Raw genomic sequence first — 115201 nt, 5'->3', positions numbered from 1 at the left:
AAGTAAAACCATTATCTGACTCTATGTAATAATTTGCTCTGCCTTATTATCATCGGTGCTGTGCTGCCCAAATGTCAATCAAAAATTCCCCATCACTGCATGCTTGTATTTTCTGTAGCTACCTGCATGATGATGTGCTTTAAATGAAAATAATTGAAAAAATTCTGCAGCTGCATTCAGCTTTTCAAATATCACATCATCACATTATTATGGGGAATAAAGTAGCATGAACTCTGACAGGTTGCAGAAGTAAGGTGTCTCTGCTGAACACGTGGGGGTTCAGCAGGTTATCCCTAATTAACACGTAGCTAATTAGAGATAACCTAACCCAGACAGCGTGGGCTCAGAGTATGTCTAGGTACAGGTCCACTTTACAAGAACCAGATCTCAAGTATATTGTGATATTTGGGCCATATCTGCTTCACATAACATTTGCTAGCACCATTAACTCTTTCACCAGGTCACTGTTGACACCTCCATGGTTAGCGATAGGCTTGGATTCTGTTTTAGCTACATATTATATAGCCACATTTTCAGACACTAGAACACGACACGTTTCAAATGAGGTCACATACTTTTTGGCATTACAGTGTTTCGGTTAAAAGATTTCAGTTTGGCTGTTCCAAACAGGCGGAAATTCTGTCAAAAGAAGCAGTTAACTCTAACCCAGGATGGGTCACATGTGACCTGGTGAATAATTAAGAGGTTAAGTGCCAAAAGTAGCCCAGATTAGGCCCAAATGTGCTACCTGGAGAGTGATTTCAGCCAACTGAACCCCCACTTCTGTTCTGCAGAGACAGATACTTGAGTTGCTGATGGAGAATTCTCTCACATGATAAGATGTGCACAACTGACACTTACACACATCAGTCCTACTGAGGATCAGAAGGTGGATTCTATCCCAGCATGCCTTGGGTGCATGACAGGGAAGCACAGCGTGACAACACATAGTGGCAATAATTTTTAAAAAAAGTTGTTGCTGTATACACGTACATCTGCACATGGCAGAACACAGAACAGTGTGGGCCAGGTCAGGGAAAGATTGTCACTGGGTTTAGGTATGGTTAGGATTAGGCAATTAAGTAACTGAAGATTGGGGTTAGGGTTAATAAAAGCACAAAAATTAAACATTAATTCTTGTTTCCATCTCAAAGTTTGATGCTCTGTGACTCTACCAACAAACCCGCTCTCCACAGCACCACACTCATAAAGGAACTCTAGTTCCTCCTGAGAGCCACTGCTGTTTAAACTCTGATTAAACTCCATATTTATTTACACTTAGCCATCAGAGGGTGGTGGAAATCCACTTAAAGCTTTTTGAAAACAGGCAGGACTGAGTTGCACCAACTCTTCATAAAGTTAGATCTATAGGGTTTAGACAATGACACATGTTGATGTAATTTTGCCTCTCAACACCCCACGATGTGCAAATCGGAGTGGTAAAGGGAGAGAGCTGGCTGGTGTGCAAGATGGAGAAGTACAGAGAAAGTCTGAAGGAGCTGGGTCTTTGTGGATCTAGAGTAAGCATGTCATAGGGCACCAAAAGAGGAAGTGTGGTACTGTATGAGGAAGTCAGGAGCGGCAAAGAAATATGTGAAGGTAAGACATGTATGAAGATGGAGAGACAGGTGAGGCGTGTGGTAGGAGTGGCAGATGGGTTCACATTGGGATTCATGGATGCAATGAGGGAGGACATGCAGAGGGTTGGTGCGATTCTGGAAGATGCTAGAAACAGGGAGAGCTGGAGGCAGTTGGTCCACTGTGGCAAAGGGAGCAGCTGAAAGAAGAGGAAGATATGCTCCCATCCAGATGATAAACTACAGCTGTTCCAACAGTGTGCCTTCATAGAAGAAGAGTCTAGGTGCTGAACTGGAATTCTTGCAGTCTAGATGTCCCAACATTTTTGGAACTGGGTTTGTAAATAAATTGCCCATAGGTGTGAATGTGAGTGTGGATGTTGTCTGTCTGTCTGCGTTGGCCCTTCAACAGGCTGGCAACCTGTACAGGGTGTACCCTGCACTCACTATGTCAGCTGGGATAGGCTCCAGCCCCCCAGCGACCCTGAACAGGATAAGCGGAAGTGAATGGATGGATGGATGGATGGATGGAGGGATGGGTTTGTAAATACAGAGGGTTTCCAACATGGTGCAAACCATTAATGTTGCACTCAAGAACAGAAAGGTCAGATTTGAAGTTTCCAGAAAACATCTAAAGGAGTCTGTCCAGCTCTGGAAAAAAGTCTTGGGACAGATGAAACCAAGATGAACTTGAATGATGAGAAGTGAAAAATTTGGAAAAAGAAAGGAACTGATCATGAGCTGAAGCACAGCACACTGATGTGACTGCTGATAGAAGATAGTGTAGAGGGGTATACTCTCTGCTCAGATTCAAATCTCAAGACAGGGAGACCCACAAACAAGCAGCAACTGAAGGAATGTGTAATAAAGGCCTATCAGAGCACCTCAAGTGAGGAAATGGGGAATTTAGCAATGTTCATTTTCATCCAAGAATTAAAAAAAAATCCTTATATTTAAAATGATTTTAGTTATTTGGAGGCTCTTTATGGGGGGACTGTTCATGGGGACTGCAATTCCTAAACAGTTAATTGAAGACTTTTGTTAAACCCCAATCTGTAATTTAATCACATCTTGACTGTTTGATTTAAAATCCACTGTGGTGGTATACAGAGGTAGAATTACAAAAAATGTGTCATCGTAGAAAAATGTTTGAATATAAGGTTAAAAAGTGAAGTCTCTTCAGTTCTTAGTAACAAGTTTGTTTCAAATGAGTGTTTTTCTAAGTTGGGATGCACCATTCTGTCTGTCTTAGTTTAGATAGCAACACTGCTGCCAGAACACAAGTTTGTCACATCAACAACCATCAGCTACAGTATGTAAACAGGACGTCACTCTAGTATTTGTAAAAAAAAAAATAGTTTTAGAGGCACAAAAATACATTTTAATGTAGTCTGTTGCTCCATTTTTGTCTGTATCCATGTACAGTACTGTGAAAAAGTACAAGTATGGAGTTTTTATTTTCTTGAAGGGGGGGTAATTACTTTATCACATAGGGTATGCTAACATAAATGGCACTTCCCAGGTTTCTGGGCAGATATGAGCAAATTATATATAATTTCATATTTGACAAATCCTGGTCAGAAATCAGTGTGAACTGTCCGTTAAATGTTAGTTAAAGAGAACTTTTCTACTTCAGCCAAACACAAAAAATGCTTTTTATCATAAGCCTCATTCACCCAATCAGGCACACATTCAAACAAGTGGGTTGTGTAACATTTACACACACACACACACACACACACACACACACACACACACACACACACACACACACACACACACACACACACACACACACACACACACACACACACACATTCATGCCCACGGATACATTGGGGGCAACTTGGGCTTCAGTATCTTCAGGATACTTTGACAGGCAGACTGGAGGAGCAAGGGATCAAACCAGCAGTCTTCTGACCCCCCTGTAACTCCTGGGCCACAACCACCCCCAAATATGGTCATTGTATGATCTGTCATGCAGGAGTGTTTGCGCTGTGAAAACTGTTGTGTACCTTCTACTCTTGAAAGAAAAATAACCATTTTAAATCTTATTTTGGAGCAAAGTCGTCAGACTTTTTAAACATTTCTTATTCAATCTGACGTGGGATTCTATAAAGGAGATCACTGGATTTGCATTCACGGCTCTTTTCCCGGTCAGTTAAAGTGGTGCCTGACCTTGTTAGTTCTTGCTAGCTCAAAATAACTGCCCAGAGATACTGAAATGGCCGCTAAGTGGTGAGAAGTGAATTTAAGGACTTTGATATCAGTTTTTTTAACTGTTAGTTTTGTAAGTTTGTTGACTTAGTGACATATGTGACCTGGTGATTAGTGGGTATAAAGATTTAGTAACAACTGATCCCTGTGCAAGAACTATCATTGTGCTGCAACCAGTTTTAATTTAATATTACATAAAGTGCCATTTGGTAAACACATATTAAAAGTACACTTGAATTTAGTTTGAATTTATGACCAGCTGGTGCAACTGGCTCCAGATGTTTCACTTCATGAAACAATTAACCCCAGCAGAACAGATCTTCTGTTTCTCACTGATCACACCTGTTCCTGCAAAAACCCAGTGATTATTACTGTAGGTATGGATCTATTCTCCAAAACCACTGTTCACTTCATACCTTAAATTTTCTTTTGAGTGGCGGGTTAAAAAAAAACGTGACAAACATTCTTTTTTTACCACAGGCCTAGTCACTTAACCATAACTGGAGCATGAACAAATATGTCCTCCATTGTCCTGATGTGTTTCTGGTTCATTCATGACCAGACTGGCCTGCTTTAACTAGGAATTAACAGCTCCACACGGGGATCATGTTACAGGGAGCTGGAATACAATATTATGTACTTTGTAACATGATTTCAGTCTTGGGTTTCAGAAACATTCCACCCTTAGTGCTTAAACTGTCCACAGTGCAACTCGACTGCTGACAGTAAAGTTGGAGATTTGTGTCTCGCCTGCAGCAGAGATAAGCAACTCCTCACCTCATCTTTATGAACCGTGCAGCTGTACTCATGTAATACCTGTTAGCATTACAGCTCATTCAACAGTTACACTGACAAAAGCATCCAGCTTGGGAAGCATAGTTGCAAGTGTAGCTGTCAAATCCGGCTAAAAGGTGTCAGATTTCCACCCAGCTTTAATGCCTCCTGGTTCCATTAATATTTGGCATTCCTTATATCAGACTAGTGATCTGCACATGAAACTACATCCATTTTAAAATACAATAACCAGTGACTGCTGCCAATTAATCTGACTTAAAAAAGAACCAAGGCGAAAAACTTTCCTTTTGTCAGTACCACCCCCACAGGGCACGTATGAGGCAGCAAGTAACTGAGGCACAGTTTCATCACTAGGCTAGAGATGTAGGCAAGGGGCTGGGAATGCCAAGGGTACTCTGCAGTTAGTCACTGTCCAAAGGAATATGACAGACTGTGGAACAGAATGGAGTAAAGGTCTCAACTATTGCATATATTACACTGGTTTGTCCAAGGGCCCATTTACACATGACAAATTTATACCAACTGGGCCACATCGGTTGAGGGAGCTGTTGCATTGGTCTGAGGTCAATGGAGATCTCACACGCTGCTTTGCACTAGTCACTATGTTTGAGACAGTAAAGATTCACATACTGGAGTACCTGCTCCATGCAAAGAGCAACACCAAGGTGATGGTGCATGGTCAGAGATGACAAGTTCATTAGTGGAAGACTTGAATAAGAGTACGAGAAGCTCCCATTCAAACAGCCAGACCATAATCTGAAAGCAGAACCACCACTCTAGTCCTCCTTACCCATCTGGAGAGGTCCAAGTATAAATTCTGTCACGAAACATCACGAATCACGTTTGCTTGGTTTCACGTAATCACTCTGTCTCCACAAAAAGGAATCCCAGAAGCCCTTGTGTTGGAATTGATGGCTACTTTTGCATTTACAAAACTTGACATCATTGCCTCATCGTTGAGCTGTATGCAACACGTCCAGTCAGACAGGACTGAGGAAAGTCTGAGTCCAGCTGTTGTCCTCCCTCCAAAAGGAGACACAGTACTGGAAGCTGTGGGTTCAGATGCAGACCTTCCAGAATGAGTATCAGAACCATATTAGTACTGTGGAGTCTGTAACTGCAGAGAAGGCCTACCTATTCATGTAATTATACTGCAATCATTACCTGGATTTGCTGTGAATGTACTATATTGAACACATCCTCAGTTCCAGTGTACCAGACTACTCTTCATGTTGCTTGAAACAAACTTCACTGCTCTAATTAAATGAGAGCACAAGAAGAGAATCTGTGTGGATGGCTAAACCATTACTGACATTAATGTGGATCATTTTAGTCGTCTTAACCAGAAGCTCAGCAGTTTCTCAAGGATCATCTTTGGGCCCCGTTTTCTTTGACCAGGTTTCTTCTGGGACTCTAAGTCTGAGTTTGTGCCCCTCTTTTTATTCACCTCGTCTTACGTGCAGCGCTCGCTACCTGCCAGCAGTTAAACTTGAAGGATAATCGCTCTTTCTTCTCTTTCACAATCTTTTGCAGCTCTTCATATTTTTGTCTCAATTCCTTTTTTTTTTTATTGTGCTGCAATTCTAGTCTTAGGTCCTCAGGCAAGTTCCTGTTGGGCTGCTGCAGTCCAGATAAAATACATTTTCATAATTGTAGTCTTTCCACATTAAAAAAAAACCAGGCAATTGTTCCTTTGGCATCAGAGCTACTAAACTTTGCATTAAAGTCATGAGTGTTTTTTTAAATTAGTATTAGACATTCTACATTTCTACAGCAGGAAACCACCTGAGGAGTTGTGTAATGAACTTTGCATACATCTTTTGAATTCACAAAAAATAAATAACATTTTTGAATCAAAGTTTGAAATGTCTGTAATCTTTTTCTGAGTAATGTAACTAATAATTCTTATTTCTGTGAATGGTTTTAATCCTTTCATTTCATTTCTCTTTATGATTTTTTTTGCTGCATTAGGAATACAGTAGATTTTTGACAATTATTAAGTTATTTAAATATTTTCTTTCTATTAAAGATAAATTCCAAGACATCCTCAAGCACATTGCTGTTATTATTGTCATATGTAAAATTACTGCTTTTAGTGTTATTATTATTAGTCTTCTCATTTCTGTACATTACTCTTCATTTGTTGCTGTATTTAGTATAAATACTTTAATTGTGGAAAGTATTTTCATTGTCGGAAGAATTTTGGTACATGCAACAAATGATCTTGATTGGATTTATCATACCCAGTCTTCAGGTATGCATAGACTGATCAATATTTCAGTTAAAAAATCCTCTGTTGTTGTTTCATATTCTCCAGTCCTAACGATTTTTAGAAAAATAACTGCTGTGGCGCCGTAAGTGCCATCATAAAGATCCTCATAGCTCAGGGAGAGACTGACACACAGAACCGTAACAGCGACACACACACACACACACACACACACTGTATATCCAAAATAATCAAAACCATTTCCAGTACAATTCAGGGATCTTTAAGACAGGTTCAGCTGCACTCTTTCCACATTTTGGCCCAGCCAGTGTTGCACAGAGAGGTGCAGTGTTTGATTTGTCTGTCTCACTCCAGACCAAATGTGCTGGTTTCCTCCACAGCAATCAGCAATTTCTCATACAGCATGGTGTATGAAGGGTATGGAGGGAGGTCGAGGCGGTTAAAGCAGGTGTGAGCCCTGAGAAAAAGAGAGAAAGAGACATTTTAAGGAGAACAGAGCTTGTGTCTTATGTTCTTTAACAATTATGTTCCATAAATAGAGCCGGGAGGGGCAGCTGATACTTAGATTTATTAGTCCTGTTTGTTTCCTCCATGAAGCACTAAATGCCACAATTTTGGCACAGTGCCAGAATCATAGACTCACAGAGCAAACTCATTAGCCTCACTTTCAGTTCAGACTAACATAAAAGTCAGAAAACAGTCTAAAGTGAGCCCAGTTTAATGGACAAGGTTAAACTTTGTCTCTCCCAATATTATTTGTGAATTATGAAGTCATTTGAAACAATAACATCCTTCAGTTTAATTGAAATGCTGCTGAAACGTAAGGCACTTGCAGGCTAAAATCCGTACACCCATGCAGAACACGGTTACACATTGCTCCAGTCAAGTGGTAACACGCAAGTGTACTCAGACAAAACCAACACACTTTATTTTCTACATCAAAGGCTCACAGAGAGATGTGGTGCTGTCTGCAGGGTCAGAAGCCCCGGACACTGGGGGGGTAACAACAAGTTAACATTTAAACGTATGCTTGATTAGTAATCTACGTATCAGCTTCATGTCTGATCACTTGTCTGTATAAGAACGAGGCACTGCCATCAACATTCACAGCCACATACAAGACATGGGCCTTTTGAAGAATGTCTACTGCATTACCGCCACCTGCTGGACTGCCCAAAGTTGGATTGCATTAATTAATATAATAGACTATCAGCCAATAATGGAACTGTTGGCTGATATAATAACTCCTCTGGAGCAGTGAGATGTGTAGTCGGTGTATGTGCATACAAAAATAACATATAGAAACAAACAGTCATCACTTTTCTATACATCTCTTTAGATGTAGTACAAACACAGACAACCAAGGGTGCAGGGGAACCTTTTGGTTCCTTGAAAGAAGGTTCCCCTGCACCAAAGGTTCTGTGTACTTTCACTGCAAATACCACTAAGGTGACCTATTCCAGAAGTCGTTTTAACAGAAATGAGGAGCAACAACAGAAGAGTGCTTCAGCCAAAGTGCCAAACGCTGGCGCCTTTCCCGGCTCTGCAGTGAAACCTGAGTCCTGCTCCGTTCCTGCTGAGCACGCTCACTTTTTAACTGCTGCTTATCATATTAACTCCAAGGTCAGAGAACAATTTCTCATCTAGCTGCACTGCAGGAGTGGGATAGCCAAATAAGCCTCTCTGCTGAGTTTGTGCATCGTAATGCTCAATGTCAACACATTTGTACTGCATATCTTATATTCAGGGCTAAAGAGAAGCCCTCTCAACACAGAACTCAAAAAATCTGTGGGACTGATGGAACTGATGACTAACCTGAATTTATTATTTTTTTTTATTTTATTAAGTATTTCAAATCTTCTGTTTTTATTTGGTCTTTCTACTAGGAAAACAGAGTAAAAGGGTTTCCTGATGGAATACAGTTAGGAAACACTGTAGATTTATTAAAAAAGCTTCAGCCTACACATTTCCTACTAGCATTTGTATTCTGACAACTATAAGCTATGCAAGTTCAGTTGAGACTGGTGGACATATTTTTGGGATATCCTGTTATAAATGGCTTCCCAGCCCTGTGGTTGCATTTTAGATCTAAGCCCACTGACTTCTACTGAAGATATAAACATACAGAAACAGACCATAAACATAAAGGTCTGAAACTAAACCAGTTTCAGTACGTTCCATCAGTTGGAGAGTATTTTCATCTCCAGACGGTGCTGTAAACACAAAATACTGTGGACAAACTAAACTTCAGCTTTTCAGAGTGCTGTGCTGCGTCTGACAGCCAGGATGAGCTTATTCTACTTGAACCCTGTTCTTTACTGCCTGTAAGGACCAGGATATGAGGGCGCAAGAGATTTAGATACCTGGGCAGCGATGTGACCTTGCCCCACTTCTCGATGCAGAAGCGCCGGAGGCCGTTGGAACCCCGCAAGGCGGCAAAGCCTTCATAAGGAACGCTGGACGTTCCCGTGACAAACTGCAGCAGACGGAGGCGTTGCTCATTGTTGAAGCGTTCCACTGCGGCCCAAAACCAGCGCATCACTATGTGGCCATCATGGTAACCTAGTGTGTGTGACATCACATTTTATGTACAGACTTTGATCAGTCCTGCTATAAATACATTATGCTTTTTAATTATAACATTTTTACCTCGTCCACTGATTGGTGGTGGGAGGTTGTGTTTTTGGTTGTGTTGGTCTGTCTGTCTGTTACCAGGATTATTCAGAGAATTTTGTAAAATGATTCTTTATCATTGTGGGATAGGGACAATATTTGCATATTTGTATCTAACCTTATGAGGATGGAAGTCAGAATCCTGACAATCCTGCAATACGACCCCAAATTCTGTCATATAGTCAAATTTGTTCATGATGGAAAGAGAATTCTGCATCGTTAGATCCAGAATGCTGAAAACGACAGGGTCAAAAATGATTCACTCCTGTGGAGTAAGAAATAAAACCAAACTATGCTGACCCTGACTGAGTATGACCCGACTGAGAGGTATCTATTGCAGTGTAGTACTGGTTCATAGAAAATAGGTACGCGCTCTAATGAGTGCACTACTTGTGATTTCTTGGCTGTTACAAGAGTGGCTGCTCATATTTAACATGGTCCAGGTTCAAAAATAATGATGTGAGTGTATGAACACATAATCCATGTGAGGCAAAGCCACTCTAAACACTCATGTGCTCAGTGTGTGCGCACAGAAACCCCACACACCTGCTGTTCAAATCTTTAGTTTACGAGGGGCAGCCAATCAGAAAAAAGTTGTCTTAATGTGAGGGGGTGGGAGCTGAACCAGCTTGATACAGACAGAGGATGAATTGATGAGGATTATTAAAGTGGATTATTTTGGGAATCATATCAAGTGGGAATTGTAGAAGTTAGTAGCATTAAAGAAAAAACATGGAGCTGGAGAGAACAATGCAAATACGAGTTTAAAGACTCAATATTTCAACAAAATATCTTTGGAAAAACATGTGAGGAGTTTTGGTTGCAGTCTAACACACACCTCCTCTATACTCCGTGTTGTTTCTCCAGTCACTGAGGTCGATCTCTACTGTCCCAGCGATGACCAGCTCCAGCTCCCGTGCATCAAATACTGACACCAGCCTGGAGTCCACTACCTGGAGAGGAAGGAACAAAAGGTAACACACTCACTGTGGATCAAAACCTCACACAATCCACTGAACAACACACTGAGCTCAGTTAAAACTCTTTGCTCAGTCAAATATTTTAAACAGCGGAAAAAAGATGGAAAAGAGTCCACTTCAACCATATGAGAACTGTTAGTGTGTTGTTTACCTCATAGAAACCTCTGACCAGCGCCTCTGTCTGTTGCACTACTCCTCTCTCCACCCTCCACTTGGCCATTCGCTCTATATAATCCTTCTTGTTCTTCTCAGTTACTTGGAGGTTGGCACCACCCGACTTTAGCTCCCGTTCTGTCACCTAGCATCACAGTTAGGAGTGTAAAGAGGCAATTAGATTAGACTTAGATTAGATTAAACTTTATTAATCCCTTTAGGAAGATTCCGTCAGGGTGGGAAACAGAGACCGCGGCGACATTGTGGCCACAACAGGAGAGCAAAAATACTGTCAGCCGCCAGTGCTACCCCTCAGCCTCCTAGCATTCGAATCTTTAGGTTGCATAAATCCCCTGGAAGCACATAATTACCAGGTCTTGCTAAATCTTAATGGGGTGCATACACTATACTCCCAAAGGATTTCACTCACCCATCCAAATCATTGAATTCAGGCGTTTCAATCACTTCCATGCCCATAGGTGCATAAATCAAACACTTAGGCATGCAGAGTGGGATTATAACAAAGTGGGAATGACAGTAACTCAGCCACGAAATGGTAGGCCATGTAAAATCACAGAGCAGGGTCAGCAGACGCTGTGGCACATAGTGCGCAGAGATCACCAACTTTCTGCAGAGTCAATCGCTACAGACCTCCAAACTTCACGTGACCTTCAGATCAGCTCAAGAGCAGTGTGTAGAGAGCTTCATGGAATGGGTTTCCAAGGCCAAGCAGCTGCATCCAAGCCTTACATCACCAAGCACATTGAAAAGTGTCAGGTGCAGTGGCAATGTGTTCTCTGGAGTGACGAATCACGCTTCTCCATCAGGCAATCTGATGTATGAGTCTGACTTTGGTGGTTACCAGGAAAACGGTACTGCATTGTACCAAGTGTAAAGTTTGGTGAGGGGGGCGGGGGGGGGGGATTTTGGTGTGTGGGTGTTTTTCAAGAGCTGGGCTCCGCCTCTTTGTTTCAGTGATGCTTCAGCATCCCAAAATATTTTGGATAATTTCATGCTCCCAGTATAGGGGTGGCCCCTTCCTGTTTCAACATGACTGCACACCAGTGTACAAAGGAAAATCCATAAAGACATGGATGAGCGAGTTTGGGGGGGGAAGAACCTGACTGGCTTTTCGACATCTAAGTGCTTTTGATTTAACATTCAATCACAGTCCAATGAGCACATCAGGAGCAACTCTAGGTTCACTACCTCGTCCAAGGATTCTTTGGATGCAGACTGGAGCAGCAAGGGATCGAACCACCAACCTTCCGATTAGTAGAAGACCTGCTCTACCTGCTGAGGCACAGCCGCTACTGTGAAGCAAGCCAGCAATCTGAGAGCAAAGTGGGTCTTTAAGATATACTGGGGTCTGATTATTCACCTTGTATGTGAGAATAAGGATTTTAAATTTAATTCTGAATTTAGCAGGGAGCCAGTGAAGCCAGTTCAGTGAGAAGCTCTTTCTAGCACCTGTCAGTACTCTCGCTGCAGTGTTGTGGATCAGCTGAAGGCTTTTCAGGGAACTTTCAGAGTGACCTGATAATAATGAGTTATAATAGTCCAGCCTAGAAGTAATACACACATGAACTAGATTTCAGCATCAGTCTGAGACAGAATGTTTCTAATTTTAACAATATTGCATAAATGAATGAAGGCAGTCCTACATATTAGTTTGCACAGTGAAGGACATGTTCTGGTCAAAAATCCAAGATTCATGACAGTGTGCCTGGAGGCCAAGGTAAAGCCATCTGAAGTAAATATGCGCTACAAGTTGCAGCAGCTAGAAGTGCCCAAGAGTTGGGACTGAATACTTCTACGTAATGAAGTACCTGCTAAAATAGATGTTTAAACAATCAACTCTCTAAACAGGTTATAAATTCACAAATGTAAATCAGCCAAACTGAAGGGCAGACAACATAAATTTTCTGTCTTCATCTAAAATTCTAAGGCTTCCTTTTCAATTGAATTGTAAGTCATATTTTACAGCGTAGCTTCTTCCATCCACAGTGACGCGTGCTGACCTGGCCGAACACCTCCTCGTTGACAGTGAATGTGAGGTCCAGGATGTCAGTGATGTCGTTGTCTTTCATCCACTGCAGCGACTGGTGAAACTCCTCGTCCAGATACTCCAGATCAGACAGGTCCGTTGACCTGAGACAGACACAAAGGTCAAACATAGAACCTTACAACAGATCCTGCCACACTCCACTTCCTTCCAAATGATTCTGAATGTTCTTCAATAACAGGCATCAGTTCTAATCGTTTCAACTGAATATTAACCCGTGAAAGTGAATGACACATGAAACATGTAGCAGGTGTGTGTGTGTGTGTGTGTGTACTGACAGTCTGAGCAGGGCCTTGTAGAAGGGCCTGGTGAAGAAAGCATCCAGCAGATACTGATGGATCAGAGCCAGGCCCAGAATGCGACCACTGAAACGGAACCTGGAGACACACAAAGAGAACATTTGCTTTAGAAGCACATTGGTTTAGTGGTGCACTATCACCGTAAGGCAAGAAGGTTCTGGGTTCTCCTTATCACCTGGGACCTTTCTGTGTGGAGTCTGCATGTTCTCTTTGTGCCTGGTGGGTTGCCACCCACAGTCCAAAGATATGTTAGCTTATTTAGTGATTTAAAATTGGCTGACAACAACTTTCTTTCCCTGCTGCTATTTAACTGATTATAATTTCAAGGCAACCCAAGTCTCCTAAGGCCACAAAGACGGGCTTTGCTAATTGGGCAGTACTTAATGATTTGGGAACACAGTGATTTCTGTAAACCTCACAAGATTTAGAGTAAATAATGTCCAAAACACCAGTTCTTGAATATATTTGAATAGTTCCCCCTACCTTAATTCCCCTGTGCATGATGTTTTTTTTTTAATTTTAATTTGCCAGTGTATCCCTAATATCATGTGCAGCCCTCAAAGCAAGGATAAGCAAAGAAGGATGCTGATGATGCCTGTGTTTTCATAAAAAGTGCATGTTAAACAAGACAACTATGGCAGATGTTCATTGTCAAACAACCGCAGGGAATGTCAAGAACATAAATGAATGAACGCTCTTCCTAAAGTTTGTTTTAAGAGACTAGAAATGATACTTATCAACTTGAACTTTAGGAGTTCCCTGAGTCTTTGTAATCTCTCCTCAGTTCACTCAGTCCAATATGTTACCTGTAACTTCTTTATCCTCTTCATTAGGACAGAGTACACCCAACCTGACGCTGCAGTTTTAAATCTTTGTATCATGGACTGAGAATTGTTTCTCTACCATTAACAATCAAGAAACAGAACTCTGAAATCATAGCATGATGCTTTAATGATACTTTCAGTGACAGCTCTTCACATATTATTTCATGTCATGCTGTTAGTCTACACTGAAAAATGTGGACAGAATTGAAAAGTTATGGCATTCACGAGGGCTGAATTCAAACTCACTCTGAACATCAAAGTGAAAAAATGATGCAGCAGGCTCGTCCATTTTTCTGAAATTTCATAGCAGCAATTCAAAATGGTACTCAGTAGTTTGTGTGGTTCAACGTGCTTGCCTGACATTATCTGGGCATGCTCCTAATGAATCTCCTCCCAGATCTACACCAGGGCATCACTGAACTCCTGGACAGTCTGAGGGGCACCCTGGCAGCGTTGGAGGAACCAAAATGTGATGTCCCAGAGGTGTTTTATTGGATTTAGGTCAGGCAAGCGTGGGGGTCAGGTAATGGTGTCAATTCCTTCACCCTCCAGGAATTGCCTGCATACTCTCGCACACATGAGGTCGGGCATTGTCGTGCACCAGGAGGAACCCAGGACCCACTGCACCTAATACATAATGGCAGTCAGTGTGCCATTGCCTTGCCTGTACAGGTCTGTGCATCCCATCATGGATGTGCCTCCTCAGACCATCACTGACGCTCTAACGCACCACCAATGCGCTTGACAGCTTCTACAGACCCTTCCTTGTCTGTCACATATGATTCAGGGTGAACCCGCTCTCACCTGTGAAAAGCACAGGGCACCAGTAGTGAACCTGCCAATTCTGGAATTCTATGGCAAATGCCAGCCTGGCCAATCTGGCTCCATGGTGAGTGCCGGGCCCACTGGAGGAGACTTTTAAGAGGTCTAAGACTTCAGGCCACTCACATGAAGTCTGTTTCTGATTGTTTGGTCGGAGACATTCCCACCAGTGGCTGCTGGAGGTCATTTTGTAGCTCTGGCAGTGTTCATCCTGTTCCTTCTTGCACAGAGGAGCAGATACGAGTCCTGCTGATGGGTTAAGGACCTTCTACGGCCCTGTCCAGCTCTCCTAGAGTAACTGCTTGTCTCCTGGAATCTCTTCCATGCTCTTGAGACTGTGCTGGGAGACACAGCAAACCTTCTGGCAATTGCATGCATTGATGTGCCATCCTGGAGGATTTGGACTACCTGTGTGAGCTCTGTAGGGTCCAGGTATGGCCTCATGCTAGCAGTAGTGATACTGACCATAGTCAAATGCAAAACTAGTGAAAAAAAACAGTCAGAAAAAGATGAGGAGGGAAAAATATCAGTGGCCTCCACCTGTAGAACCACTCCTGTTTTGGAGATTGTCTCATTGCTGCCCTGTTATTAATGCACCTGCTATAATTAATTAACACCAAAGTAGCTGAAACTGATTAACACCCCCCTCTACTACTTAACTCACCAGATCAAGTTCCCAAAAGTTGAACTGACTTGATGCTATACTCTGATTAAAAAGTGTTCCTTTAATTTTTTTAAGCACTCTATTTACGAAAGAGGGTTTGAATCAGTTAGTAAGTATTAAACAGCTTACCATTCCAGATGGTTCTCAACAAACGCTGACATGGGGCTGATCTGAACGGTGTAGGTATCATTGGCTGAGTATTCAAACAGACCATAGTATGGATTAAACAGCTCCTGAGACAAGAGGAAGAAGAACTCTCTGGATGGACCACTGTAATCTAACCTGTAGAGACAAAATGCAACATTTTTATATTTAGTTTATTTTTCAACTCAAACTGATAATATAGGCTAATTTTGGCCTACTAAAAAGTGAAAAGAAATGCTTAATTAGTCCACTGTCAACAAAATATGAATAATATGAATATCAGTCTGTATTATTAGTCTATTTAAAACTTGCTTATTAAAAGCCCTCTTCTGTCTGAGCGTCTGGGCAGTTCAGCTTACTTCACTCAGTGTGCTGTTTGTGAAGCAGATGGCCACATAAAGAAATTTGTAAAAGGCTAATGTATTAACAGTGTAAGAGTGAAAATCTCCAATCAGTACCTGACTGGTTATATGCTGCATGATACTGGCCTACTGTCCCCTTCCTGTTTTCCTCCAGTAAGATTACCTCACCCGCTGACAGGTGGAGGGAGGTTATGTTTTCAGTCGCTGGGCTCTCTGTCTGTTAGCAGGATAACTGGAGTTGTTGGGGTGGTACAAGGATCAATTGTTTAAATTGTGGTGGTGATCCAGATTTTAAAAGGATTCTTTATCATTGTGAGATAGGGTCAATATTCACATATGTGTGTCTAACCTTATGAGGATAAGTCAGAATCCTCTAAAAAGAATTAGGGTGCAACATGGCCATAAGTTCTGTCATACATCAAAGTTTGTTGATGAATGAAGGAGGATTCTGGATCTAATGGCCCAAAAAATAATTCACCCCTGTAGAGTAAGAAATAAAGCTAGTGACATACAACTAACACCAAAATATAGCTGAACCTGACTGAGTATGACAATATTGGGTGGTGTCTATTGCAGCATAGTATCAGCATATAAAAAATTTGGGAAGGGCGAGGCATGCGCTCTACTGAGTACCCTTCTAGTTAAAGGTGTAAAATGACAAATTCTTTAAAAAATGAAGCAGGGAAACCCATAAATAATTCAATACAGCATATAAGTCATGGGAGTTACAGCAGAGCCCACGCTGCCATAAATAACCTGGATATCATTAGTTCAGTTTCTGCAGTGACGGAGCAAAGACACCACTGCTGCCAGAGCTATGAAGCTGAGAAAGGTTGAGAGGCTATCACTGATTAATAACTTGATCACATGGTGTCAGAATTCAGCATTTTCTATGGTGAATTCTAACTGATGAGACGTGCAGTGCAGTAACAGTGTGAGCTCGTGGAGCACGTGAAACTGAAATGTCTCTTCAGTTTGGTACACTTTGCGGTCATGTTTCTGGATGACAGCACATATAGTATGGCTGTATTATCATGCTTAGAGGATTCATCTCTTGTGCATTGTAGTTGCATGCATATGGTTTGTGTGGGTGAGTACACGTCCAGTGTTCAGTTTGTATTACACACAGATTCAGTGACACGCTTTGGAGCTTCTAAAGTATATGTGAGCAGTACTGTAAGCTCTGTAGTGTGTTACATCGATGGTTTGTGTGTATTTGCCTTACCCCTCCTCCCCCAGGAAGGTGACATATAGTTTATTCCTCTGCAGCTCTTTGCGTGAATATGCCATCACTTGGTTGAAGGTTCCTTCCAGTAGATGTTCTCTCCTGATCAACAACCTACAACAAGCAGGAGAGATAAAATACAGTAAAAACCCCAATAACTTTTTATTTTTACATCACACATTCAATTTTTCTGAACTAATGCAGAAAATTAATTACGTTAAAAAAAAATTACTCTGATTACTGAAAACCACATAAAAAAAAAAAGATGACCTCACCAGTGTCCCAGCTACAGTGACACTGATGAGCTATACTGACACATGTCTACAATAACAGAAGCGTGCAAAGTAAGTATTGTGTCTAAGGGAGTGTTCAGTGATTGGTTTGATTACTGAAAACCACAATTAAAAAAAGTGGACCTCACCACTGTCCTAGCTGATAGCTATGACCCTGTCTCCACTGGCTATCAGCAGAGAACAAATGTTTCTTTGGACAGATGTTAAAAATACTGTAGAGGCAATAATAATTATATGCAAACATATCTGAAATAAGAGTATAATCATAGTATCAGGAACTACATTGATACAATACAAAAATATTATGTCTGAGGGGTATCAAACACGTTACAGTGAGTTGCTCCGTTTGCACCCAGTCTTACTTGATCTTTCCTGGCCCCTGCGCGTAACCTTTAGCTTCTAACTTCCTGTAGAAGTTTCGCAGTTTGGCTTCAAAGTCTCTGCGGTAAGGAGCTGGAGCTCTGGCCCTCTGCAAGCCTGCACATACACATGCAGAACACAGGTTACATTACTCCACCAATCAGTCACACTGCAGGTACGTTTACATTTGGCCAACTATATGGAGGTAATCACCATACAGGTAAAGAGACAAACAACCATACAGTTTATGAAACCCCTTAAGGCAAACATTTTTCAAAGGGATACCAAATAAAACATCTCTGATTTAACTTTAATCATCTTTGAACCCAGTTCGTTTGTGCTCCTGGATGAGCTGGGAAGCTGGGAATGTAGTTGAATCAATAGACAATATATTCTTTATTTGATCTATTTGACTTAATTTTTCCCCGTCTTTTTTTGTCATTCACAATTTAATAATTTCATAACATTATAATGGTACGCTTTATTGACCAGGTCTATAGTGAAAAAGACAGTTTGATCAATCAATGATCGATCGACAAATGAACGTTAAATAAAAAATGAAACACATGGATGCTACAAAGAACAAGTACTGTGTTTATTGAGTATTTAAAAAAAACACACTAATAGCTGTTTGCGATATATAATTACTATATTTGACTTTTTTTTTTTTTTAATCAGGATTAAGTTACTGATAGCCTGTGGGAATCTGGGAAATCATGTCCTCTGATTGGTCCAATTGGTTTAATTCCTGAGTCTTGAGTTCATCTCATATCTCACTATTCAGAAAAAGCAGCTCACTAGTCTTATGAGCTGTTAACCACTAGAATCTACTTTATACTTCTGGACCCCCTGCAGTTTGCCTACAGAGCCAACAGGTCTGTGGACGACGCCATCAACCTGACTCTGCACTTCATCCTACAGCATCTGGACTCCCAGGGAACCTACGCCAGGATCCTGTTTGTGGACTTCAGCTCTGCCTTCAACACCATCATCCCTGATCTCCTCCAAGACAAGCTGTCCCAGATGAACGTGCCAGATCCCATCTGCAGGTGGATCATTGACTTCCTGATGAACAGGAAGCAGCACGTGAGGCTGGGGAAGAATGTCTCGGACTCCCGGACCATCAGCACCGGCACTCCTCAGGGCTGTGTCCTCTCTCCTCTGCTCTTCTCCCTGTATACCAACTGCTGCACCTCTGACCACCAGTCTGTCAAGCTTATTAAGTTTGCAGACGACATGACTCTCATCGGACTCATCTCAGACGGGGACGAGTCGGCCTACAGGATGGAGGTCAAACGTCTGGCGTCCTGGTGCAGCCACAATAACCTGGTACTGAACGCCCAGAAGACAGTGGAGATTATAGTGGACTTTAGGAAGCACACAGCCCCTCTACCCTCCATCATCCTGACTGACACCCCCATCACCACAGTGGACTCTCTCGCTTCCTGGGAACTACCATCACCCAGGACCTCAAGTGGGAGCCCACCATCACCTCTGTCATCAAAAAGGCCCAGCAGAGGATGTACTTCCTGCGGCAGTTGAAGAAATTCAACTTGCCAGCAAGGACCATGGTGCAGTTCTATACTGCCATCATTGAGTCCATCCTCACCTCCTCCATCACTGTGTGGTACGCTGGAGCCACCACTAGGGACAAACAGAGACTACAGCGCGTTGTGCACTCTGCTGAGAAGGTGATTGGCTGTAACCTCCCATCTCTCCAGGACCTGTACACCTCCAGGACACTGGGGCGTGCAGGTCGGATCACAGCCGACCACTCTCACCCTGGGCACAGACTTTTTGACCCTCTCCCCTCAGGCAGGAGGCTACGGTCCATACGGACCAGAACCTCCCGCCATAAGAACAGTTTCTTCCCCTCTGCTGTTGGACTCATGAACAATTACCCTAAGACTGTTACCACCACCCTCCACAAACGCTGATGACCCTATGTCTATGCACCTGTCTGACTGCACTGATGTACATATTAGTGGAATATAGTCTACATTCTTCTATCTTTTAATTAGTCTCTGCACTGTATATTTTGTAATTTTGTAATATTGTGCTATAGTTATAGCTCTAATATCTCTGTATATTTGCAATTTGTATACTTGTATATTGTCTTATAGTTTTTATACTTATTTGTTTTTTTTCTGTAAGCACGAAGTACCGCAGCAATTTCCTAATGCTGTGAACCTGTTCACCCATATGGCAATAAAAACCTTCTGATTCTGATTCTGATTCTGATACAGTAATAACTAAATAAGTAAATAGTCACACCTACTGAATATCATCCAGACTGGTCTTAGAGTCACAAAAACCCAACACTTGATCCTGATCTTGTACTCAGTGCCTGATAACACCTGCTAAACACCAGCTTACTTGGTGTAAGACAGACATAAGCGCAAATGCTTTTTTCACACAATTTGGGACAAGGTTTGAATTTTGACATTATTATTATTATTGCCATGCTGGTAACATACTGGCTAAAAATAATTTATGGCTTCTGTTTGTAATCTGTAGTTTTTTGCTTTTTTGTTCTGTTTTCTTTTGCCTGTGAGTTTATTCTTGGTCCTGCTTTCAGTTTACTTCCTGTTTTATTGTGAAGGAGAGTTTCTCGCGTAGATTTCTGTGTTTACTTCAGATGTTAATGAGGGCATCTGATTGAAGTAAACAGTCTTTATTATCCTTATCTTCCTTGTCTGTAGTCATTCCACACCCCTTTCCCTCCTCCATCCAATCTTGCTACTGAAATTATCAAGTGATGGCAAAAATTCCTTTACAACATGGAATCCAAATAAATATGGCAAAAACAGTTCCTCAACAGTGTCATGACTTTGCAGTGGCAAATATCTCCCTTAAAGGCTGCAGGATATTTCCAGGGTCAGTGGGCTGTGAAGAATAGTCTTAACAGTGAGGATGATGGATAAGAAAAGCTTCAGCTTAGGCCACAGTGTTATTTTGCAGGTCATGTTTCCACAAAGTTAGTAGCACAAATAATGAATGAAGCACAATTACAAACCAGGATTCCCTGCTGTGACCCAGTTTCCCTTTATAGAACCTCCCATCAATGACATGCACACCCCTAAATACACACAAAAACACAGTTGAGGCCTGTTAGAGGTCTGCTGGAGCTCATTAAGATAAGATTAGTGCACTCTTGCATAGAATAACAGGTTCTGTCATACAGCAGTGCTGTTATGAGTTTTCACTGTGGGTGAGTGTCGATTGTATCCACTGTGATGTGCTCCACATTTCATTCTCTGTGTCTCTAAACAATTTTTGTGTGTTTTTTGTACACATGGTGTCTTCAGATGGCAGGTAGATAACATGAACACACACACACACACACAAACACAGAAGCAAAATCCTGCCCACACCATAATCCAGGATGACTACTACTATTGTGTGTCCCAGCTACCTGTCCACTGAACAGTACATAAGTGCAATATTTTTTATCTGCATGTAGTCTGCATGAGTGATGCACCAACAAATTAAAAAATTAAGGAAATTTGTAATTGGTCAATTATTAATTTGTTGTAACAATGAGTCTTGGCAATAAATCTTATACTGCTGGAAAACCTAACGGTCTCATTAGGTCAGATACATAAAGCACTGAGGAAGATCAACCCCAATAAGGCAACAGGACCAGCCAACATCCGGATGTTATTCCCAGTGCACTACTTGGATAATAAAGAATAAATACTCCTATGTCTCTTCAGCTCTTTGTTGACTACAGTTCCACCTTTAAATGGTCATTCCCCACAAACTCACTCATAAACTGTCTACATTTGGCCTGCACCCCACTCCGTGTGATTGGCTGACTATCAGGATCGGTAACAAAACTTCAACCACTATTATTACTAACATAGACACTCCACAGGGAGGCGTCCTCAGCCCTATCCTCTACACCCTGTTCACCCACGACTGTGCCACCTACCACAAGGATAGCATTATCCTAAAGTTTGCAGACGCATCACTGACGGGGACGAAGCTGCCTAGAGGAGGGGGGGGGGGGGGGGGGGGGGGGGGGGTTCGCCAGTCTGGTGTCATGGTGTGAAGAAAACAACCTCACCCTCAACATGGACAGGGACAGGGAAACATGTTTCTTTACTGTGATAATGACAATCAAACTTTCCACTTCTTTTCCTCCTGCCTGGCAGCTCCATATTCATCATCCTCTGTCCAGTATAAACACTACAAAGTTTACAAACAGTGTGACAAAATACAAAGTCTAAGCAAAGATGCAAATAAACACAGATTCATGCCAGGCATTTCAGATAGAGAAATATAACTGATAGGCTCTTTCTCTTATTGGTGTAAGGGTCAAATATGTCTGGGTTGTGAAATGGTTCACAGCAGCATGAAAACTGAAAGAAAAAAAACAAAACACAACCATTGTCCTGTTTTGTTTGCATTTAGCACCCAAATTGAATAAAAAAACATGTTTTTAAAGTACTAGCTAACGAAAGACTTGGCTTAATATTTGGATTAATTTTTTTCACTAACCCCCCCCCACACACACACACACACACCACCACCCTCCCAGTCCCATCTCCTAAGTTTCTGCATGCTTTCAAAAACCTACTGATATAAAAGACCACAGCAGCCATGTGCAGAATAACTGTGATATACAGTAGACCATGCCACTGTAAAAGCTTTACAAATGAACATTTGCAAATGGGAACTGAGCATTGAGAATCTGAAAGGGAACCAATGAGGAATGTAGAATATTTAAAGCAGCAGATTTAAAGAAAAGATCCCAGTATAACAACAATGATTCCATTAAGTCCTACCCGGAGAGTTCTGTGGCGAGGAGGCGGGTGAACAGCGAGGAGAGAAGCTGAGGTTGTGGTGGATGGGGTGAGGGGGAACGCAAGACATGATTTCCTCTTCAAATAAACTGCAGGAAACAAAGGAGAGAAGAAATGCTTGGATTAGTGGTGTGAAATTAGATACTGGGTTTGAAGCTGAAGCCAGCAAAGTTCTTCACCTTAATAGGATGACCAGGTCAGCATCACATGATAGCTTCTCCACTCCCTGATTACCTTCAGTCCTGATGTAGTGGATCTTCTCCCTGAACAATCAAGAGGAAAACTAATTTGTGATTTGTGAAACCCTTTGGAAGCATCTTAAAGGAGTCTCTACGAGCTTTGAACACTGTGGAGCGTTTTTTTTCTTTTCTGTATTTGACTGCATTCAGTTCTGACCAGTCTTTCTGTTCCTGCTGCAGAGTCACACCCTCACAGCACAATGCTCCCTCCACCATGCCTTTGCTGTAAGAATGTAACGAGTGGATGTTGAGTGCTGCCTGCCTAGTACGGAAAAATGGTTTAGAATTAATTTTGTTCATGCTTTCAGAGTCTCCAGTGCAGGCGAACTCCAAGAAGGTTTTCATGTATCTGTTAGAGTGGCTTCTGTCTTGTTGCACTAAAATGAAGGCCTGACTGATGAATGCTACTCAGATGCTGGACGTGGGCGGTCTCTGCAGGACTTCTGAAGAACCATTAGAAAGACCGAGCCAAGAGACTAATACCATTCCTGCTCCGTTGGCTAGATAACTAAGAAGATGGATGGTTTCAAACATTTTCCAGTTTGTGGTTATCTTTGCTTCTACACAATTACATACATTTTTTAATTAAAAAAAATCTATTTATTCAGTGTGAATTTACACTGCAGATATAAAAACACAGATGGATGAGGAGGTGTATACAGTTAGGTCCATAAGGATTGGACTGGAAAACATCTAAATGAGCCTACTCATTAATGGGAAAAAATAATTGGACAGATGAAACCAATAATGATGAATAAAAAAAGTGGAGAAGGAGAGAAACAGCTCATGATGCAATGCACACCACACCATCTGTCAAACATGGTGGAGTTATGGCATAGCCATGTACAGTAGGCTACTAATAGTTTTTTTCCTCATAGTTAGTTTATCAGCATTTAATGTCCTTTTGAAAATTTCAATTGTGTTTAAGGAAACTGATTTTTTTTTATAGCAGGACACACAAAACAAACAAACATTTTTGTGAAACTCCTTCACTGTGTTCACAATTAAAGACGCCTACCTCAGTGCATGGTTCCTACTCAGGCTGGGCTGTCGCTCCTGCAACAAGTCAAATACGTTTGGCTGTCGAAGAAATGCCACTATCTTATCATTGTAAGCTGGTGATAGAAGCAGTCAGACATAAACACAGTCAAAGACCTTAATCATCAGGAGGTTCTGTAAGAATGTGAACAACGTTCCTTGTGTCACTGCTGTGGCTTTAAAGCAATATTACGCTTACATGGAGCGCTGAGTTGCTGTGAGTCAGCATGATGCTGACTGCGTATAGCAGCTACCAGGCTGTTTCCTGGCCTGGCCATCAAAGCAGCCCCCCGATTCCTGGACACATCTGAGGCCTGAAACACCAACCACATAAGGCTCACTGCTCAGTGACAGACCGCTGCTGTTCAAATGAAGGTTTTACTCATGACCATTTTTAATTCATCCCCGGCCTAGACTCAGCAAGAGAAGATCAGACTTTATGTATTAAAGAAATTTGGAAGCGTATGCTAACTATGTGAGTTAGACACAAGGTTTCAATTCATGGCATCCATCCATAAGCTGTGTTGAATGCATTACTTTTAATCTCATAATCCTTCAGGTTTAGGTTCACTTAAAACTTTCCAATAATGACAATAGTGAAGCGTCACCCCTAACAGTGTGGGACAGCACACAATCTGATCACCCAAAAGCTTAATAAAACAAAGAATCAAATAAATGATCAATATTTTTTAGAAATTCAGAAGAAACCTTTTTGGAACAAAAGTGTTATGACATAGGTAATAAATCAGCGAAACATTTGGCATATGAATTACAGAAACACCAAATGGAGAGAATAACACACAAAATGAAAAATTCAACAACAAAGGAAATACAACTTAAAACCCAGGAAACTCACAAATACTATGACAGAAATCTTTATTCCTGAAAACACCGTAAGGGAGAACAGGAGTCAAAATCTCTATTAGACACACTTAACCTTCCTAAAATTTCTGAATCATAAAGTGAAAAGTTATTGGCAATATTGAAACTGAAGAACTGTAAAAAGCTTAAACGCAGTAAATCTCCAGGATCAGATGGATACAGGGTAGAACAGTATAAAACTTTTAACAACAGCTAACGCCTCTCCGTTTATTTAACTAACTCCCTTCAGATCAGTGACGCTCCCCCCTCCCAGAGGAAACGGTCATTACAGTGATACCAAAGGATGGGTGGGATAAACTGGACTGCTCTAATTATAAAGCAGTCAGTGTTCTGAAGCAGAACTGTCAGCTTTTTACTTCAATTATAGCCAGAAATCAAACAGGATTCATAATCCAAAGACAATATTAGTCATACTAATATGTGGCTCTGTTTCATGAATTTTTGTGACCAAAAATTTCATGTTAAGAATAATCTAAATTTTTCCTTTTGCATTATTGTGAAATATAATTATAAATCATTCAGAAATTATCATTAAAAAACTTTTATAATGTGAAGTTTTTTTTTTTTGTGCTCAAATATTGGACTTTGAGGGAGTAATCGACTATATTTGATATTCATATTCAAACATGACCTGAGATTTCAATATGAAAAAAAAATAAAAAAATAGCCATTGATATATGAAGCTAAAACAGCAAACATTATATATGTTCAAACTTTGGGTCATAACATTTTTATACAAATGCGAGCTGATTGAGCAGAAAATGTTCCAATAATCTGATGATTTGAACCAAATCCAAACTCAAAATGAAGTGAAGGGATTCAGATTCAGTGAAGGATTTAGGGGTGAATATCCCCAAAAAGCTTTCGTTGGTTTTTACAAATTTGCAAACATCATATAGAGAAAATAATTAAAAAGGAAGACTTTGATAAAGCTGAGTGTCCTGAAGGTGTCGATGGAGTCAGATGTGTTTCTTAGCAATGCAGATTACAAAAATTCAAAGGGAAAACAAAACATATATAAAGGAAAAAATATATATAAAAATATACTCTATGAAACGTTGAAAATGCAGCATGTCCTATATTTCCTTTTTTTAAGCTTCCAGATTTAGAAGGGTGCAGAATTCCGAGCAGTGTTTCAGGAAGGGAACTGCATGTGATTGAAAAGTAACTCGTAACTGTCGGAGTATTTTTAATCTGAGTGTAGATGTGTTAGAGTACCTCCCCAGCGCTGTAGCTGCGTAGTCTCTGCAGGTGTTGTTTGTGGGCGAGGTGGCCGGGCAGCCGGCCGTTCTGCAGAGGTATCCGAGGGTCGATGAAGGTCGTGGCTCGGCTGTTGTGATCTACAAAGAAAGACTAAGAGACAAAAAAAAGTTTGTTTGTATACACACACACACCCACACACACACACACACACACACACACACACACACACACACACACACACACACACAATGCAACTGAACTGAATACATTCAGTTCACAAGTACTGCAGCTGCATGCAATGAACTTGTGGTTTTGCTGCCTTTTAAATTGTTGCTTCAAAGAAGAGGACAAGAGTCGTTGCTGTCTTGAAAGCAACTTTGATTTGTCAGACATAAAATGGCAACATGGCAGTCAGTCTGTTATCAGTGCCTATTACGAATTTTGAACTACAGAACTATTGACATGGTTTAAACTTGGACACAACTGGGTGCTTCAACAGGGCAATGATCCCAAACACACATCAAAACTGGGTCCTGGAATGGATAAAGCAGGCTAACACTGAGCTTATGGACTGACCTTCCCAAAGCCCTGACCTCAACCCTATGGAAAATTTGTATACTATGCTTAAAAGCTGGCTCTGTGCCAGGAGACCAACCAATTTAAATAAACTCTACCAAGTCTGCCTAGAAGAGTGGTCAAATATGTAGTCAGAATTAAGCCAGAAGCCGGTCGATGGCTAATAAAAGTGTCTGGTCATTGGAACTATTTAATTTTTTTCCATTAGGACAAATGGTCATGTAATTATGGTAAATCAAATTAGGTTTGATCTGACGTGATACACTCGGTACTAATCAGCTGTTCATGGCAAGTAATGTTAGGTAACAGGTGTATTGGTGGCGATCGCCCAGTGTTAAAGGGTTAAAAGTTAACATGACATTCATGCCTGTGATGAGTGTATGCACACGTCTGGCCACGCACTGCGCTGAATACTGAGTTGAGTGTTTTGTTCAAAATTTGTGTTATGCTGGCCCTGCCCCTGTCTGTACTGTTATTTTTCCTGTGCCTGTTCAAAGTCTTTATGTAAACTCTATCCACCCGCTCCCCATCATCATCGGTTGATATGAAGGGACCTTTACGCTGTTCTATTTCACTGTTGTGAGATTCCCCCATGATCCTTCAAAGACCAGCAGGTGCCTGTCCCTGTGGGAACCAGATAGAAACACAACAGTTCTCATGAAGGTCCTTCTGAACTCTGTCACTATTGTGAGTGGCTGTGGTGGCTCGAGAGGAAGAGCAGGTCATCTGCTAATCGGAAGGTTGGTGGGTCGATTCCTTGGACAAGATACTGAACCCAAAGTTGCTCTGCAACGCAACTGTCGGAGTGTGAATGTTATATAGAGAGCACTTTAAAGTAGAAACAGTGCTTGTGTGAATGCAAATGTGTTGTATAAAGCACTTTGAGTGCTCAGCTAGAGTAGAAAAGTGCTATATAAGAACTATAAGACCTAGTCCATTGGCCCATAAAAAGTACATGGCATGTACAGTTCCAAGAGTCCCTAAAACTACCCATTTCCTTGATATGACCCATACTGGCAGAACTTAAATCCATCTCACTAGATGTGTGTGCGAGTTGTCCTACCTTGCCCTGGGGGTCGGTTTTGATTTCCCAGCCCCTCGGCAGCTCCATCTGGGTATCTGCAAACTTGTTGAGGAAGACCACGAGGTCCCTGTTATGTTGGTAGCGCTCAAAGTTTCTGGCATCACGGCGCACCTTTAGGATCATGTGCTTCACACAGCTGCTGCTAGTGAACATCCGGTACGCTGCCTATGGTCACAATCATCAATTATAGTTACAAAAAAAAAATCAGGTGTGGGACTCACAGAGTTAGCTCATGATATGATAATGTCACATCATTTCACCCTGGATAAGAATGGTATAACGATATGGGGATTCTGCAATACACTGCGCGATCACATATGATACAGCAGGATATCTGTGTCTCTGACAGAATGAAAAAGCCCAAAAAAGCATTTTAAAAAATTAATTAATTCCGCATTATTTCACAGAATTATTCTTTCATGGTATATATTATTATTTAATAATGTGGCGGGTTTTTTAGAGCAGCATGGTCCTGCAGTGCCTGTTTGTATGTATTACTCACATAGTTGCTGTGCAACATAGTAAAAAATTCTGGGTGTGTGATGAACTTGATAGCAGGTGACTGGAGGAGATGGCTGATCTTCTGCTGATTGACAGGAGAGGTGGGGCCTGCAAACAGGTAACAGGTTAGTTAGAGAGCTCGTCTGATTTTCATTTATAATGAGTACAATGAGTAAAACAAAAGAAGTGCTTTTGTGTTGTTGATGCCCATGATCATCAGATAGAGAGAGTTTTGATATGATAGCTGTTTTAACCATCTCAGTTTTCATGTAAAATATTAGTGTATAAAGGATTTAATAGATCATTAAACTGCTGGTATGTCAACTGGAGATGAAATAGAATAGCAGTGCCAGGGCTCTGTCTTGACATCAGAACACCTCTTACATGACTATTTTCAAACTGTTGCTAATACAACAAGATATTTGACTGCGGTGTTATGTACTATTGTTAATGTATACATATTTAATGTGACTCCATAACATAACAAAAGCATTGCTCTAGAAAATAGAACCTGAAGTAACACTGACAAAGAGACAGGACGATACTCAATAACCCTCAAACACAATCCAACACATCAGGAAACTTTGATCTGTTGAAGTTGGTATGAATGCTGTGACTGTAAAATATGAGAGGTGTCAGTGCTGCACCTGTCTGAGCAGAGTCAGGATCAGTGTCAGTGCTGCTGCTCCGCTCCATCCTCTGACTCCCTCCACTCTCTTCTGTGGCCATGGTCCTCTGGATGTTCTGGTACCTGCATGATCCACAGCAGCAGAGAATTGCAGTTTTGTCTCATGTACTAAATGTCCTGCTTTGAGTTCCTTTTCCAGGCACCAGATGTCACCCTAACTCCATACTACTTTACCTCACTGCAGTGGCTGAGACTAATAACCACTACCGCACATTTCTGTTCAAAGTGATAATTTAACTTTTTTATTCAGATGATACAATATATCATTTACTGTACTGTGGGAATTAGTAGTTTGGTATGTGTATTCATATGTATTTAATAGTTTCCTAAATTAAGCTTGTACTTCTATTTGCAGAAACTCATGTACGAAAAGGAAACTCAGAAAACATTTGATGTCATCTGGGCAACTCCACCTGCTATGAATGCTATGGTTTGGCTGCAAATTGTATTTAACTTGCTCACTTCCAGTTCCACTATATTTCTGCGTTAATATATCTTTACTACAAATATTTTAAGAGATTTCTGACTGATGTAGTTATTAAATAAACAATGCTTCGATGCTAACTCCTTTCTCTGGATTCTTGCAGCTTACTGCATAGAAGGGGGAGGTCCCAGAACAGAGCCATACCACCAAATTTAAATCACTGCAGTTAAAACAATCTTATTTTCACTAAAGTGGTCTGACAGAACTGATACAGTCTTACACTCTCTCTGTATTCCCATTCTGACCTTCTGTTGAGCTGCTCCATCTGCTGCGTGGACCCTGAGCGAGGGATGCCATGGTTACACTTGCTGGCATGGCTCGGCCTCTGCCAGGTTGTAGTCCGGTTGACATGGTCCACGTAGAAAACTCTGCCGTGGCTGTCAATACGAGCTTCCCAGTCTGTGGTGACAGAGAGGGGCAAGAGCATTGCAAGTTATTGGCAACAGTACAACTCTAAAGCGGTGTCCACACATGAAGTGATTCACAGTGACACGGCGACCGGGGACCAAAGAAAGTCAATGACATTCTGTGATTTCAAGCAACAACCGGCAAAATAACTGCTGGCGACACAAAGAGGGCGGATCCCAAGTTGAATTTCGATGCAAGCGATTGAAGCGACTGCCAGAGAGCGCAAAGGATACTGCTGATATGGGTTACCTAGGCAACCGGAGCGTGGAAAATCTACTAGAGACACAAAACCAGAAGTCACAAAATACATTTGTAACAGAAAACCAGCTGCCGTTTACTCATGTTTGCACGTTTAATTTAATACAATACAGCTCTAGCTGAAAGTTTACATACATTCATGGATGTCAAATTTTGGCCACTAATTGGGCCTTTAATCAGAAAGGCCCAATTAGAAAGCAAACTGCTCTCTTTCTGAAGCTGAATAATTGAACAACATACATTCTTAACAGTGAACAACTCAAGAATTTGACGCACGAGTTTGAGCTTGTGTTGGATGTATTCAGGTCAAAATAATGCTTCCAGAATGGCATTGTCAAAGCCAGAACCACTAAATTTGAGCATCATTTAACAATAAATACCATGTTAGTGATCATAACTGACTGCAGCTGGTACCTTCTCTGTGGAAACAGATAAAGGGTTTTTTGACTGTACTCATAGGACTGACCAGCACACGGTAAAATGAAACATACCAGAAGCTCTGTGCAGTTCTGAGAAAGAGCGCCGGAGATTTTAAACAATCAGGAATGTCTCTCATAGCCGTTTCATAAGAACTGCATGTTCCAAAATCATCATCGCAAACAAGTGTACAAGTTATTGGGAAATGCAACCACACACAGAGATCCAAACTGTCTCAGATAAGATAAGCTTGTTTTAATGTGGTCAAATACAACCAAGAAACCACCAAGACAAGAATAAAAGCTGCCTGAACATTCAGTGACACTGTAAACGTTTTACATCATTATTGACTGAGATGATTCTGTCCATGAAAGAAAGCCTAAATACAAAGCCAACATCATCAAGCTTCACTAAAGTTTGTAGCTGACCACATGGACAAAGGAAAAGCCTTTTGGAAGAAAGTTTTAATATATGTTTGGAGGAGTAAAGGTAAGGCTTTTAATCCTAAGAAAACTATACCAGCTGGCAGTGGTGACATCAACCTCTGGTGCTATTTTGGCGGTGGCTGTGGCTCAGGAGGTAGAGCAGGTCACCTACTAACTGGAAGGTTGGCGGTTCGATTCCTGGTTCCTCTGGGCTGCGTGCCGAAATATATACTGGCAAGATACTGAACCCCAAGGGCAATGACCCCAAACATATTAAAACAGAGTGTAGAATGGATAAAACTGAGCTTTAGGAATGGCCTTTCTACAGTCCTGACTTCAAATGTATCAAAAAATATCTTGACAATCCTTGAGAGTCACTTACTTTCCTGGTGTAGAGCATGTCTTCATTGAAATCTACCAATTATACCCAGAAGACTCAATCTAGATCAATCTAGATCAGGGATCCTCACATCCAGGCCTCGAGAGCCAGTATCCTGCAGGTTTTAGATGTGTCTCTGCTTCAACTCACCTGAGTCAAATATACAAGTCATTAGCAGGACTCTGGAGAACTTGACTGCATACTGAGGAGGTAATTCAGCCATTTGATTCAGGTGTGTTGCATCAGGGACACATCTAAAACCTGCAGGACACCAGACCTGAGGCCTGGATGTGAGGATCCCTGATCTAGAAGTTTGTTGATGGCTACCAAAAACCTCTGCTCAAGGTCCAAATTGCTAAGCAACATTTAATCAGATGTGCTCCATGTATATTTTTGAGCCTGTTTATCTCTGAAAACCCAAAATAAATTAAAACTTGTGTGAAAAAAATCTTGATGTTTCTTTTTACTCCTTGAGCTGTACAACAGGGTTGTTCCACAAGAAGAAGAAATGAGTGAAAGTCTGTTATTGCCTTGACAGTCATGTCCAAGATGACTGTATACATACCGCTAAAATATAAAATATATCCTTAAAATCATACCAGATTACATTAAGCAGATGTTTTTGCTTATAGTGAGTTACTACTTTTAAGAGTGAGAGGCATATTTACACTACTTTAATGTAGTTACACAGTCGAATCCATACAGGCAGGGTATTTTTGCTTTAAAATTGGGGCATTCTAAACATTATACTTTGCAGACTGACTTGCTTTTGTGGCAATTAGAGGAACTGCACCATTTGGGAGTTCTAGGTTTGCTTCATTTTTCAGCCCTGGAGGTTGCTGCTTGTTCAACCAGCTTCGCCTACAGACAGGAGACACAGAGTCTGAGTGGGGATCTGGCTGTGGTGCCACAATCAGGATTCATTTAGCCCTTAAATAGCAATAGCAATAATGTGAATGTGTTTTACTAGTACCACAGCTTTTCTCAGCTTTCTCTAACTACTGTGGGAGTAGGAGGAAGACGAAGACTACCCCCAAAGGACAAAAAAACCCTGTGTGTTGTTTTTCATGACTGCTCTGCCTACCCACGCTCACAGTCTTGAGCAGCCCTTGAGCCGTCCTGACTGTATTTAGTGATCTGGTAGCAGTCTTGCTCCATTCTGGGCTTTAGGTGGTCTGAATCAGATTTTAGTGATCTAATAATGTCACTCACCTGTTCTCTTCAACAGAACAGACTGAAATCAACCCATCATAAAAAGTGGAGCTGTGTCACAAAATGCACTGTTAACATAGTACTTTGATTGTATGTGTTCAAAGACCACTGTTGTATAATCCATTATCTGTGGTGAGGTTATTGATTCCACATGCTAGACATCAGGAAGGAATCAACATAAATTCTGTAGATGATGATGATGATGATTGAGACTGGAGTGTGCAAAATCAAATGAAAAAAACTATGTTTGTTAAACTGACTGTGATGTCTGAGTTTCAAAGAGAAAAGTTTCTCTGAGCTCACCATAAATATGAGCGGGACTTGTAGAGCTGGCTTGTAGAGTTTATCAGACTAAATTATATAGATATAAATTCCCCAGTACCGGAGATATTGGCTATATGTCATTATATTTAAGATGATGAAACTAAAAGGTTTTGTGGTGCTGTAAGAACAACAAACAAAAAAACTCAACAGCAATGTCTCTTTCAAAAAAAAAAAATGACCCAGTTTCACTTTGCCATTATTGGGAAAAGTCTTTAATCCAATGCTGAGCATTTTTCTCTTTTTCTGCCATGCAACAGTAAAGGGCACAGGTTTTGATATAGGTCTCTGTACTGGCACAATGGTACTGCACCAAACCTGGCGTACTGTGGAAACATCATGATGCTGCACACAAGAAAACAGTTCCAGCGCCAAGCTTCTATTAGTTACTCTTTTTTACTTTTCCACTTGTGCTTAGGTTAAAACAACTAGTTAAGGGAGTCATAATAAACTGCTGCTGCTGAATAAAAATGATTCAGACAGTAACTTTACAGCACTGTGTGAGAAAAAAATGGGTTAACAAACTGCATGTACCACAGTGATTGGGGACTCTCAGTGGTGATGTAACAGCTCTTCTGAATTTAGGCTTTCTGACAGCTGATCTTCTTGTTCTGAATCAGCAAAGACCAGCGAACCATCCAACCATCCCACTGAGAGCAAATCCAACCATGTACCATGGAGCAGAGAGCACTATGAAGCTGTACATTTAAAGCTCAATGAGTATGAAGGGAGAGAAAATGAAACAATGATAACAAACACAGAGGAGATGAAATAGGTTTGGAAAGCAAACAAATGGGGCAGCATGCACACACAAACACAAACATCCACAATCACAGCACGCCAAGGTGTTAGCATGAGACTCCAGAGTAAGACTGGGAGCTGCTGGTTCTTACTTGGAGGTAAGGCTTGGTCAGTGGCAGCAGGAAAATGGTTTAGGTCATGGCTGGGTCGCAGGACTGGAAGATGGCCAACAGGAGAGGAGAAGCCTGAGCCTACAGGACATCAGAGAGACAGCACGGGATGCATTATCATAGGGCCAAGGATATCTGTACCAACTAGACTAGGAATAAACTAGTTGTCGCACACATACAGATGGGGATAAAACTATTCAGCCCCCTATGAAATTTACAGTTTTTGTCAAAAATTTCACCAATTGCTTTTTTATCAAAGCAAGCAATTTTAAACATATCATTTCTAAACACACTAGTTTTCTTTAGAAAGCATTAATTAGTTCTGTTTGCACACAGTAACAGATTTCAGAAAAAAACTAAAATGACCAGGGTCAATATTATTAGTCCCATGAAAAAAAAAAAAAAAACAACCTTTTTTATTGAGCCATAGCACAGACCACTGCTGTTCAGTGATGTGCTTTAACTTATTAACTTATAACTGTAATGCTCAAAGCTTGTAAAATCAAGTTAAAACTGAAGGTTATCTTCCAGTTTCCACACAGTATAAAACTACAGCTAATGTTTGAGCTGTCACTTGAGAAAGCATCATGCCAAAAACAAGAGAAATCAGTTTAAACTGGGGAAAAAGAATTGCTGATGCTCACAAAGCAAGAGATGGATATACAAAGTTATCACAGTGTTTCCAAGTGTCAAGAACTGGAGCGAGAAATGTCATCAAGAAATTCAAAGAGATCCATACAGTAACCACCAAGCCTGGCAGAGGTGGGAATCAAAAGATTTCAAAGACTCTGGAAAGAAAACTAGTGAGAGATGTGTCTAAAGACCCCAGAACAGCTGCCAAAAGATTAGTGAATGACTTCGTCAAGTCAGGAATTAAAGTCTCAAAGAAGACAATCAGTAGAACCATGCACTGGGATGGACTTCAAGGTTGCACGCCAAGAAAAATTTCCACTTCTGCTGAAGAGACACCTTCAAGCCAGACTGAAATATGCTAAGGACAACCTGGAGAAAGATTATGCATACTGGAAGTGTGTCCTTTGGTCAGATGAGATGAAAAAGAGCTCTTTGGTCATAGAGATGCTGCTCATATTTGGAGAAAGAAGGAAGAGGTCACAATGCAACATGATAGTGGGAGTAGTATGCTGTGGGGATGCTTCAGTGCGCCTGGAACTGGGAATCTTGTCAAGACAAAGGAATCATGAAGAAAGAAGGATGTGTGATGATTTTGACAGAAAACTTTGAGCAGTCAGCAGGAAAACTGGGTCTGGGTTTGTCTTCCAAACGACAACCCAAAACATGCATCACTCCTGAATGCTCCTGACCTACCTCCAGAAAACCAAAGTGAATGTTAATGACTGGTTTGCACAAAGCCCTAACTTGAGTCCCAATAAAAATCTGTGTGATGAACTGAAGACCAAGGTCCATCCCAGAAAACCATCAAATCTGGAGGAGCTTCAGAGCTCCACCAAAGATGGGATTGCTCAGGAGATATGTGAGACTTGAAAATTACAAAAAATTACTGCAGGCTGTTATCCAGGACCTCTAAATCTGAGGCCATGGTCCTCAGGCGGAAAAGGGTGGAGTGCCCTCTCCGGTTCAGGGACGAGTTCCTGCCCCAGGTGGAGGAGTTCAAGTATCTCTGGGTCTTGTTCACGAGTGACAGGAGAAGGGAGCGGGAGATCGACAGATGAATCAGGGCTGCATCTGCAGTGATGCGGACGCTGCACTGGTTTGTCGAGGTGAAGAGGGAGCTGAGCGTTAAAGCGAAGCTGTAACGCTCAGGTCGATCTACGTTCCTACCCTCACCTATGGTCACGAGCTTTAGGTAGTAAGATCGCGAATACAAGCGGCGGAAATTAGTTTCCACTGAAGGGTGGCTGGCCTCTCTCTTAGAGATAGGGTGAGGAGTGCGGCCATTCTGTTTCCCCTCCACACCAAGAGGAGCCAGTTGAGGTGGCTCGGAAATCTGACTAGGACGCCTCCTGGGTGCCTCTTGGGTGAGGTGTTCGAGGCATGTCCCACTGGAAGGAGGCCCCGGGGTAGACCCAGGACAAACTGGAGAGATTATATCTCTTGACTGGCCTGGGAACACTTTGGGGTCCCTCCGGATGAGCTGGTGGAGGAGGCTGGGGAGAGGGAAGCCTGGGCTTCTCTGCTTAGGCTGCTGCCCCTGCGACCCGGCCCCAGATAAACGGAAGAGAATGGATGGATGGATGGATGGATGGATGGATGGATGGATGGACTGTTATCCAGCAAGGATACACAACTGTCTATTAACATCGCGGGGATAATAATTCTGACCTTGTTAGTTTTTGATTTGTTTGAAATATTTTGTTTCTGTGTGCAAAGTAAAATAATTTAAGCATCCACAATAAAACTAGGTTGTTTGGAAAAGCTGTGTTAAAAATTCCTTGCTTGTTTAACAGCACTTGGGAAATACTTAAATGAATAATAATGATAATAATGTTTTGTTACTGAACCATGTAAAGCTGGTATCGCTGAAATTCAGTTCAGCAGATGATGACATTAAGGGAGTGAACACTGAGACCATAGACAGCCATGCCCAACTTTCATACAATAGAGGTCATAGAGTTACTGACACTTAAACTAAGCATTTACATGGCTAACCTTTCCTTAACCGTTTAGCAAGCCAGTGAAATTAAAGGAAAAGAAAGTGACTTTAGTACACTTGAGAACAGTGAGAGCTTAAATAGCATATAGTAATGTGTCAGTTGATGAACTAAAGAATAAAAACAAGTTTAATAACAAATTCATTGACATTTTTTAAATGCAAAATTTCCATGTTCTTAAATTTGACAATCTGATTCTTATAGTATAGTATAATCATTATCTTACATTTTTTACATGATCTTAAATACAGCTGTGGTCAGATGTTTACATACACTAATCACAGGTGTGAATGTCCTGGCAATTGGGATTTTAATTATTTCTCTTTTTTCCAGGGTGGAAAACTTAGCCTCAACTATAGTCTTCCAAAGGTCAAATAAAATGACATCATTGTGGCCAAAAAGCTCAATCTTTGCCTCATCTGACCATAAAACCTTTCTTCAGAAGGAGTTTGGTTTCTCTATGTGGGCAGCTACAGATTTCAGTCAAGCTTGAAAATATAGATTTTGGAGCAGGGTTGTCTTTCTTGATTGGCACCTTTTCAGCAAAGTAAAACTGCAGACAGTAATGCTGGTGTTCTAGCAGCTTAAGCCTTCGTGGTTCCTGAGTTGTTCCTGAACATCCTAAGCAATGTCCTCTCATGAGGGCAGGGTCAGCAGCAGACCATATGAACTGGATGAGCAACCAACTTTGACAGGGGGGCATTTGGCTCAAGTCACTTTTCTATTCCATGAAAAAAAAAGCACTTGCACTCAAACACTATACATAATTACAACCATGCATGCGTAGTACACTCACAGAGAAATGTAGCCACAGATATAAAAGTGCAAAAATTGCAGCGGCCAAGCAGGAGAGAGATTTTGTCTAGGTGCAAATCAATAAACTAGCCACACACTAGAACAGCTGACTGTGAGCGCACAAAAAACACAACACATTTCCATTGGTTTTGCAGTTTTCAAGTAGCACCATGCTTTGAAAATAGCTGCACAAGCTGATGAATGATCTTTTTTAGTTTCAAATAGAAATGAGGGTTCCTAAAGTCTGACCTGCATAGGCCCATCTGCTCAATGTCCTCCTCAGTCACGCTGGTTACCAAAACTGCTGCAGAAACACTAAACTGCTGTCAACCCAATAAATTAAGTACCCAAAATAGTTTGAATTGATGCCCTTGGAATCTGCACTTTTAAGAGACTTTCCCAACTTATGTAAATCTACAATTCTCCCTCGTAGAGCTTCACCGAGTTCCTTGGACTTGGAGTCTTGGTTAATCCAGTGAGTGCTAAGAGTTTGGATGTAATACATTCCAAAGTAATGTCTTACTGTAATCACATTACATTTTTTAGTAATGCAGTAATGTAACATGTTACTGTACTAAATTCAGAATCAGAATCAGAATCAGAATCAGAATCAGGCTTTATTGACCAAGTATCGCTCACACAAACAAGGAATTTGTTTTTGGTTACGCTCGCAGTGCACGAAAAATACAGTAAAAACAATCTTATTCACACAGCTCACTCTCTCCTTACAGACACATTCATACCTGTAAATCTAGAAAACATTTAAAATATTTAGCATGTGCAATTTACCTTGTAATTTTAAAAAGGTGCAGTTTGTGCAGTAATTACATTACAATTATGTTGTTACTTGCGTTACAAAGTTTCTTCAGTTATCTGAGCTGGACAGATAGAAAGAAAAAAAAATTAACTGGATTATACTGCTAACACAACTTTGGCTCTGGGCGCCTGGGTGGCTTAGTGGTGAAGCCGGCGACCCATACATATGCCGCGCTGCGGTGCGGGTGGCGCAGGTTTGCGTCCCGGCCTGTCGGCAATTTGCCCGCGTGTCTTCTCCTGTATCTTTCCCCCATTTCCTGTCTCTCTCCACTGCCAACAAAAGCTGCGGTGGCCAAAAATGCAAAAGAAACCAAAAAAAAAAAACACAAATTTGGCTCTTTGTGGTAGCATGCACAGACAGCATGCTACCACAAAGCTATTCAAGAATCCAGAGTCATATTAAAGCTGAGTGTATGCTGACCCGAGCCCAGCAGTCAGACCCAGCAGGTAGCAAACGTGGTGATGAGCAGTCAAGCTTTCAGCATTGTAGCGTCTATTTCTACCGGTACATGTTTCTACAGTAGAATCACTGTGGCGATCACGCTGAACTCTTGCTTTGTGTTTTCAGCTTTCTGTTCATAAGTAAACACTAAAAGAAAGATGGTATATGTGTCTTCATTAGGATAGGGATTTGTGTTGGTGTGTGGAACTGGTAAGTATGTGACAACGCGTTTCAGGTCATTTTACGAAGGAATGCGACAGTAATGTAACGAGTAGGGTTAACAAATTACTTTTTGGAATAACAACCCCAACACTGAGCGTCAACCAAATCTGTTTTATTCTAGCAAAGAAATAGTTCTGAGTAGTAATGAGAAGTTAATAAAATTTCTTTGTGCATGAAGGAACAGAATGACTACTGTCAAAGCCCTACAAAATGGCATGCAGCAGGCCACCGGTGTGTATGTCTCTGACCAAACAATCAGAAACAGACTTCATGAGGGTGGCCCGAGGGCTCGAATTCTCTAATGGGTCTTGTGTTCAGTGCCCGGCACCATGGAGCCCAGTTGGCACTTCCCATAGAATACCAGAATTGGCAGGGTCAATGCCACCAAGTTGCGTCTCAGATTGTCCAGGAGGAGATCCCCCAGGACTCCATCTGTTGTCTCTTAAGAGCATCCCTCAATGTTTTCAGGCGTGCATTCAAGCATGTAGAGGCTGTGCAAACAACTGAGTGCCATTTTGAGTTGCTGCAGAGTTGATGTACCAGCTGTACCAGCTGTACCAGCCAAGTTGCGTTGGTGGACAATTTTCATTTCCATCAAACAATGTGGCATCCTTTTGTTTCTAACATACCCAGTCCATATCAGTATACTGTAGATATCCAGCATGACTTTTTTTCCCATTAAGATCTGATGTGTTTTCAACCTTTTCCTTTAATTTTTTTAACAGTGTATATGATCCTCCTGTATGCACACTTTTGACCTTGTGTGGGTTGGAGAAAATCCAACATAAATTCTAACATTAACCCTTAACTGGCAAGGGCCCGGTGACGGGCCGTTTGTAGTCCCTTTTATATGGCAGGCTAGACCCTCCCATTTTATTGACACGTCATTCGGCCAATCATGTAACTGGCTGCACCAAATCACCTGACAAAGCTACGTGACGCCCTCTGAGTATTATTGGCTCTGGGAAACCCATTTCTTAACATGATTGGCCGAATGAGGTGTCAGTCAAAATGGGCGGGTCTAGCCTGCCATATAAATGCAGTTCATTCGGCCCGCGGACCAGACGCAGCCGATTAATAGGCTATGAAATGGGTTGTTCAGAGCCAATAATAACCAGAAGGCGTTATGTAGTTTTTGTCAGGTGATTTTTTGCTGCCAGTTAAGGGGTTAACCAAATTCTTGTTTTTTTTCAAAGTCATTAAACATGTATACTGTACAATCATGCCACCCTGAAAGAACAGTTCAAAGAAATCATTCAAAACCCCCAAATTACCATGACAATTATGGCCATGATGAGCATATGTAAACTTCTGACCACAATTGTAAATATAACCCAAACAATTATTATTTTTTATTAAATTAGCAGTCAAGAGTATTTGAAAAAGAAAATATTTCTTAGTTTCAGTTGAACCATTTTCCTTTTTATATACCCAGCAGACACACAGACACTCTGGCCATCCGCCAATAGTAACCACATTCCTTTTAGCTCTGTTTTTGGTCTCCACCACCAATAACAACAGCTGGAAATAATCTAGTTAGTCTTGCTGCTAATTGATCCACTACTAAGTGTTTCCCTTTGCTTTCTTTTGATGTGATTGAGCTAAAACAAAAATTCAATAAAATTTTCAGTTCAATTCAAATTTATTTCATTTATGTAGCGCCAAATCACCACAGTCGCCTCAAGGCGCTTCATATTGTAAGGTAAAGTCCCAACAACAACAGTGACAAACCACTAGTAATGACTGTAACTAGAAGTTAGCTTTCTCTGTAAGGATCAGTGATTTCAAACACCACAAAGTTCATTTCAACCTGAACTCCACACATACTGTTACTGTTAATCTGCTTTGAAATTGTCTCTAATAGCTTTTCCATCAGCTAGTAAAATGCTATGTGCTCTGGATGAAGGAAAATTTGTGTTAATGCAAAGTGGAAGCGGGCATGACACGCTCTGAGATGGGAATGTGATAAGATCTGCTGGAGTCAGCCTTGAAATGTAATCCATACAACACCATCACATTAATGAGAAAGCTTTCCCTCCACTGGAAAGAAACATTTATCACCTAGGCAGAAGCACTGATGCAGCATCAGATGTCTTTAACATGAGTAGAGACATGCTGCATATACACTGCAAAAGGCAGAAACATCACTACTGTGGTGAGATTGTGGAAGGAGAAGTCAAAATATGTAGAACTGAATCACTGTAGTAAAATTAAAAGAAAAAAATGAGTAAAGTTGGTAATTAAAAGCAAATATTGTTGGTGATGATGTAAACTAAGCTTATAGTGCACCTAAACTCAAATCCTATCAAACAAGTTAGTCTGACTTAGAAAATGCGACGTGGCCTGATGGCTTTCACTTCTGTGAGTTCTAATAACTGTCTTGCTATCGTACTCAAAGAAATCCCATATCGGACTCTGCCGCTTTGTCCCAACTTTTGCTGTTGCCATTATTTTGCAGACTGGTGCGGTGAGCAGACACACACACAGTGAGGTGCTGTATGGCGCTCCCAGCTAAAACTGCTAGAGTGGAAAAAAATAATTTCATATTAATCCACAAGACTTTTAAATAAACTGACAAATGTGGAAATGGAGGGCATTTTTTCTATAATTTCAGTTCGTTATAGTTAGTTTTGCAACCCACAATACAGATTCAGTTAGTTATCTTTTGTTTCCTTTTAATTGCCATTTTTATTCATTTCAATTAACAAAAATGTTTTCTTTATTTTGTTTGTTTTCATTAACAATATAAACCTTGGGAGCCAATGAGGGTTTTCTGTGGGCAAGCACGCAATCAGTTGCCCACAGAATTCCCTCATGGAAGTCCAAAAGCTGGTACAGGCTCCACATGGGCTTGCCTACATGGGACCCACATGGGTTTTCTATGGGCAGCCCACAGTGGGTTACCCACAGAATTTCCCCTATTGGGGGCCCAAAATGACAAAACTGCCATAGGTGGGGGGGCCTACATGGTATAGGTGTGGGTTTGCCCTGGGTCACACAATCCCACATTTCACCCACAGCTACCCATTGTGGGCCCACATGGGCATGTTTGCTGGGGATGTGATTGGTTATTGTAAGACTGTGCTAGAAAGAAAGAGCCTGTGAATGATACATAGTTCATTCACTCACCTGCCAACTATTTTTTGAAAGTGCCTGTCCTTTCCACGCAGTTACCAAGGTCAACTGACCAGATGGTTCTTGGTAACAAACCTGGTGCATAGAGTAAGCTGTCCAACGCACACCCACAGGGGCAACACAAATTCTAACGATTTGATCCAAAAATAACCCATCACAGTTACACTCATTCTGCAAATAGCAGAAATTCCACTCCTGTCACAGCCTTACTCATTCACTTCCTTGTTTACTTGGTCTTCTGCTAAGTTTACATCATGCTAGTGGAGGCCGAAGGGCCAAATCTTTTTTTTTTTTCCATTTATATTCTTGTAAAACACTCCTAAACTCAACACAGCACCCACACTTGACAGAAATGATTTGAATATGTGTGAAACCAAAATGTCTAAGTCTCAGATCTGGATGGAGAAACTCCATGGTTTCATCAAGCTCTCATCATTGTATAAATAATAAAGCACTGGTCCAAATCTAAAAACCCAAAGACATTTAAGTGTTTCCCATAATCACACAATCAAAACAAATCACAATTTAAATATCAGAGAAGTGATAAAAGCAGATCAAAGCTAAGAGGATGAAAAGTAAAAATAGAAACATAAAACAAAATAAAACCATCTTTAGGTGCAGTGTGTGTGTATAACTGTGACCCAGAGGAGAAAAAACTTAAAATATAGAGATATCAAACCTTGCAGAGGTTTTGAAAAACTTATTATTACATTTCAGTGCAGGGAAGTCTTATTGTGTTCTGCATGTGTGCATGACCCACTTTCAATGTCTCTAAGAAAGATGAAGTAAAAATATGTACAATATGTACAAATATGGGATAAACATGAAAATGTATCCACTGAAATAACATCAGTCGTCTCACCTGACTGCCAGTTATTTACAACAATCCCAAAGGTATTAACATTTATTGTCACTCTTTCTTTTTAGACTTTTTACTGACATTATCTTATTTATTTATTAATTTTAAGAATTTTCCTTTCATCTAAGAAGCATCTGTACAAGCCTGGCAGTGGTAGAATGTTATGCTACTCCATAAGAAATAACCTGGATATAAATTAAATGAGCACTGATTCAGTACAGTGGATTTACTTGTATTTTGTAAGTGTTACAGTGGGGGAATATTTATTTGATCCACTTCTGAATTTGTAAGTTTGCTCACTTAAAAAGATAACAAAATTAACAGTCTCAAATTTGTATAGTAGCTTCATTTTAAGAGAGACAGTTATTGAATGAAATATGTATTTGATCCCCTACAACCCATCCACAATCCTGGTTCCCACAGACTGCATGTGTGCTACATTACAATCAATCAATCAAGCAAGCAAGCAAGCAATCAACAACAGATAATCCTACTCTCAACTCATTGTGTGTATAAAGCACACCTGTCGACGGAATCAAATTTGTTCATTCCAACCTCTCATCCACCATGGGCAACGCCAAAGATCTGTCAAAGGGCATTAGGCACAAGACTGTGGACCTGCTACAAGACCATCAGCAAGAATCTTGGTGAAGTGATAAATATTTGTGAGTTTACTTCGGAAGAAGAAAAAATATAAAATGACTATCAACTGCCCTCAGTCTGGAGCTCCCTATAAGATCTTGTCTCATGGGGTGAAGATGACCCAAAACTACACGGGAGGAGCTTATTAATGATCTGAAGGCAGCTGGGACCAAAGTCGCCAAGAACACCACTACACTGTAATGGATTGAACTCTTGCAGTGCCCACAAGTCCCCCTGCTCAGGAAGGCACATGTACAGGGCTGTCTTAAGTTTGCAAGTGAACATCTAAATAATTCAGGGAAGGCTTGGGGGAAAAGTGCTGTGGTCAGGTGAAGGCAAAATTGAGCTTTTTGGCATCAACTCAACCCACCACGTTTGAAGGAAGCAAAATGCTGAGTATGACCCAAAGAACACTGAACAGGGCCATGTACCATAAAATCTTGGAAAAGAACCTCCTTCCCTCAGCCAGAACACTGAAGATGGGTCATGGATGGGTCTTCCAGCATGACAATGATCCAAAACATACTGCCGAGGCAGCAAATGACTGGCTAAAGAAGAAACACAATAAGGTGGCCTAGCCAGTCTCTAGAAAATCTGTGGAGGAGGTGAAGCAGCCAAGAAACTTAAGGGATTTAGAGGAGTGGGCCCTCTTGAGATGCGTGCAAACCTGGTGACAACTACAAGAAATGTCTTACTGTTGTGCTTACCAGCAGCGGTTTCTCCACCAAGTCCCAAGTCATGTTTTGCTCAGGGATCAAAACTTATTTCACTCATTGACATGCAAATCAAATTATAACTTTTATGTCATGTGTTGCTTCTGGATTTTTGGTTGACACTCTTTGTGCTAATTTTAAAACTGATGCTGCAACATGTTTCAAATTAGCAGTGAGTAACAAGGTGTAATAAGACATCATATATTCCAGTCTGATTGAGCCTCTGCACACGAGCCTGAGCAAGCACAATCCACAGAGACCCATCTTGTAACCCACAGGTCTCAGAGAATTCTCTCCATCATCCCAATGACACATTCCCAATCCCAATGACTGATATCCTTAGTCCCCCATGACTCTGAGCTGTTTTGGAGGACTGGGAAGGACCCAGACTCCAGAGCATGTTAGCTAAATGCTGTTGTGCTGATTAAAGATCTAGCTGAGTGTCTGGAGAATTAGTCATTGTGGGTTCATTTTGGCTTATATCCTCAAAATGGTCAAACAACAAAAAAGTTAATTTCCTCCTCTTGCCAGACAATGAGCCAAAATACAGCACCAAACAATAAAGAATTTAGAGAAGAAGTCGCTATAATAATATAGATAATATAGGTAAAAAGTCACCATCAAACATTAACTTCCAGGAAGCATAATCTTCCTGAAAAGCTGAACATGTTGCCTGGCTAGTCCTCTAATCTAAATTGAAACCTTGGTAGTGACAGAATTAAGATGACGGAGGAAGCAGGAATCTCACCAGTGCTGTTCCTGTCACTGGGCCCCGCCACAGATGACTCCCCCTGCTCTCCTCTCCTGGTCTCTTTCCATCTCCCTGTCCTCCTCTCTCCTCCTGCCCCGACTTGCTCCTGGCCCTCAGGGCCATGGCTGGCATCAGGTACTGACTCAAAGGCGCTCTCCTCATCTTCATCTTCATCTTGGGAGGAGAACACAGTGCTGCTGGAGAGCCGGTTACTCTCCACCGAGGACAGGCGGGTGTGGCTGCAGAAGCGGCCCCTGCTCTCATAGCCCGAGTTGCTATAGCACGAGGTGCTGTAACACGAGGTGCTGTAGCACGAGGTGCTGTAGCAGGTGGTGTCACAAAACTCGCACTCGTTTTCATCCGGAGCTCTGTGGGTGCTGCCGCCGACCCTCCTTCCTCCTCCATTGCTGGAATCTCCCTCCTCACTTTCTGGGCATGAGGGAGAAATCCTCCTGACTGCTGCATGGCCTCCTCCAACCCCCTCACCTTCCAACAGTTGATTCAGCTCAGAGAGGCGCTCAATGGAGAGGCTGCGGGGCAGGGAGCGTCGGCAGCAGGGGCCCGGACACCCCAGAACCTGCAGGAATATAATGATACAGATGTTTTATTATGTACAGCAGGAGAAACATCAGTGGGTTGGCCATTCAATATCTTAAACTGTAGAATGGGAACAGGATTTATGCTGCCACAGCTTTCTAAAATGAGCATACTCATGCACAGTGTGAGTTCAGGGAGGCTATAAAGTCAAGCTCAGGTGCAATCCCAGCAGATGTCAGTGCTAAGTGCCAATTAACTATCTCATAAAGGGCACGCTATTTAAGCTCCTTTCGCGGCACATCTGCAAACTGCTTTACAACCCATCTCCACCCCATTTCTTTTCATTCAATATCTAACGTAATCATCGTGTGGAGGTCCAGAACAGAGCCATGCTATCAAAAATAAATGACTGCAGATGGAACACTGCCCCTGACTAAAATGATGTGTAGATTAGATTTATTTTAATTGTTTAAAGAAAATTTACAGCTGTTGATCACTTGGACAATCTGATTAGTAGTTCAGCATTCAATACTTAGCTGGGGCTCCTTTGCCATGAATTACTGCATCAATGTGTGTAGAGTGGGAATACACATCTCATCCCTTAAAATACACATCTGAGGCACACAGCTCTCACAGGGAGAAGCGGTAAAACAGACACATAGTGTCAGACAATGGATAAACCGAGGGGTATAAGATAAATGAAGAACATTTAAAATGATGAATCATGCACTGTTACTCTAGTAGAGTCCAAGAATTAAAATGCGGAGCTGGAAATTAGAAGAGTAGGTGCCCTTTGACCTTCTTTATATCTGATATCTGCTACCTCTCAAATTCTGCACTAAGCCCTGTACTACAAAGAAGGATTTTGGGATTAGCAAGATAACTCTGTATCTGTGTGTGTGCGTGTGTGCGTGCTCTGCACCCAAGATTGCTAGCTGATAACTTAGCGCTCTATCCTCTCATCCAAATATGGTCACTTCTGGCTCAAATATGGTAGCGGCTGAAATGGTCACTTGGGTGGGTATCATCACAGCTATGCTCGCTGTGAGCTTTACTAAACCATGAACAGAAAAGATGCAACTTTGTGCTGGAACATCTATGGGCTTGCCACAGTGTAGAAGACATAAAAATTACAGCAGCTTGAAAGGCTAACCGGGCTTGCATGCTATATCTGCTAAACTCCAGCTTCAGATTTGGAGTGCGGCTCAGGAGGTAGAGTGGGTCATCTACCAATTGGAAGGCCGGTGAACTGTTTGTCAGTCTGTATGTCAACGTATCCTTGAGCAAGACACTGAACACAGAGTTGCCTCGATGCATCCACTGGTGTGTAAGTGTGTGCGCGAATGTTAGACAAAGTGCTTAGATATGGAAAAAAGTGGTAGTAAAAAAATGCTCAGAGTAGAAAAGTGCTGTTTAAGTACCAGTTCATTTACTAAAAAAATTCATTTATGGAACCAACGCCCTTGAAAAGTGACTTAAAGTGACTTCACACCACACGCCAAGAATGATTCAACAGTGGTTTCTGTTTGTTTGATAGGGTTTTCACTGTAAGCTGCCAAATCCTTAAAGCTCATGTGCTCTTACCAGCTCATTACTGGCCATACCTGGGAGGGTGACTGAGATGTATCCTCTTCTTCATCATCCTCCTGCTCCTCCTGCTCTTTGGAGGTTTTAAGTATTGGTGATGTGGCATTTGTTTCCAGAGTGCTGCCCGGATCCTCTCCTTCTCCGCTCTGCTCTTCCTCCTGGCTAGGTGGTCTCTGTTGGGCTGAGGGTAGGCTGTGAAGGAGGTGGTGAATCCGAATGTAGTGGGATCGTGGCGTCTCCGGCTCGCCACATGCCGAGGCAATCACCGTCTCCAGCTCTGACACTGGAAGGGAGCAGGGCCGGTTTTTACGGCGTGAATGGGCATTAGAGTTGTAGTTTGACAAGAGAGACTGGCAGGAGCAGGGCTCACAGCTTCTTTCTCCTCCCTCTCTCACCTCCTGTGGGGCCCCTTCCGCTGGGCCTACGGGAGCCTCCTGGGATAGAGCGTTTTCCTCAGTGGGAGCCTCCACATCCGCGGTCTCATCATGAGTTGCTTGTGCTACAGGACAGTCAGACTGTGGCTCTGACTGTGCTTCATCCACAACCTCTTCTCCTTCTGCTACAACCTTCTCCTCAGCTTGTGCTGCAGTCTCCTCTCTCTGCTCCTCCTCTCCTTTCTCCTGCTGCCTCTCCTCTATTCCCTCTACCCCATTGCCCTCCTGCTGCTGCTCAGAAGAGTCTCCATCCACCTGCTCCACCTGAGGCACAGTAGTCAGGGGCTCCTCCCTCACTGTGGGCTCCTCCTCCACAATTCCTTGCTCCACCTGTGAGGTCACCTCACCCTGCCCCTCCTCAGCAGGCTGGATATCCTTGGGTGCGGAGGGTGCTGGAGGTAAGGCCTCAGGGTCAGGAGGAGCATCCAAGGGAAGATCTGGCATGTCGGGGCCCACACTCAGTGTATCATCATCGGGAGCATCAGCAGCATCAGCAGCATGGTTGACATCTACAGCGTTTACAGGGCAGGCTGCCTCTATGACTAAAGAGACCTCCTCATCATCTAAGAAACACAGAAATGTACATGTTTTCATCACAGTTTAACAAACTCATTTTTGAACTTCTCAACTGTGTTGGTGCCTTTTCTAATCCACTTATCTGACAAATAACACAGCCCACTATGTGGAACAGCTCCTTCAAGAACTGTCTGTCTACTATTTGTTATTTAGCACTAACTGGCAGATATGTGCGTCTGTGTGACTGAACCACACAGTCTATGGATGCAGTTTGTTAACCAAGCTTGTTATCATTAGCATAACTTAGCACTCCACCTTCTCCAAAATTAGTCACTGCAGGCTACAAAGAATGTAAAATAGTCGAGGCCGAAATGCTAATACTGAGGCTTATAAAACACAATGGGTAACATGATGGTGACTATTCTCTTTTATGGTCAGTTTAACACCGTTCAGATTTTAAACCCCACTGTCTTCTGACAAAATCACCATAAACATATGTAATGGCTGTTTTATACTTAAATGTAAAATTATCACTTGGAAAGAATGTTTGAAGCAATAGAATGTCTTTTTCTGACACATAGTGTTGAGCCTCCCTGTTGTTGCTGCTATTCGCTGCTTCATGACTTCATTAGCAGAGCAGAGTGAGCAGCGCCAGCAGCAGGAGAGCAAAACCTCAGATGGAGAACCATCTATAGAATTCTCATTCTGTGCTGTTGTTTCAAAGTAACCAAGGAGCCACTTGATTTAGCAAAAACCTGCTAAGTTGGGTACAGTAATGGCTGCTAAGTTGAATTCTTGGTGGAAATTACTGTGACATCTACCACGTGCCTGGGTACAGCCCTATTGAGAAGACAACATCCCTTTTTTGAAAACACAGTTATACAGGTTCTATTTGAAGGCAGCAACTGGCTATTATAGTTGTGTCAGTATATCATCATTAGCTTAAAATTTTATGTCATAGAATATATTATAGAGTAAAATAATATCCAGCATATCCACTACTCAAATCCAAGTCATTTTCAGTTTCTTAAATATACTAATTTAATGTAGCAGGTCACTGAAGTTAAGCTTCTCCAAAAGATAAATTGTCTGTCCATTCTACTTTATGGTATTATGCCTGGTGTACCTGGGTGGATGGAGGAGGTCAGCTCAAAGCGGAACTGCAGCTGACCACAGACATGATCTGTAGGCAACCTGCGACCTAAGGAATAACTCACTACTCGATCCCTGGAGACAGATGCACAGAGACAGAGGAGGATTAGAAGAAAGAGCATGTAAAATAAAAGCTGAGGAAGAGAGAGGGGTCACATTGGAGAACTGAAGAAAGAAAAATATATATATCATAAAATAAAAATAGCAGTTACTAAAATCAGATTGTCACATGACATTTAAAGCATTTACAACCACCCACATCATTTATCTCATCGACTGCCTGTGTGGGCCAGTTTATGTGGGGGAACTTCTACAGCTTTACAGGTTATATCACTGCGCAAAAGCCAAATCTTGAGCTGATGCCACCCTGCAGCATTTTTTTAAACAGAAAAACCTCATGAATGTGGATGCCAAGTGTGTTTTACCCAATAGCATGTTTTTCCAGCAGCCTCTGGACAGGGACAGAGAGCTTCCCCAGGAAGCGCTTGATGATTGGTCGACTCTTAGCAAACTTATCCTTCACTTCGATCTCCAGGACATCAGTGGGTAGAGACACAAAGTTAAACCTCTGAAGGAACAAACAGAAACAGAGGAGAGAGCTCTGTGAAGATTAAAATCACCGGACTGGGTGGATATTTACGTGTTCAATAAATAAAAATTGAAATTATTTTGGGCAACCCTTTCTTAAAATGACTTTAGTGCCTCAACCCAAATATAACATTAAATGAAATACCAGAAATGGCCCAAATTCTTGCTCAAACGTGCCAATTCTTTGCTCGAAATGACTCAAACTCAAAGCCACACACCTAAAACCAGGCAACCCTTTAAGAGACCAGAGTCAATGCCAGCACATCGATCCACATGATTCACCCACATAACTGTGAAACTCGTCACATATGTGTATCTGCATTTCTAACAATGTGAGGCAAAGAATGAGGAAAACGATGAGTGGAAAGTAACAGATGCCTCTGTACAGCAAGGCTCACAAATCACAACCATGTAACTCTCAGTTTACTCATTTGCCAATTGGATGCTCTATTTTTGATTGAACCTGCAGTCTTATTCAAACATTTTCTGACAGTTTAGTCTACTTAAATTAGGGTTTTTCCAAAGTCAGTTTTACTTTGTATAAAATAAATAATCCCCCTCTCCCATTCTCCGTCTCCCCACTGTCTCTTTGGGGGGTCTGATCACTGTCCAAGCTTCTTATATGGTGCTTCAGAGGAACCTCAACTGTCCAAATCCGCCAAAGCTTTTTTTTACGCTTACCAAGATAAAATTCAGAGGGAAATACTGAATGCAGCTTAAAGCTCTTTGACACATGCTTCAGAATTTCTGGCACTAAAACTTTAATGCCAAAATGAATACTGGCACAAACTTATTAGCTCCTTTAATCCAAGAATATCCATAATGGGACTTCCCATCTGCACTGTAAACCCAGATAAGTTGAATCTACTTAAAAAAACCAAGGTAACTCGTTGCCTTAAATCTTTTAAGTAATGAAACAGTTCATTTAACTCAGCCTGTTAACTAAGCACTACTCTATTTCCAATTGAACTAAATTGTATGTTCTAATTGACCAAACTTATCTTTTATAGTTCATGAAAAAAATAAAAAGTCTTTTGATCAATCAATCCCCCCCTATCCTTTTCATGGTTGTGTGAGGGTGGGGGGGGCTAGAGCCTATCCCAGCTGACAAGGCAGTAAGATGCAGGGTACACCCCATACAGGTCACCAGCCTGTTGCAGGGCTGACACAGACAACCATTCTCACCTGTGGGCAATTTAGAGAGACCAATTAACCTAACTCCAGTAACTGCACGTCTTCAGATTGTGGGAGGAAACCCACACAGACACAGGGATAACATACAAACTCCACACAGCAAGAGTCCCAGGCTAAGGTGGAATTGAACCCAGACTATCAGATAGCTATTCTAGCTGTGAGGCAGTAGTGCTAACCACCACGCTGCCCAGTAACACAAATATTTTTTACAGTGTTAAACTGTGTCTGTTTAAATTTGGTAAATAAACATGATAAAACTCAGCCCTGCTGAATGCTGGTACATTAACATTTACCAATAACATTTGTCCATGGAACAATAAAAAACTGTACGAGAGAGCGTTGTGAACAAAAAACAAACAAAAACACAAAATGTCTTCTATTCCAAACAGCGAGAGGCCCGGGCCAAGCTGGAATTGAACCCAGACCTTCTAGATGGCATTCTACCTGTGAGATAGCACTGCGAACCATTGTGCCACCATGCAGCTGTGCATTAATCCAGTCTATTTAAACTGGTATAAACTAGATTTTTAGCATCAAAACTTGACGATATTAAGTTGTTTGAACTCAAACACATGATTACAATAAGATAGACCATCACAAAGTACAGTCTACTCAGCATTAACAAGTAATGTTCACATTCTAGGCAATTTTAAGTAATATGAACTCAATATTTTTAAGTGGAATCAAAATCTGGGTTTACAGTGTGGATTTATGAATATTATTCACATGTCAACACAAAGACCCCCCCTCTCCTTGTCTCTGTCTTTGACCTGCACTTCAGAGCTGCTCTAAATGTCTTGTGCCCATATCTTTATTCAGGTTTTAATGTACCTGATATCAGGAGGGGGGCAGACATCGACAGGCACATTAAAGCCACCAGCTTAATATTGTCCTGAAGCCCCACCCTCTTTAGGAGTGAACATAGGCCCTCTGAGTGTGCACAGTGGTGTCTGGGACTGTGACATTAACTCTGGATTCTTTGGATGCTGTGGAATGGGGTGTCCATGGATCAGCCTTGACCTATGCAACCTGTGGCTACTTAATCAAAATAAGCTCTGGGTGTTTTGAAGGTGCAATAAACACAGTGAGCTCTTTGTCGAGTCCCTTGAGCCATTCATAAGCAGGTTTTGCAGAGTGGAAGGTGAATTTTGTCTAACTGAAATGAGGGTGATCTGAGTCTACAGTTCAGGTGGGTTGGAAATATCAAACATTCACATGAGCCAGGACCCGAGGATTCCCAGCAAAAACTTGTATGATAATGAGATTATGAGCGCTCTTCACTTCACCTATTAGTGGTTTTAATGTTGTGGCTGATGTTGCACTAGATTTAGTTTTTTTATGCTTCAGACAGTATTGAGACTAACTTGAAAAGATGCAGCCTCCTCATTCTTTCATGGAGGATCATTTCATTCACGCAGCTGAGGCTTTGATGCAAGCAGCTCCAAAAACACAGAAATAAGGTTTCATTTATGTGAAGATTACTTCCTTTGTTTATTCCCAGAGTATTTGTACAGTTTACTTCATGATGATCATGGTGAAGTATAAAGTGACTGCAGCCATGACATCTTTACAGAGTTGTTTCTCGTTTTTTTTAGATGTTTTAAGATTTTAACCATCAAAGTTTAATATGCTCCTGCCTTGCTCATGCCAGCAAAACAGCTCTGAAGCCTGGACTCCAGCACCAGTGCATTAACTGCACTTCTGTTCCATCCTGGAAGTTGAGACGTTGGGTCGTCATGAAAAAGACTTCCAGAACATACTTTTCCACTGATGGTCTGAAGTGCCTTTGTACTGCAGTTATGAGATATCGGCATTATTTGCTTCATCTGCAAGTGGTCATAATGTTTCTGCTTATCTGTGTAAATCACAGTCTTAGTGTCACATTGATCGACAAACTCATGGATATGTTGCTTAAAATGTCATTCTGGACTTTACTGTGTAGATGCTTTCTGAAGCTAAATCCTGCATTCTATTTTTATTACTGGACCTTTTTTTTTTAAATAATTTTTTTGGCCTTTATTTGACAGTTCATGGTGAAGAGAGACAGGAAGCCGGGAGGAAGACATGCGGTAAATGGCGACCAGCACCATCCACAGCGCCACACATCATAAGCATGGTTGCCTGGCCACGCTCTGAGCCACCCTGGTGCCCAATTGCTGGCCTTTTTTTGGACAACCTGGTAGATTAAAGGAAATACAAAGCTGGAAAAATGAGACAAATATTTTTTTCTCAAGTGCGTAAGTGTCAGGATATTAGTCCTATTCTGTGGTCTGTGGTCATTTTTCAGAAAATTTCTTAGAACTTTTACAATACACGGCAGCGCTGACAGCTAGGTTTTCGGACAGTGACACATTTTAATTTTGCTTCCATAAACTACCACAGCTGATTTTAAGCTGTTTGATTTGAGGGCCAGAAAGATGTCGATGCAAGTAAAGGAGGCGATCAATAGGCTGGAAAACAAATGAACAAAAACACACAGAAAAAAAAAAATCCAAATAAACCTATCATAGCGATATCAACAACTCTGGGAATCTTATACATTATTAAAAAGACAGAATGCACTTGCCAGCTCTGCCACACCAAAAGCCCGAAGACCACAGAAGACAATGGAAGTGGATGACTGCAGAATTCTTGTCCTGGTTAAAAAAAACCCTTCACAATATCTACCCCAGTCAAAGTCTTGGGTAGATATTGTGAAGTGGTAGGCGTGGCTTTGCCAAAGCCTACAATCAACACGTGCTTTCATGAATATAAATACAGTAGGTTTACAACAAAGTGCAAACCACTGGTTACACTCAAGAAGAGGAAGGACAGATTAGAGTTATATCAAAGAGCCTGCCCTTTACTGGAAAAAATGATTTGTTCAGATTCAGGCAAATACTGCAAAACTGTGCAAACTGACGATGAGCACTTTGCAAATGAAACCCAAGAGTTTATCGAGGCAAATAAATTGGATATTCTTCAATGGTCAAGTCACTTACCTGATCGTAACACACAGATCATGCTTATAAGACACTGAAGACAAAATTAGAGGCAAACAAACAAGCAGCAAAGGAAGGTCGCTGCAGTTAAGGCCTGGCAGAGCACCTCAAGAAAGGAAACAACACTTGGTGCTGTCCTTGTATTCTATACTTTAGCCAGGCATTGACTGCAAAACATTTTCATCCAAGTATTATAAACAGTCCTTATATTTAAGGGTATGTTAGTTTGTCCAATTACTTTTGAGCCTGAAAATGTGAAACTATGGATAAAAATGTCCTGAACAAATAATTCAGTTCTTGTGTTAAACTCCTTGAATTAAAATTATGCGTCCCCACTTCAATCACATCTTGATTGTTTGATTTAAACTCCACTGTGGCAGTGTATAAGGGCAACACTGCAAAAATGTTTCACTGTCCAAAACTAACTTCATACGCTCCCAAGCAGTAAGAGGTAATAAGGTACAACATCAGGAGACAGTCCTGATATTGTTTAAAGTCAAAAAAAAAAAAAAAATGAAATTAAGAAAAATGTTCATTTTACTCTTAAATAACATAAATAAGTATTTTACTGTTTGTTCCTCCTTACTGTACAAACCACAAAGGTGCAAATAATTACTGCCTGTCAAGAGTACCTTGGAGGATGCTGTTCCTGTGATGAGCTGCAGTAAAGGTACAAGGTCATTTATTTTCTGAGACTTCCTGAGCCACGGGGCCAAGAAAAGTAGTTTTAGCTTGCTGCTGCATTCTTTTAAGCATCCATCCATATACATTTACTCTCCCCCTTCCTTCTCTCCCAGCAGCGGACTTCAGGTTTTTTCTCTTAATATTTAACCAAGTCTCTGTATATCCATGTGTGTTTATGGGACTGGAAGCAACTGATTTGAACCTGCTTCATCCTACATGTTCAGCTGGACATGATGAAATGAAACCTGATTGGATTACTGTGTGTGTGTGTGTGTGTGTGTGTGTGTGTGTGTGTGTGTGTGTGTGTGTGTGTGTGTGTGTGTGTGTGTGTGTGTGTGTGTGTGTGTGTGTGGCTCAGACAGTGACTGATGTGCTGATCATTAGCTGCTGTTTCTCTATTTCCCACTGAGTGAGTGTGTGTTCTTGTATGTCCTCTGATTTTTCATTTGATGGAAGGAAACAGAACTTAAATGAAGAACGGAGAGCAGAGAAATGTAAAAGGTGAATCTGTTTGCATGGGATGAAGTGAAGTAGTGGGAAAATGAAAAGAAAGGGTGGGCCTTGGAAAACTGTGAATGATAAATGAGTAGAACGAAAAGGAGCACAAGTGAATAATTTACTAGAGAAGGCCCATACACAACAAAGGTGTGTGTTTATGAGTTCAGAAAGGAGGATATGATGCCAATGGGACTGCACAGGATAGGAGGGGGGTGGTGGTGTGCTGATGTGGGTATCATGTGAATAATTACATGTATTATCACTGTAGAAATAGCTAGTTAGAGACCAGGCCCAAAGGGAAACAACACCAATATACTGGAGTACTACCATAAAGTCAAAATCAAAGCAGCTATGAGTAATTTACATGTAAATAAGAATTGGTTAAACTCCGACAAATACTTTATTCTACATTTTCCATAATTCAAACCTTCTTGTCTGTCAACATTTTTCACATTTATATGTTTAAAGTTCAAGCTGAGATCACAGCTGCCTTGTGCGTTATTAGAAAGTGAACACAATAAGATCAGCTCTCACTTGGAGCTCATAGACATGAAATGTTTTCTCTGGCACACACAAAAAGGCAGAAAATGGGCCTCGATTTCAGCACCACATATCCACACAACAGTAGCAGCTGTACCACCAAATGACACAATGTATCAAATTGCACGCTTCTCCACATGAGGCCATTGATCCTTACAAGGTCACACAGATCAATTTCACTGGGCTGTGCCCAGTGCTCAAAATAAGAGTGCTTATGAAACAGTGAACGGGGAAGGCTTTGGTAAATAGCCAGCAGCTGGATTAATCTCCTTCATCTCAGCTTTTTGTTAACTGATTAGAATCGTGCATCGTACATTGTCACTTTATTGTGAGTGATGAACTGGGCTCCTGTCCTGGAGACAAGAGACAGCAGGGTAGGTAGTAATTCAAATGTGTGTAACGGTATAGTTGTACTTCCTCACACACTGCTTCCAGCATCCCCTCCTGTCCTGCTGCCATGAGGTAACAAGCCTGGACCTCATGACAAGACAAGAGCAGTTCGTCATGCAGGTTGGCTGTTGGATAATTTCTATTCTGTAGGGAGTCTGTCCAGTGGTAACTATGAGCAATGGCAGGTTCTCCAGTATCATTGTGCTAATTTGTCAGTGACTGTTACAGCCCTCAGCAAAGCTCTTCCTTTGTAGTGTGTTTAATGGTTTGATATGCTCCTTGTAACTCGTGCCTGTTCCTGTTCTTCATCCTGACACCCCCCCCCCCCCCCCCCACCCCCCGTCTGCTGCTCCTTCATACCACCTTCATCCACAATTTGTTGCACCTATATGCCAACCAAATTACAGCACTTATCAACGCACTTGCTCAAAAGCATTATTTGTGGCAGCTGTGATTTAGTGTGAACAGATAGCCATAGTCTGAAAGTTCCTGTGTGTTACTGGCTTATGTTTCATTTGCTTACATGTGTCTGTTTACTTCACACCACTGTACATGTTGTGTTTTTTGATTCAAACACATGGACATTACTCATTAAAACTGTTAACTTCAGCTCAACCTCTGTCCACTTGGTAAAAATGTTGACCATTAGTGTAACATTTAATTGTTTAATTGTTTAATACTCTGCTTCTAAACTGATTTAAGTAGTCTTTGATTTTAAAGCACAGTTATATGTGCATCACAGCGCAGCACATCTTTACAGAAAGCATGACGACCGCTTCAACAGAAAGGAAGCAATTTTAAACATTTTGCTTTGAGGTTTTTTTCTCTACTTATACATATAAATACTGGCTCTCAGAGCAGTTCTGGACTGCAGTATGGATCGTCTGCTGCATGAGCCAGCATGATGTGGAAAGCCATCCCATTAGAGGCTGACAGTGCATCACTGCCAAGCAAGCTGAGCAGCTCACTCAAAATGGGATCAGTTTGGAAAAAGGAAAGTGACTCAGGGCTGAGTGGATGCTGTCAAGAGGGAGACTGCATTAAATCACTGTATGGAGTCTCCCGAGGAGCCTAATAAATGGGAGAGATTGCACCACAAGGCATCCTGAGACATGCACAGCAATAAGTCCAGCTTGTGCACAAATCACAGAGTCACTTCCAGCATTGTTATGGAACATTTCTGTTCTATTCCAGATCAAGTAGAAGTTTAGGTACACAACAGGCCACAGGGTTTCAAGGGGGCAAGAACAATGCTGAATGACATCTGATACACTGTCTAATACATAATAATATCAAGTGAGGTAATTTTACATGTGCTGCAGCATGACATCACTTTTTAATCAGACAATGGATCTGTACTCCATTTGCTGATGAAATTATCTGGTTGTTTTATACTGAGACAGAGCTTTGACCACAAAGTGAATGATAATAATTCCATGTTATTCAAAGGTTACACTGGATGGTAAGTGCAACTCAAAGGGGTAGTTAGCAGTAAATGAAGTAAAGTTTACAGTAATGGACTACAGTGTGTTGGACTGGTGCAGCTCTGTGGATGGTGCCCAAAGCCACCGTTAGCTTCAAGGAGCAGTCACTGATCTGAATTTAAGATGATTTATCTGTATTGTAGGGTCTTTACAAACCATTACTTGAGGTGACTGTTTGTTGTGATTTGGCGCTATATAAATAAAAATTGAATTGAATTAAATAATGCAAAGGGAACCAGCCATTTACAATGCACACAACTTTCAATGCAATTTAATTTAATTCAATTCAATTCAATTTTATTTATATAATGCTAAATCACTACACACAGTCACCTCAAGGTGCTTTATATTTTAAGGTAAGGTAAGATAAGATAAGATAAGATAAGATAAGATAAGATAAAACTTTAATGACCCCACAACGGGGAAATCTGCGCATTACAGCAGCTCAGTATAGAGAAAAATGAAAAGGATGAGTAAAAAACAAATTTACTAAAATAGAATAGAATAAAATAAAATAAAATAGAATAGGTAAATAACCTGCAATAAAACAGAGAAAACCCCAACAATCAGAGGACCCGTCCATGAGTAAACACTTGGCAAAAAAAGTAATTTGCCACAATCGGTTGGGGGTGAGGGGAGGGAGACAGGTCAAAACACACACACTGTGGAAGAGAGCCAGAGATTAATATTGATTAAATGCAGAGTGATGAAGAAACAAGAAAGAGAGAGAGTGAAAACAGGTGAATGAAGAAGAAACACTTGTGGGAATCGTGGGAAGCCCCCAGCAGCCTACGCCTATAGCAGCGTAACTATGGGATGGTCACATGATCCAGCCCTAACTAAGCCTTATCAAAAAAGAAAGTTTTAAGCCTAATCTTAGAAGTAGAGAGAGGTCTGCCTCCTGAATCCAAACTGGGAGCTAGTTCCACAAAGAGCTGAAAGCTGAAGGCTCTGCCTCCCATTCTACTCTTAAGTATCTCAGGACCCACAAGTAAGCCAGCAGTCTGACAGCAAAGTGCTCTATTGGGGTGATACAGTATCATGGGGTCTTTAAGATAAGATGGGTCAAGACCTTGTATGTAAGAAAAAGGATTTTAAATTAGATTCTGGATTTAACAGGGAGCCAATGAAGAGAAGCCAGTGTGGGAGAAATCTGCTCTCTTTCTAGTCCCTGTCAGTACTCTAGCTGCAGCATTTTGGATCAGCTGAAGGATTTTCAGGGAGCTTTTAGGAAATCCTGATAATAATGAATTACAATAATCCAGCCTAAAAGTAATAAATGCATGAACTAGTTTTTCAGCATCACTCTGAGACAGGATGTTTCTAATATGCAAATGCAAGAAAGCAATCCTATATATTTGTTTAATACAGCCATTGAAGGACATATGCAGGCCAAAAATAACTCCAAGATTCCTCACTGTGTTACTGGAGGCCAATGGCATCCAGAGTAAGTATCTGGTTAGACACCATGTTCCTAAGATTTTTAGGGTCAAGTACAAGCACTTCAGTAATGAAAATATATGCAATGCCTTATAATATAACTGCCTAAGAGAAGCATGTATAATATAAATAGAACTGGTCCAAACATAGAACCCTGTGGAACTCCATAGTGTGGGAAGATATGATTCCAACCACTGCAGCGCAGTACCTTTAGCAAGCTCTAATCTCTGTAGTAAAATATTATGGTCAACAGTATCAAAGCTGCACTGAGGTCTAGCAGGACAAGCACTGGGATGAGTCCACTGTCAGAGGCCATAAGATTATTTGTAACCTTCACTAATGCTGTTTCTGTACTGTGATGAATTCTGAAACCTGACTGAAACTCTTCAAATAAACTGTTCCTCTGCAGATGATCAGTTAGCTGTTTTACAGCTACTCTTTCAAGGATTTCTGCGATAAAAGGAAGGTTGGAGATTGGCCTATAATTAGCTAAGATAGCTGGGCCAAGTGATGGCTTCTTAAGTATTGGTTTAATTACTGCCGCCTTAAAGGTCTGTGTTTCGCAGCCCATTAATAAAGATAAACTTATCATATTTAAGATACTAGTGATACTAATGATAAGACTTTGAGGAATGGGGTCTAGGAGGAAGGCTTTCTACACTGTCAGATAGCAACTAAACCTCCCAAACCTACCAGGAAAATGCCAGGCCTTGCTAGTGCATGGTAGAATCTGACCGATACAGGACATTTGGTGATTTATAAATTCAATATTCCAATATATCAGCTGATATTTTTAGTTTCCCTAACATTTGTTATGTGTAGTTATTTATTTACTCATTTACTCTCTGCTTGACTCTTCAGCTCGTTATGTTTGTGGTGCACCAAATACATGTTGCTAACATAGGAGATTGCCCTCTGGTGGTCAAAGGCAAAGTCTCTAATATACTTTTTAATTTTTAATTTCTATGTTGTTATAATATCGATAGATTGACAAATAGCTAATATCAGCCAATAATATCGGCCGGCCAATAAATCCGTCAAGCTCTATAGCGTGGTAATCAGTTTAGCAGTATGGACATGCAACCAAAGGGTTTCCTCTAAGAAATGAAATTGTGATTTGAAAAAAATGTTTGATGAACTGTGATAAATGAGCAAAAAACTAAGAAATCAGCCATTATATACTCACTGAGATTGTTAAAACCATGGTTTAACTTCCCTTACAGTTGCATTTAAAGTGACCTCAAAAGGCATATTTAAGGGACCTCTGACCCTTTGATATCTCTATATGAGACAGTGGACACTGACACGTCCCTTAAATGGTAAACACATTTGTGACTGGTTAGATACTATTGTGAGACAGGTGAGTTTTACCCTACTGATGATGTGTTGTTGGAATAGTAATCCTGCTCAGAACAAGAGGAACCGCGAGTTCAGACATTTGGTAAATGTGCTTGGCTGAGGAGTCAATGGTGCGAAGCCACCATCTGTGGGATTAGTGCCATCAAGTTGAAGCTTCGTCTTTGTCTGAACTGTGTTGGGTAGTGAATTCAATGCCAAACAACGAAAATTTAGGGTTACTTGAGTCTAGCATGTAAAAGATCCTTCTCACTGAGTTTAAAACATTCTCTGTATATATTACCAATACAGAAGAGGGTTCATACACTGCACAGGTCAACTTCTTTCTTCAGGCATAAGCCAAAAGATATATTATCACTGCTGTCTGTCTGTCTGCGAGAGTACTACTGAACTACCAGGCTGAATTTCATTTAAAAAAAATGGTGGAGAGGCCGGTGATTTGGTTGCACATCCAGATCACGTTCAGTAAAATTGTTATATATGGCATTGATCTTGGAGGATAATACACTCTAGGAGGGGCTGTCTGGTAAATGTCTCAGTGGTTATCAGAATGTGTACTGCAGACTATAGTGATCTTTTTTCTCTTGCAACAGGAAACAATATATTTTGGATGCGTGAGGCAATAAACTGTTATTGAACACTAACATCACATTTAAGTATTTTTTTTATTTTTTATGTTGTGTTTTCTTGCATCTGCTTTGTCCACAGCTGATTCTAGACTAAGGCAGTTTTCCAGGAAAAAGTACTGGATGAGAAAATCATTTAGCTGATTTTGTTTTTTATAAAGCAAACATGATTTTCATGGATTACATCGATCCTCTTACTCTGCTCCTGAAACCAAAGAACTACCCAGTCATTTCTTTTCAGTGCTGTACAGTCCGTTGTGCTGGGTTCATATTAGAAACTTGTGATTTTTTTATTTGATTTTTTTTGGGGGGATTTTTCCTTCAAAAATACCTTTTAATTTTATATACATAGAGGGAGTTTTTACAAAATGTTTCTAAATATTCCCCACACTGTACGTTATGGAGCCACCAAAGAACAACAGTGAAGAAAATAAAAGAAGCATGAAGCCAGTGTTTTAGTTCCTCTACTTAAGCCACTCGAAGCTGCTCCAAGAAATCAAGTCAATCTCCATGGACTCCCACGTTAAAGTCTCTGACTTCATAGCATACAAAACACATTTACATCCTGCCACAACATAAGGTTTTAGCCTCTGTAGATAGTTTCTATCTACAAATAGTTCATTGAATCTACTGATGCCAGGCTCGAGACAGGCACTAGGTGTACACTAGCTTGTGACCCCCATGATGCTGGGTTTGTATCTCCTCCCAGTCTCAAACTGGGGATCTTCTGTGTGTGAAGCAGATGTGTTAACCACTACACCACAGAGCCATAAGGCATTAATAATATTGTGGCTTTTTGTGTGATACACCATCCAAGAAAATTGTGCTTCAGTTTTTGTCAGTGAAATCTGCTCAGTATTTTATTAGTCTGTTACTTAGAACTAATTAGCAGGTATGTGTGTCTGTGTTTTGCTCCAGTTTATAAATGCAGCTTGTTACCCCATAACAGTACTTCACCCTTTCACTCAAATATGGTCACTAACACAGTGGCAGTGGCTGAAACTCTTATGCTGAAGCTTAAAAATGTGGAGTCAGTATCCACTGGATGATGTGATAGTGGCAACATTCATCTATTATGCTTTTGACACACATGACTCATGTTAATTTAATTAAGGGAAAAATGTATTTGTCCAACTTAAGTTGTGCTCAGTATAATATTATTTACCACTCATCAAAATTCAGCCTAAAGTAACACATTTTAAGGCTAAATTAACTTTAAAAAATGTCATTGAAAATGAAATCAAAAGAAGGCAGCATTCAGTTATTTGATTACAGTAGTATATCAACTTAATATATATTTGGACCTAGAAAAAGTCTAAGCTAAAACATGATTATCTCAGAAAGATTAAGAGTGTGACCCAAAGACTAAAATGTAGTGAAAACCTTTGTGGTCATTCTGTCTCTGACTGCAGTGGATTGGAGTCTGCTTAGACTGGTTTTCAATCTCTTTGTACTGATTTCATTGTCTTTGGCATCTACTGCTAATGATTTTGTGTCTTCCTGCAGGCATTTTGCATCTTATTTGCATCTATCTGTGTTCATTTTAAATCTATTTTTAGTTTGGATCCATCCATCTGTTCTTTTCACATCTCTTTCTGGTCTTTTTTTTTTTTTGCATATTTGCTACCATTCTGCATTTTGTTGTAGACATTTAAGGTTTTTTTTTTTTTTCCACTTGCTTCTGCTTTTTCTCGTCATTTTTAATCCCCTTGTATGTTTGCCTCTTTTTGCAACTGGTTTGTATGACTTTTTTATTAATTTTGCCAGTAATTTTTGTCTTTTTGTATCTGTTTTTGTGCCACTTTGTGTCTCCTTGTGATCATTTGATCAACATTTTAAACAAATGTTAAATTATCACTTGAAACAGAGGCTCTGTCATACCTGTAATATACCTCTGAGGTTGTACACAACAGCCAGAAATCCATTAATAATATTCTCTGAGGAGTCAGTTTGTTGTGTCACTGTTGTATTACGAGCACAAAAACTATGTGCACGAACCACCACAATCTGGTGTAAATAGGAAACAATGCCTTTATGCTAACCTTGAGTTAGATGAGAATAACATTGAGCATGGAGACAGCTGCAGCCTGTGAATGCCAGAAATATCTCTGAACTAAACCTTTGAAGACATGATTGACAATCAAAAGATTAAACTGTGGCTAAACTGACATACTGTAGGTTCCAAAATGAATACTGTTCCCATCTTTGAAACACTCCAAAAAATTATGTAGATGTATCTTGTTTTAATGCTGCTTTTAAAGCCGGAGATGGTGGTAGTAGTGTACAGATTAAAGAATGCATATACATTTCCTGGGTTACTTTGTTCTAAGTCAAACATACTCAAAAACATTAGCTGACTTTAAGTTTTATTCATCTGAGGCATTTTTTTCTCAGAAGCTTGCATTTTGCAGGCATGCCTGAGGACAGGGATGAATAGTGATAATGTAATGTGAACACTTTATGTGTCTAAAGATACCTGTAATATTTCAACACATGCATAGGTAAGGAATTGAGACAGCTCACCTCTGTGCTCCACTTGGGGTTGACAGTGTTGCAGACCACTCCAGAACGTTTCTCCTGGCCATGGTGTGGCAGCGACGGGAAGATGCTGTGCTTTCCAGGCTGAATGGAGAGCTTCAGGTACGGGTCTGGATTGAAGAACATTCCCTTTTTCAGTCCCATTGCCTGGAGGTCTGAAGATGGAAACAGAGGGTTTTGTGAAATCAGGAAGACATGCATGTCTGGTCTCTGTTCTTCTGTGATTCACATGTTTCAGATGAGATCCCATTTGACTCACTTAAAAACCATTTTAATGCAGTTTGTTAAGACTCAGTATTTTTAGAAGCAATACATTTAGAAACATCCCCACCAGTCCAGACAAAACCGAAGATACACAAACTACTCTGAATAAAGAGATCGTTTGCAGTTTCTGAGCCCTCTGTGCTCCTGGAAAGGCTCACAGCTTTGAAAGTGTTTTTTACTTCTCCTCACTTTTTTTAAAGCCATGGGCTTCATTTAGAAAAATGTCTTAAACTTCTTCCTAAGAACACAATAGTGTGCTCAGATTAGATTCATGAAAGAGCATAAACAGGTTGTTTAGAATCCAAAATCAGCACAAATTGAGAACACCTGCTTACCCTCGTATATGGCCTGCACAAATTCAGTTTAATTCAGTTCAATTTAATTTATATAGCGCCAAATCACAACAAACAGTCGCATCAAGGTGTGTTATGTTGTAAGGTAAAGACCCTACAATAATTCCAGAGAAAATCTAACCGTCAAAACGACTCCCTATGAGCAGCACTTGGTGACAGTGGGAAGGAAAAACTCCCTTTTAACAGGAAGAAACCTCCAACAGAACCAGGCTCAGGGAGGGGGGTCATCTGCTGTGTCCGGTTGGGCTGAGGGGAGAGAGACAGGACAAAAACCACACTGTGGAAGAGAGCCAGAGATTAATAATAACTAGTGATTAAATGCACAGTGGGGTATAAACATTAAAAAAAAGTGAATGAAAAGAAACACTCAGTGCATCATGGGAACCTCCCAGCAGCCTAGGCCTATTGCAGCATAACAAAGGGAGGCTTCAGGGTCACCTGATTCAGCCCTAACTGTAAGCTTTATCAAAAAGGAACATTTTTAAGCTTAATCTTAAAAATAGAGAGGGTGTCTGTCCCCTTAATCCAAATTGGGAGCTGGTTCCACAAAAGAGGGGCCTGAAAGCTGATTCTGTGAATCAAATGCAAGATCCTCAAGGATAATTAAAGAAACATGTGACCTGAGGTGTCACAAGCAAGGTGTCAGAATATCAGTCAGGCTTGGCAACAGTCATATCCAGGACAAATTCATCACATTTTACTAAAATCTGACCAATACTCGAGGAGGAGCAGTGATTTATTGGCTGAGTGATTTAAGTGATTCTTGACAAATTGGAAAAGTGCCCATAAAAACGACAGAAGCATCAAATGAGGACAGAGTGTGTGAACACACAGAGAAAAGCAATGCAGTGACAGGAGGGAAATGACAAGACTGGTGCTGGCAGCCTACCTGACAGGGAAAAGTTAATAAGTCTTCTGTTGCCCAGTCCATGGTTGACTTCAGGACTGACCACTGGCTTCAGTACCTGAACACACACACAGATATAAGGCATTAATAGCTGTTCAATAACAAAAAGAACACGATAACTCCCCCAATCCATGCAGTTCTTCTACACCTGCATTCTCCTTTCACTCCTGGATTATTAAACTTTAATGATGAGGGAAGTGGGCCACTGCAGCAAAGAAACAGAAAGCAAATAAAAAGTAAAGCTACAGAAACTAAATAATACATGTATGTTGAGGCCAGCTTCATCTGTCTGTTAAAGCTCCATTTTCAGTGTGGCTGACAGCGTCCTGTGATCAATACTCTGTCCTCATAATCCTGACATTGATCTTAAGCCAGGAAGAAGGAGGAAAGAAAAATAAATGGAGGGGAGTATTAGCATTCCTGTGTTGCATTTGCTTTAACACACAACAGCAATGTTTGACATTCCTTATATACTAAACCCATGGGGAAACGGAAATGATGGCAAGGATACCCATAAGGTTACCTACTAAAATTATTAAAGTCAAAAAGCTTAAGTTAAGGGATTTACTACCTTTAGAGCATCAACCAATTTGGTTAAGAAAACATGAAATGAACTCAGTTCTCATGTTATATATTTCATGACATATCTGAATGTCCCAAGCACTTCATACAAAATTAGCTTACAACAAGACTTTGAATCTATAGCTGAGTTAGGAGATCTTTGAGGCTGTAGACAGTGGTGCCAACCTTAGTCCTGAGCTACCATAGTGAGCAAAGGTCTTGAGCCACCTCTCATTTCTTATATTTTGCTTCCAAGGAGAAGACTTTCTTGTAATGTGCCCCAGTGGCTTTCTAAAGTTCTCTCAGTGTTTCTTTCAGAGGCTGCTTTTTCACTCATTTTCAGTCGAGTCCTTGTGCCTGATCATTTTTTTTTCTTTTGGTTTGTTAACACTGACCTATGAATCATTCGAGCATAAAATAGGCAGCTAACTCATGGGGCGAACCAGTGTTGTGTCTACACATAACAGACAACTTAGCAAAGAACCAATTTTATATTGTACAGTGCTGTAAAAAAGTATTCGTCCCTTTCCTCAGTTCTTATTTTTCTCCATATTTGTCATGCTTACATGTTTCAGATCAGCACTTTTATATATATATATATATATATATATATATATATATATATATATATATATATATATATATATAAGCACGGACAGTCTGTAAGGTCATGGCAAATCATCTCACTCAGATTTAAGTCTGGACTTTGACCAGGCCATTCCAAATCCTTCATCCATTTTTATTTTTTGTTTGTTTTTGCTGGTTTGTTTGTTTGGTTTGTTTTTCAGCTTCAGGGAATGAACTAATGGCTGGACATTCTCCTTCAGGCTTTTCTGGTGCAAAGCAGAATTCATAGTTCCATTAATTACGGCAAGTCATCCAGGACCAGAAGTAGCAAAACAGCCCCACACCATCACATTACACCACCATGCTTGACTGTTGGTGTGATGTTCTTTAGTTTTCTGCCAGACAGAACAGGACTCAAACCTTCCAAAAAAGTCAAGTGTTCTTTTTGGTCAGCAGTGGTTTTCATCTTGGAACTCTTCCATGGAAAATCATGAACTCTGACCTTAACTGAGGCAAGTGAGGCCTGAATTTCTTTAGATGTTGCTCCAGGTTGTTTTGGATGAGTTGTCAGTGTGCCCTTGGAGTAATTTTGGTAGGCTGGCCACTCTGGGAAGGTTCACCACTGTTCCAAGTTTTTGCCATTTGTGGATAATGGTTCTCACCGTGGTTCTCTGGAGTCCCAAAGACTTGGAAAGGGCTTTGTAACCCTTGACAGATGTCAGTGACTTCTCAGCTGTTTCTTTAGATCGTAGCATGATGGGTTGCTTTTGAGATATTTTGGCCTACTTCACTTTGTCAGACAGGTTAAATTTAAGAAATTCTTTGATTCAGCAAGTCTGGCAGTAATCAGGCCAGGGTGTGGCTGTGAAATTGAACTCAGCTTTTCAAAAAAATGTGGTTAATCACATTTAATTCACAATTTAAAAAATGGAGGCAATTACTCCACATAGGGCCACATAGGTGTAGGTCATTTTCAAACTGCATTTTCTATTTACTCTCATTATCTTTGTCTAATATTAGAATTTGTTTGATGACCTTTTTTTTTTTAAAAAAAAAGGAAAAAGAAAAAGAAATGGGGAAGGGGAAGGGAAGGGGAAGGGGCAAATACTCTATCTTTAGGCACTTTCTTATCACCAACCTGTTACCAGCAATTTGTTTTAATTTCTTTATGTGAATCTATGAAAAATGCCCAAGATAGTACAGTTTCACAGGCATAAAATAGTAATTTTAGACCAACAAGGGAATTCCTAAAGAGATATTAGTCAAAAACTTGTCATAATGTACAGTGTGCCCTTAAAAAGAGGTTAAAAAAGAAGTGGCGGGTCTAAAAACTATCTACCAGAGATTAACAGTATCTGAAAATCATGCCCTTAAGAAACAGGAAAAACTCCAGCAAAGACCTGGCATAGGACCTCAAATTTGCATCTGGCCCATAGTTGATCTGTTGTCCACCGAAGCCTCTGTTAAGAAGGCATTTGTAAGGAAGAGAAATGGGGAGAAAAGGATGGGGTACGCCCAATTACCAGGGTTATTATAGTTAACGAAAACGAACGAAATAACGAAAACTGAAATTGAAAAAACATTGTCGTTAACTGAAATAAATAAAAACTATAATTAAAAGGAAAAAACGATAACTAATTAAAACTGAATTGCGAGTTTACAAAACTAACTAAAACTAACTGAAATTATCGATAAGCTGACTTTCATTTACTTGTTTTTTTTTTTTTTTTTAAGCCTTGTGGATTGATATGAAATCATTTTTTCCGCTCTCCGAGTTTAAGCTGGGAGCGCCACAGGACAACTGTGTGTGTGAGTGCGCATGTGCGTGCGCTCACCGCGCTGGTCCGCAAAGTAATAGCTGCGGTCTGCCGAGAAAGCAGCAGAGTCCCGTATGGAGGCTCTTTGAGTACAAACACCTGCACACGACCACAAGGTAATTAACACTCACAATCCAGCTACACAAGCATAAATGTGGACATGAGGTCGGCAAGTTCCGTAGGTTGTGTACAGAGGCCGCAAAGACCCTGCAGGTTTAATTAGCAGCATCTAACCAAGCTAGCTCCAAAACAGAAGCAGCTTCAGGTGGTGAGAACATCAGGATGCAGCTGGATTTGAGCTTTGACTCCTTCAAAGAGTTTGTTTTTGTCACCACATGTAGCTGTTGTTAATCTACTGCACTGATGCTGAACTTTATTGTGGAGTTTATTGTAGAATTTATTGAGTTTGGGAGTTTGTGTTTTTCTTTGTTTCTCCCTGTTGATGTTCATGTGTGTCCTTAATATTACACACATTTAGCATGTCTTGTGAACAGTTGGTTGTTGAATATATTTCTTTAAACTGTATCTTTTGTCAAGTTTTCATTACACAATAGTCACTTTTGCGCCTTGAATCTTGCACCTGATTAGGTATGAAAATACTAAAACTAATACTGAAACTAACTGAAACTAACTAAAACTAAGCATGAAACCAAAAATAAAAACTAATAAAAACGAGCAAAACCACTCTGAAAACTAATTAAAACTAACTGAATTAAAGAAAAAAAAGTAAAAACTAACTAAAACTAAACTATAATGTAAAATCCAAAACTATTATAACCCTGCCAATTACACAAAGTTTTATGAAGTCATGAATCCAAATTTCAAATTTCTCATTCAAATCATTGTCAATAGATCAGGAAAGAAGTACAGTGTCTGCAGCCATCTGTAAAACAAATGGAAGCTCAGTCATAGTTTGGGTCTACATTACAGCCAGTGGTGTTGGGGATCTTGTCAAAACTGATGGAATAATGAATGTAGAAAGGTACTGTCATATTTTGATCTACCATGCAATACCATCTGGAAAGCATCTGGTTGGCAAAAGCTTCATTTTTCAGCATTACAATCCTACACACTGCCAAAGCAGTAAAAGCATATCTGGATAGAAAAACACACAATAGAACACTATCAGTCAGAGCCCAGAACACAACATTAATGAATCTGGACAGCTATCCCTAACTATTCCTATTCCAAAGGAGGCGCGGAGGTGGAGGCGGTCTGCAAAGCAGGTTGCAGATGGTGAGCAACTGTGAACAAGCTAAAGCAGCTTAAGTAGAATGCCCTATATGAGACAGTCAGTAGGACATGTAAAAGCTGACATCGGCTGTTGTGGGCTGGCATTCAGTATAAGCTGATCCACTGGGACTGCAGCCTGATCTATAACACTATACTTGATTTAGGATACCTTCTCATGGACTAAAATGCTGTCAGATGGAAACATGCTACTGGCGCAAGCAAAAAATTTGAGGAATGCCAAAATTAATAAAAAAAATAAATTAAATTAAATTTTAAGTAAATAAAATTTGATCAAATAATTACGCGACCACAGAAACAAACAAATTTTTTCTTTTCATTTTTATGGACACAAAAGAAAGAAGTAGGCAGGTGGCAATGGCATAAATATATTGACAGTATGAAGTATGCTTTAACGGTTATAGTAAAAACTTTAGACAGTAGAGGCCTCGTGAAGATTTTAATTTTTTGAAAATAAAGTGAAAGTGTACAAAATAAAGCTTTAGTGTGATTTTTATGCACAGTTACACTTTCAAAAAAGAAGATATGAGGCTGTCAGAACCTTCCAAAATGTTGCACAAATTTCTGCATCACTCTCTATGCTTATGCAACTGGCTGGAAACAAAACAACAAAAACTAAACCAGCAGTGAAAACAACAAGATAAAGGGATAAAGGAAATGACAGATGTTTAGACCAATTCATTTTAATGAGATGCTAATCTGCCTCACTGAGTACAGTTATGGGGAGAAGTGACACCACGGGTCTCTGCAGTGGTTCTAATCTCACAGAAAAACAAAACGACAAACTCATCCATCTGCAGCACACTTTATACCATCTACCACCCACTGCCAAAAGCAGAGAAACACCAAATACTCAGGCACTTAAAAAATGTGTAAGAAAGGAAGAGAATGTACAATTCATGAGCATCCTTCAAGTGTTGCAAGAATCTTAAATGATGTAAGAGGAGAGAGATTTTATAGAATAAAAGCACTCCTCTCCCCAGCCATGGTGACACTGAAAGAGACAGCTTACATTTACAAAGCGGATCCACATCTGATTGCAGGTCAGATATACTGAGGCTTCAGCCTGTGTGTGAGGGTGTGTTAAGATATTTTAATACACCCCAGTGCCTTTTAAGACAGAAAGGCTGAGTGATCTAACTCAGTTAGTGTGGATGAGCACAGTGAGGGAGGGTAATGTAAAGTAGGTTATGTCAGTTCAGTGTTGAGAGTAGGTCTGGTGGGGGTGGTTGGGAAATGCCGTCATCTAATGGTCATCATTTGGCTGCATTTATGGGACTGGTGCTTTAGGCTCTTCAGTAAAAAATAACCAGGAAGTTGTTCTGACATTGGCTTTCATACATGGGATACATTTAAGTAAATGACTTCCATCAAAGAGCTGAACTCTGCTCTAAAAGAAAGTCATGCAGTTCTTTAGATGTTGTCATGGGCTCCTTTGTGACCTCTTGGATGAGTCGTTGATGTGCGCTTGGAGTAATTTTAGTCCGGTCATTCCTGGGAAGGTTCACCACTGTTCCAAGTTTTCTCCATTTGTTTATAATGGCTCTCACTGTGATTCACTGGAGTCCTAAAGTCTTAGAAATGGCTTTATGCCTTTCCACACTGATAGATGTCAAGAACATTGTTTCTCAGACATTGTTTTTGATGATCTTAAACAATTGAGTGTGAGAAATATTAAATGGGGCAAATACTTTTCACTGCACAATCATCGTCAGATGGAATGACCATATATTAAATCACAAATGAACTGCTATTTACCACATTTTTTCTTTTTGGAAAACTGAGTTCAGTTTCACTAGCCATACCCAGCCCTAATTTCTGCCAGACCTGTTGAATCAAGAAATCACTTAAATAGAACCAGTGTGACAAAATGAAGCTAAGAGATCTTAAGAAGACATCATGTAATGAAGACATCATGTAATCATCTAAAGAAACTGAAGAACAGATGAGAAAGAAAGTCAGTGACATCTGTCAGTGTGGAAAGGGTTCCAAAGCCATTTCTCAGGCTTTGGGACTACAGTACTGACTATCATTAACTTTTTGCTTTTTGCTTTCAATAACAACCCAATAATTACTGACCCCAACTGGTACGGTAGCTTGAAGGGGTTCAAATCATGGACTGTATATACAATGCACATCACCCACTGATTTCTATCTGTCCCAGGCAAGATCCAGGTCTTCAGGTATTCTTCAATAGAAAGACCTGACTGCTTGTTAGCTCTGGGACCACCATGCTGGCTTTCTCAAGCCGGGTCCTGCACCAACCAGATAGGAAAAGTCATGGCAGCAGGCATAAGGAGGAGGGGTTATACCTGAGGAATCTAGAGTCTCCAAGACAGTGGTCCAAGGAGAGCTCTTGATGATGGCCGATGTCTCAGGCAAGGTTACATGAACCCATGTGATACTATGCTTACCATAGGAAAGCAATGATACTGACAATGATTAACAGACTCAACATTTTATGTATCATAATCAATCTGATACATCTATTAAGCTCATACAAAACAATAAAAGAGATAAACAAAGAAAAGGGAAACACATGGACAGAGTGGATATTTAGTTACCCATGCTATCCAGCTTTGCCTTGTCCTCCTGCTGCTCCTCCTCTTAGTGTGACTGGGAGACAGTAGTCCCAGCTGGAGACACATGCCATCCATCACACGGGTACACAAGCAAATACGGTGTCTTCTCTGTCTGTCGCATCTGAGTTTCTGTCTGGCTACAGCAAACAACAATCACCTCAGACAGTTTTCTCTCTAATGCTGACCCAACTCTCAATTTCTACTCTTCTTCTTCTTCTTCTTCTTCTTCCTGTGCCGTGGGAGGCTCCACCAGCATTAGCTCTTGTCTCCAAATACCTGAATGACTTACCTAGACTGGACTGGACTTTCTGCTCTCTCTCTCTCTACTTGTTCCCTCCCTTCCTGTCTATTTTTCTGTGGTGGTTATTTTTATTCCTTTGTCCTCAGGAAGCAAGTACAGATCAGGTTCTGGGCCCATCAGCATTTCCAGGGTCCCACAGCAGCAGAATGTGAAGGGAAACATGGAAATCCAATCACACTGTTGGGCACCCTCTTGATGACAGTGAATGACTGATACAGACCTTAGGACAATGATGTACGATGATGAATAATATGCCCTACCACTGGTCAAAAAGCATTGGATTTTTATATAATTGCTGTTTAATTAACAATGAGCCTGCTTATACAGTGGTCTGACACTATATGGAGTCAGTTACTCCATTAAAGTGCAGACATTTAGGCCATAGGTTTGGACATGAAAGGTAATGCTTCAGTCCCTGTGCTTGAACAAGCTTGAATAGACCTGCCTTTCTTACAGTAGATATTAGATGCTAAGTGAGGTATATCTGTTGAATAAGGCAGTTTATAAGTTTATATAGTAGATGTATTTTAACCATTGTAACTTTTGATCAAGTCAATTGGTGTGCTGTGGATTACAAGTGTTTTTTTTGTTTTTTTTGACTGTTGTAGACCTAAAGTATGCTAAAGTAGCTACCAGTAGTTCTTGCTTGCAGTATAGCCATAGATGGAAGGACGACAATCAGTTATTAAGTGAAGCTGAACAGGAGTTAAAAACTTTATAATTTTTATAAGAATTATGTACATACACATTCAAGGAGTGTCTTTTCTCTATAATTTCAAATACCTTATTCATGATGGAGTAACACCTTTTATAGTGTTATGAGTATTATTATTATAAACTTCAAAGTGTAAATTATGAGCTGTGAAAATACGAGGTCGCTTACTGTCGGCATACTTCCAGCCCCCAACAATAACAACCAATAACAACCAGTCTCCTCCTGTGAACCACTTAGGGGTCACAGGTTAGGGTTGGTGTTCTGTTACATAAGCATGACTTCAGAAACTAGAAGATTACTTTCAAATGTACCGTATTTTGCGGACCATAAAGTGTACTATCAATGAACGGGTCTATTTTCATACATAAGGCGCACGGGTTATAAAACACATGATAAAACATATGTAGAAAGAAACAAAAGCGTCAGGTAAGTCGAACTTTATTCAACTCATTCACAAGAACTCAGAATATTGTTCAGTTGTAACAAATACAGAAAAATACACTCACATTTTAAATCATTCATCTTCCACAAATCCATCAAATTCCTCATCTTCAGTGTCTGAGTTGAACAGTTGGGCGATTTCGGCATCAAGCATGCGGGTTCCCTCTCGTTATTATCCGAGTCTGTCTCGTTGTTGTTACTGTTTTGTTTTGGTTGCCACACAGCAACCATTTAATTGTTAATAAAAGGGCAACTTTTGCTGGCAATCTCTCGCCATCTTCTTCAACATCTTAACAGATGCTACAATATATTCTTTATTAATGAGGGTAAGAACAAATCATTTCTTCGTTTTATATATAAGTCCTTCATAAATCCTGTACACCTGTCTATTTACCGATATAAGCAAAGGAAAAAACATTAAAAAAAAAAAAAGGAAATCCCTTTTTGACTCAACACCGGAAACCTGAAAACTCCGCTGTCACCATGTTTTGTGTACATACAGCGCTCATACTGCGTCCCTTCGTATGCTGTGGCATCGCCCGGACCTCTCTTCAGCACCGAGGGGGACAGCACACACACCCCCGGACTTCGATTCCTCCTTTAGTGACTTCTAGCGATTTTTGAGAGAGCCAACAGCAAGTTTTGTTGCACAAAAGTTGGCAACAGTGCCGGCCGCTGATCGCCAAATTACGCACAAATATACGGGCCAGCATAGATGAAAACAGGTCAAATCCATCATAGTTTCCTGCAGTTTACAGCGTACGGTTTCCATTTTTGGAACAATGCTTCCACTTCTTGTTGAATTTATCTCTGGCAGCATTGGCTGCTTTCCACACCTGCTGCACCACACTCACAGCTTGTTCCTGTCTAATATCGTCAGTAGAGTCATTTTGTGAATCGATGATGGACTATTTTAGAGAGTTCAATGAGGCCTTTGAACTGATCCACCAGACCTGAGCCCATATCGCTGCAGACCACACAATGGTGCAGTGGTGTGGATGCCTCGGCCATCGGCGGTCAGACGGCAGCGCTCAAATTACACAGACCGACAGACATTTTCTAACTATTTGAAAAGCGTACGCTGGGTGTTACCCCCCTGACGTACGCTTTGTACACTCTGGAAAATGTCGATATTTGTGAAGCGTCCCTTATCAAAGTCACACTAAAACTTTTTGAAAGATTTAGTGTACCATATAAAATTGGTTCAAGGTCACACAGTAAATACCTCGACAGTAAGCACAACAAGAATTCATACATAAGGCGCACCGGATTATAAGGTGCACTGCCGATTTTTGATTTTAAGTTCACCTTATAGCCCGAAAAATACGGTACTCTCCTACATGCATTGTGGCCTCACTGTTCTTCTGTCAAACAATTTACTTTCGGATAGGTGAAAATTTCATATGAAGAAGTAGATGTGACCTTAACAACCATCCTTTGTCCTTAACCCTAAAAACCTCATCTGGTTCAAATCGGTCAGAGCACAATTACTATGCAGCTTGTCTGTTACATCCCTTCATCACCACAACCTTCCCATGACACTGTTCGGTTATGGTGCTAACGTCAATCCCCACAAGCATCTCTCTATATCGGCCACTGTGTCCTAAGTGTTCAAGGGAAAATTTCTGTGCTGTTCAAGCTTTTTGCCAGTTCTAACTGCAGAAACATTAACAGTCAGGTCTTTGACATACCAGACTTAAATATACTCAGGGTGTTCAAGTGTAACCCTGTACTTGGTTGCAGCTAAAGTCTTTTAAGAGCAGCGTGTATCTACTCTTGAAACCTGAAGGCATGATTGGCCTAACTGACTGAAGTAAACAGTAATGAATAAACTGAACTGTCATTCCCAGTGAGGCATAAAACACTGAGTGAGAATCCCCCAAAAGCTGTCAAAAGTGTCAAAATCAGGAGAGAAAGTGCTGAAAGACTCACGGGTGCTGAGCCCTTCTTGATGATCACACTGGGTGTGGTTGCCCTCAGTGCTCCGGTGACACCATGGTAGTACCTGAAGCAGACCTGGGTCTCAGCTGTGAAGGACACACAGGATTGATGATGATGGAGGAAAAACATTGTGAGGAATGTGAATGTAATTTGGTGGTAATGATTCCTGCAGAAGGATTTTTAAAACATATTGAGTTCAGATCAGAGAGATGTTCTGACATGTCCTCAGTGGCCTTTAAATGATTCACACAACTAAATTAAATTTTCAATTGTATGTGGTCATTTATTAAACTATGTAACATTACATCAAATATCTTGTAGCAGTGGATTGTGGCTTTTGGTTTAGCTGCAGGAGACTGAGGCTGGGCTGTAGACTGAGTGAAGACGAGTTGATGTTTGTAAAATAGTGCGCTTTGCGTTGCCAGGCAAACTCCAGTGGAGCACATAAAGTTTTGATTTATGCATTGTGTGTCTGTCCAAAGTGACAAATAAAACCCCGTTGATGCGCCTGGTCCCTGTTTGTGTCTGTGCTGAAGTGAACCCAGAGGCAGCAAAGGTCTGCTCTATTTTGTATTTTGTTTTATACAGTTATATCAGAAACAAATCTTTTTAATAATCAGTTTAAATGATTTCATTTGTCAGCTATTCAGTGACAGCATAAAGGTGGCACTAATCACTTGCTGACTATTGAAAAACAGAGCAAAGAAGAACAAGGCTTGGGGGGGAGCACAAGCAGATTAAGGTCATACTAAAGCTTCATGTTTTTCTGCTTGTTTTGACGGACAAAGTCAGATGCATTGACAAGGAGAGGGGAGAAGCAAGACTGCTTAGTCCATGCTAACAGTCTGGCTTCTGTGTGACTCATGGTGGAAAAAGTATTCATAAGTGACTACAATCTGAAAAATGTACTTGACTGACAAGCCTGGCAGAGCACCTCAAGGGAGAAAAAGCAGCATTTGGTGATGTAAATGGGTTTTTGATCAACAGAAAAAGTAAGCAGGTGGTTGCCCAGTAAGCAGGGGCTGTGACTCATCTGATTTTCATACCTGAAGAGGTGATTTTTATTACCAAAGCAAATTTACCACACATAGTAGTTAAAGACAATGGCTGTGCTGTGATTTTGTTCAAATTTATGTGTAAAATGATAACTGAGAGAAAGTTAGAAGCAGCAGAAGGCCTTTCACTGTTCTCTCGTGCTGTCCACAGCTGCCCTCTGTCACTCTGACAAACCTGGGTGCTCGCTCACCGTGAGCCCAGCAGGCAGAAAGAGAGCTTTTCCTGTGCTAGGAGAGCAGGATGTAGTTGCAAAGTGTTAAGATACTCTCTACAGATTTTCTGCTATCCCTTTTTTGGAAAAACAAAATCCACTAAATTGGTATAAAAAGGCTAAAGCTGGCAACAATGCAGCGGGCTGAAACGTGATGATGACCATGATGTGGACATAAAAAAAGTTAAACTGAAAGACCCCCCCCCCCCCCCCCCCCCCCCCCCCCGATTAACAGGAGGTTAAACTGAAACATTTGTTTGTTTGGAAAAATAGCTAACAGGAACAGCAGTCTAATAAGATAAATTATTGGCTGTATCAGCTGAAGTGTTGGCTTAGAGCTAAAATCCTGTTATACAAGGAGATGTTTTAATATTAGTAGTAATATTAGTAGCACTGTCTTTGTTTGGTAGTGGTATAACTACAAACATGTAAACTGTGTGCTTTGCATTCATTTAGCTGTTTGAGGGCTTCTTCATGCTGACAAGAATAAATGTTGGGGTGAGTTAAATAGTTGACTCAGATGAATCTAATTCCTTGAGTCAGTTGAAGCTAAAGTCATATCATAAATTCGCTTCCACTTCCTGTGTAATGGAGGTGGGTGGGGGAGGGGGGGGGTGACTTCACGGTGATAAAGGTATTCTGTTTTATGTGTGCATCCACAAAGTGTGTCTCTCGCTCTCCTACGCACAATTCCCATGCTCCTAAACAGTCACTGCACAGTATTTATGAATGCCTGCCTGCATTCGCTCTCTCCCTCAGATGATGCGCTTCATGCTTCTATAAGACTCTTATAACACTAAGTGGCTCACAGGCTCAGTCCACTTTGCTCTTTGTTCATTTACACATCCAGATACTTGCTTTATGTTTCAAAGGACCTAAACCCAAAGGCTCCATGTTATTTAAAAAAAAACATATCGTTGTCACAGTGCAGTCTAATAGGAGGTAACCAGTTTTTCTCCCTGGGTTGAGGAGATGTTACATTTAATCTTTGGGTTTCTCAAGGGCTTAAAAAGCTATATCATCTAAACACTGTTTTTATTATAGATTGGACTGAACAGGCAATTTATTTTCAATCTTTTCTAGAGGTCTCATCATTTTTGTTCAGGCCAGTTTCATCCGTTTGTTTTTTTTTTATATTTTGCTGAACCACAAATCAAAATGAATGTTTGATTTTCATTAGTTAATTTTCCATAAATTTTTATGTATTATTGCTTTTGTCAGTTTCAAGTTATTTCAGTGACCATTGTGGGTTTTCATTTCTTTAATGGAAGGTACCAACAATTTTGTCCACATCTGTATGTTCACTGAATAGCTACAGTACACATTCAGTCTGAATACATAGATCACTGTGTCCTAGTTGACCTTAACTACAGTACACTGATCCCGTCACTGACTTTCAGCTTCACTCTGCCATGTCTGCAGAGAAATCAGTGAGGATTTATTTCCTCATTACTCAGCTTTTACAACGAGACAGTTGATGGGTGATATAGCCTCAAAATTCTATCACAGTATTTCAAGGATATTTGTAATAATGGTATTTATGACGATATAGAAAAAAAATACTGAACAACATTTTATCTGTGCATGCAGCTCACAATTTGTCATTGATGACAGACTACATCTACAGCCACGGTTTTGCAGCACAAATACCACGTGGTCCAGTCACGCTCATTCGAAACATTTATGTACAATTGAGTCACAAATCACCAACTACTAGTCTCTTCTTAGTTTAGCACCATTTTAAACCACAGCTTGAGCTTTTTTACACACTGATATGACAGACTGCATGTGTGCACAGATCCAAAAACATCTAATATAACTTGGATGAAGTGGGACACTTTATTTCACTGTAAATTAGAAGCTGTTTGTGGAGGACATTATTTTCTCAGGGAAAACGGGTTTCCTAAATTAAAAGAGAAATTTTTTGTTACTCACAATCACTGAAGTGGGAGCTAGAATCAATTTTCCAAACTATCTGCCCCTTGTGAGATCCATTGATTCCTCGGTTCTTGTAGTCCAGAAAGTTCTCGGACAGAGTCTCATCTGGAAAGAGAGATAAAACTCAAATCATACTGTACTTCCAACCCTCTGGAATTTTGTAATGTGTTGTTCATTTATTGTTAGCATTACAAAATTTGGTAATCACAACAAAATAAAAGGACAGCGGTGTTCAAAAAACTAAGTACACCTCATTAACCACCCTAGCAGGAATCTACAGTAACTTTAAGCAAGCATTTTATGTATAACTCTATCAGTGTCTCATATCGTTGTGGAAGAACTTCAGCCCAGTATGCTTTTCAACACTGCTTCAGTTCATTGAGGTTTGTGGACCTTCGCTTGTGTACAGATCTCTTAAGGTCCTGGCACAGCATTTCAATCACGGAGCCGACCATGAACTCCTCTGAGTGCCAAAGATTTCTAGAGTCAAATGTGAGGCTATCCAGCTAAAGCTTGGCCAAAAATGAGTCATGCAACAGGGCAATGTTCCCAAGCAGACTAGCAAATATAATAAATAAACAAATATTTGACTATAAGCAACCTATTTGTGCATTCTGTAATATCTGGGTTCTAACCAACTTCTACTGCTGTCTATTTTTGCACGTCTTTGGTTTTATTTGCTCAAAACTTGAACTCTCCACCTCAGGGATTTCTGGTGCTATGTTTAAACACTGAAAAATGGCACCACAGTCGTGATGTGATAATCATCACAGCAGAGGCAAACAAACCAGGGTAAAACACTGTACAAAACAAAGATGTTTTGATGTAGCTTTCAAAGTACTGAAAACTCTCAAATCTCAAAGTCAGCATATGATATCTTACCAACAAAATACATCCCAATCCAGTCTCCAGCATCCACTTCTTCCTTGATGTCCCATGTGATCACCAGGTCTTCAGACTGGCCTATGGTGTAGTGGGAGGAGCTGATGGTAAGAGTGGAACGTGCATCTGGAGAGACCAGATCAGTGTCGCTGGTGGAGCGCGACAGTCCCAGCATGAAGGCTTCCTGGTTCAGACCGTTGACAGCGAAGGACTCGGGGCCATAGCTGTGACGAACCGCATCCTTACAGCGCTGGCGGGTCTGGCTGCTGCGTGCTGGGGAAGCCATGGCCGCCAAGCCCAGGAACCGATTCTGGTACAAGTTCTGCAACAACATTCACAGCAAGAAGCTTTTAGCTGAAGAAAAGCCACAAAAACATTAAGCCTCAAAAGTGGTTGAAATTTTTGGGCCCCTGTAAAATTTTATTAGAGCACCTGTCATTTAAAACAAGAAAACACAAATGTTTTAGAAAATGTCTTTAAAACTAAAACTTGAAAATGTTTTTTTTTTCCCAAATTTGAGCTGGCACACTGGACTCAGAAATTAATCAAGCATAACATTCGACCACTAAAACCTTTCTGTTCAGGTATGCAAGTAAATAAAATAATTTACAAGTTTTTTCTGCTTTTTTGTAAAACAGCAAATTTGAAAATTCATGGATAACAACAATAAACATATTTTAGCATTAAGAATATCATTTTGATTACAAAGTTTACACAAACTGATGGATTAACCATAACAGAAACATAATAAATAATTTTGGTTATTACCTATACTTTTAATTTAGGGCAGCTACTGTAGGGCGCCTGCCATGCTTTGCCCCCACTGCAAGACTTTTTAATGTCCTCTGACCAGTCATATGGTTTATGGTTGTGAGGGTTGTTTGCTGTTTGTTTTTAAATAGAGCTGCTGAATATTTGAATTTCCCCTTGTGCATAAATATTTATCTATTTATAAACCTTACACTGGGTGGTGGTCTACAAAATTTGTTAAGCACTGTATTTCTGCAAAAACATGGCCTTAAAGTTGACAGATTTCACAAGTATTGCAAGTGATGAAAAGAACTCAAATAAACAAGTTGCCTTGTTGTTTTCTGTATCCCCCCTGGCAGCTACAACTGCAACTAAAAATCCCAGTCCAGAGGAGATGGGTAGATTTTTGCCCACAGAGTAGCTTCAGCCCTGGGTTGTTGTTGGCTTCCATCACACACAGCTTGCCTTAGGTACTTCTACAACATGTTTATTGGATAAGGTCAGGCCTTTGTCTTGATCATTTCAAAGCATTATCTTTAATATTCTACTGGAAAGAATAGAAATCTACTTCAGTTAAGTGTAAGGAAAAACCTGGGGATGAAAATAATAGCTGCCCTTTAACCATACTTACTGGTTGAGCAACTTGTGTGCTTTGGATTGTTGTAGTGCTCCATGACTACTTTTTCATCATATTTTCCTTTAACATCTATTGACATATTAGCATTCACTGCTTCATCAATGATGACCTTGGCTCAGATGCAGTAAAACATGCCCAAACCATGATACTGCCACCACCAAGTTTTACAGTTTACTATGCTAAATGCAAAGTTTTTACTTCTCCAAACAGAACGCTTTTCATTTAAACCAAACATTGTGCAACATGGTGCAAACAGACCTCTGATTTCTCCATGTCATCATTGACAAGGAGTTTTTAAAAACATAAGACATTTCATACATCATATTATGTATTTAAAAATATAAAAAATATCAGTATCAACTCAATGACATGCCTACAATACAATGATTACATACTGAATTGTCTTATAATTAAAATGGTCACACATGGCTGATGTCAAACACAAGTGAGAAGCAGAACAGCTTGTGTTGGCCAATACGGCAATATTCTGTTAATCGAAGTCATTTGGCAGATTGTTTTTTTTTAACTGTGAACAGCAGGTGAGAAACAAGCTACTAAATCAGTGTTAAAGCAGCCTGTCAGTCATCCTGTGCCGCTGTAGGGATGCACCATTGCCTCTTTTCTTCTTATTTGACAGAAAATTTTTTTTTAAATTTGCCTCTTCCAAGATAAGGTGAGGCTTGTTCCCTTGTTATTTCTAGGAAATCAAGCAGATAAAAGTAATGGAGAGCATTCTGAGTATTCAACTTGGATGTGCTAGTTTTTCACCGGACGTCTTAATATGAGGTTCAAAGAGATGCTGATGTAAGTAAAGGAGGCCATCAATAGGCTGGAAAACCAAAACAAATCTATCAGAGAGACAGCAAAAACTAGTCAGAGTATTTCTGCTGTTACAGAAGAAATCCCCTGGCCAGATCAGCAACACCAAAAGGCCTGGAAGGCTACAGAAGACAACTAAAGTGGATGATCACTGAACTTTTTCCTTGGTTAAGAAAAACTTCACAAAATGTAGCCAAATCAAGAATATTCTCAAGGAGGTCAGTATATCATCATCAAAGTCTAGAATCAAGAGAAGGCTTTATAAACGGAAATACACTGGGTTTACAATAAGCTGTAAACCACTGGTTACACTCAGTAATAATATAGTAATAATAACTTTATTTATATAACACTTTTCAATTAACCCTCTGGGGTCCCGGGTATATTTGGCCGTTTTTGACTACTTTTGTTTTTACCTTTATATTTGACCTTAGAAACTGTTTACCTTGCCTTGGTTGGTATCATTTTTTTCAGTACCACCTTATGTACGTGACTGTAAATTTCATTTTAACATACTGTATTAACACATTAGGCTTAAAATTACATAAAAAAAATAAAATCCCAGTAGAAAAAAGTTAGATTGTTTTTTTACTGTAAAAACCACAAACATGCTTAACAAATTATTTTTACAACTTAAAATGCAAATATAAGTTGTAAATTTTCAAAACTTATGTAAAAATATAGTAAACAATAAAGTTGTATACAACTATTCACATTAAAATGCAGGCAAGGCCTCAGATGTTATTCAGTACTATATGCAGAGCAATCAGGACTCACATTAAGATACCACACAAAATATTTATGCCACCTCAAAAAACAGTTTCTGTCCTCCAAAAGACTGAGGGGCCCATCACAGGCAAAACTTGCCATCAATATTGTCTCTTTTACTACTTTTTCACCTGTTCCTGAGCAGCCAAATGCAACTAAATGCATTATGTTACCATATAATTTTCTCATTGATTAGGAGAGGGGTTGTCAGGATTTAGTTTGTTTTGTTTTATTAAGAAGCACTTCCTGTTAGTGAAACTCCTGTTTTTGCCAGTTCTTCCTGCACAAAACACGCATCGCATGGGAGGACAATATACAGGAAAAAGTACAGCCTAAATTATGAGGCATAACTCTAGTTTTACTTAGCCTATCAACACAATTTAAAAACTGGTATGTAGTCTGAAGTCTGTGCTTTCGGTTCCTGTTGAAATGGAGATTCAGTGCAGCAAAGTCACGATGCTGTCATCTTAAATTGGCGATGTCATTTTGACGCACCGGTGCGTCTGTGGACCACAGAGGGTTAAGTTCGATTCAATTTTATGTATATAGCACCAAATCACAACAGTAGTCACCTCAAGGTGTTTTATGTTGTAAGGCAAAAACCATACAACAATACAGAGAACCCCAATAATTAAAATGACCCCCTATGAGCAAGCACTTGGTGACAGTGGGAAGGAAAACCTCCCTGTTAACAGAAAGAAATCTCCAGCAGAACTAAGCTCACAGAGGGGCAGCCATATGCCGTGATCAGCTGTGCGTGAGAGGACGGAGACAGGGCAAAAGACACACTGTGGAAGAGAGCCAAGGATTTAATAGTAACTAACAATTAAATGCAAAGTAGTGTATAAACACATAGACGGTGAAAAGAGGTGAATGCACACAAAATGCTCAGTGCATCATGGGACGCCACCAGCAGCCGAAACCTTTTGCCTAATAACTAAGGAAGGGTTCAGGGTCACCTGATCCAGCCATAACTATCAGACTTATAAGAAAGGGAAGTTTTAACCCCAATCTTAAAAATAGGGAGGGTGAATTCAAACTGGCAGCTAATTCCACAGAAGAGGGGCCTGAAAGCTGAAGGCTCTGCTTTCTACTTTCTACATTGTACTTCTAAATACCCTAGGACTCCCAAGTAAGGCTGCAGTCTGAGAGTGAAGTGCTGTATTTGGGTGATGTGGTACTATGAGATCTTTAATATAAGATGATGCCTGATTATTCAAAACCTTGAAGGGTTTTAAATTCAATTTTATATTTAACAGGGAGCCAAAGGATAGAAGTTAATATGGGAGAAATATGCTCTCTTTTTCTAGTCCTGGTCAGGGACCTTTTAGAACAACCTGGTAATAATGAATTACAGTGGTCCAGCCTAGAAATAATAAATGCATGAACTAGTTTTTCAGCATCACTCTGAGACAAAAAGTTTCTCATTTTAAAAATATTGTGCAAATGCAAGAAAGCAATCCTACATATTTAACATACACACCGAAGGACGTATCCTCGTCAAAAATGACTGTTTTACAACTACTCTTTCAAAAACATTTAAATAAAAGGAAGATTGGAGAAGGTTGGAGATTGGCCTATAAATAAATAACTAAGACAGCTGGGCCAAGTGACCGCTATAGCTCGATCATATTTAAGACCAAAGCATTAATTAATGGTAGGACTTCTTTGAGTTGTCCTCAATGGGGTCTAATAGAGATGCTGATGGTTTAGAGGAAGACACTGAAATGAACTCGGAAAGATTAATGGGCAAAGAACAGTCTAATTAAACATCAAGTTGCTGTACTTAAATGAACTCCATATCCCAACAGAATTATGACAGAAGCTTGTTGATGGCTACAATATCCTAAGATCAAACTGAATTTGAAAAACATCAACTAGTACTTTACCACTCCTCGATAGTTATCCTGCCTCAGGGTTCCAGGTGAGACCAGAAGATGCTGTACGGATGTTATGACACCATGTGTGTATGGGGGCAGGGATAATTACATTTGCCTCAAGCAATTCAGCGATTGTATGAGCTCATAAGACCCACTGACAAATAAAGGAAGGAATTGTTGCTTCTATATATCTTACAGCAGTTTTCTTTTTTGGGGGGGTGCGGGATTTATGGAGTCATGAATCCAAATTTGAAATTTCTGGTTCAAATTATCATCAGTTTGTACAGAGGAGGTTAGGGAAGAGTCTACAGCCATCTGTAAAACACAATGGAGGCTCTGTCATGGTTTGGGGCTGCATTTCAGCCAGTGATAGAGCGGATTGTCAAAATTGATGGAATTATGAATGCAGAAAAGTATCACATTTCGATCCACCATGCAATGCCATCTGAAAAACATCAGGTTGGCAACGGCTTCATTTTTCAGCATGACAGTGATCCCAAACACACTGCCAAAGTGGTAAAATCATGCCTTTAAAACACACAATGAAACACTTTAAGTGGTTTCCCCAGAGTCCAAACTTCAAAATTACTGAAGCAGCGTGGAATCATGTTGATAGAGAATGGAACTGTGTTTGAGAATAAAAGTGGTCATACTAACATACTGATTTTCAGACTTTTGATTGTTAAAAACTCTGCTTTTGCCTTATGAACTGTATTTCCCTGTATGTTTGCAGATGTATCAATAAATCACTGCACCTATTTCCCATTTTACTAGCAAAATAAAAAGAAATGAGGAGTGACTCAAGACTTTTGCACTGTTATATACACTGTTAAAAAAAAATTTTTTTTAATAACATTATAAACACACCAGATCTCAATGAGGGGAAAAAAAAATCATGCTGGATATCTATACTGATATGGACTGGGTAGTGCGTTAGGAATGAAAGGATGCCACATCATCTGATGGAAATTAAAATGATCAACCTACGGAGGGCTACATTCAAAGACTCCACAAGACGATGGATGGTGTCCTGGGGGATCTGCCACATTTGCACTAGGGCATCACAGAGCTCTTGGACAGTCTGAACTGCAACCTTGCGGCATCAGATGGAGCAAAACATAATGTCCCAGAGGTGTTCAATTCCTTCACCCTCCAGGAACTGTCTTGCACCAGGAGGAACCCAGGACCTACTGCAACAGAGTAGGCTCTGACAATGGATCGAAGGATTTCATCCTCATACCTAGTGGCAGTCAAGGTGCTGTTACGTAGCATGTAGAGGGCTTTGTGTCCTTCTGTGGATATGAACCTCCAGACCATCGCTGACCCACCGCCAGTCCAGTCATGCTTAATGATCATCCTGTTCCTCCTTGCACAGTGGAGCAGATACCAGTTCTGCTGATGGGTAAAGGACCTTCTACAGCCCTGTTCAGCTCTCCTAGAGTAACTGCCTGTCTCCTGGAATCTCCTCCATACTTATAAGACTGTGCTCAGAGACACAGCAAAGCTTCTGGCAATGGCCACTGATGTACCATCCTGGAGGAGTTGGACTACCTGTGCAGCCTCTGTAGGGTCCAGGTATCACTTCATGCTACCAGTAGTGACACTGATGTGGCATGGTTGTTGGTGCCAGATTGGTTGGTCTGAGTATTTAAGAAACTGCTGCTATAATTTTTCCAACACTGTCATCTCTAAGGTTTAGAGAGAATGTACCAAAAAAGACAAACTTGTCATGGTGCGCGGGTCTTGGACTCAGGATTTTTGTAGTTCTGTTTTTTGTTTGTTTTTGTTAGACATGGTTTATGTTTTTTTCTGTTTATGTCATTGTCTCTAGTTCTAGACTGGTTCTTGTTTTTCTTTTTTTTTATAGGTGTTTGGCATTCCTTTATATTTTTATCTGGGTCATTATTTACATATATTATGTTTTACATTACATATTGTGCATATTGTGTATTTAGTCTTAATTTATAGATTTTAGATTTCTTCATGTGTTCTGTTTTCTGTTAATATTTTTTTTTTGGGGGGAGGGGGTGTTTTATTCCCTACTATTATCTTAGATTTTGTGGTGTTAGCAGTCATGTTACTTTCTGCTTTATTTTGATAATTATTTATCCCTTGTGCCCTGCTTCCCTGTTATCTTATCTGATTCAGAAGGCAACAGAAATGCAAATAAGTCATTACAACCAAGTTATGTAAAACAGCATCTGTAAATGTACAACATAATGAACCTGGAAGCAGATGGACTACAGCAGTAGAAGACCACACTGGGTGCTGCTTTAAGAACAGAAACTGAGGCTATAATTCGCACAGGCTCAGCAAAATTTCACAACAGAAGATTGGGAAAATGTTGCCTGGTCTGATGAGTTTCAGTTTATGCTGTAAAATTCAGATGGCTCAGAATTTTGCATGAACACCATGAGAGCATGGCTCCATGCTGCCTTGTATCAGTGGTGCAGGCTGGTGTAATGTTGTGGGAGAGATTTTTTGGCACACTTTGGAACCCTTTGCAACAAATGAAAATCATTTAAATGCCAGATTTAAATTATTGACCATCCCTTTATGACTGCATGCCAAAAAACTCAAATCATCAGACACAGATTTTTTTTAAAGTGAGTTCACTGAATCAATTGGCCCCCAGTTACCAGATCTTGATCCAATACAGCGCATCAGGGATTTGGTGGAAATCTGCAGCAGTTGTGTGATGTCGTCATGTCAATTTGAAACAAAAGCTCATGAATTTTTCCAACACCTTGTTGAATCTACGTCATTAATCGATTCTGGTGTGTGTCTCTGTATTGGACAGTGTGTGTGTGTGTTTATATATATATATATATATATATATGTATGTATGCTGGGTGGAGGTATACATATAAAGAAGATGGAGATGGCGGTTGGAGGGGGCACTGACCTTGAAACTACAGAGCTGCATCAGCATAATGACCAGTCAACCCAAAGCAGACCAAAACCTGAGGGAAGTGGGAGGAGAACGGTGGGGTGTTACAAACCACAGAAACAAAAAGCAGAAGCAGTGAATGTAGAGGAGAACGTGAAGTTGGGTGTTAGAGGGGTGAAGAACATCATCATCATCCTTTCATATGTCATCTTCATCAGATAAAAATATGAATAATTTAAGAAAAGAAGCACAGATGGACAAACAAGAGCAAACAGAGAAGAAGACACAGTGATTTTGTCACAGAGACATGAAGAAGACACAAATATAGCACAGACATACAGACTCAACAGCACAGCCTCAAGTTAGAACATATACAACATATCAGCTTTCATGTGCATCCGTAGATGTTCACATGGTCAGTGGAGAAGCACGCCTGTGAACTGAAACCACTGGAATGAAAATGTGGAAACAGTTGCTAGTAGATAGTGAAAGATGAAGATTATAACTACTGTGGGCTGACAGGACTGGGCAGTATACTGAATTTTTTTAAATTATATTGGTAAACTTTATATAAGAACTGGCCGAACTGTTTATAATGACACATTTTGAAGCTGTGGTACACAGTCTGTTTCTTCCATAAAACATCACAAAAAGGAAGAAATACGAAAAACTATGTTAAGTGCATATCAAAAAATTTGAATATCATGACAAAGTGACTTTTTTGTAATTTAATTCATGAAGGTACACTTCTAGAACTTGGGAGAGCTTCACACTTTGCATTCCTAATATCCAGTCACAGCGAACCAGAGAAAACATCTTACTCTGGCTAAGGAGAAACACAACTGGACTGTTCAGTAGTCCAAAGTCCTCCCTTTGCAAGAAAGCAAGTATTTCATTTCAACGGCTGTGGCTCAGGAGGTAGCATGGGCGGTCTACCAATCGGACGGCTGGTGGATCTGTTCCCCGGCTACTCCAGTCTGAATATCGAGGTATCTTTAGGCAAGATACTCAACCTAAGTTGCCCCGATGCATCCATGAGTTTGTAAGCATGTGTGTGAATGTTAGACAAGGTGCTTAGGTACAGGAAAAAGCACTTTGAGTGCTCACTTAGAGTAGAAAAGTGCTATACAATTACCAGTCCATTTACCATTTGGAAATCAAAGTCCTAGCAAAGATGGACAAAGAGGGTCTGGATACAAGATGTTTGAAGACCAGAGTGAAGCTTCCATCATTTGTGATGATCTGGGGTGACGTGCCATCTACTGTTGTTGGTCCAATTTTTTTTTTTTTTATCAAGTCCAAAGTCTATCAGGACTTGTGGACCTGCATTCCTTAAACTCCTACTATCAAATGGTTTGCTGATCATGTTATTGTGTTTTACTAAACTGCTAATGAGTCTGACCTGAAGAGAACCTATGGGGGTACTGTCAAGAAGAAGATGAGAAACACTCGACCCAAAAGTACAGATGAGCGGAAGCTGACGGACTTCAACAACACCTCAGCAGCGCCAAAAGATGCCACGATGATACCATTATGTTAAAGAAGCAAGGGGAGGGCAGACGCTCTGAAGTGCAGTGGTACAGATCAGGTACACAGGGCAACAGAGAGATGAGGAACCCGATTTTAATGCAAGCGGCCTTTATATAATTGACTTGTTTGCTGTGGTTGTTATGGTTCTGTGTTCAGGTTTTCATTTAAAGTTTTGATTAACATGTTAAACAGTAGTAACTGTGTATTTTTTGTACTGAAAAAAAAATGCATGAAAATGATGCTTTTTTGAAAGTGCTGAATAATTAATTACCAACACACAAACCATTGATAACTGCTCAGAGAGAGAAGCTTCATAATAAACAGGTTAAAAAGATTACAAAAATTGCATTTTATCATTTGAACAACACTGCAAGAGTCTAAACATTTCTCTGTCAAGCCAATGACCCTGATTCGACCCAGAGTCGATTTTAAGATCAATTTACACTACGAGCCCTCCAGAGCTCTCAGGTCCTCTGATAGGAGACTGTTAATGTGCCTAAAATTAGAACTAAAACTCTCAGAGAGGCATCTTTCAGTTATTATGCTACCTGATAACCTGAGGGCTGCTGAGACTTTTGAGATTTTTAAAACCAAACTCACGACCTTCCTTTTTAGTTTGGCTTTTTAAGATTTCTGTATCTGTTCATATATTTTACTTTTTATTTATTTACAATATATTTCTCTTTTACTATGTTTATGTCTATTACTTCACCTTAGTTGCCTTTATATTTACCTTTTACTTATTATTTTTTTATCTGTAGTGTTTCCATATCACAGTCTTGGTATGACATTATTTACTCATGATCCTGCTACAGCACAGACTGCATGAGTGGGGTCAGGTGGGTGTCTAATGTCTAGGTTGGGGTGTAAGGATGGAGGGGTGACAAGAAGAAGTGTGTGTGTGTGTGTGTGTGTGTGTGTGTGTGTGTGTGTGTGTGTGTGCGTATGTTTATAATACCTTGTGGGGACAATTTTCCTGACATATACTACGTTGTGGGGACCAACTGCTCCTTGTGGGGACTGGAACCTTGTCCCCACAAGGGGAAACCCTGTTTTTGGGTCAGGTGTCAGAGTTAGGGCTAAGGTATGAATTGAGTTTAGGTTAGGGTTAGGGTTAGGTATGTGATGGTTAGGGTTAGGAAAAGGGTAAAGGTAAGGTTTAGGCTGTAGAAATGAATGGAAGTCAATGGAAATTCCCCACAAAGATAGCAAAACACACTTGTGTGTGTGTGTGTGTGTGTGTGTGTGTGTGTGTGTGTGTGTGTGTGTGTGTGTGTGTGTGTGTGTGTGTGTGTGTGTGTTTATTTTCTGCTTTTATTGTGTACATCACTTTTAGTTGCATCTTTATTATATGAAACGTGCTATATAAATGAAGATTTGATTGATTGAGTATATAAAAATATTCTGTCCACTATTGCACCCAAGAATAGATAAATTATTCTTTCCACCTGTAAAAAAACCTTTGCCTGATTTAAATCTGGTTGATCTGGTTTACAGGCATCTCCTACGACTGCCTTCAGCTGCTTTTTGGGCTACTTTTTTTTTAGATTGCTCCACAGGAGTTCCACTCTGACCACTTCCACTGTGTGCTCTGCAGTTTCACCACAGACAAGGAGATATCAACTTCTATTTCAAACTGACCCAAATTTTATTTAGACAGCCATCACTGGTGATGAGAGCAGGAGCTCCAGCCCACAGCTTCCAGGCCTGAAGGCAGTGCCACAGGTGCGAAGGCCAGGAACATGCTTGTCCTTTTTTAGGCATTCACAGGATTGCTCACTGTGACTTCAGCCCTCAGGGTGAGATCTCCTGTAACATTCTCAGTCACTTAGGGGAGGAAACTTACAGCAAACAACCACAACTGGTGTTTGCCAGCAGAAAGAACATCAATTTTCTTTTCCAACACCAGCATAATCTTTGCTCACCAGCTGGACTACTCGCCAGATTTGCCTCCCTGCGACTGTGTACACTTGCCAAAAATGAAAAGCGAGTTGAAGGATCACCATTCTGCCAAACTGGAGGGGATGCAAGAAGCACAAGACCAAGTGATACAACAAGACTACTACAGAGTGACCTTACAAAAGCAACCATGCTGAAAGCAGTCCAGAGGTTCAAGAGCATGACCTTTGATGGGAAACTGAGCAAATTTAAATAAGGCAGCATGTGATCAAGTCTGCAACAAGAGTTTGAAGAATTTGCATTTGATAATCAGATTATTTGTTTATCACTTGTTTGTTGTCTGACATCTGCAACAGGACAGTCGGCTCACGCCTATGCAGCAATGTGAGTGAAAGAAATTATCAGTATTACATGATCGGATCCCTGAGGTTCATATTTATTTTACACACGCTTCTTTTTTTCTAACAGACGAACAGTTAGCAAACTAACACAGAGGGTTGGAGTACAAATGTATCAAAAAAACAGTACTCGTGTGACACGCATACGCAAATAAGGGAGAACACACAAACTATACAATCACATTCAAATCCCTGCAGTCCTCATTAGTTACATAGCTGCATATTAGTATAATCCCATAGCTAGATACACTAACACATAATAAATTTCCCAGGAAATGTCCCCACTTGTCCTTCCTGCTTATTCTGATATTTGTATAACTAACTGGTTTAACTACATTCAAAGTGATTCTGATTCAGTCTGGTATGGGTCAGCCTCTGCCGTGACAGCAGTACAATAGAGGTCTCCCTGACTACTGTGATGCAATCACTGCTTAACACATGAAAGTGATATGCAGTATGGAAAAATACATTGTACTGTAATGATAATGATACTATACTAGTATTAATCAGAATGATGAACTGACTATTAGCAGGAATCAGGTCACTCAGTAGTGTTGCTCACCTACGTAGATATCAGAACTGACGGACTGATTGAAACCCTCGACACTTTACGTCCTTCTCTGCTTACCCTCAGAGCCCACCAGCTCACTGACAGCCTGTCTGTGGTTAGGGTTAAGGCTGGATTTTGTTTTAGGCACATGCTAGATACAGTAGGCATATTTTCAAAAACCTTTCAAATCAATCTCAAACATTCAGTCTGTCAATGCGTTTTTTTTTTGTTTTTTTTTTCTGTTGAGAGATTTTTAATTTAGGTATTCCAGTTAAGCAACAGTAACTGAACCCAAACCCGCCAATTTATTAACAGCGCTAAGTTGACCCCCTGCTGGCGATTAAGACTAACGCAACACCCATTTGTGAATGTACCTGATTGTCCTACTGTACTGTACAAATGCAAACACACCAAGTCTGGCAAATCACTCAAAATGACTTAAAGTGACACAAAGTAACAATGCGCTCAATTCTGAATCTTAAACATGTATAGGCAATTCGTTTTATGTTTAAAGGTAGGTTGAGCATAATAATAATAAGATAATATTATTATAATAATAAGCTATTCTATCACTTTACAGAAGTACACATTGTAGGTACTGGGAAGGGAAGGATCATTTGATGTCTCCTGGCTTATAACAGATGAGACTGAAAAACTGAAGTGTATTAAATTGATACAAGAGGTTCCACACTGAGAAGGTTAGACTGCTGTTGTTCTCCCATGTATTTGGGACACAGAAACATCAGAGTGTATCTGCAACAACATACAGTACAAAAAACTTTGATATAGTTCCCATAATGCTTGAAGGTGTGCACAGATTACATTGATAACAACTATCTCAGAGCTCGATGCTGATGAGTCTCAGACTAATTTGGGAATTAATGTGAGGGTCTTTTTTCATTCTTTCTAAGCTCATTTATATCAGTCAAAGGTTTAGACGCACTCATCCATTCATATAAATATCTCTGTCCATATTTTGAACGGTACTGTATAGTGCAGATTGTGCAGCTACGGCTGCTGCTATTGAGTATCAAGTATTTAACTGGGTTTTAGGATTGACTTTGAAATTGTAGTATGGAGGATTTGGGTCTGTTGCGCTGGTAGTGGTGATGCAGCCTACAGCAAACACAAGGATGGGTCTGGTGCCCTCAGCTCCAACTCACACCTCCCTCTGTAGACACAACACAACCATTGTGATGCCTAAAATCGACTTAAAATCCTTCCATATTTCATTTAGATGAGGAAAGTCATTAAAATCAAATTATCTTTCAACATTATATAATTAATTAATCTTTCAATATTTGAATACCCATGATGAATCTATGAAAAGGAACGTTAGAGGACTGAAACAGAGGCTTCTATTACACCTTAGGAATAGGAAGAAGAGCCACGCATATACAGTATCACTTCTTATGATGTACCAATAAGCTCGATAATCATCTTGTAGTCACTGTCGTCTAAAAGAAACAAGTGACACCAAACAGTGACTGCTGCCACATAAAAAACTGAAGACACCTGTCTCTAAAGTACCCTTGATCGTACCAGGTCACCTATATGAAAGGAAACATAAACAGTAGTCCCCATATGAGTGTGTAGATACCTTTGGGTTTCATGTAAACACCATGTTTATTGTGTCTACTATAGTACAGAGTCAGTATAGTCCCAGTAAAGCTCAGCTGAAACTGTGTTTATATATAATCAGAGAAATTCTGATCATAGTCTGCTTGCTGCAGATCGTTATCATGGCAACCATGATTTGTGTAATCACATAAATCTTCATATAGCTGTACTACAACAGCAGCTACTCTTATGGTCTTTGACGCTTGGGTACGAGTCTTTGTAAAAGCCAAACACATATAATATCCATAATAATATTCATAAACAGCAGCTTTTCTAATTTTCTCTATCTGGACTGTCTTTGTCTACAATCTCACACACACACACACACACACACACACACACACACACACACACACACACACACACACACACACACACACACACACACACACACACACACACTTCCAAAAGACATGAAAATGTCTAGCAGTATGCCAATAACCATGTAGACACGTTTTTCCTTGCAGATTTTTAAAGTTTTAAACTGTTTGCAATTTTCCACTTGATTACTGAAGTTAGTGGGTTACACCTGTAGGTGCTGCACTCTAAATGATCGATACAGTAGACTTCAAGCCTTTTTTCTTACTTGAAAGGTTAAACAGCTAGAGAACAGTGTAAGTGCCACTTACTCTGATTTGTGTGTGTGTGTCTGTGTGTGTGTGTGTGTGTGTTGTGAGCTTTGATATTCACCCAAATTATAATAAGGGCTCAGAGGGCTTCTGACTGTGTAAAACTTTTCTCTGCAAAAAAAAAAAACAAGCACTAAAAAGAAAGTGGCAACTCAGTGCCTATCAGTGTTTTGAGCCTTTTGAATGAAAAATATAAGGCTGCAGGCCACACTTATCAAGCAATAACAGTCTTCTACTGAGTGCACTTTTACTGACAAAGCATTTTATTTCCTAAACCATACTGTGTTCACTGTTCCAGCTGCCTCTTCTGTTTCTTGCATATACATTTAAGCAACAGGCTGGGGTGCGCTTATATCCATTTTTACTGAGCAACTACTGGAAAACTGTCAGGTGTCTGAGAAAATGATGAATAATCAAATTAAATAACTGAGATGACATTTGTTTGACCAAAATAATCATGATTGCAGTTTTTGCCATAATCAAGCAGCCCTGAACAGAAGAGTGGATTGTTGCATCCCTACCAGGGATGCAGTCTTCATGCAGAGGTGAAAGATCTTATAGTACGACTTCTGACACAAGTAAGCAGGACTTTCCATTAAGAAGCAGGGTGCTTTCTGTTTCACGCTTTCAATTGTAAGAATAATGCAGAAAAAAGAATGTTTTCCTCTATGCCTGCCTGTGACTGATCAATGTCCCTGAGTCATGTCTTAGTACACAAAGCTGAACCACTCAAAGGAAACAGTTTTATCAGTCAAACTGCTTATTATTTTCATTATTCCAAAGCACACAGCATGACTGCATGGGTATAAAAAGCTTACCTTCATGGGTTAAGGTCAGAAATTTAAAGAGATTTTAACATGTGCCCAAACTTTCTAAAACTTTGTAGATGAAACATAATTCATCCCTGTGTGGCTTACAGTGCCCGATGAGGATCTGGTTCTAATATACATCACAAATCACCTGAGTTCACCTCTGGGAGATAGCCAACCACTGCAGAACTGCATCCAATTCAAGCAACCATGAACATCACTGACATTACACAACAAAAATCCAGCTTATATAGAAGAATAGCCACCATTAAGTGGAACCAACCATTGCTGGAGAAAATGTGCATATTTATGACTATGTTAAAAATAGCTGGTGGTAAATGGGTGGCATCTGTTCAGAAGCAGAATCCAAAACCCAGCAAAAACGCAGAGACACTGTAAGATCTGAGATCAAAGTCAAGCAAATGGAAGTGTGAAATACCTGGAAAACGGTGCCTTTCCCCCCATTGTTACAGAGCTTTATGTAGGTCACAATTTACTCAACAGCTCACCATCACTGGTGATACCCCCCCCCCCCCCCCCCCCCCCCCCAAACTTGCAAAAATGCTGGTTCTTTGTGGGTGTACCGCCTTTGTTATTATTATTATTATTATTATTATTATTATTATTATTATTATTATTAATATGTAGGCTACTGATTTGCATGCATTCAAAGCACAGAGGCAAAACAAAAGGAAACACACAGGTCATGTGTTGCTCCAGTATTTAAGAGGATTTTGAGGATGGGAATCCTCGCACAGAAGCAGAAGGGAGTGCGCCTTTCTCTTATAAAGCCTACATCACAAATAAGGAGGAAGAAAACCAGGGCGACGCTGTAGGGCCCCGAGATCTCCGGTGCCAATGCATTTACGCCAAACATCATTCAAGAAATTAATTAATTTAATGCAGCGCAGCTTCCTAACGATGGGGAAGGTTTTACATGAAACGTGACTCAGTGTCTACAGAGAGCGGTATCCACTCTTTAATTCGGTCCATGTAGCTCACAGTGACTGCATTTAGATGTTTTAGGAAATAAAATACCAACTTTAAAGGATGTTACGCCCCTGCAGCGACGGAAAATTAAGCTACAGGGGAAACACGTTTGGCTTTAAAGTAAACCACCTCTTAAAAGGCACTTTGCCTACGTGCTCCGACTGCATGTACTTCAGTATTTTGCTGTTGTGTACTGTTACCAGCACATCCCTCACTGTTCAAAGAATTCAGCGCAACGTTTCCTTCACACGGAAGAGAAAGACATAAATGCGGTTTACAGAGCGCTGGGCCGCTGGTAAGATAGGTTAGACTACATCAAGGTTAAGGCAACAATGGAGGCGGCCTACCTGGGATAAAATAACCTGCCGGTGGATCATTATCCAAAGGTAAGGGTGAGAATTCGAGGAGGTGCACGCTTTCTAATTTCCATCGAGCTCCATTTGGTGGGTAACGTGCAGTAGGGACGTACACAAACGGCGTAGTGAGTCAGGGCCGATGAGGCACGCGAGAGAGGCTTCAGTCACATCCTTCACTCTTTCTGTGGACCACAGTGAAGCTGGCGGCAATGCAGCGCTCATTTCAGGATACTGACACAACTAGCAAATACAAACCCGCACCCTGTCAACATGTTGGTCGGTTTTCAGGCTCAATTTATCTGATATAATTAAATGTAAGAAAATATTTTTTGCGGAAATGTATTCTATCCGAAATATTTTATGCAGACAGTTTGTGGAATTGCAACGCGAGGCTGCGATTTCCGGTGAAAATTCCGGTCGTTTGAGGTGAATCTGTCGAGCTTCACAGAGCTGGGTACCAGTGTCTCACAGCCAATCCGAAAACGGGTTTTCTGCCTCGCGTGCGTTGCCTCCTCATCTCTGCCCCCTCCAATTAACCAGCGCACGTAAACGTGCATCTACGTATGCGCACGCGGTAGCACGCGCTCACATCACTCCCTCTGTCAGAGCTGCAGCTGCTGTGAGGAGAAGGAGAAGCGAGAGGCGGGCTGGGACTTTAACTCAGGCAGGAAATGCGACTCCGTCCCAGGCAGGCCTGCTCACACTGGCGATGGCCTGTCCGCCAAACGAGTGATCTTCGCCACTGAGTTCATCGGTTGTGTTTACAACAAAGACGATGCGGCAGTTCGTGACTGCTTCACCCAAGCAACACACATTACAGACACACATACCTGTTAGATAGATAGATAGATAGATAGATAGATAGATAGATAGATAGATAGATAGATAGATAGATAGATAGATAGATAGATAGATAGATAGATAGATAGATAGATAGATAGATAGATGCAAGGTAACAATAAAATAAGAGTATTTCACTCCTAAAATGTACCACATAGCAAGCCATATGATTTGTTATGTATAAAAATCCCATACACTATCTCCCCCAGAACTCATTTTTCTTCTTCTTCTCCTTTTATTCATGTTTAGGGAGTTTTTCCCAGGAGCTGGAGTAGATCCACTGGTGGATACCATGAATCTACAGTTCAACATGCAGGTCAACAAAATATTTACTTTAAAATCAGCTGTAAACTGGAAGTTATATCATCAATCATGAGTGAGGGGTGACCGGAGCCGTTGAATACAAGAGTGGTGACAGCACAGGTTGAGAATGCGGGGTCATCACCTGGTTCATTGAGATAATTAGTAGTCAATAAATACATTGATCTACAATAGCTTTATAGCAGAGTGAAGTGTATGTTGTTAAATCTTAAATATTCAAGTGTTTGTGTCAACAGTGAGTGTTAGTGATCTTACCGGCCTTCCTAACATATTTAAGCCTGTATTACCACAGTCAGAGCATGCTGCTGTTGTTAGTTATTTTCCTTTTTTTGTTTAACATTTTATGCTAATCAATAGCAATCAATATTTTGATGAAGCAGAATAAATATTTCTAAATTAATTCTTTTCTCCTCAAAGGAGAAAATAAAAAAGGTGATTTTGATTTATGTATGTTTTGTCTTTTGCTTTGCAGTTAGTCACCACAATGAATTGATTATGTAAATCTCTAATAAACTGGACAAAATGAATGACATGTTACACAGTATTTGTGTGTCCTTTCCACATTGTTATTCTTGTGTGCAGGCTCTGCTGTTGTGCGCTGTGAGATATGATAAGAGTGTACATGTACAGTTATCCCACTGGCACAACAGCAAATACTGAAATGAATCATATTCGAGAACCACATCCAAACTTTTCTTTCTTACAAACAGAGACACCTGTTACCTGTTCAAGTTCAGGCTCTGGCTGCTGGGCTGGGGTCGGCATCCACTCAGCTTTGCATTAAAATGCTTGCAAAGAGCTGAAGTTGTGTTAGCAGCAAAGATGCAATTGTTTCTGTCCTGAATGCAGTTTGCATTTCACCATCACACTCTTGTCCTTTTGTACAATAAAAATGAAAATAATGTCCATACCTGTACTCCTCAGAAGCTGCAGACAGCTCCACTAGTTTCCTCCTTTTGGCACAGAACTGAAATGAGCTGATTGTAGGGGAAGTGGTAAGAAAAAGGATGCTTCGTTTTTTTTTTTTTTCTTTTTATCCACTTTTCAGTGCAGATAAAACCTTTATGATGCAAGTAAAGCCATAATTATAATGCAAATTCATTACTGAATTTGTTACATTACTGCATTCCTAACTAGAAGGGTACTCACTAGAGCTCCCATCCCAAATTTTGTAGATTGTAATCAAAATCAAAATGTAATCAATTGTTCCATCAACTCCAGAAATTTTAATTGAAATCTATTCATAATTTTCTGAGTCATCCTGTTAACAGACAGACAGAAAGATGGAGACAGGATCAAAATGTAACTCATTACAGTAACATAGCACTTTAGAACGTGTTACACCCAACACTGGGTGGGGGCACTACTTTGGAAAAAGACAGTTGAAACTGACCACTGTGCAATATAGAGGGAAATTTGTATTATCTAGTTTTAAATTAATAAATTATTACTATTATTACTACTATTATTATAAAAATAATTATTTGTTATTGTCAGTTATAGTGATCTGAAACAGAGTGGGGGTAATGAAGATGAATGAGTCAAACTGATTGAAAATGAGTGAAAAAAATAGCATTTAAAATGAATAATAATTCAAAAACTGGTTAAAAACAGAAAAAAACACTTTGGGCATTTTCTTTGATTTTAAATAGGCTGTGTATGGTATGTAGACTTCTGCTGTGGAATACAATGAAATTCCATTTTTAAAAACAAATAAAAAATATACATTTAATTTAAAACAGAACTTTCAAATTCTACTATTAGTACTATTTTAAATAGACTGGTTCTTATATAGCACTTTTCTACTTTTCTAAGTACAGCTACAGTGCTGAGGGAAACTGCCAAGAAGGTGTTTAGTGGATCCTCTGGACAGAGGAAAGAGGACAAGGACACTTGGTGGTGGAATGAGGAAGTACAGGAAAGTATTCAAAGAAAGAGGAAAGCATAGAATAGGGATTCTCAAATCCAGGCCTCGAGGGCCGGTGTCCTGCAGGTTTTAGATGTGAGTCTGCTTCAACACACCTGAGTCAAATATAGAAGTCATTAGCAGGACTCTGGAGAACTTGACTGCAGACTGAGGAGGTCATTCAGCCATTTGATTCAGGTGTGGTGGATCAGGGACACATCTAAAACCTGCAGGACACTCGAGGCCTGGATTTGAGGATCCCTGGCACAGAAAAAGTGGGGCAGTCAGAGACAGATGAGGGCTAGGTGTACAGTAAAGAGAGAGAAGGTAAAGGAAAAGGCATATAGTGAGTTGTATGTGAGGCTGGTCACTAATGAAGAAGAAAAGGACTTGCACCAATTGGCTGTGCAGCAGGTTTGGGTGATTAAGGACAGAAATGGAAATGTGATAAGTAAGTAAAGTGTGTTGAGAAGATGGACGGCGTATTTGAGGAGCTAATTAATGTATAAAATGAGAGAGAAAGACAGTAAATCAGGAAGCATAGAGGATTAGTGAGGAGGAAGTGAGGGCAGCTATGAAGAGGATGAAGAGTGGAAAGCCCAGATGACATACCTGTGGAGGTATGGAGATGTCTAGGAGAGAGGGCAGTGGATTTTTTTTTGACTAAGCAATTTAACAAAATTTTTGAGAGTGAGAAGATGACTGAAGAATGGAGAAGTATATTGTACTGATTTTCAAGAACCAGGATGATGTGCAGAGCTGTAGTAATTACAGGGGGATAAAACTGATGAACCATACATGAAGATATGGGAAAGAATTGTTGAAGCTAGGTTAAGAGGAGAGGTGACAATGGATTCATGCCAAGAAAGATTACTGCAGATACAATGTTTGCTTTGAGAGTGTTGATGCATAGAGAAAGTCTGAAGGAGTTGCACTGGGTCTTGGTGGATCAGAGAAATCATATGATAGGGGGCAAAGAGAGGAAGTAGGTACTGTAGGAAGAAGGGTGGTCCAGAACATGTCTGAGGACAGTGGTGAGTTGTGCGTTAGGAGTGGCAGACGGGTTAAAGGCGGGGCTGGGATTACATCAGGGATCTGCTCTGAACCCCTTCCTGTTGGCTGTGGTGATGGACAGGGTGAAGGATGAGGTCAGGCAGGAGTCTTCATGAACTATAATGTTTGCAGATGACTAGATGAGATTAAGTACCTGAGGTCAACCATCCAAAGCAATGGACAGTGCACAAGAGAGCTGAAGAAGAGGGTGCAAGGAGGATGGAGTGGCTGGAGACGAGTGTCAGGGGTGATTTGTGACAAAAGGAGAGTGAAAGGGAAGGTGGCAGAGTTGAAGATGTTGAGATTTTCATTGGGAGTGACTATGACGGACAAATGAGTACATCAGAGGGACAGCTCAGGATGAGCAGTTTTGAGACAAAGCTAGAGAGACAAGGCTGAGATGGTTCTGATGTGCAGAGAAGGGATAGTGGATATAAAGATGGTTTGTGTAACATTAGAAAAATGGGAAGTTCTCAGAGGATGTTCATGGATGCAGCAGGACATGCAGAGGGTTAGTGTGACAGAAGAGGCTAAGGTGGAGGCTGATGAGGGGGCGCTGTGACGACTACGCAGTTAGAGGCTTTTGTTACCAATCAGACATACTTTGAATGCTACAGCTTAACGTATTTGTTATTGCTGACTATGTGCATCACCTTATGGCCACAGTTTACCATCTTCTAAATACTACCATGATGATACACTATATGTAATGATGTAAAAGTCATCTCAGCTGGTTTAATGAACATGACAGTTGTATATTCAGTGCCTCAGAAGATCTGCTTTTATTTAGTCTAACTACTCACCAACAGGCTGAATGTTTCTTCTGTTCTTCCCCATTTATTTACATGTTTGAAAGGTAGACAGTGATGTATGTAATGAAACCACTAGTCTTCCAGACAGTCCACCATTAGCACAAGACATAACGGGCATAAGCAATATCCCACAGACTACTCTGAGATAAAGTGAACATTGCATGTGTATATTCAGGTTTGGGAACAAGACAAGAAATGTTACCACACTGAAGTTTCTCTTTCTTTTAAAAATTTCCTTCACTGTTTTTCCCTTTTGTGCAACACCATTATTACACCATTATTACAACAATATCACCATTAAAATAAAATGTCAAAAAAATGGGAAAATGTTCCTAAACTGAAAAGCTGAAAAGGTTTGAGTGCCACTGAAATGGTTTTGTGAGAAGATCAGAGCTTGGACCAATACTCTGGTGGCCTCTGATGGACAGACGATGGTGATGCAGCTGTATTACATTACTGAAGTAGTTTATGTGGCTCCTCATTAACTCTAGATATAAATGGGCAAAGTGGGTGAAAAAAATCACTGAGTTATCCTCTCCTTCCTTCCCCAGGTTTTCTTGTCACGGTCTCCTCCTGCCTCTAGTTTTTGGTTTCATTCTTTGTCAGCTTCTCTCTTTAAACGCTGAAGTACAGGAGCAACAGCTGGCTGTTCATCTTATCTCTGTGAGTGAGAAAAGGAAGAAGAAGGGAGAGCTGTAAGGATTCCTTTTTTCCTGATGTCCAGTAAAAATACAATTGGAATGGCTGCTGAGTTGACATTGTGGCTCTTTGACAGAAAGAAAGTGGATTCAAATCCAAAGAGAAGGACAGTGAGGGGAACATTTTCTTCACTATTACATTTATATTTATGAATACTGGAAAAAGAAAATGAGTAAAAAACTGATCCTCACACACAACTGAATGCACATAAACTGTGGATTAAAAACAAAATGTAAAAAAGCATTAAAAAAATCCTGCATTGTCAATAATCAATACTTACAGTCAGCAAGAAACAGATCTTCCATGTAGTCGTGTATTCATTCAAAAAGGGTCTCCAAATAGTTTCAAATGATTATGGGGGGTAAGGGGGGGGGGGGGGGGGGGGGGGGGGGGTGAATGGAAAAGGGGTAAATGATATGAATAATAAAAAAAACTGTATATTGGGCAGAGAACAGTTTAGGGTCAAAGGATTCTGGACTCTATCCCAGCTGTCATAGGACAACAAAGTGCGATACACTCTGGACAGGTCACCAGAAACACAGAAAGACAAGCATTCAGCCTAATAAACATGTCTTTGGAAGCCAGTGTATCCGGAGAGAACCCGTGCAGGCACAAGGAGAACATGCAGATTCCACACAGAAAGAGCCAGAAAGCCAGTGGACTTGAACCTACAACCTTATGAGGTGACAGTGCCAGCTACTGCACCATCAAGCCTCACAGCATTGGAATCAAGGAGCCAGAAGTTTTCTTTTTTTTTAAATCAGAAGTGGGGATTAGGGCTGCTGCTCCCTTATTCACAAGAGGTTGCCACAGCAGGTACATTTTAAATAATAATAATAATAATATAACTGCCCCTCAATAATAAAAGTTTGTTTGCCCTTCAGTATATATGATATTTTTTTAGGTTCAACATAAACTATATTGCCAAAAGTATTCGCTCGTCTGCCTTCACACACGTATGAACACGAGTGACATCCTATTCATAATCCATAGGGTTTAGTATGATGTTGGCCCACCTTTTGCAGTTCTAAAGTTTTCCTTGGAAGACTTTCCAAAAGGAAAGGAGGAAGGAGTGTTTATGGGAATTTTTAGCCAGCCTCAGCATCCACAGACCCCGCTATGTAATTTTATGTGGCCTACCACTTCGTGGCTGAGTTGCTGTACTTCCCAATCACTTCTACTTTGTTATAATCCCACTAACAGTTGACTGTGGAATATTTACTAGTGAGGAAATTTCATGACTGGACTTGTTGCGCAGGCATCATCCTATCACAGTACCACACTGAAATTCACTGAGCTCCTGAGAGCGACCCATTCTTTCACAAATGTTTGTGGAAGCAGTCTGCATGCCTAGATGAATGATTTTTATCCACCTGTGGCCATGGAAGTGATTGGAACACCTGAATTCAATGATTTCGGATGGGTGAGTGAATACTCTTGGATTGAGTAACATTTGGTCTTTGAATCTTGTGGAATATTTTTTTAGATATTTTTTATGACCTCTTCTCAGAAGGATTTCATATGTTTTCACTGCCACACTGTTACTTTGGCCTTTCTACATTTAGTATATTTGTCAGCTTATTTTATTACAAATACTTAACTTGGCAGGAGTTAAATATGTGCTGGAGAGAAGAGGAATGATAATGAGTAGAAGTCAGACAGAACACATGTTTGAATGAAAGATACGAGTGGAATGGTGAAGCTGCAGGGAGTAGAGGGATATTGAAGGTGGATAAGTTTAAATACCTGGGGTCAGCCACCCAAAGCAATAGATGATGCACAAGACAGATAAAGAGGAGAGTGCAGGGAGGTTGGAGTGGGTGGAGACGAGTGTCAGGAGTGATTTGTTAGAGAAAGATAGCAGCAAGTGTGAAAGGGAAGGTTTACAAGACAGTATAAGAGCTGCTTTTTTATGGTTTGGAAATGGCACTGACAAAAAAACAACTGGAGGTGGCAGAGTTGAAGAAAATCCTAATCATGACCAGGATGCACTAAAAATATGTATCATTTATGTTTGGATTGAATTTATGCCTCAATTCCTCAAAGGACACGGTAACATTAGAGGCTGGATGATACAGATCTTAAATGTTCTCAAGCTTTTTAGAGCCCCATAATTTAAATAAATAATGCATCTTCTCCTTCTCAGGTGAAAAACTGGTCACCATATATGTGGCTATGCTATACTTCATTTAAATGCTATAAAAGAAACAACAGACATTAGAAAATACAGCTAAACAAAACAGAACCGCACAGGAGAAAAACATCACAGTGTACAAGATATGAATAAGTTCACAAATAGAAAAATCTTCAGTCCTGAGAACTGGGGCAGACTTCAATTTTTCTGGGAATTTGTTCCAAATATGTAGAGCATAAAAATGAAATACTCCTTCTCTCTGTTTAATTCTGACTCCTGAGACAACAAACAGAAATGTGCTTTAGCCCTGAACGAGTCATTGCTGCAACAAAACCAGCAAATGCCTCACTACACACACACACACACACACACACACAAACATTACATATTGTTGTAATTATATTTCACACCATATGGCTGATTATCATTAATTTATCAGCTGACCACATGAAGCAATTACTTGCATAGGCAGCAGTCAATTAAAAAAAACAACACAGCCCAGCAGGTGTCGTGGGGGTGATGATCTTGATACTCTCAGTTTAATTATTTCTTGCAGGGGAAAATTAAATGAACTTATGTGGATAATTAGACCCAGAATCGAAAGTGTTTGAACTGCGCTTGTAATTATACCCTGGTTTTCCAAATACAGCCCCTGTAAAAAACATTAAATATACATCAGATTCAGAGGAGGTGTCAGGAGAAATATAAATAATATATTCCATGGATGGTATTTTATTGTCTGTGCCGTGGAGCAGACTGGATGCTAACACAATCAGGGCAATTAATTACTGGTAATTACTGGTTAGTGTGTATTTGTTGTCAATATTATAAACACATTTGGAAGAAAAGCGCAAAATGTGTTGCAACAATGTTAACATGGGAAACTGTATGTGTTTTGGTGGTTAGACTCTGATGGGAAGCAGCATCGTCAAGTAGAATCCCACATGAAGATAGAAGAAACTGACTACATCCCCCAGAGTCCACGAGCAAAGGAAGCAGGTGGCTGTTGGAGACTTTGGATGTGAGACCTTGGCCAATCCAGATGAGGTGGAGATGAGGAGGAGGAAGGATTATTGACGGCCTTAAAGGAAGAGTGACAGATCACAATGACTGTAAATAACTGGGGGTAGAAAGACACTGGGCTGACTCTAAAATACTGAATAAGGTGGATTTTACAGTGTGACAAAGAAAAATAGGGCACAGGAACAGTTGCCAAATCACCAAGAGGAATAGAGACAGGATGTAAAACGAGGATTTCTCCTTAATGAACTTGGCTAAAAATTTCAGAATTATTTCAAAAACATATAAATTTAAAAATTATTTAAAGAAGAGCTTCTATCCAAAATGCAGTGTTTAGCAGTCTGACGCCTGAGCTTTTGGCTTACAGAGATTACTTATACATTACTTGAACATACCTCATTATCTGAAACTACAACCATATTCAACAAAAGAATCCACAACTGACTGAAAATAAAAGCAGAATAGGCCGCCTTTATGGGAAAAAAAGGCCCTCAAACAGTGTGTAGATCACAGAGGTGAACAAGCAACATCTGAATTTATTAAATGCTTACCTTATATCTTTAGAGACCTGAAAACGTATTACACAGATCTAATTCCTGCTCTTTAGTGCCTCTGTACCACAGCCTTCCAGACGGATGTGATTTCTTCTAGTAACAAGGAAACAGGGACAGTGAGGAAGCTCAGCAGGTTTTACATAATGTTAAAAACAAACAGAGGAATGTTTAAGAACCTCCATTCTACTATCCAACATTAACTTGTGATGCTAAATGTATTCTAGGAGTGACTTTGTGATAATGACATTTCCCCTCAACCTGCCTCGCACGTCTACTCCAGCACAAGTGTTTCTCAGAGTGCCTTTCAACAACCATTTGACATGATGGTTTGGATTAATAAAACATGTCTAGTATTACCCTCCAATGTGGCCACAAGTGATGTCAGTATTTTGGTTCACTATCCATTAGAAGAAGAAAAATCCATCTAAGCGATCCAGCACAGTATGTAATAAAGTGAGGCACATTTCTTTGTCTTCTCAAGGCCACCCTGATCTAACAGTAGTGAGATCAGTGGTATAAAGATTCAAAGAATGTGGACATATTTTGGAAGTATAGCAGGGACATTAATTGAGCTGTACTTAAAGTCACTGGTTAACAATTAGAAAAGCTTTTAACAGAATTTTTTTATGTCAATTATATGAGATGTAATATCAAATGTAACGTCTAGTTTCTTAAAACTGTGTCTGTGTGGCTAAAATAAAACCCAAGGCTAACCCGAAGTAGGTATAACTGACCTGGTGGATGTTAAGATGTAAATATGAGAAAACAAAAATGACATGAAATCAGGAGGAGACATGGTGAGTACAGACCAACCCAAAGCATGTTTAAAGAAATCTGCATCCTCAGCAACATTTAATAGGTTCTCCCTTTACCCATGGTGCACCAGAATCAGCCTGCTCAGGATCACTCTGTCCAGCAATAGAACTATTCCTTTAAATCCACATGTGATATGATTGCAAAGAGACAGACACATACAAGGCAGACAGGAAAAGAAAGAGAGAAGCCACTTGTTATCTTGTTGGAGGGGCTGAAATCATCTGCAGTGTTCCCAGTGTTATACCTTCTCCTGGCACTAGAGGACAGTATGGTTCTTCTCCACAGGCAGTATGTTGCAGTTTGTTTTTTTTTTTAAACTGGTTTTGAAGTAGTTAAAAGGCTTGCTGTATGTTCTCTGTAACATCATATGCTTCTATCCATCTCCATCTCTCACACCAGTGCACAATCTTGTATTTACATAGGAGGAGAAGTGTGTGTATGCCTCATTCACCCACATTCATACAAGCACTTCTTTCTTTCTGCAGTTAGTGCTTTCCATCTAACATTCACACACCAAGTTGCGTTCAAGTTGAGTTCAAATCGGGGTTCACTTTCTTGCCCAAGGATATTTTGGCATGCAGACCGGAGCAGCCATGGATGAACCAAAAACCATCCAGTCAGTAAATGCTCTGCTCTACCTCCTGAGCTACAGCCACCCCTGACCCACCCGGCCATCATGGCCCTGTCGCTGGTTCACCACTTTCTGTGACCACTGCAGACCCGGAACACCCCACAAGAGCTGCAGTTTTGGAGATGCTCTGACCCAGTCATCTAGCCATCATAATCTGGCCCTCGTCAGAGTCACTCAAATCCTTCTGCTTGCCCATTTTTCCTGCTTCTAACACATCAACTTTATGGGCAAAATGTTTTCTTGCTTCCTGAAATATCCCACCCACTAACAGATGATGAGATAATCAGTGTCATTCACTTCATCAGTCAGTGGTCGTAATGTTATGCCAGATTGGTACACACCTTAAAGCACTTCACTTCTGCTATTAGTACTGTTGTATTGCAATATTTTTACATTAGTTTTCCCTTCATAACAGCTGTTTGGTTGGTGAGTTTTTTTGTAACTAATCTACCTAGATACTGGAACGGCTTACAGTTAGAGGCATAGCTATTTTGATAGCTGCCTTCTAGCCCTCGCCTATAACTGAAATAACTGAACTGGACCTCTCTACCATATTGGTGCCATTTGGGTCATTTTAATCACACTCCCCCACTCATATTTTGACTGGTACTGTATTCTATGGCCTACTGTGTGGTAAAGACTGTTTGGTAAGTTTGTACCATATTCTTTTGAGTAAAATTCACATATTTTACTTGTGAGCCTCATTCTAATTAGCAGGTATCTGTGTTTTTGCATTGCATCTGTACAATTTACAAATGCTGCTCGCTAACCAAGTTTGCTTTCATTTAGTGTTGTAGTACTTGAGATCGCTTTTTGATGGTCTCGGTCTTGTCATGGACTCGGACATTGCGGACTCGGGATTTTATTTCAAGACCAGTCAAGACCACAGCTGTGGAAATATCACTAAACTGCCAGATTACTGTCCAATTTATTTGTTAACCTCTTTGCTTTTATTGGATGCAAAACGTACTGATTCAAATCCAACAAAGATTGCGCCCCTCTGCCTCTCAAAGGAGCGCACCTCGCAGACTCTGCCCAGCTAGGTCGCTGCTGTTATCGCCGCTTGCGCCTGTATCATTTCACCGCAGTTTGCAGTCTCCCACAGATCATGGACAGTTTCATTCACAATGTGCACGTTTGGTCTCACTGCGGCCGTGTGTGCGCTTGATTTCGTGAGCTACAGAAATTAAAATGACAACCGGTATGAACGCGAGAAGTAAGAGGGAAAATGAAGATCAAAGGAAAATTTCAGGCTTCCTATTCAACAACAATAAAAAAAATATCCCAGCATGAAATACCAAACCTCATGTATTTTGATACACAAACTCAAAATTTAATTCAAATTTTAGCCCTGCAAGGATCCTTGGATTAACTCAATTTGATTATTACAAATCCTCGACACAGATTTGTTGCTTTGATATTTCCTTTTAACTCTACAGCTCAGGTGTCTCCGTGTAAGTGGAGCATTTCCTTCACATTAGTTCTCCGTCACTTCAACTGATTTCCGTCATTTGGAGAAAAAAAAAGACCTTTTAACACGAGTGGATCACTGCTTACAAGTTTTTCCACGCCTCCACTGCTCTGTGCTGGGAGTGTGCGTGTTTGAATGTGCACGCATGTGTTGTGCAGAGAATGTCAGCTGTTATTTTTTCTTTATGTCAGCTGTAGCCTCAGGATCTATAACCACAGTTTGCTAGCTGGGGCTGCCATTAGCACTAGCAATCTTTCCGTGCCCCCCTCCACCCCCTTCAGTACCTAGAGGCTCATCAAAATGTTTATCTTTAAGATTAGCGACTAAAAATAGAGCTGCAGTAGAAACGTAATTTGGAGGATGCTTGTGAATAAAAAACATTACAGCATTAAGCTCATGCAGCCCCCAGTTTTTCAACAAAAACACAACAGCAGCTGTTTTATGTGCAGTCAGACTGCACAGGCACAGCAAGTGCAAAGAGGCAGAGGACCGTGAGCTCAGGTGGAGCAAAAGGAGCTCTTGTTCCTGTAACCACCTTAAAACCTTTACTGGGGAACACCTGGAGGTCCTTCATCAACCACCTGATCAGCAGCATGATGAACAGAGAACTTTGTAGCTGCTCCATCCACCGCTGTTTGTTTCACACAGAGAAACATCTGCAGTATGGAAGTTAAAATATGCTGATGAATTGTTAAAATGAAAAATTATTTCTTATCCAATTACTTGATTATTGTTGGAGTAATAAATTGAATATATGATTACTAAAATAATTGATAGTTGCAGTCCGACTTGTATTCAGAAAGCCATAGTCAAACATTAGTTTTCAGCATCAGTGGAGCTATGAGCAAGATGCCAGCAAGATGATGTCACTTCCTACTGTTGCATTAAAAAGGTGATAGTTTATGCTCACAACATGGTGGCTGATTTTCAAATGTAGGAATTATGTAGGATTATGTTTTTGTTGTGTATGCTTTTTATGTGATTTCTGCAAACACATTAGTGGAAGGAAACGGCACTCTGGGACACATTAAATGCATAATATAAGTGTAACCCTTCTGGATTATATGCAAAAATTATCACTCTATCGATCTAATAAGCCCTGATTTAGAGTTCTGCATTGGTCCTTTGCAGTGTTAATTTCGTTGACGAAATATTTTCGTCATAGTTTTTGTGGACGAACCTTTTTTTCATGACATAACAAGACGATAACTAAATAAAAACTACCTAAAATGACGAAAACGATAACGAAATTAATTGACACTTTCGTCAATGAATGAAAACGAGACAAAAATGCTTGGCGGGGACGAAATCCAATCAGTAATGATTTAATTTTGTGAAAGGGCGGGACAAGTGAGGAAAGCATCCAATCAAAACTGATTTAATTTTGTGACAGGGCGGGAGAAGTTAGGAAAACATCCAGTCAAACGCACAGATGCACAAATTTGCTCTAAACCCGGGAAGACCAAACTAGCCTGTGATTGTTCGTTCCTTCCGACAGAACTAAGTTACGTAAACAATGTCAGCAGCGAGAAAGAGAAGAGCTGATGTATGGACACATTTGTCCTTTGATGCCGTAACAAACAGAACGATGTATAAACCATATGGGGCGACTATCTTGGGTAAAAACCTTAAACATCTGCAAACCAGTCACCCAGATCTCCATGCTAAGGTAAGCATTTTAATGTCATGCAGAGTAAAGTGTTTTTCCCAGTTTAGCGTTTGTGTTTAGAGAAAATCTCCACACCGCGGTGGATTAGCCTTTCCTAATCTTAGTCCTGAACACTGCCCTGTACCTTTCAGAGCGTGTCCTACTGTAAAACGCTCATGTTATCTCAATAAGGTGGTGTTAATAGTCAGGTGTGTGGAAGCAGGTGAAACGCTAATGTTAATATTATTAATAATATTGCATAACTTTTAAAAAATGTTTAATTTTGTCTAAATGTGTATAATGACTAATTCAAAGGAACTGAAGAAAAAGCATTTACATTTTACACCCTTTATATTTTAGTCGACTAAATCGACTGTAGATTTAGTCAACTATATTTTTATGATAATTTCGTCGACTAAAACTAGACTAAAACTAAAACTATCCATCCATTCTCTTCCACTTAACCGGGGCTGGGTCGCGGGGGCAGGAGCCTAAGCAGAGAAGCCCAGGCTTCCCTCTCCCCAGTCACCTCCTCCAGCTCATCTGAGGGGACCCCATGGTGTTCCCAGGCCAGCCTAGAGATATAATCTCCCCAGCGTGTCCTGGGTCTACCACAGGACCTCCTCCCGGTGGGACATGCCCGGAACACCTCACCCACCTCCTTTCGATGTGGAGGAGCAGCGGCTCTACTCTGAGCCCCTCCCGGATGGCCGCACTCCTCACCTTATCTTTAAGGGAGAGGCCAGCCACCCTTCAAAAGCTCGTGACCATAGGTGAGGGTAGGAACATAGATCGACCGGTAAATCGAGAGCTTCGCTTTTACACTAAGCTCCCTCTTCACCACGACAGACCGGTGCAGTGTCCGCATCACTGCAGAAGCAGCCCCGATCTGTCTGTTGATCTCCCGCTCCCTTCATTCGTGAACAAGACCCCGAGATACTTGAACTCCTCCACTTGGGGCAAGAACTCGTCCCTGAGCCGAAGAGAGCACTCCACCCTTTTCCGGTTGAGGACCATGGCCTCAGATTTAGAGGTGCTGATTCTCATGCCGGCCGCTTCTCACTTGGCTGCGAACCATTCCAGTGCGAACTGGAGGCCACCCCCTGATGAAGCCAACAGGACCGCATCATCTGCAAAGAGCAGAGATGAGACTCTGAGGCCACCAAGGAAGAAGCCTTCTGCCACCTGGCTACCCCTAGAAATTCTGTCCATAAAAATTATGAACAGAATCAGTGACAAAGGGCAGCCCTGACAGAGTCCAACACCCACAGGAAACAAATCCGACTTATTACCAGCTATACGGACCAAGCTCTCACTGCGGTTGTAGAGATTGAATGGCCCGTAACAATGGGCCAGACACCCCATACTCCCGCAGGACCTCCCAAAGGATACCCCGAGGGACACAGTCAAAAGCCTTCTCCAAGTCCACAAAGCACATGTAGACTGGTTGGGCAAGCTCCCACGCACACTTGAATATCCTTGAGAGGATAAAGAGCTGGTCCAGTGTTCCGCGACCAGGATGAAAACCGCATTGTTCCTCCTGAATCCGAGGTTTGACTAACGGACGGACCCTCCTTTCCAGCACCCTACCATAGACCTTACCGGGGAGGCTGAGGAGTGTGATCCCCCGAAAGTTGGAGCACACCCTCCGGTCTCCCTTCTTAAAGATGGGGACCATCACTCCGGTCTTCCAATCCAATGGCAGTGCCCCAGATCTCCACACGATGTTGCAGAGGCGTGTCAACCAAGACAACCCTACAACATCCAGAGCCTTCAGGAACTCAGGGTGAATCTCGTCCACCCCAGGGGCCCTGCCACCAAGGAGCTGTTTAACTGCCTCAGTGACCTCACCCCCAGTGATGTTCAAGTCATCTCCCTCGTCCCCAGACTCTGCTTCCACTACAGAAGGCATGTCAGTGGGATTCAGGAGGTCCTCGAAGTATTCCTTCCACCATCCGACTATAGCCTCAGTTGAAGTCAGCAGCACCCCACCCGCACTATAAGCCATGTGAGTGGAGCACTGCTTTCCCCTCCTGAGTCGCCTGACGGTTTGCCAGAATCGCTTCGATGCCGTCTGAAAGTCTTTTTCCATAGCCTCACCGAACTCCTCCCACACCCGAGTTTTTGCTTCGGCCACTGCCCGAGCTGCATTCCGCTTGGCCTGCCGATACCTGTCAGCTGCCTCCGGAGTCCCACAGGCTAACCAAGCCTGATAGGACTCTTTCTTCAGCTTGATGGCTCCCTTCACCTCCGGTGACCACCATCTTGTTCGGGGGTTACCACCACGACAGGCACCAACCACCTTGCAGCCACAGCTCTGAGCAGCAGCCTCAACAATGGAGGTGCGGAACATGGTCCATTCGGACTCAATGTCCTCAGCCTCCCTCGGAATGCTGTTGAAGTTCTGCCAGAGGTGGCAGTTGAAGATCTCCCGGACTGGGGCTTCTGCCAGGCGTTCCCAGCGCACCCTCACAATACGTTTAGGTGCGCCAGGTCTGTCCAGCATCTTCCCCCACCACCTTATCCAACTCACCACCAGGTGGTGATCAGTTGACGGCTCCTCTCTTCGCCTGAGTGTCCAGAACATACGGCCGCAGATCTGATGATACGATTACAAAATCGACCTGTGAACTAGGGTGTCCTGGTGCCATGTGCACTTATGGACATCCTTGTGTTCGAACATGGTGTGCAAACTGTGGTTTGCACAGAAGTCAAACAACAAAACACCATTCGGGTTCAGATCAGGCAGGCCGTTCCTCTCAGTCACACCCCTCTAGGTCTCACTGTCATTGCCCACATCAGCATTGAAGTCACCGAGCAAGCACTTTCCAGAACCCCGCCCAGTGACTCCAAAAAGGGTGGGTACTCTGAACTGTCATTCGACGCATAAGCACAAACAACAGTCAGGACCCGTTCCCCAGCCCGAAGGCGCAGGGAAACTACCCTCTCGTCCACCGGTAAAAACTCCGACGTACAGGCAGCAAGCCAGGGGGATACAAGAATACCCACCACAGCTCGCCGCCTCTCACCGAGGGCAACTCCAGACTGGAACAGAGTCCAGCCCTTCTCCAGGAGACTGGTTCCAGAGCCCAGGCCATGCGTTGAGGTGAGCCCAACTATATCTAGCTGGTATTTCTCAACCTCACACACTACCTCAGGCTCCTTCCCCACCAGAGAGGTGACATTCCATGTCACAATAGCCAGTCTCGATAGCTGGGGATCGGTCCGCCAGGGCCTCCGCCCTTGGCCACCGCCCAACACACACTGCACCCAACCCCCACACTGCACCCGACTCAGATGATTAAATTATGACTAAAACTAAATTATATTTTCATCAAAAGACTATGACTAAAACTAAATCAAAATTTGCTGTCAAAATTAACACTGGTCCTTTGTACATAACTGAAAATCCTCTCTGAACCTATCCTGACATGCACCTCGAGAAATGTAACTACATGTCCACAAAGACTGTGATTACTGCCTAGACTTCAGAAGTGGTTTCCAGTTACATCGTAGGGCTGAAAAATATTTCTAATATTGCTCAAGTAAGTTGTTTCTCCGCCATTAGTACATTGAGCTAGTGGTGGGCAGATCGATTCTAATATGAATAATATCAATACCAATGTTGATATTGGTATTGATCAATATCAGTGTAATGAGATCGATACTTTAGCTTCACTTTCTCTCCTGTATGCAGCGCTGCGGTTTCATCAAAGATGGAGGCTGACTGTCTAAGTGTCGCTCCTGTCACAACACAGAGCAGGCACACTTTGCTCCTCCCCTCCCCACAGTGTTTTGTTATACTATCATGTGACACCTAACATATTTTACTTGGGGGAAAAAAAAAGTAATTTGCTATAAAACATTTAAAGCAAAATTAAATTTGAATTTGTACAGCTTGTTTATTTATGAAAAAATCTAGAAAATTAGTGAATAAAGGGACATTTTTATTAAATTTATGTATTATACCTTCTGAACAATCTACCTGGAAAACAGTTTGTATTTGTTCTCGAATGATGATTTTGTACACTCCATTTACCAAAAAAAAAAAAAAAAAATCCAGACATCAATGTATGGAGAAAATTGATTTGTTAATGTTTTATTGTTTCAGAACAATAACTTTTATTTTGATAAAGTATTTTCTACTTACCTATAAACTTTGCCCAGTTCTATCCAGGGTTTTAACTAATGAACGATCCAAAATCTCAAACCAGTTAAACTTCATGAAAATTCTTAATAATTATTAAAAAGTATCGGTATCAGTATCGGCGATACTGGCCCTGTATTTACTTGGCATCGAATCAATACCAAATCTTGAAGTATCGCACACAACTACATTGAGCAGCACATACTGACAGTGATTGACCCTCCTCCTGGCTCTGATTGGTTGTTCTTGACTGGAAGCGGTTCAGGGAGGAGGTGGAGGAACTTGATTTTTTCCACAGATTATCTATCTCATACTGCCCTGACATGGTGACAGTTTTAACAAATATGTAAAAAACAGATTAAAAAATTTTTTTTTTATAAAAGATACATACTGCAGCTTTAATCTGTATAAGAGAGAAACCTGTAGCTTTAGTTCTTACTGTTGATGATTGTTTTGCCATTTTTACACATTTAGCTATGTGGTTTTGAAATAGCACACATTTTTACAAAGATTGTTGCTGGTTTTAAAAACAGTATAACTTTATGTATTGTTTATGAAAGGCAGAGAACAGTTAAGACTATTGTGATGAACTGTGAATAATTGTTTTACTTCTGTGATAAATGATGGAAGTCACCCAGGAGTATTAAATAAAGATGGTTACATTTATTTGAGCTGTGAGTGTTTAATATCTAGGTAATTTTATGGGAATGTGGATCTTTCAGATCAATTTGAGAAGTTATTTTTTATCATTTTTCACATTATATTATGTCATATAGCGTCAGGTCTTGGTCTTTTCTCGGTCTCGGGTTAGGTGGTCTTGACTACAACACTGCTTTCATTAGCTGATAACTTAGCACTCCCCCCCTCTGGTCCAATTTTTTTTCACTTAATGTTTAAAAAAAATGGTGAAGGCCAGAACACTAACTCTGTGGCTTCAGAATGCAGAGTCCTTGTGCTGACTGCCACTGTTATCACAAATGCTGTTGTCACAAATAAACTACTTTTCTAAAATTATCAGTAGGTCCTCTTATGCAATCTACTGCTATTGTATTCTCTCTGCCTCCATTTGTGCTTTTATGTCTTTTTGTCATATACAGTGAAAAAGCATTTGCTCCCTTCCTACTGTAGCTTTTTTGCATATTTGTCACAGTTAACTGTTTCTGATCTTCAGACAAATTTGTATTTACCTGAGTAAATACAAAATGGAGTTTTTAAACAATGATTTCATTTATTAAGGGAATAAAGCTATGTAAACTACCTAGCACTATGTGAAAGGGTAATGGCCCTCTGTTGTTAAATTATGAATTCACTGTGATTAACTAGATTTTTTTGGAAAGCTGAATCAAGAAATCACTTAAAGGAACCTAACTGACAAAGTGAAGTAGGCTAAAAGGTCTCAAGAAGCAACACATCTAAAGAAACAGCTGAGAAACAAAGTGACTGACATTAGTCTGGAAAGAGTTACAAAACTAAGGCTTTGGGACTTGGAACAGTGGTGAAGCTTCCCAGGAGTGGCTGGCCTACCAAAATTCCTCCAAGAATGCATTGATGATTCATCCAGGATGTTCCACAAGAACCAAGAACAACATCTAAAGAACTACAGGCCTCACTTCCCTTAGTTGAGGTCAGAGTTCATGACTCAACAATAGGAGAGAGACTGGGCATCCATGGGAGAGCTCCAAGACAAAAACCCCTGCTGACCAAAAAGAACACAAAGTCTCATCGCACCTTTGCCAGAACGAGGGTCTTGATGATCCCCAAGAGTTGTGG

General features: G+C 40.7%; 1 protein-coding gene across 1 annotated transcript; it reads right to left on the bottom strand.

Annotated features, from left to right (window-relative positions):
- Nucleotides 1-6913: 6913 nt before the first annotated feature.
- On the bottom strand, nucleotides 6914-86640 carry hecw1a (HECT, C2 and WW domain containing E3 ubiquitin protein ligase 1a). Its single transcript, XM_030756604.1, has 29 exons — nucleotides 86614-86640; nucleotides 78855-79176; nucleotides 77970-78077; nucleotides 74759-74853; nucleotides 64574-64649; nucleotides 63053-63222; nucleotides 49174-49316; nucleotides 48723-48823; nucleotides 46664-47643; nucleotides 44520-45099; nucleotides 33500-33598; nucleotides 29432-29585; nucleotides 28662-28765; nucleotides 28016-28122; nucleotides 27493-27678; nucleotides 25869-26003; nucleotides 23968-24082; nucleotides 23749-23845; nucleotides 22671-22754; nucleotides 22474-22580; nucleotides 17686-17800; nucleotides 17031-17144; nucleotides 15429-15581; nucleotides 12969-13067; nucleotides 12647-12776; nucleotides 10624-10770; nucleotides 10331-10445; nucleotides 9183-9381; nucleotides 6914-7276 (listed from the first exon to the last, which is right to left on the bottom strand). The coding sequence occupies exons 1-29, from the start codon at nucleotides 86638-86640 to the stop codon at nucleotides 7165-7167; spliced, it is 4974 nt and encodes a 1657-aa protein (XP_030612464.1). The 3' UTR covers nucleotides 6914-7164.
- Nucleotides 86641-115201: the final 28561 nt, after the last annotated feature.

Source organism: Archocentrus centrarchus, chromosome 20 (genome assembly GCF_007364275.1).
Source record: "Archocentrus centrarchus isolate MPI-CPG fArcCen1 chromosome 20, fArcCen1, whole genome shotgun sequence".
NCBI classification, from domain to species: Eukaryota; Metazoa; Chordata; class Actinopteri; order Cichliformes; family Cichlidae; genus Archocentrus; species Archocentrus centrarchus.
This window is presented reverse-complemented; position numbering and strand designations above follow the sequence as displayed.

Coding starts and splice junctions, on each gene's coding strand:
- hecw1a (XM_030756604.1), bottom strand. CDS start 86,640: ATGCTGATGCAGCTCTGTAGTTTCAAG. Junction 64,650..74,758: donor TCAAGAAGGGCTCAGCACCC/GTGAGTCTTTCA, acceptor GTGTGTGTTCAG/GTACTGAAGCCAGTGGTCAG. Junction 63,223..64,573: donor TATTAACTTTTCCCTGTCAG/GTAGGCTGCCAG, acceptor TTCCATCTTCAG/ACCTCCAGGCAATGGGACTG.